This window comes from Spea bombifrons, chromosome 2 (genome assembly GCF_027358695.1).
Source record: "Spea bombifrons isolate aSpeBom1 chromosome 2, aSpeBom1.2.pri, whole genome shotgun sequence".
Classification (NCBI taxonomy): domain Eukaryota; kingdom Metazoa; phylum Chordata; class Amphibia; order Anura; family Pelobatidae; genus Spea; species Spea bombifrons.
In genome coordinates this window covers 70,418,319-70,562,497 of record NC_071088.1, presented here as the reverse complement: position 1 = coordinate 70,562,497, position 144,179 = coordinate 70,418,319, and the positions used below count along the sequence as shown (strand labels likewise).

The 144,179-nt window shown below is 38.4% G+C and overlaps 6 protein-coding genes and 1 long non-coding RNA gene across 8 annotated transcripts in view; 6 read left to right on the top strand and 1 right to left on the bottom strand.

The window, feature by feature from the left end:
• Positions 1 to 64,522: 64,522 nt before the first annotated feature.
• On the top strand, positions 64,523 to 85,669 carry LOC128472752 (ultra-long-chain fatty acid omega-hydroxylase-like). Of its 2 annotated transcripts, none has more exons than XM_053454696.1 (13): positions 64,523 to 64,586; positions 67,693 to 67,915; positions 73,450 to 73,594; positions 74,357 to 74,410; positions 75,984 to 76,111; positions 76,910 to 77,031; positions 77,676 to 77,943; positions 78,844 to 78,910; positions 79,881 to 80,010; positions 82,728 to 82,861; positions 83,959 to 84,023; positions 84,121 to 84,203; positions 85,463 to 85,669. In XM_053454696.1, exons 2-13 carry the CDS (start codon positions 67,694 to 67,696, stop codon positions 85,626 to 85,628), a joined length of 1,584 nt encoding a protein of 527 aa, XP_053310671.1. In that variant the 5' UTR covers positions 64,523 to 64,586; position 67,693; the 3' UTR covers positions 85,629 to 85,669. The 2 variants fall into 2 exon arrangements, with proteins under 2 accessions (XP_053310671.1, XP_053310670.1); XM_053454695.1 differs by lacking the exon at positions 73,450 to 73,594 and adding an exon at positions 69,811 to 69,955.
• An 892-nt stretch (positions 85,670 to 86,561) lies between these two features.
• Positions 86,562 to 116,243, bottom strand: L3MBTL3 (L3MBTL histone methyl-lysine binding protein 3). The gene is made up of 22 exons (XM_053454694.1): positions 116,208 to 116,243; positions 95,117 to 95,219; positions 94,863 to 94,995; positions 94,704 to 94,767; positions 94,232 to 94,400; positions 93,613 to 93,667; positions 92,514 to 92,602; positions 92,262 to 92,366; positions 91,296 to 91,431; positions 91,126 to 91,217; positions 90,814 to 90,965; positions 90,464 to 90,540; positions 89,747 to 89,832; positions 89,482 to 89,592; positions 89,195 to 89,309; positions 88,786 to 88,885; positions 88,526 to 88,690; positions 88,297 to 88,398; positions 88,009 to 88,064; positions 87,599 to 87,765; positions 87,191 to 87,253; positions 86,562 to 87,054 (listed from the first exon to the last, which is right to left on the bottom strand). The coding sequence occupies exons 2-22, from the start codon at positions 95,204 to 95,206 to the stop codon at positions 86,926 to 86,928; spliced, it is 2,256 nt and encodes a 751-aa protein (XP_053310669.1). The 5' UTR covers positions 95,207 to 95,219; positions 116,208 to 116,243; the 3' UTR covers positions 86,562 to 86,925.
• On the top strand, positions 99,033 to 101,206 carry LOC128472754 (outer dense fiber protein 3-like). The gene is made up of 6 exons (XM_053454697.1): positions 99,033 to 99,141; positions 99,270 to 99,470; positions 99,901 to 100,002; positions 100,211 to 100,332; positions 100,463 to 100,603; positions 101,036 to 101,206. Exons 1-6 carry the CDS (start codon positions 99,033 to 99,035, stop codon positions 101,144 to 101,146), a joined length of 786 nt encoding a protein of 261 aa, XP_053310672.1. The 3' UTR covers positions 101,147 to 101,206.
• Positions 109,833 to 112,059, top strand: LOC128472755 (outer dense fiber protein 3-like). The gene is made up of 6 exons (XM_053454698.1): positions 109,833 to 109,941; positions 110,070 to 110,270; positions 110,700 to 110,801; positions 111,009 to 111,130; positions 111,261 to 111,401; positions 111,830 to 112,059. Exons 1-6 carry the CDS (start codon positions 109,833 to 109,835, stop codon positions 111,938 to 111,940), a joined length of 786 nt encoding a protein of 261 aa, XP_053310673.1. The 3' UTR covers positions 111,941 to 112,059.
• A 1,921-nt stretch (positions 116,244 to 118,164) lies between the features above and the next one.
• On the top strand, positions 118,165 to 120,392 carry LOC128475046 (outer dense fiber protein 3-like). Its single transcript, XM_053457508.1, has 6 exons — positions 118,165 to 118,273; positions 118,402 to 118,602; positions 119,032 to 119,133; positions 119,341 to 119,462; positions 119,593 to 119,733; positions 120,163 to 120,392. Exons 1-6 carry the CDS (start codon positions 118,165 to 118,167, stop codon positions 120,271 to 120,273), a joined length of 786 nt encoding a protein of 261 aa, XP_053313483.1. The 3' UTR covers positions 120,274 to 120,392.
• A 6,097-nt stretch (positions 120,393 to 126,489) lies between these two features.
• Positions 126,490 to 128,719, top strand: LOC128475021 (outer dense fiber protein 3-like). The gene is made up of 6 exons (XM_053457472.1): positions 126,490 to 126,598; positions 126,727 to 126,927; positions 127,357 to 127,458; positions 127,668 to 127,789; positions 127,920 to 128,060; positions 128,490 to 128,719. Exons 1-6 carry the CDS (start codon positions 126,490 to 126,492, stop codon positions 128,598 to 128,600), a joined length of 786 nt encoding a protein of 261 aa, XP_053313447.1. The 3' UTR covers positions 128,601 to 128,719.
• Positions 128,720 to 143,117: 14,398 nt separating this feature from the next.
• The window catches only part of LOC128475138 (uncharacterized), a 2,972-nt gene continuing 1,910 nt past the window's right edge, over positions 143,118 to 144,179 (top strand). Inside the window, exon 1 of the long non-coding RNA XR_008346447.1 lies at positions 143,118 to 143,204. This is a non-coding gene — a long non-coding RNA (uncharacterized LOC128475138). The remainder of the gene's footprint in view (positions 143,205 to 144,179) is intronic.

The window sequence follows — 144,179 nt, the reverse complement described above, 5'->3', positions numbered from 1 at the left end:
TCTTGGTGGCCGTTTGGAGGATTTGATGAAGGCAGCGGACTGGTCCAGGCCGTCTACTTTTAAGGAGTTCTATTTTCGGCCTCCATCGCATGTGTTCTCTCCTATTGTTGCTCAGCTTTGAACTTGCAATAGGAGCCTCCGTGTCTTGTCATAAAATTGCATGATTTTACTATTACCATGACGTAAAGTCATGATTTTATTAAAGACACGGAGGCGAGTATTGCTTCCCCCCGTCTTTCCACTACGTGGGACTTGTTCCCACCCTGTTGCTCATGCCTGATCTGTTTGTGCGGATTTCTTCGTTCTCGCCTTGGTTCTTCGGTTGTTCCAGCCTTTTGGTCTTCTCTCACAGCGGACGTTTCGTTTTGTGGTACTGACCTAGTTCGCCTGTCAAAGAAAGAGGATGATTTCCGGGAGGAGACTTGTGTTATACTGTATACTGTGTGATGATTGGCTGTTGGGGCCATATATTGTTTTTTCTTCTCTCTGTTCAAAAATTTTTCTTGCTGCTATTTGTTACAGTAAAGAAAGAGTTAAGCAATACTCGCCTCCGTGTCTTTAATAAAATCATGACTTTACGTCATGGTAATAGTAAAATCATGCAATTTTTTTTTAAAGAGGTTAAGACAATGCGCGTCTTGTTGGTCTCAGAGATAGAGTCAGTAGGAGTTTGTGATAAACTCTACCTATTGTATTGATAGACCAAGATGTAGAGTCACAGAAACTTTAGGCATCGGATGTTTCTTGGTTAAGTCAGAAGACAGAACCTCTAAGGACTCTACATGTTTAGGTCACTCTGCATATTATACTATGAATATTCTAGTGATATTTGCTTATGTAAAATAAACTTTAACGCTAGTCTAGCAGCTTTGTGGGAGATGACAAAGGACATACTAAAGATGATCCCAGTAGTGTGGAAGCTCAGGTAGAGGCTAATATATCAGAGCCTGAATGTTAGAGTAGCAAAGCAACTGCCAGAAGACCAGATACCTGCAGGTAGGAGATGCCATAGGTGGATAAATTGAATAGGTGGTCCCAGGATGCCAAGCCAGGTACACTGAACACGTAGTCAGAAAAGCCAGGTCAGGAACACAGAACAGGTAGTCAACTGATTCTAGTTTTGGTAGACTAAGCGGGTAGTAAGATGTAGCTAAAATCAGTACACAGAGTAGATAGTTAGGAAAAGCCAGGTATGGTACACAGAGCAGGTAAGTGTATACAAAAATTCTAGGCACAGTGGAGTCAAACAGGCCAGGAGTCATACACAGCACAGGAGTCAGATTTGCCAGGAAACACGAGTCAGAATGACACAAATCTTCAAGACTAATTGAGGACCACACTAGGGTGCCTGTATACTGCAGTTCCCGGTATTTTAACTATGGCGCCAAGCCTGTGCTAGCCCTTGCCGCATATCATAGATGCACCCCCTGTTGAGGTTCATAGAAGTATCTGCAGTACTACTCTCATCCCGATGTGAATGTGTCAGGTAAGTGCATTCTAAACAGAGACCACACTCTGGCTAGCTATAGCTTGTCTGCTGGCAGCAAGGCTCCAATGCGTGACAGTGTGTTAGCATGAATGCATTTGTGTAAGTGTGTTAGCATTAGTGTGTGTGTTAGCATGATTGTATATGTACATGTGTGTTAGCATGAGTGTCTAAGTGTGTTAGAGGGCCTGTGTAGCATGAGTATGTATGTGTGTGTAAGTATGTTTTAGTAGGAGAGTGTGTGTGCCATAGAGGGTGATAATGGTAGGGAATGAAAATGGTTTGGATGGATGATGATGATGGGGAGTATGAATATGGTGGCTGAAGAACACATATTGTAGTAGGGAATGTGGATTAATTATAATGTGGGTGGGTATAATGATGGACAGGGGCAGGGGCGTAACTAGAAACCTCAGGGCCCCGGTGCGAGAATCTGTTAAGGGCCCCCCCCACCCCAACCCATCTATCCCTTTCTCACGATCTACCCTCTCCCTCCCTACCCCCCTTCTCACGATCTACCCTCTCCCTCCCTACCCCCCCTTCTCACGATCTACCCTCTCCCTCCCTACCCCCCCTTCTCACGATCTACCCACTCCCTCCCTACCCCCCCTTCTCACGATCTACCCACTCCCTCCCTACCCCCCCTTTGTAGGTCACTTACCGTCAACTCCTGTGTTGGGAGCGTGAGGCGTTTGTCTCGGGTGCCGGGGCTTCACTGCTGAGTGCCGGCATATGACGTCATATGCCGGCGCTCAGCGTGAAGTGCCAGCACCCGAGACAAACGCCTCATGCTCCCAACACTGCACTCTGGGCATCGCTGAGGCAGGCGGTGGCGGCAGTGGCAGCGGTGATGGCGGCAGCAGCGGCGGGGAGCGGAGGCATCCTGGATTTCTGTCAGTCAGGGGGGCCCAAGAGTTGCCGAGCGGTCGTTTTCAGCAACCGCTCGGCACCCCTTGGGCCCCCCTGACTGGCAGAACTCCAGGGCCCGGTCGCAGTCGCGACCCCTGCGACCCCGGTAGTTCCGCCACTGGTCAGGGGCATCTCTGCTTTCTACTGTGAAACTGATTTCTGTGTTGTAAAAAAATGTTTTCAGTAATTTATTTAAATAAACTTGAAAATGGTTAATTTCATACTTAGAATATGTTTTCACATTATTCAGACTATACAGGTCCTCTCCTAATTAGACCCTTCCCTTTAAATCATGTCATGGACCGCAGTGAAATTAGGAACTGTGTGTGTTTTCATATGTATCTTATTTGTGACTCATTTGTTCTTCAAATAAACTTAAAAAATGCATGGATTGTCTCTATTCTTAACAAAAAAAATATTGGGGCTGGGACCCCACATGCGTGCCATGTGCACAATAATGGCCATGGAATATGGGGCTGGTTTTCATTTATTTCATTACATTAACTGCATAGATACAGAAAGTACATACATGCAAATTAACCAGCAGCGACTGTTTTTCTTTATTCTAAAGCTAGTTGCTAGGAATGCGGGCACATTGTATCTCAAAGTCAGATTCGACTACACAAAGCTCTTACAATGCTGGTACTGGTGGGGATCAGTTAGGTTTAGGGTATCACAATTAGGTAGGCAGGTAGTTGAGGTTGCTGGAGCTAGACTGGGAAGTAGGGAAGATGGAGAGAAAAGAAACAGACAAGACACAAAAAAACCATAAATAAGGGTCTGAAGAGAAACAAAGAAATAGGATGACAAAAAGGAAAAGGGCAAACAAGATAAAAGGCAAATGGCCATATCTCAGGACATGTTTTGGAAACATGAATCAGGCAGTTAAATTGTTCAGGTAATTATAATATACTATAGGTATGTATTAGTGATACAATACCAGAACATGCACAAAAGTTCAGCTTTGCAGAAACTGTTATTAGTGTGGCTCTATATTTCAGGAATAGGGCTCATCCTATCCCGACCTTAGCTATCATACTTTTATTTGTGATTGTTTTTAAGATTCACATTCTGGCCCATGTTGCTTAAGTGAAAGTTGATCGTGTCTATTATTTTGAATACTGTTAGTCCAATAAAAAAGGTATTACAAGATTCTACAACATTCTGTTTATTTTTTGCATGTCTAGTTTGAATAACAGTTCTTTGTTGTACAGACATTATATGTTATTGAGAATTGACTACTCGGTTTTGTTTCATGTTTTCTATTTTTTTCTATTTTGGTTTACTGGGTGCTCCAGATATTCACTTCTTGAACCCAAACACTTTGGGGAATGCATTAGAAATAGGTGAATACACACATCCTATTCTAGTGTGATCATGTGCAAATACAGCTAATCATCCATAAAGAGTATATATTGAACATACAAGCATCAGTTCAAGTTCATGCCAAAGGCATTCAATGGGGTTGAGGTTAGGGCTCATCCAACCATCCAATCATGCCTTAATGAACCTTGCTTTGTGCACTGGGGCACAGTCATGTTGGAATAGAAAAGGGCCTTCCCCAAAGTGTTCCCGCAATGTTGGAAGCATAGCATTGTCCAAAATGTTGGGATGGTCAGCATACCAAGACATTTTGGAAGGCTGGAAGCTTTAATAGCTGCAAAGGGGTCAAATCATGAGAGTACTTTCATAAGCAGTGTACAATCTTCTTTCTTCTGAAAGTCCTTGCTTCATAGAGATTCATCATTTGGCCAATGAACACTTGTGTACTAATTAGACTCTTCTAAAAAAAACTTCCCTTTCCCCTACCCTATAGGATATTCCTCTAAGTGATTATATCCAAAAGCACACATGTCAACAAGCGTGGCTTTGATATAGTATAGTCCAGACAATGGTCTACAGTATATATATATATATATATATATATATATATATATATATGTATATATATATATGCTGAGACTGTTGCAGACACAATCTGGCACTCATATTCAAATACCAAGACTCTCCAGATATGTTAATATAGTGATGTCTAAATATTTTCAGGTGCGTTATGTTTAAGTATTGCAGATAACTGAATCTGATAAAAAAAAAAACTTATATAAAGATTGGGATCGGAACTGTTTTATTTAGTATTTTTATTTCCCTATGATTACTATACTAAGCAGGCTTTTAGACAATATGTATGTCGCAATCTCTGAATGGGGCTTTATTGTAAAAGAAAAAATCCGCTGATTTGGTGATACGGTTTTAACTGTTGCTGCATTAAGTAATATTTTTTTTTATACACTTACTTCTCTATCATTCCAGGTGAATGTGTTATAGTTACTGATGAACAATATCCATGTATAGGTAGGTAACCCACAATTGTAACCGGAAATGATGTGCTGCCGGTATGCAGGTGACTCAGTTACATGCAAATAACTCATGATAGTAATTTACACATTAAAGAGTTTGATTAACTAGGTTAAGATCATATTATTTATAAAGAGATTTTAATGAGAGGCATGAAGAAAGGGCTACAGAAAGTAGATTAAAAACCTGCGGTTTGTTCAGCCACAACTAATTTGGTGAGCATCCAGTTTTTATACCAGAAATGTAATGTGGTCTAAGGTGACAAGCCCTAGGATGGCACAACCGGTGGGTGACAGTTTGCCTCCTACAAAAGATAAGGTGCCCATTGCCCTCTTGTGTCGCTTCTTAATAGGACGGTAATGTCGGCACTTTGCGACATTAAGTCACAGGCTTTTCCAGTGAGGGCGGCTGCCGCGGAGGACTTCCTAAGGGTGGTGACTTGGGTATTCCTAGGTAAACACAGTTCTTTTTCATTCAACTAAGAATACTTGAGGTCTAGTTATATGCTTTGTTTTCACTTACCTTCATGCATTTGTTAAATATAGTTTTGTCACAGGCATTTCAACATGTCCCATATTAATATATTGTTGAGATATGGCTGGAATGAAAGGAAATAATATGCTTGGCTTATTGCCACAGGGAAAGCAATCCCAGCTGCTTTATAGTTATAATTAAAATCTATATATAATCCTTATAAATATTAAGTGCATCCCTTCTGACATTTTAACTGGCCAAAGAGGGACACTATTTTAGTGAGTGTAGTTAGCTAGCATGGCTAGGAGGCAGAGCTTTATTGCAACCTAATAAGTGACGATGGTTGTTTGGATAAACCAGTAAAGATTTGAGCAAATAATAAATAATTTAGGCCTGTGGATCACTGTGGATCACCCATGCCAGATACCAGAGATAGAAAAGAGGACACATGGATTTAGTCCCTAAAGAGGGACTGTCCTTCTTTAAGGTGGATTCTTGGCAGATACGGAATAGTGGATATCATTTTACTGAAACATGAAAATGAATGAACATGAACAATTACTTAACAACCGGTTTAATGGATTTTAAATGATCATGTCCATTTTTTTATTTACAATCAGAATGTGAACATATTGTGGATAAAGTACACGTGGCACCGCAGATATTCAATTTACCGCACACATTTAAAATATGGTATTAAACCAGAATGTATATCTAAATATAGATAGAATAAAGTCTAATAATGCATTTTTAAAGTTGCTAGAATACTTCAATGTGGTAAACAAATGGGGACAAACAATTAAAAAGGATATCTTTTTTTTAATATTGCTTCTTTTATAAATCAATCACTTATTGGTTTATTACTAGTGTGTGAATTATTACACACTTGACTGCATTAGCCATTCATTTTAACACATAAAGGTTAAGACACTGAGACATTTTTAGAGGAAGACACCGTCTCTCATTAGCCTTTTCTTACTGTTTTGTTTCCAGGGGTTAAAGGTCTGTGTGAAATGCTCTAGAAGTAGAGGTTTATACCAGAATAATAGCCCTACCCTATTATACACTGGGTGTGTTGGAGCCGGGTCCATTTTACATATGTATAGGGTGTGCCCACTAGTTCAAAGGCTAAAGCAGAAGGTTTTTCAACTATGATTAGTGAGATTCTGGACTACAGTTAAACCCAGTTCTTTTCAAATACATTCAATGAAGTAATTAAGTACATATGTACAATAACCGGCTAGATGTTATCATCAGAGCTGGATAGGGTAGACACAGGCTGCTTTATGTTTGACCTGAAAATACTAAACAAGTAGCATTTTTATCCCCAAATAAATAACAATGTCTCTTAAACAGTGATCTTTGTCTCATCTCTATATAGTTAGGGTTACCTATTTTATAATTAATCAGAAGAATGATGAACTCTATAGGCATCCTACTGACCATCTCCAGTTTTACACCACTGTGTGGTGGTGAATAACATATAAATACATATTTGCTCATTATTCCATTCTGGTAACATTCTACTAGATATACAAATATTCTGTAATATTTGTGCATCACCAAATAAGCTGTAAAATGCATTGTATTGCGCAAAACATCCATAGTTCATTTTTACATAACAAATTGAACATGACATACAATTCATACTTTTGTACCAAATTAGTTATTGTCCTCCATTGCTTCAGTTCATAAACCATGTATGCCGGGCCTCGTTTTACATCCCAGCTGTGCGTCATACTAATAGAACAACATACACACAAATACAAACTAAATTCAATCGTGGCGGTTAGGAGCTCTATTCATAATCTTGGCCATAGACAATCGCCATTGTTTCCCTAATATGTTCTCTGTCTTGGCTTTAAATACCTTTAAAACAGGTATACTCCTTGCAACTTCAGTGGCAGTAACAAACCATTCAGAAGAGGAAACCGGAACCATTATTGCAATGGGTCATTTAAGTTAAAGGTACAATAAAGCTGGTTGCACAATTTTCTAGTATTGGACACAACTGCTCCATGAGTTTATCAGTTTTCTGAACAGATGAAATGGCTTACCCTTGAAATTTCACCGTTAATTAACATTTTGATAAAGGCAAACTGTAAGTCTGGACCTCACAGGCTTCCAGAAAACCAGTGACTTCACTACACCCACCAAGAGTACAGCCTGAAGATGGATTTTTTTTTATTAAGAATTAAAGGATGGGTTTACTGCATCTTTAAAAAGCTGAGTAGATTATTATTTTGTTTATTATTAAATGTATATGTTATTGCAGAAGATGTAATATGGGAAGACGATTGGTATTACACTTAAAATCAAGTCTGTTGTCCAATAATTCCCTATGAACAAGGAACGCACTTTGCAAATTCTTAAATATTCATTATTGTCCTGTCCCAAAGAAAAAAAAATAGATTTATCTGAAGAAAACGTTCCCTCTGCTTCCTGCACTTGGTGAAAACTTTGGGTAATGAAAGTAGCTAATCACTGGCAAGAAAGTGCTCCCATTAGAATGAAGACATACGTCTTTTTTAAATAGTTTTAATGGCATTAAGGTACCTAAACAATTGTTTATCTGGTTTCAAAGATCATAAAAAGTATATAAAACTTATTTACAGATTGTTTGTATTGTTTTCCTGTTTATTCGTGACTGGAACCAATGCTCAGCTAGCTCTTGGAATTAGTTGGACCTTTATAAATTATAGTCGCTACAGGCGTGGGGAACTACAAGGAAGACTAAAGGTACATTCCAAGAAAAGAGCTCCATAGATGATAAGATTTTTAACATTTAAGATTTACCACACCTGTTGGTAGCTTTCCCAATAATGTAATTACACAAATATTTCATGATAATGGTAGCATTTCTGCCACTAAGGTTTGGAATGCTTTCATGTAGCACAAGATACCCAATGTAAAAAAAAATATTGTATAACACTTGTTGATGTTTTTACAAATTGTATTTTATAGTAGTTTGATGACAAGGAAGAAAACATGTATTCTAACCACAGGCCTACTTACATTCCTAAGCGACAGTGTAGTCACCACCTCCCAGTCTCCTCAAAATATGTACATTATAATTTCATTTCTATACAAATTTTCCCCGAACAGATAACAAGAGATCAAGTTATCATGCTTTATTACCGAATGCTTGTGAACTGACTGTGGAAAGTATTTCAGCCTGCAGAAAAAAAAAATGTCATAAAAAAAAATGATTTATCATAGGCTGTTAACATAACACATTGCCATATGTAAAAAAAAAATATTTGTTTCCGTTTCAGTTTGTGTGGGTGATTAAACATAAATGAAAATGTATCAAATATTGCTATGAAAATAGCAGCCATTTATGTATAACTTACTAACTCGTAGTATTTTTTATAGTAAAGCAAAGATTAAGAATATGGAAAGAAAAATCAACATTTGTATTGTTGGTTGGGTAGCATCATGGAGGTGTCAACAAGGTCCTTCCTTATTGCTATATTTTCCACACAAAAAAAAAGAAAATCCTATTCTTCCACAAGACATAGACGAAACTGAAGAGGGAGGGGGAAATCGTTTTTAAATTTAATCTCTCTGCAAGTTACAGGCTTAGATGTATTTTGGGAGTACCCTCTTCAGCAAATATTTGACTTCCGAGGCTGCTTTGTTTGGGTGCTGGGCCCACATAGCACATAATTTAACGATGTATTAGTCAAATATAACTAAGCACTTTGTAGAGGCAAAGCCGTGTTATGAACTTCATTACTATGTGTATCTTATTTATGTTTAATGGAACCAAGAATTCTGATTGGCTGGTAGTGTAAGAACCATATAACCTGCCTTTTGTTCATATATATATAGATTTTTTATGTTAGTATTATGATTATTTGTTGTTTTTATGAAATGAGCCACTGTTGCGAGTTAAAAGCTATACAAAGTAACGAATAGATACCATATGTAAACTGCCTCGGTGTACACAAAGTAACCATATTTTTGCACAAACATCAACATTTGTGGACAAACATGTCATTTTCACCATATTTTTAAATTTGGATTTGGGAAATGTAGACTTTCTTTAGACTTTTTAACCCAGTGTCTCTCTCTTTGAATTGTATCATGTTTTACTGTTTCGGTTAAACTGGAAAAATAAATCTCCTTTCGCCCCGTTTTCCTTTGGAGCATAAAAGATCAATATACAATGGCCGCTTCATTTCTTGATTGTTTTTTTAAATTCCAAACAAATATTCATTCTGTAACACACTCAAAATGTCAGCTCACAAGGTTACTTTTTTTTTGTATAACCATCACAGCTTTAGATAGTTTAAAAAAAACTTTAATCCATAAACTTTCAGCAGTCACTCCCAAACATTAAACACTTCTTTAAAGTCTTCGGAGCCTTTCTAAGTAAAGCAGTCTTGTATAGTCATGAGTAAATACTTTTGCTATTAACAAACAGACAGAAGAATCGTGAATTCCAGATCTTTGGACTTTGTGTGTACTTTCTTTTTTTATAATGCGGTTTTATAGGAGTCTGACAACATTGCCTTCACAAGAGCAGACCCTCCCTTTCAAATTCCTCCACTATCAGGCCTGGATATGAAAATAATATGCGATAGATATTACTACTAAACCTGGAAAATCACATTGTTCTAGATAATGATAAGGACTATCTACATGCATATGATATCTGAGTAGTCCCTTTCAATTGGCCTATGCCCCTCACCTTCCAAATTCATGAGAGGTTCTGCCAAAAACATCTCCTGCTGTGGACACCCATGTGGTATACTTAATGCCATTAAGATCCAGCACTGGCTTAGTGAGCGTTTCAGGGGTTTTCTAAAGAGACATCCTTTCTGCACTGGAAGGTTTGCACTCCCAATCTGGAGCTATATCTTCTCCAAAAGATAAGTGCTTTAAATTAAAAACTTTTAACAAGTTTTAAGAATGCATATAAAAGTAATTTAATATGCATTCTTTGTTGGCGAGGCTGCAAAGGACATTAGGTTGTGCCTTTAAAGACTTTTTTATCACTCGTGTTAACGTCTAGTCTTATATGTAATACAATGTGGGGAGCTATATCTGCAGAAAAATTATCAAATGACATGCTGTGGATTATAAAGTCAAATCTCAAGGATCGTTTTCTGCAAAATGGATTGAATTGGTTCTGAATAATGCATAGTTAAATCAATAAGATGAAGAGACCTCCAATGTGGCCCTTCTTGTAGGGAAAACTTATCAGAGTTGATCCATCATTATGTACAATTAAGGCAAACTCAGGCTTTAGTTATTGCGAAGATAAAAAAAAATATTAATTGGTTGCAAAGGTTCTACATATTATACATGGTAATAAATGATGTAATATTATGTCCTCCCCCCACTGTCACAGATCGCAATTAATTGCTGCCCAGATTGGCGGCAGGTTCACCTTCTGCTGAATGCCTGGAGACCCAGGCAGACCAGCAGCCACCAATAGGAGGCACTTCTGTGCATGCGAGCAAAAGAACATCTATATATACAGTATTTTAAAATGCATTTCACTATTATAGTGAGCAACAGTCTTTATTTGTTTGTTTATCCTAATGTTATTATGTTCTACTCTTAGGGTTGGGGGGCTTCTTATTACAGATTTAGGTTGAAATGTATAAAAGTTAATTATGAAAACTTGACTTAACAATGCATAGAGGTGTTTTTGAAATTAGGAAAGACACCTAAATATATCTGGATATATTATTTATATATTGTTACTACTGTATATATATATACTCCAAAGTGATCTAGGCACAATGTTGTTGAAGTTAATTGATAGTAGATGGCATGTTCTTAGTGGTTAAACCCATTGAGCCTGCTAAAAAATGTATATAAAAAAAAAGAGAACAAAAGCTTCAATATTCTCTGTCAATGGTATGATATATGACAAAAGCATTCCCTATAGGTAATTCCAAGGGAAGATTAATATCATGCTAACTATAAAGGTCTTGCAGTAAGTTGTTTTAGGGTGTGAAACTCAAAAACACAAACTGAAAAGATCACTCAATCAACAAACCTATAAACATTTAGTTTTCATGAAACCAAAAGTAAGACTGTAAAACATAACCTGACCCAAGATTTATCTGAAATGAACACATATATGTGTAGGCAGTTGATTCAGATAGCTTAATTTCAGAAACTGAGCTTTAGTGTCAGCTCAACCATGGTCCAAGGCAACTTGACTAAAGTTAACCTGCAGAAATCTGAGATAGAAGTCGAATAGAAAAATCTAACCAACGCAAGGCTTCAGGTGCTGGCCCAGAACTCAAAACTTAACAGAACTGTCTTAAAGACTGACTTGCGGACTGACTGGCAAGAACCACGATTAAACTTCTGACTTGCAAATAATACACTAACAATAACTTAAATAACACACTTTGAGAACTTGCGAACTAGCTGGTGCACAGTGTCAGTGTGGCACATCCTGTACACATCCTGCGTGTGCTGTGGCACGCACAGGAAATGACATCACTTTCTGGCACACAGTGTCAGTGAAGGAGCAGGAGAGACTGGCTATGAAGGACATCTGGCAAGCAGTGGATATGGTAAGTACCTCGTCCTCGCGGAAGGGGAAGCAAGAGGGGCCATTTTTGTCTCCAGTGCCCCAAACGCCTTAATCCGGCTTTGTTGACACTGCTCATATCCGGTGACATTATATAACTACTATGACATACAGAATCTTCAGGAGAGAAAGATAATTAACCAAACCAGTACTGAAGACTCTAGACTAAATTTGGACATTGCCCTCCTGACGCTTCACCGAAACCTTTTATAGCAGTTTATTTCACCCATCATTACTAGAAACATTATTTTTGTTTCTTTTTTTAGCATATGTTCATTCAATCATTCCCACATATATAATTATAGATTGTTTTTTTTAAATGACATATACGGTTTTCTTTTTATTCTACTTTTGAATGTACACTACAAAGTTTATAAAAAAAAAATTTTACTATGAAAAATCTATTGAAAATATTTTGATAGAATTATTTTTTTTTGATAATTGCCACTAATCTAGTTGAATTGACAAAAATATTTCAAAATAAAAAGTTTCTGGGTACTGCAGTAAAAGGCAATGTTAATGCTACAGCATACAAATACACTTTAGTCAATTATATGCTTCCATGTTTGTGGCACCGGTTTGAGGATGGTCCTTTCCTGTTTCTGTCTGTGCCCCTGTGCACAAAGCAAGGTCCATAAAGACATAGTTTGACAAGTTTAGTGTGATGGAACATGAGGGACCTGCACAGAGCTCTGACCTTAAACCCACTGACCATCTTTGTGGAGAAAGAAAGGTGCAGAAACGCTTCTACTTCTCCGGAAAGGAGGCCTGGGCAAAGAAAGAAGGCAGAAGAACAAGAAGAGGTAAGTACAATGTGTAGGGAGAGGTAAATGAAAAATAAAGCGCCATTCAAGTTGTGAAAAATATTAAGCTTTGTGTTTTTTTCTCCAGATTACTACTATGTGCTTTTATACTGGCACTTAACTGCACATGAAACACTTTACATTGACCTTGGAGTGCAAAGTCCGTTTCTTTGTTTGTTTTATTCCAAGGTCTTTTGTGTAGGCAATACATTAAGGTGAGCAGAAATCAAGTTGGATCATTGAGAGATGCAAGGATACACAGTTGTCATGTCTGCCCTGTTGCCGTTCGTAGGATATGCAGAATATCACTGCCAGGACTGCCACGTCAGCTTCATAATGGTTATAAATGTAATCTTGTTGGCCATTCTGAGACCTTCTTAAATAGTCTTTGCAATCTTGTCTACATCACCATAAAATGTTTTATGATCAAATGAGATAGTTGTGTGGGTGTCCCTCTGGTGCTTAGATATTTCCAGATTTGCTGCATGAAGGTTAGAGCCACAGTTTTGGAATAGTTGATTTAAAATCACCCAACTCTTTCCATAATGTTGTAAGTTACAATGCTTACATCAAATGACACTTCTCACATCCACAACTGGTCACTGTTCGTGTGTGGGCATTAAAACACCTCACAACTTGAAGTGCTGAGCCTTCGTCTGTTTATTGCTCACATCCATTGACTTTTCTCAAATCTACCCGTAATTCATGTTATATCCACTTTAGATTTCTGTAATCCAAGATGCTGCAAATGTCTGACTTGTAATGTTTTCTTGAAAGGTTGAAAAATTAAAAAAAAAAAAAGGGTAGTGGGACACAGTGCTTTTTCAGCTTTATTCATCTTGGCTTATATTTTTACAGTGGTGACATCCTCTATCCCAAGGTAGCAGTTATAGATTACAGTTAATTTAGATTTTACTATTTCGGGTTACTTTCAAACACTAAGTGAAAGAGACTTCTCTACTTCTCTTTAAAAAGTTTGCATAAGTTGAACGCAAACGTCATGCAAATATTTTTAATATATATAATATCTAAAATATTTATAATTCCGGCCCATTTCCCTCCCAAAGGCATAGCCAGGGCGATCCATGCACATTTTCTTCGATTCTTCTCAGTAAAGATTGCTTTGGAATCCTACTACTATAAATCCACCTGTTAATCAGGCCTTCTCGTACCTGAACACACATATGGTTTTGTGGCCGATTGAGCACAAATTCCGACAGACACACTCCAAAATCTTATGGAATGCTTTCCCGGAGGAATGGAGGCTGTTGTAGCTGCAAAGAGGTGGTCAACTACATACTAATACCCATGGTTTTAGAACTAGATGTCCAGTAAGCTCCTATAGGTTTGATGGTCAGATGTCCACATACGTTTTGTCATACAGTATAACTGCAAACTGTTGGCATCTTTTAGATGTTAAAATACACAATCGATATAATTCATTTTTACACTAAAATATAAATGTGAAGAATAAACATTTCTATCTCTGTTCACGATCAGACAAAAGTTTTTTTCTTAAAACCGAGGCTTCAAAGTCTTTGAGAAATAGTTTACTTGGACAATACTAATAAATGTACCTGTACAGTTTTAGTGTCCATAGAGAAACTATTTAGACTGCCAGGGGCTAACGAAACGCGGAGACAAATGAGATGTATCTACACTTTACGCAGCAACCTACATGAATGCATGATTAAGACGTGACAGTGAAAAATTAGATGTTAATTAAGAAAGAATTCAAAATATCCTAAGGTTCAACAAAATCTAGCACAACATTCCACACATGCATATCATCATTGTAATGGCTGGCCCCTCAAGTAAATAAAAACACAGTTAAAATGCAGGGAACTGAACTTTAATTGCAATCATGAATCATTGATTAGTGACTGTTACCAATTGGTATATGTGTCAGAAGAAATAAATAATATGAATATGTTATATGATAATATCATATATCTGACAGCCTATACATACAGTATAATGTTCGATACTGCAATTTAAATGATATCTTGGTTTTTTTTCTGGTCCACTTTTCCCATGCTTTTGAGATATGAGATGATGCACAGAATGTAAAGAATTTAATGGGGTTCTGATCCTGAACTCCACTGAACAGCTGAACACAAGCCGAAAGACAAGCTTTGGCAAGAGTCAGCTGGAGTGGTGTAAAGCACCCCGCCACTGGACTCTGGAGCAGTGGAAACATGTTCTAGAAGTCTGATGGAAGAATCTGGGTTTGGCAAATGCCAGGAGAACAGCACCTACCAGAATGCATAGTGCCTACTGTAAAGGTTCAACTAAATGATATGGTGCTATTTTTCAGGGGTTAGGCCAGGCCCCTATGTTCTAGTGAAGGGTAGTGTTAATGTTACTGCATACAAAGACAGTTTAGTCAATTTTATGGTTCAAAGTATGTGGCACCAATTTTGGGAAGGCCCTTTCCAGCATGGTTGTGTCCATGTGCACAAAGCAAGGTTCATAAAGATATGGTTTGACTGGTGTCAGGGAACTCGAGTGGCATGCACAAAGCCCTGACTTTAACCCCACTGAACTCCTTTGTGTACACCCAACTGAAAAGAAGGGTCTTACTATTATGGATACACAATGGGCTAGGTCACAGATCAGGGGTACTGTAAGTACGGCATTCTAGACACAGCATAGATTTCTACACTGCGGTCTGAATTATTATGAATATACATAGCCCACCATATATTTTATAGTCCCAGATTTCCAATGCTTTTGAGATGTGAGGTGATGCACAGCATGTAAAATGTTTAATGGGTTTCTCTGTTTAAAACACCTGTGTTCCTCACACTGTGGCTGGATTTATATTTCCGTTCTCCTCCATATATGTGGAAAACATACTTTATACGCATATTATAGTTACAGCATTGTGAAAAGGTTGCTTGGATAAGAAGAAGGGAGTTTTAATAGTGTTCCTTCACCTCATTTTGAATGTAACATGTAAAAATGTCCTTTCATTCATAATTTCTGCTGGGAACCCTTCACATCATATGACACAAAAGCAGGCACTGATGAGTTGCTACCATATAAAAAAACAACTTTCTTAAAAGTTCCTAATAAATTAATGATGACAATTTTGTTAAGGTTTATTTACTTAACATACTAGAGAATGGAATTATTATTTTGTCTTAGTGGATCACCACCTTTTAGTCTTTCACATAGGACAACCCTGATGCGTACAGTTACCCAATTCATTTAAGCAAAGCTGGAAATCACAGTAAACTGGTAATAGTGCAACAGTATTGAAAAAAGCATTTTTTACTTCCATCGCTTCACTTCTGAGCTTTATAACCAATTGAATTCTGAAATCGCGCAACATTTTACCTACGTCGACTTAATAAAAGAGAGGAGACTTAGCGAATGAATACAGATAGTTTTACAGATAAATTAGGTATTAAAATGAACTTGGCTCTTAACATGTCAACAAACCCAATGTACCTGATACTGCCATATATTTAGAAACACAAAAGCATGATAGTTTCTCTAAAGTCTGGGTGTGCTGAGGTTCATTAAGATCTTTAGAAGTCGTCTATCCATTTGTACTGAAGGATGACTTCATGCTTCTTTGTTTGTCCTCTCCCCATGCGATGTCTAGTCTGAGTAAACACAGCACCTTTGGCGGGTTTATGCTAATCTCTTAGGATCATCTCAATAGTATATCGGCAGACAAGGTGCATGTAATTATCATTTGAATCAGCTGCCTGAATGAGCTTACCCAAACCCACACCACAGTCAGGCATTTACTTTGGTTTGGAATTAGGTTGCCAGACTATATTGTCGAGCTATAATAATGCATTCTATATGTGAAATATGCAGACAAATAGACATGCCTACTTTGGAGTTAGAGGCCAGTGAGGCAATTATTCTTAAGGTCTTAATAAAGTAAAGACACTTAACTTCTTCAGGCCACAGGTATGTTACAGTAGTTTAAACTCGAGGACGGACAAGGTTTCAGTATTTTGTTCGCTCTGTTAAAGAGCTGCTAGCTAAACGTTCCTTCCAGTGTAGCAAGCGTTCCAATTTTGAGCAGGATATACAATCCTCGAATGTTCACACAACGCGTTTCACCCCTCCTGGGCTTCATCAAAGCGTCACTGATTATTTTCCGAAATAATCGCTCTCCTGTCATTAGTTCAACGGTACAGTTAAGTGTATATTTTATATTGTGTGCAGGGAAATTTCTAATGCACCCGGCTGGTTTGTTTGCCATACATTATAAATTATACATACAATGCAAACGAACAAAAGATACTCATAATATATGCATTTGCTTGTGTAAACACCTCATATGCCTAGGATTTTAACCTATTTCAATAATTCCAGGTCAACTATAAAACGATGCATATTAATGTTTCCAAACTAGTAGTTTTAAGGATTGAATATGCTGTCACATACTTTAAAACCGCCCAAGTATCTAATTTTTCAAAGTAGGTTACCAAAGGTATCTCACTAGGGGCACTTCAATACTTTTTATGCAGACATTTTACTGCAAATCATTTCCAGGCGTTGTATTTTCCTTTAATATTTTCCTCGTTTTTCACAAAGCCCTTGATTTGTATTCATCAACGTCAAATTCGAATATGCACATTTCAGGTTTTTTTTTAAACTTGCAATTTTTACAGATTGATTTACTAGCCCCATGTCTTATTTGGGACAGTATGGGGAACCCATATCTTAATGTGACCCAATAAGAGTATCTTCTTTTGAAAACTAGGCACATTTGCATCTTTTGAGCAGCAGTGCTCACATCAACATCGTCCAGATTTGCTGCATTTTTCACGAAAAAGAGAAAGGTTCAATAATTTTTCTGACTTGTGCATGTAAAAAGCATTGCCTTTTGTCAAGTCTGTCATAAAGATTGTCTTCCTTGAGCAAGCACTTACCACTTATGTAATCACTCACATACTTAATCAGACGTGCATCAAATAATCTTACTAAATACAATTAATAAAATCACTGTTTTCCCCAAAAGCCCCTTCTTCCCATCTCTCATTTTCCCCATTTTCCCTCTATGCCTCTCTTTCTTTCAACTCCTCATTATATCTCCCTTATATCTTTGTCTTTATCTCTCTATTTTTTACTATCTCTCCCTTTTCTCACATCTCCCCATTTTGTTATCTCTCTCCCCTTTCTCACTATCTCACCCCTTATTAACCATCTATGTCTTCCCTTTCTCCCCACCACTTACCTTGCTGAGGTCATGTGGTGGGAGTTTGATGCCTTTGCCTCACTCCCGGCCACTGAATCTGCTCCTCCAGCGGTGGGCACTCTAGTACACCACAGAGTGTGGTGCCCCCATGTAGATCTGCGCTTCACCCTCGCCCTGACTCACCGTAACTACCCATCTCACCAGTCTTAGTATGTAAAATTAAATTAATACAATACAATTTGACACTTAGCAAATATGAGTACATAAACCAAACAAACGTAGTCGTTAACTAATATCCAACAAACATCCCTATTTACAAATTAAAATTAAATGAATCAACATTCAACTTTCCCAACTAAATTTAAACCTCCTGCAACTTACTTACTAGCTAAAGTAACTCTAGCACAAAGTTTCCTACTCTAAAATTTGCTACCATAACCTTAAGCAACCATAACCCTAACCCCAATTTACTAATGCAATTATGCTAAACTAAATTATTTACTAACATCCAATTATTCTGAATAAAATTAATAAAGTAGGATTATTAAATGAATTTAAACATGTTTAATAGTCATCCAAAAATTGCCTTCTTGTTGTATATAGAAAACATTGTTATAACGCATTTATGATTTCTTTTTATTTGGCAATCGAATAATGCTTTTATTTTCCTTAGTACCTCTCCCATTCGCTCATTTTTTTTTTCTTTCTACTCATTTTACTCCATTAGCTCCCTCAACATTGTGATTTCTCTTTTCCTTTTACTTTTATGATTGAATTGGTTTATTCTTCATACTTAAATAAACAGTTTGATTGCCAGGAGAGATTAACAATAGGACCATTCATATAGCTGCCTGTACTACACACATTGCTCAGTGTGCTAGATCAGAGGTGTCCAAGTTTTTTCTGCACTGGGCCACTTCATCAGAATTGTATACGTGCGTGGTCCGCACTCATTTTTCGCTGTGAGAAAATATGGCCTTTAATAAAATATGCAGATTAAAATAAAGTAAATGACACAAAACCTTTACTTTTCCTCTCACTGATTTCTGGGCCTAGAAAGGTTTGTGACTACAAATTCAGGATAATTAAAAATCAAATAGTTCTATTTATTCTAGGGATGCACCAAAATGAAAATTGTGGACCAAAACATTCACAGTTCACTTAGCCAAAACCAAAAATGACCCCCCCACCTTTATAAATAATAATAAAAACTCACATTTTTTAATAAAAGTAGGTAACACACCACAATTGGACAAAAAAAATAGCAATATGACTTGGCTGTTAGCAATCACACTCCTATCATACCCAGGCAACCAGTAAATGCTGGTACCTAGGCATGATGGGACTGTGTTTGCTGTGATTGCTGTTAGCAATCACACTCCTATCATGCCAAGTCAGCCAGTACATGCTGGTACAGGGTGGCTGTAAGTGATGTGCAGACCCCATACTGCTGGCAGCATCAATACACAAGTGGGGCAGCTAGCTAGGTTTCAGCATGTACTGGCTGATTTGGCATGATAGGAGTTTGATTGCTAACAGCAATCACAGTCCCATCATGCCTAGGTTCCAGCACTTACACATCCATACTATCACACACACACTCATCATTCATACACTCATTCATTCACAGATTAATTCCCTCAATCACGCATACTCATTCAAACACCCTCCCCACCCCCTTACCTGCACTGCAGCTCCTCGATGCCGCTCACAGATTTCAGCAGGGGGCGCGGCCTCCCTCTGCGTTCTCTGGTACTGCACAGAGGAAGCAGGACTGGAGCAAAGTCATGTGATGTCACGTGAACTCTGCAAGGTTCTGCTTCCTCTATGCAGTACAGAGGTTTGTTGCCAACTTTTTTAGGGTGAGAAGCGCAGACAGTTTTTGTTTTTTGTATACATTGTACAGCCAATACACTGTTTTTGCAGCATGCTCACACTGTTTGGTAGGCCTCATATTATACATTTGTATTATTTGAGCCTGAGACTAGCTTAGCGCATCGACATATTTTTCTTTTCCCTGTTTGCACATATTTGAGGTTGTTGGCTCCTCATCAGTCTGGTTGCAGCTTGCTGTCCAGGGGTTAAATGGGAGGAGGTTTAATTGCACCTCCCCCAACACATTAATAAGGTTTTGGTAGCAGTATAAACTGCTTTGTGTGCCCACTATGTAGGAGGTTAGAGTAGGTTCTCACCCTATTGAGAGTGTGCCTTGATGTGGCGGGTGAGCTTAATTATGCTTTGGCCAATTCATATAACCAAAACCCAGGGGCGTACCTAGAGTATTTGGCACCCGGGGCGGATCCTGTATGTGGCACCCCCCCCACACACACACTTTAAAACTACCTGGCCGAAACTGAATATGACCCCCCCACACACCATAAAAAAATATAACACTTTTATTTAAAGTAAGTAACACACCAAAATAGGACAAAACAATTAAATAACAATATATATAGATATAGATATAGATAAATATATATATATATATATATATATATATATATATATATAATTGTTAACAGCAATCACATTCCTATCATGCCCAGGCATACCCAGATTCCAGGAGGCACTCGCAGACTTGGCATGATAGGAGTATGATTGCCCTATCTACCCCTTCTCGCTCCCTTCTGCCCTATCTACCCCTTCTCACTCCCTTCTCCCTATCTACCCCTCCTAACTATCTACCCTCTCCCTCTTTGAAGTTCACTTACCTTTCAGGAGTCCTGCGGTGGGGGTGCAAGGCCTCTGTCTCCCAGCTCTGCCACTGTATGGAACAGTATAGAGTGATGGGAGTTATGATGTACTTTAGAGCATAATTATATAATGAAAAATACATTGGAAATGGTACAGCATAACACCCATCACTCTCACACACTTACCAATCCACACGCATACCAATCCACACGCATACCAATCCACAAACACATACCAATCCACACACATACACCAATCCAAAAACACATACCAATCCACAAACACATACCAATCCACACACATATACTAATCCACACACATATACTAATCCACACACATACCAATCCACACACACATACCAATCCACACACATACACCAATCCACACACATACCAATCCACACACACATACCAATCCACACACATACCAATCCACACACACATACCAATCCACACACATACCAATCCACACACATACCAATCCACACACATACACCAATCCACACACATACACCAATCCACACACATACACCAATCTACACACATACACCAATCCACACACACATACCAATCCACACACACATACACCAATCCACACACATACCAATCCACACACATACACCAATCCACACACATACACCAATCCACACACACATACCAATCCACACACACATACACCAATCCACACACATACCAATCCACACACACATACCAATCCAGACACACATACCAATCCACACACACATACCAATCCACACACACATACCAATCTACACACATACCAATCCACACACATACCAATCCACACACATACCAATCCACACATATACCAATCCACACATACACCAATCCACACACACATACCAATCCACACACACATACCAATCCACACATATACCAATCCACACACATACACCAATCCACACACACATACCAATCCACACACATACACCAATCCACATACACCAATCCACACACATACACCAATCCACACATATACACCAATCCACACACATACTAATCCACACACATACCAATCCACACACATACCAATCCACACACACATACCAATCCACACACATACCAATCCACACACACATACCAATCCACACACACATACCAATCCACACACACATACCAATCCACACACATACCAATCCACACACACATACCAATCCACACACATATACCAATCCACACACATATACCAATCCACACACATATACCAATCCACACACATATACCAATCCACACACATATACTAATCCACACACATACACCAATCCACACACATACACCAATCCACACACACATACCAATCCACACATATACTAATCCACACACATACACCAATCCACACACACATACCAATCCACACACACACCAATCCACACACACATACCAATCCACACACACATACCAATCCACACACACATACCAATCCACACACACATACCAATCCACACACATACACCAATCCACGCTCACTGTATGCTTTCCTACCTTTCCTCTTTTCTCCTTACACCCTCTTTTTCCTGCTCTTCGCTCCTCTTCTTCTTTAGTTCTTCTGTCTTCTTCCGGGTCAGAGGGCACGGACAGCGGTGGGCGCGGCTTCAGTGTTGTGCGCCGGGATCTGACAACAAGCCCCGGCGCACAACAGCTGTTGCCGCGCAGATCGCAAGGGAGCGGTATCGGAGGTCTTTAACATACCTCCGGCTCCCATGAGTGATTTTAAGCCGGGTTCAAGGGAGATCCTTGAACCGGCTTAAAATCACTCAAGGGAGTCGGTGGTCTGTTAAAGACCTCCGATACCGCTCCCTTGCGAGCCTGCTCCTCCAGCGGCGGACATTACTGTCCGTCTCTGGAGGGGTGCCGAGTGCCGGCAAGTTGGCACCCCCCTGATGAGCGGCACCCGGTGCGGACTGCCCCCCCGCCCCCCGCTAGGTATGCTACTGCCAAAACCATTTATATTATGTTTATATATTTGTTGCCAACTTTATTAGGGTAAGAAGCGCAGACAGTATTTTGTTTTTTGAGTACAGAAGACCCTCCCACAGGTAAGTAGCAGGGCTCGAGGTGCGGCCCGCTAAGATTGGTTGCCCTGGCTTTGTTTTTAGTCACATGTTGCAGTTAGCAACAGCCTAGACACCGTAGCGGATACTCATGTACAGACATACAGAAGGATAATGCATATGCATGCATACACACACATACAAAAATATGCAGCCACTTAAGAGATACAGCCTCATGCAGTCTTGCCCATATATATCAATATACAGCCTGCAGACACAGAGAAACACTTGACTTTGTATATATGTACTTTTTAAGTAGCCTATTTTTTTTTATCCAAACCACCCTCAATATATATAATGTATTACACATATTTTATATATTTATATATATATATATATATATATATATATATATATATATATATATATATATATATACGGTATTTACACACACAGAACAATGTTACCCCAAAGCCCCACCTGATTATAAATAAATAAAGCAAAAAAGATTTTTCAGGCCACTTAAAAACTACCTTTCACTGCAGTTCTGTGTAAACACACAACATGCATTTTTTTGCACATATTTCTTAAATGTTGTTTTTGTCTTCTTTATTTACACAGACTGTCGCCAAACCCCCGCAAAATACAATGCAACTTGTCTCCAAGTTATGTGAATCTTTCTGGTTTATTTAGACTTTACAGATTGCTAAGATTAGCTTCTTTCTTTGAGTTCTATCCCATATAATGTGACTTGGTACCTGCCTGCTTGTGTCGGGACTTACCATACTCACATTTGTCGTTACATGCTGGTGTAATCTCCTTATTAACGGTCTAAAAACAGGAGGAAAGGTTTGTGATTTAAACTAAACTTAATTCATAATTTAAATTTAATAAACGTCTCATTAAAAAGGGAGAGGCTTAAAATCAATTTGCTTATTACTATAAACATAGGTGCTTATTAACCAAGGGTCACGACACCTTTATCGGGTTCACGAGAGGACCTAAAGCTCCAGGAGAAGTAAGTGGGTAAGGTAGGGAGTATGTATGTATGTTTGCAGTAATGTGTATGTGAGCATGAATGTTTATGTAAAGTTGTATGTGAGCATGAATGTCTATGTATAAGTGTATGTGCATGAATGTCTATTTATAAGTTTGTGTTAACATGAGTTTCTATGTGAAAGTATTTTTTTTAGTTATACAAATATATTGTTAATCATAAGTAGTAGCAATGCTTAAATATAATAAGACCAATGTTCTTTAACCCTATAAGGCTAGGTCTAGTCCAAATCACACATCACTTAAACATACTCTTAGTTGCTTTATATTTTAGTGTCATATAATGACTTTATTGAAATCAAAAGACTTTAAATCTTCACTAAATGTGAATAGTAAACAGTGTTGACTATTCTATTATTCATAGACATGATTCCAAGCAACAGCGTGGGTTGAAAGATGAAGAGACCAGCCCTTCATACATCATCCAACTGGGCTCTGTTTCAGTAATTCAAAAGAATATGCTTCAAACTCTTTTCTCAGTAAAACAGACTTATTTTTTTTTACTTTTGGTGAAACTGAAACACAAACTATACAAAGGCTTTTAATTTGATTCTGCTTGGATAAAGCCTCTTGTCTCTCATGGCTGATCTGTCAGTAAAGATATCTTCACTAAAGCAATTTGGACACAGGTGTTGAACTTGTAAAATCCCTATTACAAGAAGCCAAAACAACCGACCCAACCGTTACATCTCTGGCATCAGTCATGTCTTCCAAGCTACAGAGTTGGTTGCCTGACCAGAGTACTACATATAACTCACTTAGGACATTGACATAATGAAGATTATTTCTTGGTATAGAATATTTTTCTCTGACCACAAAGCAACTATATACAAGAAGAACCGGGAAAAGGAAATAGGAGAGGAACGAATACCAGGGTAAAAGAACAACAACAACAAAAAGACAGCAAATAACAAAATTAATCTTATTGCCAGGAATTTATGATCAATGTATTGGTTACTAAATTTAAAAGGATAGTTTAGTTTAGTTGCACAGTGCATATGACCACCTTTTGAAGTTACCACTGGGCTACAGGTTACATGAGAAAATAAAATTACAATGACAGTTGTGGTAATTGTAAGAAGAACATGCAGAAAGATCCAGAAACATTATTAAAGTGAAACCATCACAAAAGATTGGTTCATTAACTGTTTAGTTTTTACCCAGAAAAGATCCATAATATATTACAATACAATCTTGGTTATTGACTAGTAACATGAAAGAAATATATGCATATAGCCCATACAGCAGACTAGATGGGCTGGTTCTTAAATGTGGTTACATTCCATATTTCTATATGATTTAAGAAGTGATAGCTTCCCTGAATTGAAACCTCTTCTTGGAAGAGGAAACAAATCATATTTTGAATGCCATAAATTAAGTCATAGGTATTCAACTTGAAATTCCACAAAAATCATAGATGTTGGGCCTGTGCTAAATTTAGAGAGAGCATTCAACTTGTAACATCATTCGTGTTCTGGCTGTCATTTGTGGCTAAACTCTGGAGTAGTGAACAGAAACCTAGAACCTAACTTCATGGCACTAACATACAGCATGAATTATTTTACTTAGAATAATTATCAACCCTTTTTGCATTTCATCAAAACTCTTTCAAGCCAGAGGGTGAGGTGTGAACATCTCATAGGAAATTCACTATACTAATGTGGATTTCAAAAACAAGGGAGTTGCTATGATAATAAGATAGCTAAATACTTCTGTGAACTAATTAAAGTGAGGGGGCACAAATTGTTTTGAATAATTTAGTAGGGTTGATTCAAAATGCGATGTTCGGTTAATAATAAGCTTTGCGACTTTATTAGAATTACATTTTTGCAAAACTGTAAGCCACCCAACAGTTCACTGGATTTGTTTTTCAATCATTTTATGTGTGGTCCATTTGTTGATTAACTTCTTAATTACACAAGATGTTTTTTCTCAGACCACCAAGAGGGCTTCTGCAGTGTACAAAGCCAGCAGTATAGCCAATGTTTGTAGCCATACAATCAGTCCACCGAGCAAATAAAGTGTCTAATACCCAGCACATTGAGTGTACCATGAAGACACTGCATTTTGCTCTTGGAGAGGGGAATTTCAGCTCCGCACAGTGCAGCCATAGGTAAAACAAAACACAGAGGAGGCTCTATTCTATTGTATTTTAGTTCTTGATGACCTGTGTTTGAATGTGGTATAGAACATCCTCCTACGTAGAGTATACTTTGGAAACCATTAAAAAACAATTTGAATATCATGAGAAGTCAAAAGTGCCATGGCTGCCTACTCCATTGCCTGGTTGTCTCATGGTGTCTGGATTTGAGTCCACAAAAGCACCTTCCACTCATTCCAAAAATTAGCATAGTCAGCTCTGGAATTAACGTTAAGATAGGAAACGTTGAGGGAGTTGATTGGTGGTAGCCCACCCAGTCAAGTGTGTGCGCCTAACCTCTCATTTAAAGCAGTTGTTTTTTACCTTGTATGTTTTTAAAGCATAGCCATGGCAATGGCCTGGTAAATGCCACAAGGCAGCATACAGGGCTCTTTATTTTATCACTGGAGATATCATAGTGTTTGTGCAGAGCTGCTGTCTTAATAAGCTTGAATAAGTCCTATATATATATTGCAGATCTGCAAACCTTGCAGAGTGATACTGATGAGTTATAACAGTTAGTGTGGTTCCGGATATATTATCCCTCTACTTTTAAGTGGGAGAAAGCTGGCAGACATCTGAGTTCAGATGTAGTGCCAAGTTTTCAGGTAGACAATAGCATTATGTCCTACTGTTCTGAATGAAAAGACAGAAAATTCTTTGTCCCAAAACAGAAGTTCCTATAACAATGGAGATCTTAAGGTTACCCTAACACAATGTCTCTTGTCTCCATAACAGAATCCCAAGAAAGTATTGGAAGTTCAGATGACAAATCAATTTTCCCATATGGAAGTCCTACAAAAGCCTGAGACAAGGTTAATCAATTGCAGTGTTGTAGAAGAGTAAAATGTATTCATTCATACATGAACCAATACATCATTAATATATGCATCATACGTGCAAGATTTCACAGGGATAGACTGATTGTGTGAACATAACTGATCTGATAACTGCCATTTGCCTAACCCTACTTTCACGCTCTACCCTGATCCTATTCGCTGTTCTGTCCCCACCAACAGGGCTACAGCATGTGTTGTGGGAGCCCAACACCTACAGTATCTCACAAAAGTGAGTGCACCCCTCACATTTTTGTAAATATTTTATTATATCTTTTCATGTGAGAACACTGAAGAAATGACACTCTGCTATAATCTAAAGTAGTCAGTGTACAGCCTGTATAACAGTGTAAATTTGCTGTTCCCTTAAAAATAACTCAACACACAGCCATTAATGTTTAAACCTTGGCAACAAAAGTGAATACACCCCTAAGTGGAAATGTCCTAATTGGGCCCAAAGTCTCAATATTTTGTGTGGCCACCATTATTTTCCAGCACTGCCTTAACCCTCTTGGACATGGAGTTCACCAGAGCTTCACAGGTTGACACTAGAGTCCTCTTCCACTCCTCCATGACGACATTATGGAGCTGGTGGATATTAGAAACCTTGTGCTCCCCCACCTTCCGTTTGAGGATGCCCCACAGATGTTCAATAGGGTTTAGGTCTGGAGACATGCTTGACCAGTCGATCACCTTTTCCCTCAGCTTCTTTAGCAAGGCAGTGGTCGTCTTGGAGGTGTGTTTGGGGTAATTATCATGTTGGAACACTGCCCTTTGGCCCACTCTCCGAAGGGAGGGGGGTCATGCTCTGCTTCAGTATGTCACAGTACATGTTGGCCTTCATGGTTCTCTCAATGAACTGTTGCTCCCCAGTGCTGGCAGCACTCATGCAGGCCCGGACCATGACAGAGCTGCAGTAAAGACAGTGATGAGTGAGGGCAGGAGGGAGATATGTTATATGTATTTTGTTAATGTATGTGTAATGTAGGATGTTATAGTGATTGTGTGTTATTGGATGGTGAATGAATGAATGTGTGTTAGAGTGAATTTGTGTTAGTTATGGAGAGCAGGAAAAGAAATACTGCAGGCACCACTGAATCTTAGGCTCACCCCTGCTCTAGACTTCTTACTGTACAAAAGCTTATGTTTCCCCACTGCTAAGTAGTCACACTTAAAGTTGCTGTTCCATTTTAAACATTATAAAGCCTTAATTGCATCTTCTAGTATGTTGAGCAAATAAACCCTAGCAAATAATTTTTTTCAGTTTTAATAACATATAAACAACATAGAAACATCTCAATCTTTTCAATTTCTACTGCAAAAATGTATGTGTGTTTAATCTTGTGTTACATAACAATTTAGTGTTCCTACTAAATAAAAAATGGCAAATTTCATTTAGTAAAGAACTATTTTGGAGAAGGGTTTGCACATTCAACAATACTAGTAATGATATGTTTAGTGCTGCTGCTGTGTTAAATTCAACAGAATAGGTGGAACATGCAAATATCGCACAGAGATAACACAATAATTGTGTTGGATACCTTTTCATCATAAGGGCCCCTTTAAGTTTGCGAGGAGCTTTTTGCTGATTGCTCCAGCTAGGTAATCGGGCATTTGGTAAAATGTAAAAACCAAATTAAGTATATTCTTGCTCAATACTACGGCATTAAGGAAACAAAGAAACTTGAAAGAAAATGATGTGCTGATTGCTGTGCATATGAAGTGTTACCGCTGCTGAACTCTGATGGTTGTTGTTAAAAAAAAAAATACACTATTTTCTTAAGCTTTCCAATGTGTACTCCAAGCAGAAAGAAACACTGCATTCCTGCAGTGGGCAGAGCACAATTTGTTTGCAGAAGAAGGATGGCCTTATTATACAGCTTACCAGAATACAGATTTGTTTGTTTTAACGTAGTAGGCTGTGAAAAGACAAGTAATGGACTAAACTTAAATTGACTTGCGATACCATCATACAATAATCAATACAGCGGGCGCAGAGGGTAGCAAGCTATATTTTTTAAGCTTTCTCGGAATACAAGGCCAATAAATTGTTGATATTATGTAACAGTAAAGTTTTTGGATCTGCGGTGTTTAAAATACGGTACAATAGAGAAGATGTTTGTGAAAGAAATCAAAAATTTGTTTCTAATAAACAACCATGAAGAAGTATAAGAGTGAAGTCAACTATTCTGCTATTATTATCAAAATTAAATATTAAAAAAGTTTTATTAAACATATTGGGCTATTTCAATGACCCATCCAAACCTTAATTGAGTTTAGCAAAGCTTTAGATTCAGTGACCTGTCTAAAGTCAAATCTTCAAGTTAGGCATAAATGTTACAATTAAAGCCACTTTATATGCAATATAATGGGGTTCACTAAAAATTAGTGCATGTCAGAAAGCTTATCATGGCGGCATGGAATGTCATGCATGAAGTAATGGTGCACACACCACTAGCCAATGGTTCCCATTGTGCAGGACTACCTTCCACTCCAGACAGTCCAAAGGAACCATCAATGACCATCCCCTGCACCAAAAGTCTCTTTCGCTATCCCCTGTAAATATGAATGGAAGCCTCGTGTTTACGCTACATATGAGGATCCATTCACTGGGTGTAAGTAGAGATGCCACGGTTATGTCCAAAAATTAAAAAACTAAATAAAAAGCAAAAATACAAAAAAATAAAAAAGTGTGCCAAAAACTTACCAGCTGATCTATAGTTAGATGAGCTGTCTGGCACTCTGTCTGATCCCTGCTGATACTATATCACAGCCAGCTACCCTCCACAACCTGAAAAATCACCCCAATGAAAAAAAAGGGGGAAAAAGAAATCCACATTTTATAAACATGTTCATTTTTTTAAAGAAATGGACTGATGATCATCTGTGGATTACAACTTCCATCACCCTCAACCAGTCTGTGATGGAAGTTATAGTCCAAATAATTGTACCAGGAGAGCAAAAGGCTTGCATACTTGTGAGAATAGATCATTTTTGGTATCTATCATGTTTAGTATAGCATGTCATTTTCACATAAATCTGCTTGGACCCAATACCTGTGTGCAAGATCCTTGTTATGTTGCACTTGTCTGGAGGGGAAATCATAGGCTCCCGGCACCATTTTGTTCTCTTGGGTGGATGTGAGTGTAGGCTCATCTGTGGATTAGCCATGTGGGGTATTTCTGTAATCTGGAGGGACAGATTAATATATTTTGGTGATTTCTTGTGCACTTGCACACAGGGCTGAACCTAGGATCACTGATGCCTAGATGCAAGAATTTCTTGGCATGTGCAGATGTTATAGCATAGCCCTCATCCGTATACAGTTAGCCAGACTTAGATATGATACACTGCAGGTCACAGTGAGCATAAGTACATATGCCTGACATATGTTGTACATCATAAATCCTATTAATATATATTGAGCCCACACTGATAGTTGTACTGCTTAACTCCCATTATTATATGTTGAGTCAGACAATGAACACGGAACAGCATAAACCCCATCATTCTATAGAAAACCAGACACTGGTAGTGGTACAGTGTCTGGTAGTGGTCCCATCATTACATAATAAGAGAGACACTGAAGGTGCTACAGCATAATTCCTATCAATATATACTGAGCCTGATGGTGGTACAGTATACCTTCTATGAATATATATTGAACCTGACTATGGTATACCACAGCTTCCATCATTATATAGTGAGCCAGACACAGAGGGTGGTGCAGCATAACTCCCATCATTATATAATGATCCAGACACTAACACAGTTAGGTACAGTATAACCCCTGTCATTATACAGTGATCCAGACACTGAGCATGGTAAAGTATACTTCTTATCATCATATGATATGGACACACATAGTGGTGCAGCATACGTCCCATGACTATATACTGAGTCAGACACTGGCGGTGGTACGCCACATCTCCCCTCACTCTATACTGAGCCAAACATTGATGAAAGTACAACATAACTCTCAATATCACATCAGTATACTAATATCACTTTTTAAATTATATGTGCTGGGTATATAAAAGGACTAGCTACACCATGAATGCAGAAAAGTATAAAACGGTTGCGCATCAGAATGCACACAAAAGAATATGAACATTGATTCATCACAGATCAACAAACTGAATTTTGATTGTAATCTCATTTGAGCAAACAAAATGTGCGATCAAGTGAGAAATGCACATTAGTATTAATTGACCCACAATGGTACACACCAGGATGATCACTTCAGTACCTTCAACATTGTAGAGATGCTGAATGAAGAAGATGTGCAGAACCACCACCTCCACTACAGTATACATGCAGGGTGCCAGGCAGGGTCAGGCCACATGTGCGTCCTTGTGTCCATTGGTGATTTTGTGTCCTGGACAGTGGATTACAAAAAACGAGTCACTCAAGTGAAGCTTAGTGAAGTTAGCAAGCATCATTTCTCAGCCTCCACTCGTTTGTGAAAAAAATGTCAGCATCCCCTTGGCACCCCTCTCTCTGCTCTGCTTCCTGTTCTGCTGCTTGCACATAACCTGTGATAAAAGGTATTGATAACCCACCCAAAAGCAATTTTGAAACTAAAACCATATATTTTGGTGAACTCAACTACTTTACAATTATCATAGCAAAATCATATTTCTATTTTTTATATTTTGTTAATTCATACTAAATATGGAATCTAAAAGTGATATAAAGCTCTTAAAAATATGTATAATTTGTGTGGCTACGGTAAAAATGAAAAAGGGAAATAACTATAAAAAACATACTGTAATAACAGTAGGGTTGAACTTAATGGACTTTTTTTTTAACCTTATTTACTATGTAACTATGTAACATGATAAAAGCTCTAGCACAGTAAAGAATGGGTTGAATTACTTCTTAGTCATCTTAGATTTTTTAAATGATCAAAATACCGGTCTAAGAATCTGTAGTCATTAAAAGCTAAACGAATCACCTAACACATACATACAGTATAGGAGTCTAAAGACTGTTTAACACCTAAAATTTAACTTTTTTATTGCCAGATTAAATCAGATCCCTGATAGCATTGCAAAGGTCATATTCTTTAAATATGCCAGCAATATCTAGTGAGTCCTGTTCTTAAACCCCATTTTCATTGTGTTGTTTAAGAGGATTCCTATTTGCCTTCCGGGCATCATGACAACATAATCAGTCTTCATTGGTAAAAAAACCACATGAATGGAAACAACAATGTTGCAAAGTTAAGTAAAATATTGTTTCTCAATGCAGACTGACGCAATATTGCCAGCATGAATCAAATAGTCGGTCACAATGAAGGGACCGCAATGACCTGTGGACCATCATTTCCTAGATATGAAATCTGTTTTAAATTATATCTTTAACATCTTTAACATCTCCATACATGAGGTTTAATTTATGTAAAAACTTCTTCCTCAGCACAGGAAATAAAATATTTGGCATAGAACAAGAACATAGCTTTTATAGCAGAAAAAGGACAAGACTCAGCAGGCTCCAGAGAATCTGTGATCATCATTTTGCATAATAATATTTAGGCTGAAATAAAGTCACTAATGTCTAGTTTAACCTTGTGACTATGCAAAAAGATTTAAAGATGTTTCAATATCTACCAGGTTTGTCTGGATCTGACTTCCAGCTGTTGAAGAAAAACAGTTGTTGACATGGTTTTATTATGGTTTTTGTCCGTGAAATGTTTTGGACTCTTTGGTTCAAGATTTAGGGAAGCTTTGACAATATTGTCAATTGTACTTTTGCCCTCTTTGTTCTCTGCTAAAAGTGCCAGTCTAATTCATGCAACGCATAGAAGTAACTTAGTGGGGAGAATTAAGGATGGCTTGTTCATTTTAGACTACCTCTTGTAATAGAGCTGCAGACTCTGCTGGCCCTATATACTTATCTTTATTATCGGACTATGTATTCTGACACTTTAATGTGAGCCTTCCTTAGATGACTAAAGGCTGTAAAGTAAAAGTCTATGAAATCATATAGGAATTTATTTAAAAAAATATATATTTTTATTTCATCATGCAATTCTTGTTAAATGGTTTATGAGGATATCTAAAATTAATGATAGATTTATTACAGGCAATAGAACCCTTCCTATATAGGAATCACACCTTTAATAGAAACTACTGGAGGTACAGACAATGTATTTTTTCCTAGAGATAATACATAAATCTGTTCCAGAGATACTTTGTAATTCAACCCCAGGCAGTTCAGATAGTTTCGACAAGCAAACATCACACACGGAGCAATTCCATGTTTATGTAATCTAAAACCTCATATTATATGTAAAAGCGATACGCCCTTTGTATTTCACTCAAGCAGACGGAAGCTGACACACCTCACGTACTGTAAAAAAATGCAGCAGATTGCCAAATATTTACCCAATATTTAAGGACTTTTTTATTTCACCTCTTAGTCGTTGACTAATGACCCTACCGTATCCAGCTGTAATATGTCAGAAAACACCAGCAGAATCAATCAGTTGAGTGTGATAAATCATAAAAGAGGTGCAGAGAGCAGACATAAAAAAGGGAATAACTAAGCAAAAGATTATATGAAATAAGTTGCCAAATGCTGTTGTTATCATCCATGTAATGTTCAGATAGTTTAGTGGAAAAACAGTATTGTCCAGCTCCCCAATGGACGTGAATCTTTGGTGGATTTAGGGCCCACGAAAACTCTGGATTGCTATACGGAAAATAAAACTTTTTATGAGGAGATGATTCCAAATAAGCACAGACAAGATTAATAAATTGGCTATTTATATGTTTGCATTGTTACACTCTTATGCTTTAACGCAAGGCATAGACGTCTACAATATGCATGTACTGCTTTCTGTGGTCCATGACATGGCTTCTTACTCTGCAAAGTACCAGGAAGAATTCCACCTGTGCTCAAATATACAGTATCTCACAAAAGTGAGTACGCCCCTCACATTTTTGTAAATATTTTATTATATCTTTTCATGTGACAACACTGAAGAAATGACACTCAGCTACAATGTAAAGTAGTGAGTGTACAGCCTGTATAACAGTGTAAGTGTGCTGTCCCCTCAAAATAACTCAACACACAGCCATTAATGTCTAAACCTTGGCAACAAAAGTGAGTGACTGAATTTAAGTCGGATATCTAGCCTTTTTTCAGTAAGAAATGGTAAGTTCTTTGGGATGTAGATAATGGGGCCAAATTCCAAGACGTAGCACGTAACTCATTCCAAATTCTTTTCAAAACTGTTTTCTTTTGGCTTCCAAACTAACTTTTCTAAATACTTTACTTGGTCTTGTAGTCAACTATAATTAGTCAGCATGGAGTTTGTGGCTTGCGCAGACTTATATTTTCTCCATTCCTTTGTCCTGAGCTTTCCAATATTGGACAAAAACTTGTAAAACAGGCTTTGAGACATTTTTGTGATGATTACAGTGGCGACAAGGCGGACACTGCCTACTACTAAACTTTGAAAGAATATTTGGATTTCCTTGTAAGACAAAAGACTTTGCATCCTTGGCACGCTCTCTTCAATGAACTAAATATGTAATTATTTTTGGTTGGATTAGAGGACAGGGAGGTTATGACCCCATATGTAGACTGTTCTCAGTAGTTTTTTTTTTATTCTTAGGATGAATAGGTTAAGTTTATTTCTATTTTGTATATTTGGTGTTACTGGAAGTGTACTGAAGAGCCCTTACTGTATTCAAGTGTTTCTAAATACTAATTGTTGTACTAAACCTGCTAGAGAGGTAAGGGTAAGAGTCAGTGTTTAGGGGCAACAATGGGACATGCAGGTTGTTAAGGGGGGGCAGACTTGGCACAGGCAGCTTGCTAAAGGGGCAAAGGTGGCAGAGGCTTGAGTCTGGAGCTTAAAATCATGAGTGGAAACAATATGCTTTCATCATATACACTATATGGATGAAAATAGTGGGACACCTGACCGTCAGGGACACCTGTCCAACAGGGACTTTTATGACATTGCATTCTAAATACATAGACGTTAATATGTAGTTGGTCCTCCCTTTGCAGCTATAAAAGCATCCAGTGGGAAGGCTTTCCACAAGATTTTGGGGTTTTTCTGTGGGAATTTTTGCCCATTCATCTTGTAGAGCAGATGTCAGGTCAGGCACTGATGTTGGACGTGAAGGCTTGGCTCGCAATTTCCGTTCCAGTTCATCCCAAAGGTATTCCATGGGATTGAGGTTGGGGCTTTGTGCAGGCCGGTCGAGTTCTTCCATATCAAACTCATCCAACCATGTCGTTTATGAACCTTGCTTTGTGAACTGGGGCATAGTTATGTTGGAATAGAAAAAAGCCTTCACCAAACTGTTCCCACAAAGTTGGAAGCATAGCATTGTCCAAAATGTCTTCGTATGCTGAGACTTTAAGAATTGTTCCCTTCACTGGAAGTAAGGGGCCTAGCCCAACCCTTGAAAAACAGCCTCATACCATTATCCCTTCCCCACCAATATTTACAGTTGACACAATGCAGTAAGGAAGGTGACATTCTCCTGGCGTCCGCCAAATCCAGACTGCCAAACAGAGAAGCGTGATTCATAACTCCAAGAAACACTGCTCCAGAGTCCAGCCTGACGCTTGGCATTGTACTTGATGATGTGAGGCTTGCATGCAGCTGCTACGCCATGGAAACCTATTCCATGAAGCTTCTGCTGCAACGTTTTAGTGCTGATATTAATGCCAGTGTTTGGAACTCTTTAGCTATAGAATCAGCAGAGTATAGGTGATTTTTACGCACCATTTGCCTCAGCACTCAGTGACCCCGCTCTGTCACTTCATGATGTCTGCTGTTCCTCAATGCTTTCATTTTCAGATAATACCACTTACAGTTGACCGCAGAATATCTATCAGGGATGAAATTTCACAAACTCTTTATGAACTGAGCTAGGTGCTTGATTTCATATTGTGGTACTATATAACTGTGGCCATTTAGTGTGTATAGTTGTATCAGAGTTTCACAAATTCAGTTGGAACTGCTGCTTCCTGATCTGCAGATGGAAAGGATATACACCACATACTTGTCACAGAGTAAGTTAATTTCAATAACGCTTCTCTTTGATAATGCTGAGAAGAGTACTATTGGTCTTTAAGAGTTGGCGCTACTCATCAATGAGTCTGTTGTATACCTGGCAGTTTTTTAGCTGATGTTTTGCTCATCTTGGTCAGATTTGATTAGGTATAGCTGGCCTCATGAACATTTTGATGTCATAACTCAACATGTCCTGAAACTTCCTGTTCAGTAACCAGTACGCATTCGAGTCAGTCACTAAATTCAAATAATGGCATTATTTAGAATACGTGAATTTATAGGCCAGACTGCATATATGAAAAGTCACATTATCAGAGAAGTCTGAAATTACCAGATGAAACATTTTTGTACTTTTGCTATAGTTATGTTTAGGTGGCCACCTTGCAAACAGCTTGCCTATAAACCAATATATCTTTAAGACAAGTTTAGCGTTCACAGGTACCTAATTTTAGGCAAACTGTAGATCACATGACATGGTTACAACACAACAAAATGTAACCCCCCATTAATTTCAAACCAAATAGTAAAACTAACTAAAACTATAAATGTTCCTTAAAAGTTTCCACTCTTTAGTAATTGTATGCAATAGAAGTGGTTGTATTGTGCAACCATTCATGTAGATCACACACACAGCACATATATGCCACAGTACACAATATAGTGCAGGTTAGGCATTAATAAGGGGGCAAATTCCCAAATTATTCTAAAGAAATGCTGTCAGTAATTGACCCCCTTTTGTGGGCTACAAACCCCATCATTAAGGGAGTTGTAGTTCAACAAGCTTTTAAATTAATGGTTTACATTATTGGGGGGTATATTAGTTGGGGCACCAGTGACATTACAATCCCTGATCCACTACACTACAAAACAACTAATCTTAATGATTGCTTTCTGCAAACTCACAATACACCTCTTAGACTGCTAGTAAGTATGACATATATAGCTGGAACTCTAGGGGTTAAATGCATATTTTACTGACATATTTGACTACACGGTATGCTATACACTTTTCTGACCTTGTTCATGGACATTATCCCACCTAGGTAAAGCTACAATACAAAGAGTGTTTTATCCAAGATAACTGCAGGGTGTGTGTTCATACCATCCTTTAAAATTGACTCGTGCCTTAGGAGAACACACCCAAGGCATGTGCTCTACACAATTGCTGCACACGTTAGAGCCGTGTTAGTTTTTTGTGTACACACATATTTCTGTGTCAAAGGATTATTCCTTACATGCTGAATAAAGCAAAATCTTTATAGAGACAATCCCTTTTCATGCATATTTAAAAGTCTGTCCTTCACAGAAGCATTTGACTGGTGGGAAAATATGTAACGTGTAAGATAACAATAAAAAAGGAAGCCTAGTTTGGTTTCCCTTAGATTATTTGCATGCAGACATTATTTATTTTAATCTTTCACACTAAAGGACCTCTTTTAGCTATATCTTCTGATGACTTTTGACCTAAGGGGTTATGGAGTCCCATAACTAACCCATAACAAGGCAAACTGCCAACATTAAATACATAGCACTGAGCAGACTTCCATCCATCTCAGCCCATACTCTACAAATACTCAAGTTCGAGTAGAGAGAAGACCTAAAACTATATATTCAGCTTTTGGCTGACACAATCACAGTTGTCCCAGCACCGCAATGATAGTGTGTCTCCTACCTCCAGTAGAAGACAGATTCCTTTTTGTCACTCAGTGTCCAAAATATGTGGTATATAAAACTTGTAAAATGACCACAAGGTGTAATGATGGGGCGGCTAATGTCTTTCAGTGTTCACATTGTTCCATTTTCATTTCTCGAACGTGGTTCCACTGCATTATGGTCCTTGGATGTAGCATCATACCCAAGAAATGATTGACCCAGTGAAAGGAGAGGAGAGGAGAGATAGCGCATTGCTCTTCACTGCTACAACTTTAGATAGAAGGGAACATCGGGGCAAATTCACTAGGTTCCTTCAGGCTCAGAGCCAACTTGTGAGACTTACTATAATCCTCATGTATACCCCCACTGTGAACATATCCAGGCACCAATGTTAGAAGTAAGAAATTGCTTATTTTCCTGCTGATAGGAAAAGAAAATGCAAACTATGGTAGTGGTTTGAGCTATACCAAGAAGAGCCTGAGTTAGTTTTATTATGTTATCTAAAAGCTAATATACTATGTGGCATGGCATGACATATTCTTCCAAGTAAGGTTGGAATTCTGCGATGCAAACTTGCATTTACGACCAAGATCAGCATTGATTCTAAAGAGAAAGTCCCTTGGAAAAAATATTTTTATTGTTGACCAATGCCGTGCACAGTAATGTAGGGTGGCATTGACAAGAACCAAGTTGCATACCATTTTGCCATTTTGTTCCAATAAACGTCCTTTATCTGCAGACTGGAAAGCTGCCATTGTTGCCAGTTCTGTGGCATTTTGGATGAATTTTCTCGCTCAAAAAAAAACAAAACACACATAAATGATTCTATATGACAAGGCTAAAAGTATATACTATATACTACATATACTTTCTTTAGTCAGAGTGTCTCGCTAAGACTGAACTACTGTATTCTCTTGTTTACGACAGGCAGTCAGGACGTATGTCAAGTAGTTTTTCTAAAATAGCAGAGCTAGAACACATACAAATGGTTAACATACACCTGCCTGAAAACATTATATTATGCAAAAACTAGAATTATTGTATAAAACAACTTTTATTAATCTGATGCCTCTCTAAAAAGTTGCGAAACGTTATTCTACTGTTTTAGAGCAAATTTGCATTTCGCGTACAAATCAAACACCCTAGGCTTTGGACAAGGGGCAGTTTTTTTTATCCTCCAGTACCTCTGTAATGTTAACACATAGCTGTCAATTGCCAAATAGTTCAACACAGTTAACCTGCGTCCCAAAATACCGTACATTTTTTAAGCTGGTGCCATTGGCTTCATTTTGTTGTAAAAAAATAGCGCAAAGCATTATTTCTTGACCAATAAATTCTAAAGTTTGAAACCTAAAACCTATAAAATTACCCCAAACTATGTATATCCATCAATCACAACAGACAGACATTAGCTTTGGTAAATTATGTGACTTACAGAAAACCTTCTTTTCACCGAGTTAACACACAAAAGCCAAAGGCATATTCCTTCCAGTAAACTGTATAATTGCAGGCATTGTAACATTATTTCACCCAAGGACAGGAGTTAATTCCCATGGTGTAATAAGGAGCCTGCGAACAAACCTCCATCCTACGTCAGGTACATGTTTTATCTCATCATTAGAGAATACTAAGCAAAGAAAAATATAGGAGACGGCAAACGTGAACTTTAACTCGGTTCCATGCATTCTCAGAGGAAGAGTTCAGGAGAACCTCATAGTCACAGCATATTGTTGCAAATATGAGCAAATCATGTTCTTTAACAAGTACTGTTTTTTTCCTTAGGCAAAGTCTATTAAAATGACTGACATTGCGCAATCTACTTATGTGTATGGATTTGCTGAAAACACGGACTAATGTATAATCTCCAATATCAACTCACAGAAGCTTTGATATTCATCAAATGCTATTTTGGAGGGTGAGGTACTTGATTTACCTGACATATTACCAGAAATTTGATGTGCCTTTAAGTATGTAAGTTCTGTTGTGCATACATGATACATGCTGCCACAAAATATAATCCAAAGTAAGATACAACATCAACAAAAAAACAACATGAGAGATATTAACCTAAATATTCGGTAATCATAGTCAGTCATAAATCAACCTATGAACTTTTCACATTTTAAGTTTGTTTCATGTATATGTGTGAGGATGAGGTTTTGAGCCCAAGTGAATTTCTTTTTTTTCTTTTCTTTTTAAAGAAAATATAAAACTACATATAAACATCAATTCGGATTACTTACTGTAAAATATAACGTTTTCTTTTGTTTGTATTTGTTTCATGCATTTCTTCATGTTTAATTTTATGTATTAGAATGCCTTCATTCAAAAAATGAAGATTTATATATAACACGGGAAAAGGAAGAACACTACTTAGACATAGACAAATGTTTTTGTGTTTATTTTGGTGATTATATATATATAAATATATTCATTGTATTAGATGTCATGTGATAAATGTCACCAAAACGTAACAGGAACTTGCTGCACACAATTACTCTCTACTAAGTTATGATACACAATCACAATGTAACTAAAAGACTGTGTAATCATTCAACTGTGTTTTCAACACACAACATAACCAACAATTAATCATTACACTTTTTTTTTATTTCCAGTTCTTTCTTTTTTAATTAAGTGTCTGTTATGTATTATTCATTCTGTTGTTGCTGTAAATAACCATTTAATAGCTGTGAGCTTTGATTTCAATCCCCGCAGGCATTCATTTTCACAGTGTAACGGAGGCATATATACTGTATATACCTAAAGGGTCTAATGCATATTAAAGTATCCTACAATTCTTGCCACTGATTGGGTGCTTGAAGCAGTCAGTCAGTGACAGGAAAGTGCTCCCATTGAAGTCCATAGCAGCACTTTTCAGATATGCGCGCATGGATGTGAACAGTCCCCTGCATGCATCATTTACTGTATTGACATAAAATTGTTGAGCTGTAAGGCACTTAGCTAGTGGGGGTGAAATGGGCAAAAGTTAAGGGGGCTGCGTAGCTATCATATGCATAAAAGTACATATGATGGCTGGATGGTCCTTTTTATTTCATACATCCTTCACAAATATAAAGGCCAGATATATAGTTACAATTATTTATTTTGACTCGATTTCATAGATCTATAACTTATATGACATGATATGTTCCATGATTGCTGACATTTTGGGTAAATAGGTCACTTTGAATAACAAAATAAATAACAGATTTTAGGATTATTTTTCATAAGCAGTATTTCTGCACACAATTAAGCTAAACATGATCAGATTGTATATATATATATATATATATATATATATATATATATATATATATATATAATTAGAATGTAGGTATATTTGTGTGTTTGATGAAAATGCCCAGGTTAGATCAAATGATGATAGGTCAATTTCCCAATAACCAGATTAAATAAGTATAATTTGTATCAAATGTAATAGTATAAATCATGTAAACCAGTACTGTGGGAGTATTATTCTGCATCTGAGGCACTCTTATGACATACCTTCTCTTCTATGTTTTATTCTCTCTAACTTTTGTATGCTATGTGTTATGGTAGTTTTTTAATCTTTGTATATGCTTCTCATGTACAATGTGTACTTTTTTTTTTTCTGTTTCTTACTTGTACTTGACAATAAGCCATATGAAACCAGTGCCATTGCTGTGTAATATGACTCCCAATCTGCTTGTCTAATTTAGGAATAAAAAACAGACTGACTCATCATTTATGACTGATCACTCAACAGAATTCAGAAAACTAATAACCTGGTAATTAACATGTACATATATCACTTTTTCAAATGCATTTTACATCACACTTTATTTATAGAGCTCCAGCAATTCCGCAGTAGGCGAGAAAAAAAATGAACAATAATATGATATCCGATCCAGAAGAAAAGTGCCCTGCTCTTGAGAGCATCAAAGCAGTTTTCTTTCACCTGATCAACTCACTTAACACTTTACCCAGAACACCTCCCACAAAAATATTGTAAAAGCACAGAGCTCCTTTCTTAATCCAGTGTATGAACCACATCTCACTTCATCCAGGCTCTTTGTAAAAACTTTTTCAGATGCTAGAAGTTGTCACCCATGTTTCCACTTATCCACCTGTGTCCAACATTAGACTGCAGTGTCCAAGATAAACCTGCAGGAATACAGAATATAACAATATGCAGTGACACGATGGTAGAAAAATAAAACAGTGTATCTGGTTCCTGTAAAATTCCATGGGCATATATGAGAATCTGTGTATTTACTAACCATGGATACTTAATTTACACATTGCTCATTGTGTGTAGTAGCCTATGAGAATTAATACATACACCATCTAGTATTCTGTATGCTTAAATGTAGACTTATGCTTAAATCCTGACTTTCCAGATACGATCCACAGCAAATGCAAGATTAGACCTTTATCTACAAATATATATCCCGTTTGGAGCTGGTCAGTTTCTGTAACTTCAATATCAAATCATTATTCAAAGCACATTTTTCATTTTGAAAATAAACATTAAATATATTTATACATTAATATAGATAGCACCATGTGCACTAACCATGATTGTGTCCCTTTTTGTTAATAGATCGGTTTGATGTGACTGTTGCAAACTGGAACATTTTGTAAAAAGAAAAAGAAAAAAAAAAAGAAAAATAAACTTTTTTTGCACTTGTGGTAACTTTAAAAGTCTTCCAAAGTCCCTGGAATCATGAATCGTGGAATATTGCTCAAAAGCTGAATAGTAGATGCCCAGTGGGTCAGTGCTCAATGGCGTCTTCCACAATAGATGGCCAGTATAACCATTTTAGCCTGCTGCCACCTGTTGGATGCATATGGCCACGCGCTACACTTCTATCTAGTAAAGATGGAGGATGTAACAGTGTAGCATGTGTCTATCTGCATTCAACATTCTGTGATTTATTTGTATTCCCACTTTGGCCCTAATTATGTGTAAATGATGTTTCTGATCACAGAAGCAATCTAGGTCATCATTTTCCTTTGCTTATACAATATGCCTGTCTAATAGCATTTTTTGCATTTTAACATATTTTTTTCAGTATGTTTCTACACATTAATATAGACAGGGATCAGGAGACGCAATTCAAATTAAAAAATAGGTGGTATTTAACACCAGTAAAATTAGCTAAATGACATCCATTTTATGAAGACTGGTGTTGGAGGTGTAAGACGGAGAAAGGAAATTATTAGTATTTAGATCAAATATCTGTGGGATATGACTCTAAAAATCATGCAAAGGCTAGGAAATGTGAAACGTCCAACAAAACCTGAAATAATATTATTTAAATTGCCCCCCCTTAAGTGAAACACAAACTACTTTAGTTATCTATTGTTTAATTGTAGCAAAAATGTTAATTGCAAGGAATTGGAGGAATGATCAAAATCTCTCTGAATCACATCTTAAACAACAACTTTTACATCAGCTGCAAATCGAAAGAGGTATTAGTAGACACAAGCTATCAATAAGTGACATACAAAACTTGGATAGGTGGATTACAATATTACAAAATTGGGAGGAATTATAAAATAAATATAAAGTCAAGAAATCCAGATGACTTTGCATTGTTTATATGAAAATAGACCAACGGGTGCTGGACTGTAAATTCTTTTTTTTTGTATTGTGATATTGTGAGGTTATATATTTCCCACTATTGATACTCCTCAATTTGTATGTATGATGAACTTTATTATGATGTAGAGTATTGTTTGATGACTCTATTGGTTTCTTTGTCTCTCTGTTTTAAAAACTAAATAAATAATAAAGAAAAAAAATATACACAGGGATCCATGCTACATGGCATAACCACACATAAACAAGTGTTTATTTTGCCTGTGTTGTGATGTGCTAAGAGGCATAATCATTCAGATCCAAAATGGAAGGCATACATGAAGGGGGGGGGGCCTGGAAAGCGCAGCCTCAACATTTTGTGTTATGCCATTGCACGATCTAGGTTCTAGGACCATGACACAAAAGGCAATGTTCTACACTGTATTGTACATTGTAGTGATTTCAGATTACACACAATATTTAAGTGTTTTTTTAGTCTATTTATAGTTTGTTTTTATAACCTAGAAGGTATTTGGAAAATATTTTAAGTAAAGTAGGAAAAATGTATGCGTGCAAATTCTATATCTTTTTCTATATACAAAAGATATAGAATGTAACGCCCTCACTTGACTGGAAGCAGTTGTAATATGCCCGGGTGCTAACAATCCAAAAAGTATATACAGCAAATAAAGTTGATGCACTCAGCAAGTCTTCTTTTTATAAAATGTATTGACTTGGTGAAGGTCCAAGTTCTTGAGTTCTTGAGAAAGGCTCATTGAGAGCCGAAACGTTGGACCTTCACCAAGTCAATATATTTTATAAAAAGAAGCCCTGCGGAGTGCATCAACTTTATTTGCTATATATATATATATATATATATATATATATATATATATATATATATATATATATATATATATATATATTAGAATGCATTGTTTGCAACTGTATAATTAATGATTATTAACATTTGGAATACTTTAACACAATAATTATATGACTTCTTGTTGTATAAATACTAAATAATAATTCAAATTAAAATGCACAATATTTAACACTTAATAGAGATAATAAAACCTATAAATGCTAAAATGTACATGAAAAATAATTTAAGATCTTAGTTAACAAATCATATTATTTATCTAGATGTTCATTGTACTGGGATATATAGTGGAGCTTCCGGGCACATTCTTTCCCCTGATCCTACAAACAGGGGAGAGGATGTGCCTGGAAGAGCCACCATTTTGCGGAAGTACACCAGGTGGTCATGTCCCTGTCCCGTTGTCTGCGGAGAAGCGCATGAAGAACACAGACCTTTTGGAGCAGCAGAAGAAGACAGAAGATAGAAGGAAGAAGACAAAAGAACAAGAAGAACAAGAAGATGCAAGATTAGAAGTGGAGCTGTGTGGCATGGGGGGGGCACGAAAGCGGTCGGCAGAAAAGGTGGGAGACATTCTGAGAGAGCATGAGAGAGTGAATGAGAATGTGTGAGGGTGGGAGAGCCAACAAAATTTAAATGGAAATTCTGAGCTTTTTGCTTAATTTTCGTTTGTTTTGTTGGGGGGGCTCCTCCCCCAATGTTTTTTTTGGGGGGGCTCCTCCCCAAATGTTTTGGGGATTTGTACAAATTGCCGAAATATGCAAATTTCTTTAAAATTGCAATGTATAATTTTATTGGTCACACACTATGAAATGCCTCGCTGACCTATTTCCTTGTATGATACATAAGATGAATAAATATTTGGCAGTGTAACAGCCAGAAGAATATATGACACATGGCTCACAGGAGAAAAGCTAATTATAAGATGCGTGTCAGTAATCCGTGAGTTCAAACGCGGATAATATCTCCACCCAACGTACCTTTGTTTAGTATTTTAAACAGTGTTCTTTTCCTTCAGTGCTTATCTGATGAGCAAAATATCTATGTAATATTACCCAGCAGCTTTGATTTATTGCCTCTTAGCAGTAAGTTTTTTAATTATAAGCTTGACTTTTTATTGACGCCATAAAACATGCCTATTGTTTCATAATCAGCCATCTTGTAAAGAAAATCATCACAAGCGGCTTTATGTGGCCATGAAAATATAGTCTTGTGAATTATTCTAAGAGCCCACCAACAGAGAAGGCACTTATAATAAAGAAATGGGGATTAAAGCACAAGCAATGTAACGACGGGGTGTAATTGCAGTGAGCTGGCATTCAAACTTAGTGAAATCTGAGCAAGTTTGGCTAATTATTACTAAATCACTAAATTTAGCTTTTTGCCATTTATATGTTAGTTCTTATAAATGACCATGTGTAATCAGAGTCCATGAAGGAACCCACGGGTAGGGAACTCCTCTGTGGCATCTATTTCTCTGTTTACTGGCAGATATCATAAGGGGCTTTTAATATTACCCACAATCTATTCTCTACGGGTGGTGAAAAGAAAAGGTAGACTTGTACAAGCCCTCACTGTTTACTATTCTCATACCCGACCTTATACATGGTGTAGGGAAACAGAGAATGGGACACAAACACCTCCACCCAGGATTATGATCCACTTTGCAGGCCAAGTTTCATGATATGGATGCAAAATTGGAAAGCAAAATTGTTGAAACTTTAGTGGAGACCCCATTAACAGTTAATCTACCCTTAAGGCTACTCTTACCTCTAGTCAATACCAAAAAGTGGACTATATAAAAATAAACAAACATTAAGCTATTTTCTGTGCAATCAATCTTCCGGTTAGGGTTGATGTCTACGCTGGGGCAGTTCATGGTGCATAAGGTCACGTGGTGGGTTGTTACAGTATTTGATGTTGTTATAGTCAATGATAAATCCAGAACTAGAATTATCTCTTTGATTTGATAGATGCTGACTATGTGGAAATATTTCTGCAGAAGGTAGAGTATTGGTCTATTGCAGCTATTATAAATATTTCATTGAGATTGGAACCAACATAATGGGGCATGAGGTAAGGTATGCTTCTCCCTTGTCTCCTATCCCCCTATCGATGCCCCTGAAGACCCAAAGGCATATATACTGTTACTTAGTATTTAAATACATTGTGTATATGTTTTTGTTTTTTGTCTTTTTGTCTCTTTATCATTTGTGTTTATGGTTTACATTATGTTCCTGTTTTTTATGTTTAATAAAGAAAAAAAAATATTGAGTTAATGACGAAATCCAAAAAAAGGAGCGTAGAGTTAATTAGCGATAACAAATATGCATTCTCAGAGCTGCCTAAGAGTTTATAGTCCTACTCTGCTACCTCGGCACATTTAAACATTGTTTAGGGTCCCTACAAATAGGTGACAGGGTATTTCAGCAGAAAGCAGAATATCCCAATGAGTGACATTTTTGGGTATTTCACCTCAAATAAGTATCATCAGATAGCAAGGCCAAACAATGTTTAATCACGCTTCTCACTCTTTTTTGGTTAAGTAATTATTTTATAGGATCAGGTATTATACATATTATAATATAGTAACAATTTAATACACACGTCATTGAATTGTTTATGTCTGGTAATTTTTGATGGAAACATCTATTGTTCTTCTGTGTATTTTGTTATACTTTAATACGCTACATATACATAAGAGTTTAGTTCAGGATAGTTCACAAAAGCCTAGAGCCTTGTAGAATTTATGTTAGTGAAATCTGGTATCCTGGAAATGCAGGACTTGCAGGAAAATCCACTGTCACATTAACAGTGGAATCTGCAAAGATTTCTGAACAGAAAAAAAAACCTGACATGTAATTATCACTCTCCGTAAAGTACCTGTAACATAGCACCTGTTGATAACAGACTAAAAGAAGAAAAGCTAAGGTCATAATTTAAACTTCACCGCTCTAGGCTGTTGTGTTATCTTCAGACACCAGCACTCCCTTCTAGGATCAAAGTAATGGCAGCGACAGGTTTAAAGGGTCAGTGTTTGCAAAGTTCCATGCTCAAGAGTTCTTATTAATAAAAAAAATAGCACTGGTATATATATATATATATATATATATATATATATATATATACACACATACATGTTTATACATATAACTGGTCACTTTATCAGTGGCATATATTTGTGGGATAAAAGTTTGGTTTTAACCTGAATATCTCCAATTGATATAAGTACTTAAGTAACGTACTTTGTTGCCAGTGAGCATTGCGTAATTTGACTTAGCCTGTTTTCATGCCGGTATGGATGGCTTGGATTAAAAAAAAAACACTCATTTAACAAACCCTCTGTTGCAATTTGTTGTTAATTTTCCACATGTTCACACACTGAGCTACCATAACTATGGAAATCAGTTTGTGTTTTGCATGGTTATTTTCCCTTACAGGAAACAATGTGAATTGTAATGGATATCAGTCATCATTAGTCCTTACATGCATCATGCAATTATGCAGTATTTATTTAGCTATGCATATTAGGGAACAGATATGACAAGTGGTCAAATGAATTAGCTGGCACCAACTATTACACACACTTACTATTAAATATACAACTAGACCTGATAATTACTTACAGTATAGGTTTTGTTTTGTTTTGTTATTTGAGGTGACAATACTATGATTTCTATTATAGACCTCACAAGCACGTAATGCAACCCTTTAGTCCCCAATGAGAGGTAATATACTGAACCTCTATTTCTAATGAGTGACAGCCTGCATTTCTGAGAGATTTCTGACCCGTGTTTGAAAAACCATTATTATTCTCAATATCATCAATTTAGTTGTGAAGTATATGATTTAAGCCTTTTAAACTTAGAACACCAGTGCACAATAGTAATGCCATTTAGTGGTTGGCATTAGGGTGAAAAAAAATCTATTCTGCAATAAAATGGAAAAAAGTTTCCTTTAATAAATCCAGGTCTATCAACTCTCAACACACTTAACCATAATTTTTTAAAGAAATAATTGTTTAAAAAGAATAGTTCTCGATAACACATGGGTTGAATGTATTTGTTATATGCTGCATGCTCTATACTTCTACAAAGAACAGATCCTCCCCTGTGGCTAGTTATTGTGTATTTGTTGGGATTTCCTTCTAAATCGAATACAAGATAACAATTTTCTGCTTCTTATCAAGTTTCTGTAACACTTGCGAAGTGCTCCAGGGATTACCTGTTTCTATGTCATTACAGCCAATCTACTCCATCAGCCGCCATTCCAGTTGGACATGTTTGCCTGTCTAGTTATAGAAGAATGCACTGAGGTTTTAGCAGACCATTGATGAAATACTGAGTGGAATAAATTGTCGCTCATGTAAAGTATGAATTCCACAGACAGGACAATAATATGTCTTATAAACAGTCACTTCACAAAACAAAAAGCAAGACAAATATGTTTTAACATTCACAGGAAGCATCTCGGGATATCTTGACAGGACACCTGTTTCCAAGGGGTGTAAGAAAAAAAGATGCAAGAGCATTTTAGGTATCATCCATCATCATGGTTAAACTCCAAACAACCCAATAAAAGGGCCATTTACCTACATAACATGAGTGATGGCTAAATGACAATTCACAAAAGATCAGTTACCACCATACAGTGCATCATTAAGCAGAAAAACATAACACTGGAAAAGAGGGGTGTTATTGCCACCATGGGCACTGACAAAGTTCAACAACCGTTATACTGTTTTACAAATCACCATAGTTATCTTACACCAGGAGACAATGATTTAAACACATACTATTAAATATATGTATGTACTATTAAATATAAATGTATGTTTATGTTTGGTTTGGTATGTACCAATTGCTCGGTCAAAATGCTACACCAAGAGGGCCCATGGATTTTTGTATGATTTCATTGTAGTGCCAGATATATTTTACCTTGAGGCACGAGAGATAGGAATTGGACCCTGAAGAGTGGGTGTGCCTTGGAGCACTCAGACTAGGGATATATTTACCTAATGTTCTCTATGGAAAAACTACCCTCTGGCTCCACACATTCCTTCTCTATTCTTGCCTGTAGAACAGGTTATTACAAAATAGTGTAAATCTTAAACAAAAAAAATAGGCAAATAAACCAATATTAACATGAATGCATTTGTGGGTTTTTTGTGTGTGCGCAGTACCTTATTCTGTATTCTCTATTTACCTGTACATTATATAGCTGTGCCTATATAATCTCTAGAGCAACAGTAGCACCTTTCAGCTATCATGACTAGATTTAGAGACTGAAGAAAAAATTATGTTTTAAACCCATCAGTTTAGATCTGGTCATTTTTATATGAAGTACAACGTATATGTAGTTTTTCGGCCTGCTGGTTGCTTGTCTCTCTAGGGGCCCCGGCAAACCCTGCCTCCTTGTGCCAGTTCAAATTTGTTCAGAAAGGGCCCTTTTTAAACAATTTCAAACTGTTACATTAAGTGACCCCACTGTAAAACCCGCGAGCACCGGACCTAAAGCTGCAGGAGAGGTTAGGGAGTGCGGGGGGTTATGTATGTATGTGTGTATGTGAGCATGAATGTCTATATATAAGTGTATGTGAGCCTGAACGTGTACGTTTAAGTGTGTGTGAGCATAAATGTGTAAGTGTGTGCGAGCAGAGATGTGTAAGTGGTGTGAGATGTAGTGTGTGTTATCATGATTGTGTAAGTGTAAGTATTTGTGTCTGTGTGCAAGAATATGTTTATATAACTAGTGTGAGAGGGGGCGTGTGTTAGAATGAGTGCTTGAGTGAGTATGAGAAAGTGTATGTGTGTGTTAGCATGTGTAAATTTGTGTGTGGAACATAGTGACAGCAGATAAGAACCATTCAGCTCATCTAGTCTGCCCAACCTAGTGTGTGTCAGAGTGTATGTTGCAGAGGGGCAAGAGGCAAAGAAGGCACAAGCTGTTCTGTGGTAATGATGGCACAGACCAGCTGTTTGAGGCAGAGATGGCACAGATAAGATGTTTGGGAGCACTGACAAGCTGGGGCAAAGATGGCACAGGCAGGGGTTTAAGATGGCACTACTATGCTGCTTGGGGACAACTGTGGCACTTAAAAGCTGGTTTGGGAAAGGTGGCAGTATAGGACATGTTACTTGGCGAAGTTGGGGACCCAGGGCAATTTTTGCACCGAATCATGTGGTTTCTTATGTGATAGAAGACTGTCTTATATTCCTCTATGCCTGCCATCTCTTTCCCCCGTTATGTCTTTATTCCTCCATGTCTGGCATCTCTTCCCCCTTTATGTCTCCTGTTCTTCAATGCCTGTCATCTCTTTTCCCAACACCTTATATTCCTCCACTCCTGCAATCTCTTTCCCCCTTTATGTCCTATATTCCTCCCTGTAATATAATTTGTTTGGGCACATTAACACTAACTGCGCATTTTACATGTTTTCTTTTATAATTCAGTTGTAGTTTCTTGATCATTTGTGTATGAAAAATGTGGTGCATTCAATAGTGACGGGCTACACAGCATACCCCGTTTGTTGTGCAGATCCACCCTAAACTACATGCTTAAATAGTCTTTACATGGGAAATGGCATACCTAAATCAACAAAAAAAAAAGCTAATAATCAAAAGGTAAAATACATAGTCTCGTAATATAAATGGTTCAACTTAAATCTCCAGATGTCCTTCTGAATGCTACAGTTTCAGACTGAGGACCACAAAAAAAGTCTTATTTAACCCCTTAATGACAAAGCCCGTACATGTACGGGCTGAAAATGCATTGTTTTCAATGGGTTTAGGGACCGCCCATTGTCCTTAAGGGGTTAACAATTAACATACAAAAAATTATCAAGAATAAAATCCTAGTTGCATTCTCTCACCGGCATAGACCTTGTAGAGCAGGTTTGGTTAGTCAGAGATGTCTGTCAGTTCACTTCCCAAGAGGGAAAGGGTCTTCAAGTGTCCTAATACTGTGAGAAAGATTCTGTGATAGCATCATTGTGCCCTACAGACTTAAATTAATTGGAAAGCCAATGGTGTAAAAATCCTATGTTTAAATCTTCATAAACAAACATAGCAAAACCCAACCTTTTATCTTCAGGAACCTAAAGCTACAGAAATGTTTTGGGTAAACATCCAAAATCAAAGCATGTTTAAGCATAAGTAAGACGAGAGGGGTTTTTTTTAGGAGGGTATAATTGGGTTTTCTTTTCTCATGAGATAAATATATTGGCATTTCTTCCAGGCATTTTTATACATTAAATATATTACAATATAGGACAAGATTGATTGCTTTCAACTATAGTTCCCATAATAATTTCTTATTATTGTCATATCAAAGGTGAGGATCATAGGTGATTTTAGATTATTAATGTTCACCAGAGCTAGTGTTACCTCTTGCCTATATCTATCTATATACATATATATAATTAGTTTAAGGTGGATGTGTAAAAAAAATGCTGTAAAATGCTGTAAAGTAAGAATACATAGACATGTTTATTTTTATCATTTAACAAAATGATAAACAGCACTATTAATAGTAAATCTCCGATAGAATTATCCACAGTCAGAAAACACACTGTATCACACTTACGCTTTTTGGGCATTGAGAAAGTGGGGGCAGATATACAGAGGATCCCTAGAGAAATATTTCTAAAAAGAAGGGAGATGTTCTGGGTCTACAAACTCTTAAAATCTCCTAAATGGTGAGTGAGACCTCACTGTGTTCCTATAACCCTCACCTGTGTGTGTGCACTGTTTTTATCTATCTGGTTTCAATTTATGTTTGCATTTTTTCTGTATATATTTCTTTTATGGATTTACACTACCTCTATCTGATGCAGATCTATTGTACTGAACAAAACTCACTTGGATATCACTTGGATGGATTGTGAGCTTCTAGATCAATTTTTGTGTGGAGTAATTTAGTACCCCCTGGTTTTATACATTTAAAAGAGAATCAGTTATGTTTTATTGCTTGTGCATTTGGCGAATTATGTGAATCATGTACTATGATTGCTTATTACTTCAATACGTAGTTTTTCTATTATTGTATGACATTTGGATGCTGTCTGATCACTTTGGCTCTGAGTATGTCTTGTACTGATTCAAAGTATCTTAACTCTTACAAAAAAAAATCTACTATGAATAGATTACTGTCAGTATAGGACACACGAGTGCAACAATGATACGCACTACGATGTGACGTCATGACATTGCGTTACGTTTTTGCGTGAACATGTTGGCCGCCATAGGACCCAGGCACATCACTAGCAGGTATGAGTAGTTTGTTTGTACTTAACTTCCCTATCCCCATTACCAGGGAAAAGGAGGAAGAAGGTAAGAAGGGCTATCTATCCTAGATATACTTTAATTACCTGCCACCCCACCGTGCACAAGTTGAAGGGAGAGGGGCAATGAAAAGGCCCATGTTTCCTGTATTAAATGCATTTCATGTTTTGTTTTTTTACTCTAATGTAGCAGGGGATATCATTTTTCAGTTCAGGTGAATTTATGCAAGTTCCCACTAAATGTAAAGGCTTTATATCCACACACAGATTAGTGAATTAGCAGATCATTTTTTTGTGAACATAGCCAAGGGAGAAATGTTTCATCACACAATGTTACATATCCATCAAATGAATGGCTATAGGGATGAATGAGTTAGTTACAGTGCAAGTATCCACTGTTAACGAGAGCCCATTTTGAAGAAATGATGTCACTGTTTTAGAATGATAACAAGCAATAAAGCACTCACAATCTCAAAGGCTAATCTAACTGTGTGGGTTTAGCATTAACACGACACACATCATCTTAATGAGCTCTTTTACTAGGTAGCAAGCATACCTGAGAAGTCTCAGGGTCCCAGGATGAATGTGGAAATTCTCATGGTCACGCATTCTAGACTATATTCAACGAAACATGAACGTATATGAAATGGTGCGTCGGTCATCGGTATGTTAGTTAAAATTCCAGATTCAATACAGGTGACTTAATTCACAATCTTGATAAGCAAAGCTTTTATGTGTCGTCTTCCAGTAGTCGGGTACCTGTAAGTTTTTTCCTGCATGTTAACAAATTTGTCTAGATACGGGTCAGTTGCCAGCATGCAGGTACTTTTATGTTTTTTTTTTTTTACTTGCTGCCATAAAACGGCCAGTAATGCCAGGGTCCTTACAGCGATTATTGCTCACTGACAGGGAAAAATCTTCTTTTTTTTTTTTGACTGATCAGCCACTGAGAGCAGTGTTCACCCTTCTATCACAGACCCTAGGCACGTGCCTAGTGTTAAGCTGCACTTACACTTACATAGGAGATGTTTGTTCTCCCCAAATAGCCTGTTTCCACTATGGAGGCTGTGCCGGCTCAGTACAGTTTCTATAGACTTCATTAAAAGGCGCTGTACACCTTTAAGATATGGCATCCCTGGATATGACATCATATACTAGCGCTCTGTTTCTTAAAGGAGCACAGTGACTTGTTGTACCCGAGACACTGACCACAGAGGTTGATCCAACTGGGATCCTAGGTTGGGCTTAGGGTAAATACATCATTGTGTACATATATTTTGTGGTTTTCATTTTGACAAAGTAAACAGATAAAACAAATAGAACATTTTTTGTACTTTGCCCGGTTTCATCACGTACAGGACTACAAAATATAATGGCACTTTATAAATCAATAAATAATCATAAGGCGCAGAAGGATATCACACAAGGATTCTCATGGATCTCTACCTCTAGCAGAGAAAGCCAGACCACCATACTTTTATCAGCAGTCTATAAGAACATAAACGTATATATTAAAATATCATGAACAAAAAAAATGCAGAAATATGTTTCTAAAATGTGCCGATGTACCACAACGCTCCCAGGCTTTTTACAGCAGTTACGAAATTAGACTGAATGGGACAAACTGCTTTTATCTCCTGTCAACTTCTGTTTCTGTATCCCTATGTTTCACACGCCCACAACATTTCCGTTGTTATACGTTTGGTAAGGTGATACCCTTACTGTAGCTTTATCTGTCAAGGATAGCGTAGGCAACAAATCACTGAAACAAAAGGCCTTTACACTCGATGTACACCTTCATTTAACTTTTCCCTTGTTACTTGACCTAGACACAGGTTGTCCATTGTTAAGACCACCATGTTGAAACTCCATGTTTTCACTACACAGAATCATTTGTGACACATGGCTGATGGGAATCTGATGTAGTTAACGACAGATGGAGTTAGGCTTCAGGGGTAATACATGGCTTCGACGCTGTGCAAGAATAACGATTGTTTTCCTTCTTACTTATTCTCGTTTCAGATCTCACTGTAATAAGGCTTTATCATAGATCAAAACGAAATCAAATTATACAAAAAGAAAGAGGTTTATTTACTTTTTCTGCCTGAAAAAAATCAAATAAATATTTGCAAACATTTTAAATAGTCTTAAAGTTTAGTTCAAATTATAGAAGGATTGATTTGTGAATTTGAAACAGTGGAGTATGTGCTGTTCAATGACAAAACCATATACATGTATTGCTGCTACCAATAAGGAAACGTATTAATGGAGAAGTGAGAAGAGAAAAAGAGAACAATGATGCTGAAATAAACTATATTTATAGATATACATTGCTAAACACTAACTTACAAGAAGAAGAAGACAAGAAGACTTGTTTTTCCAACAGATATATAAATATATTAGTGTTTAATTGGTATATTTTCAAGGCAGGGTAAAAGTGAGTATATCATATGCACAGTGCAGGCCCAGACTGGCCACCTGGCACCCATTGTAAATGCCAGTGGGTTGCTGGCCGACAGCATCACATACTCACCCGATCTGCAGCTCCAATCAGCTGTATATGCCTGGCCTCACACTATGTGAGCATAAAAACATAACGTGTGGCCACATATAATCAGCCGTTGGCCGCATTTTAAAGTGCCCTGGAAGCCTTGTCTAAACCAGTCTGTTCCTGTATAGAGGAAATCAGCAGGATCCCATCTACACATTTTATATTCTCCCTCTTTGCAGGAAATGAGTACGACCATATAGATTGGCTGCTCGCTACTAGTCATGCATGCTCTACTACCCAACAGCCTTAGGTAGAAGCTCTGCATGAATGTTCAAAACACAGTCCCATTGCTTTCTTCCTGCAAGTGATTGGCTGCTTCTAGTAGCCAAAACAAGCATGAAACTTATATAGTGGAAAAATACTTTAATTCAAATATTTTTTTTAAAGGTTCTTGCTAAATTCTGTTTGGCATAGCTAACTACAAATGTTTTTATTTTTTTTTTACAAAACAAATTGCAGGTGTTAAGTATATTCAAAGAGAATTAAGCACAGGATTTATTTGGAATATGACTACAATGTGGTTGGTCCCTTCGGGACCTGGAAGATATAATAATGTACTTTTATATAGTATCAGGTGTAAATAACATAGCCTATATGTTGAATGTGACAAGGTATTCAATCATAAAGCAGTCAACTAAATCAACATATAGGAACTGGAGAAAAAAGTTTAAATAAGGTATTATCTGTAGTATAGCTGACTCGCATCTTACAGAATCACACAGCCTTGGTTAATATCAGTGTCGTTTTCTGATTCTTAGGTGCTCCTCTTTGGAGTATTATCTACTAGACACACTAGGATATGTTAGGCACCCCTTAGAGGCCCTAGTGCTCCAATGTATAAAACAACTGTTTCATCACTGTCCCAACAGACAAGACCCAACAGTACAAGTGTGACAGCTCCTATTGCATTGAAGAGTATGTGTGTGTGTGTGTGTGTGGGTCCATGCATATTTATATGTAACTATGAATGTGTGAAGGCATGTGTGTGTCTACAGCGATCAGCCATAACATTACGACCACTGACAGGTGAAGTGAATAACTAATAATCATGGCACCTGTCAGTGGTTGGGATATATTAGGCAGCAAGTGAGCATTTTGTCCTCAAAGGTGATGTGTTAGAAGCAGGAAAAATGGGAAAGCATAAGGATCTGAGCAAGGTCCAAATTGTGATGGCTAGACGACTGGGTCAAAACATCTCCAAAACGGCAGCTCTTGTGGGGTGTTCCCTGTCTGCAGTGATCAGTACCTATCGAAAGTGGCCCATGGAAGGAAAAGCAGTGAACCAGCAACAGGGTCATGGGCGGCCGAGCATTATGTGGGGGGTGAAGTCTGGCCCCTGTGATCAAATCCAAGAGACGAGCTCCTACTGAAAAAGTTAATGCTGGTTATAATAGAAAGGTGTCAAAACACACAGTGCATCACAGTTTGTTGCGTATGGGGCTGCATAGCAGCAGACCAGTTTGCACAGCTTCCATACCAAACTTTATTGGAGCCATATGTCCTTAAAATGCAGTATGCTAGGATATGATATCAGATTCCAGTGCCCACAATAGAAGACCGAGGCTGCAGAGGTAAACGGTTGGGGCAGCCAGAACACTGCCCTGGGTCAGGCCTAGAGCATCACCCAGATTACGCCACTGTTCCTAGGAAACCATAGTTATATATAAAACACTCTATTCAGTGGCCCTGACTGAGATTACATGCCATTGCATGGTAACAACTTGCATGTTCACTAATATAAGTTTTGTTTGTGAGTGTATGTGACATAAAATTTTGTGAATTTTAGACAAGGGCACGCAAGTTGAATAAAAACTCCTTGCCTGAAATTTAGTAACAAATTATAGATTGCATTTCACAAGGTATACATTCTCCCATGCACCAGTGACCCCAAGTGGTTGGAGAATGCATTGCATCCTCTGTTGACTTGAATGGACCCTATGGATTGAATGGGGTACATAGACTTGAATTAGGACAATTACATATATAATGTATATATATACACATCTTCCAGTGTAACCAAGGGATATTATAAAATCTACTGCTATTGGGTACTGAGATGATTATAATTTTTTATTTTTTAGAATCAGGTTTTTTTTAAATCACTTTATTATTATTTATTATTATTATTATCAACAATACATACATTCAAGGTGTGTGACAAGACGAGAATTCATAGACTAAGACAAACCGATACATTCGGTGGAGAGAGCCCTGCTCGCAAGCTTACAATCTTGAGGGAATGGAGTGTCAAAAATAAGGCGCAGAGAAAGAGTGTGAGGTAGTGAGGTGGTTGTATCAATGACAAGGAAGTTCTAGCAGCTAAAATGGTACGCTTCTCTGAAGAAGTGAGTTTTGAGAAGTTTCTTGAATGTTGGGAGGGATGGTGAATGCTGAAGGTTCGGTGGAAGTAGATTCCAGAGATATGGGGAAGCCGGAGTGAAATTTTGTAGACGGGAAAAGGAAGAGGTGATAAGTGAGCAGGAGAGCCTTAGCCCATGGGAAGAACGTAAGGATTGAGTAGGAGAGTATTTGCTTATGGGCAGAAATGTATGGAGGAGCAGTGTGTTATAGTGGGCCTTATATGTTAGCATCAGGATTTTCAATTTAATTTTAAAGGTAATAGGGAGCCAGTGGAGGGTTTCACAGAGTGGAGAAGGAGAAGAGGAGCGGTGTGCAAGGAATATAAGCCTAGCAGCAGCATTTGGGAAAGACTGTAGAGGAGAGAGTCAAGACAGTGGAATGCCAACCAGAAGAGTGTTGCAGTAGTCAAGACTGGAAATGGTGAGTTAATGAACCAGAGTTTTTGTGGATTCTTGGGTGAGGAATGGGCGGATGCGAGTGATGTTTTTTTAGATACCAGTGGCAGGATCTGGCGAGGGACTGAATGTGAGGGATGAAGGAGAGGTTTGAGTCAAGGATGACCCCAAGGCATCGGGCCTGGTTAGTAGGAGAGATAGTCATGTTGTTAATGGTGATAGAGAATTCAGATAGTGGAGTGGAGATGGAAGGAGGGAAGATAATGAGTTCCGTTTTAGAAAGATTACGTTTCCGGTAGCATTGTGACATCCATGAAGAAATAGCAGACAAGCAATTGGTAATACGGGACATGAGAGATGAAGAGAGATCAGGAGAAGACAGGTAGATTTGGGTATCATCTGCATATAGATGATACTGGAGGTCATGTGAGTTGATTAGTTTGCCAAGAGATGAAGTATAAAGGGAGAACAGCAGTGGGCCAAGGACTGAACCTTGGGGGATGCCAACTAAAAGTGGAAGGGGTGATGATGTCTTGCCAGAGAAGCTGCCAGAGAAGCTGACAGAAAAGCTGATGTCTTGCCAGAGAAGCTGACAGAAAAGCTGAAGAAATGATATGAGGAGATCCAGGAGAGAGCTGTATCTCGAAGCAAGTGAGTCAAGAAGGTGATCAACAGTATCAAAAGCAGCAGAGAGATCCAGTAGAATTAGAATAGAGTAGTGACCTTTTGCTTTGGCAGAGAGCAAGTCATTAGAGACTTTTGTTAGAGCTGTTTCAGTAGAGTGAATGCGTTTGAAACCAGACTGTAGAGGGTCAAGGAGGGAATTAGAGGAGAGGAAGTTAGTAAGGCGATTGTACACAATCCGTTCAAGCAACTTAGAGGTAAAAGGAAACCTATAGATAGGGGCGGTAGTTAGTCAGACAAATGGGATCTGAGGAAGTTTTTTTTAGAATGGGTGTGATTAGCGCATGCTTGAAGGCTGTTGGTACAGTTCCAGATGATAGAGAAAGATTAAATAGGTGGGTAAGTAATGGACCAAGGGATGGACACAGAGACTTTGTGAGGTGTGAAGGGATGGGGTCAAGGGGACTGGTTGTTGGGTGAGAGGAAGAAAGAAGAGTTTGCATCTCTTCTTCAGTTGTAGGGGAAAAGGCAGTTAGTATGGAGGAGAGAGTGGTGGTGGTTGGTGTAGGAGGGGTTGTAAAGAAGAGAGGTCTTGTCTGATGGCCTCGATCTTGTCTTTGAAGCGGGTAGCAAGATCTTGGGCAGTGAGAGAGGTTTGTGGTGTGGGTATGGAGGGACAGTGAAGGGAGTTGAGGGTAAAAAAAGGTGTTGTGGGTCGAAAGAAAGGGAGGATATGAGAGTGGGTAAGTAGAGCTGTTTGGCAAGAGAGATGTATGATATAGCCTATGTCTCTCCAAAGAGGTTTTAAAGCAATTTAACCCCACCTCACACCAGGGTGTGCAAGGTTTTAAATTAATTTGAACTACTCTCTCCCACTGTAAGCAGAATTGTGATGAAGGAGAGGGACTGGATAGGGATTGTGTGTCCCATTGTTTATTTTGTCATAACCTCCATCCACCTGAGCAGGAAAAGGGCCCTATACCTCTCAATGGCCCCATACTTTTCAAGGTTTATTTGAAATACTCATGGATGCCCCACTGCGCACAAGATAGGGCAAGAAGGAGTGATTGTCAGGCTTCTTAGTTATTAGGGGTTAACTTGTTTTATTTTTATATTCTTTATTATATTTTTTGTCATGAGGTGGTATATTTTGTTACCTTGCATCCAATTTAAAGATTAAAATGTAAAAAAAATCCCCAAAATACCCCTTTCCCCAGTTAAAATGTGATTTTTTTTCCCGGCATTCAAGGTTTCCCCATCGTTCTTACTTATAATTGAATCCCCTAACATCACAACCTGCCTACTCTTTCTAGCCTTTTCTGTCCTAGAGAGATTACTCATCTGGTTGCTAGGTGAATTACAAACTCACATTTTAGTGAATCCGCAGGTTGACTGACGATGTTGGGGTGGGCCTAGCGCTTTAAGTGCAGTGGCTCCCTGATAATGTATGTGCAGTTGAGGGAATGGATATACACGGCACTGTTTTTAACACTCTTGGTGAATTTGACAAAAATCAACAAGGGAAAATTGTTTCTACAGATGTAAACAAACTCTGTTTAGAACATCAGTTTCACATTATATGAAAGACAAGGCAAGCCATCTCTAGAAAAGTTAATCCTGTATTAAAGCATGGCTGCTGGTCAAGTGACATAGAATGTATGTAAATATCATGACATAGAGTAATAGGTATGTTATTGTGCAAGAACACAATACACTTGTGTTAGACACTGCTTCTGTGTGCAATTTAATCTACTGCTATTACCGTAATACTTGCTAATAAAATGTTTGGTTTAAAAACATCCATGTTTTGTCCAGTTCGGGCCATAACGCAATATCAGGTAACATTACACGCAAGATGAGAAAAATGCGTGGGTCGAAATGTTAGATGGGTGAAGTATGGGCAGATATTTTTTTTCCTCCTACTCTAGTTTTTGTTCTTATAAGGTTGAACTACACAGTGTGACTAAGTACAATTGAATTAATTAAGCATTAAGTAAGTTAGTTCCAGACTATGTGCTATGCATAAAGATGTTTGGTGAGACATTGTTCTTGTCTTCGTCTGGCCGTCTTCAGATTTGCCAGTGGCATAAATGACATGGTAGCCTCAAGGCGCATGGAGCAGGAGGAAAATAATTATCATGAGAAGCAGACTGGTGCTTTTTTCTGCAGATGGGCTTGATATTTTATTGAGGTAATTTCAGTCTGCAAATGAAAGAATCCAGCATTAGGCAAACCGATAAATATGCTGCAGTGAATGTGATATACAGTACTTACAAAATCCACTTACATAGCCTTGGGTAGCCAGATTCTCTAGATGTTTTATGGGGGCTAATGCTCACTGTGTTATGGCTAGAATGACAGCCAGCATGGCACTCTATTTAGTTTGGCTGGTTGTTAATTAATAATCTTTTAGTTGGATTTGAGGCGAGGTTCGGTGTAATGCTTTAGGTCTAAATGGCCATGTCAGATGCTGGGACTATTCTCCTTTTCTCAGGCTGTCTTACTGCTATACCTTCCTCACAATAAATGAACCGACAATATGGGCCTTGTTAATGATATTTTTGGAGTGTTCCAATATGCTTGGTTTGTCACTTTTAAATGGGTAGTTATTAGTTCAAAAATATGACTGGATGATTGAGACTGCTGTACAAATGATTATTGTTGCTCCACCGAAGTGCAAATTACAAAATCTGATATGAAAAATACTAAGTTTGCTTAATACTATATGCCCAAAACAAGATGACTAACAAAACCACAAGTCTTATTTAGCTTTAATAAACAATGTTACGTAAAAACTGTAAGATTCATACTTCCCCTTAAAGTTCCCCTTTTTTAAAAGCTACCCACCGAGAGGGCATTCTTTATCAGAAAGAGATTATTCGTTTTTACAATATGTTTGTTATGCAGATATTAAAAAATAGATACAATAAGTATATATATATATATATATATATATATATATATATATATATACTTTAAGAATAATATGTACAGCAATGTATAGTATACCAGTTGTAGAATGGCTGATATTTGACCGGCTGGACCGCTTTTTTAAAGCCTTGATATGTTTTGGCAGGGAGACAGCTATATTCTGACAGCCTGGTCTTCCCTTGTGACAGATAGAATGAAACATCGCTCTCAAAGTGTATATACATGTACCTAATGTAGCAAGATATAATCAAACTATTTAATATAATCAAATTATACTATAGTTTATCGTAAATATATATATATATATATATATATATATATATAATAGCATATGAATATTTATTTTTTCAGCTACCAATCCTTATATGGTTAATGGGCCTCTGGAATAATATACAATATAAGGGAGAGTACAAAGTGTATCCCATAGAATGGTGTCAAAAACATGTCAGATGGATGCAACTATGAGGGAAGTCCTCACAAGAGTTTTTTGACAGCCAAAAATCCCAAATTTGAGGCCACAACTTTGCATTTTATACATTTTGTTGAGGCCTATAAGCCTTGAGGGACCATTTTATGTTGTGCAGTTGAATCCATTGTTGCTTTTGAGAACCAAGGAGGGAATATTGTATATTGTATAAGGCTATAATTTTGCTGATTAAGTCAAGTGCCTAGACAGTGGATCTCATGCAGATCTAAATATTTAATATTCAGTGGGATGTGGGTTGATTAGAATTGGCTTGAAGTCTTACTTCAAGGGAAGCTTTTACTCAGACTTTTTACATTCCTCCAAAGGGTCCCATTGTGAGTGGGATAATTCTGCTGCCCTACCAACACTTTTATAGGCAGTGGTGAGAATGGGCTGGTTAGGAAGATCAGATGATTTCCCCCTAGACTAGGGATTCCAATAGTCTAGTATTTGACTGGTCTGAAAAGTTGTATACCCTGGCTGTCATTATAGAGAGCCATTATTGCAGGGATGGTTCTTCCATTGCTCTGTGGTCCAGTTCTTATGCTCACGTGCCCATCGTAGATGCTTTCAGCAGTGGATGAGGGTCAGCATGGGTACTCTGACTGGTAGCATTCATGGGCCAGCATTCGCCCCCCACGTGCATCAATGAGCTTTGGCCGCCCATGACCCTGTCACTGGTTTACCACTTTTCCTTCTTTGGACCACTGCAGACAGGGATCATCCCACAAGAGCTGCAGTTTTAGAGATGTGCCAACCCAGTCATCTAGCCAATACAATTTGTCCCTTGCCAAAGTCGCTCAGATCCTTATGCTTTACAATGCTTGTCTGTACCATCTGTTCCCTCAAACATTTCTGTCCCATCTCTCCCCAAAGCAGCGTGTCAGTGCCCCAAGAAGCTTGTCTGTGCCATTTTTGCCCCAACTTGTCTGCTCCACTTCCAACCCCCTAAACAGCCTACCTGTGCTATCTCTGCCACCTAAATAGCCTGCCTGTGTCACCTCTGCCCTTAGACAGCCTGACAGTTCAACCTCTGTCCCAATAAACAGCCTGGCTGTGCCACCTTTAACGTCTCTCTACATTAAGATGTCCAATAGGTGAAACAGCACCATAAAAAAACATGCTATAAACGAGTATTGTTACTGTTACCGTGGCATAACAAACAAAGTAACATAACACACAAAGTAACATACTGATATACAGTAACCTATTTACACACAGTAACATACTTACACACACAGTACAATAGACGTGCAGGTGGGCCAAAAAATTTTTCTCACAAATTCTCTCATTAATTTTTAAAGCAACAAATTATGTTCCCTACCCATTTGGTTTGGACAAAAATCTAATTCAGAAACAAGATTCATTGCCATCTTAAAGTATTCTACAAGATCTGGGGTGGATGGCTGAGGAAAAATAATTTTGTAAGCTTTTTTTTTTCTTTTCTTTTTTCCCCCCTCTAAGAGTAGAGAAATCAAGAACAATAAACTACCCTACTTCATTTTTTTGGATAACATAATACTTTTTGCTAACCCAATATGGCCCTTCTCGAAGCAATCACTTATATCAAGACACAGTCTATATGTATGTGTATGTTTATTTGTTTATTTTTTGTTGCTGTTATGTACTTGCTTTTATGTCCTGTCTTGCATTAATGTGTTATGACTTAATTTATTAATAAAGTAAAGTAACTTTAGAAAGTAAAGGGAAAAAATAGATTAATTGCCCAGTGCTCAAATTAATTCTCATTCACTCTTATTCTCATTTTCCATCACTCTCACATACTCTCTAAATGTTTCCCTACAGACATAACCTGGCGCGAACTTCCAGCAAAATGTCAGCACTTCCAGTGATGTCACCTCTGTGGTCTCGATTGGAGGATTGTGGCAAAGGACATCACCAGAAGCGTCAGTTTATGTCTGATCCTCCAATCGGGTAAGAGGACATTACAGAAAGTGCTGCCATTTGGTCCTAAGGTGAACTTTAGCCAGAATCTTGGCGCTTTTGGTTATGTCCTCTGTCCTGATTGGAGGATTGGGGAAGAGAATGTCACCATTTTGGCAGAGGATTTCATCAGGTTATGAGAAGAATGAAGAACAAGAAGATGCAGAAGTGGAAGCAGAAGCGGAAATGGTTGATAGAGAAGGTAGGGAAAAATGAGGGCATGAGAGAGACAGTGAATGAGAATGAGAGAGTGAGTTAGAATGTGAGAGAGTGTGAGTGAAAGGACCTGCTAATTTTGGAGGGAAATTCTGAGCTTGTTGCTTCATCTTTGTCTTCTTTGTGGGGGGGGGGTCTGGCCACCTTTTTGTGGCTTTATACGAATTTCCCAAAATTTGGTCAATTTCCAATTCGTACAAATCCAAACGCACAGGTCTAACATAAATACACCCTTGCTTACATACTTACATAAATACACTGTAACAAGCACAAACACTAACATAAATACTTAAACACACAGTAACACACACCAACACAAAGTAACATACACAGTAACATGCTTAAAATACATACCCAACTCTCCCCCACCATTCTACCTTTGTTGTCGGAGCTCTTCTTGCAGTCCTCACACCATGGCTACTTTTTAACCCCCGGGAAACCGCGTCATATCCCAGCACTCGGGATGCGGGATTGAAGAAGCACTAGATGTATGGCCAAGGATGGAGAGGGGTTTTGCAGGGATGTGCTAGCATTCACAAAACTAAAATAAATATTTTAACATTAATATACAAACATTTAATGGAAAAATCACTGAGCTGTGTTGTATATTTTTCATTTTAATGCTAATTTAGAATAGTTGCCACCTGATAATAGTGTTATGGAGTCTGTTGGTAAACCTTAAATACACAAAAAGAGAGGTTGGAATGCAGCACTCAGCAGTGAAATGGTGCACGAGCCAGGGTACCACCAAGTCCCTCAATAAATCCAAAATAAAGAAGCAGAGGCTCAGCACTTCAAATGATAAGGGGAGTTTATTTCACACAGGCAACGTTTCGACGCACAGGTCTTTCTCAAGCCTTCTCCTTTTTTTCCCCATACAAAATGCAATATAATCCCTCTAAATGCTTTGCGGTTAAAATGGTGACTAAAAATCCTGTCAGATTTTTTTCTTTTTTAAGACCATGCAAGCATTGCATTTTTATTATAGGCTGAAATTACCTTAGTTTACCACTAGGAGGAACCAAAATATCAATAATGTAAGGCCACTACAAACTTCACTCAGATTGGTTGTAATTAGAGCATGCTCAATAGCCTTTCGTAAGTTAAACAAGGACCCCAGGAAGTGTTTTAAGACTTATTGTTTATAGTGTGTGCTAGTAGTTTGAGTTCCCTCGGTGTCAGGTAAGAAAGTCTTTTTAGCTCTCTACTACTAATATGCTTGTATATGACAATACAAGCAACCTATGTTGTACTTATCTGATCATGCATATCACAAAATGAACTCTTATCTCTCTTTAATTTGAAACTACTTTTCAGCATTAAAGTACTGATTATTTAGCATATAACTTTGTTAATAGAAATTACTGTTATTATTATTACTCAACGTAAATGTATACTATACAATGGAAGTGTAATAAATTAAGTTTTTTTAAAAATTTACTAAAATGTTACATGAATTTATAAGATGACCCAAAGGTCATTAGAGTGCAAGGCTGGCCCAGCCAACAGAAAGCATCCAACCACGGGGTAATCATTCCTAAGGTTCTTTGTTAGCTAAATGAAATTGCATGTAAAAAGGCTTATGGTAGTTGCTCAAATTCATGAAATCAGGGTTACTTGCCCTTTTGTCAGTCCGTTTCAGGTGCTGTACAAAGGCATGTAACCATCCACTGGAGGTGTGACTGCCCCAGGTTGTTAGAATTCAACAAGATGATCATTATTTTGCTTGCCTAACATGATATCTCTGGCAGGGTCAGTTGTGTTATAACGGTGATTCTGCATATTCGCCTCACAGGAAGCAATTGTCCTTTCATCCATCGTATTTAATGTTTAGAACACAATAAATATTAAACAGGCAGTAATGCACAGATGTTTCTCCAGGTATCAGTTCCTTTAAAATAACGTGATAAATAACTTAAAAGTGTCAAGAACGCTTAAAGCAACTCTTTTAATCATAATAACTGATAAATATCATTATGAAGGCGTATAACAGGGCAGTGTCCTGGCTTGACACATGTAGTTATGCAGTTCCTTTTCATGATAAATCACAGGTTCAGTAAAACAGAAGTAGACTTTGGAACTGTGTACTTTGCATTACAGTTCTATTATAAAGCTATAAAAATCAGATACATAGCAGGATAACAACCAAGCAAGTTAAGTTTATAATGCAGATTATAAGCAAAAATATGTCTAATATAGGGTCAAATCGGCCCTTCTTCATGATAGAAACAGAATCGGATGGCCCATCTGCTGGAAAGATTAATTTTTTAACAAATTCAGCATAAAATGATACACAGTGGAGTAAGTTAAATGAAAATGCAACTCTCTTACACTCCCTATCTGTAGCAAATAAGACCCTGTAACTCAACACACTGATAGGTAGTTTACAGTTAAGTGCACTTTAATGCATGTGGTAGCTGAAAGGTCCCTTTACATTTACATGGTGCCACCCCTTTTAAGTGAGTGAGGGGATTCTGCAGACCCCCTCCCTCATATGTATTTACCCCTTTTCACACCCACAACTATTACCTGGGCAGGAGATGTGTTTGGATGAACATGTCTACTGGCAATATTTACTTACTGCAATCTAGCTTGATTGCTGGCTTGGGGAATGGCACTGTGGGGCCTAACAAGACCACTCCCCGTGCACATGCATGAAAAGCGTTCCCATTAATTACAATGAGAGCTTTTTTCTGCCACTGATGGGCTGTTTGAAGCAGAATTACTTGTAGCAGGCATGCAGAAATCCAGGACCCTAAGGCAGAGATAGGTCTACAAAACAGGAACCGAGGAAACCTGGGCCTCAGGACCAAATCAAAAGGAAGATTGGCTGGATGTTTTATAAAAAAAAAACTTAACATCCACATTTACAAATGGGGCTGTAACTAGCATATGGTTCAGGGTCCTTCCCCCCCTTAAGGATAACCTCAATTATAGCTTCCAAAGACTTGGTAGGTCATGATGTAAAAATGGAAGGGATTTGGCATAAAATCTACATCTACAAAGGTGCTGAATGAAGACATGGGACCTGCGTTGAACACCTTGTTATCCCATACCCACATATTGCATAAATCCACCAAAACAAAAGTAAGGAGGGAGCGGCTTTGCTGAAGTTACCACATAATGCAAGCATACCAAATACCTTAATACAAACAGCAGCAGTACAAATTGTTGTATTCCCTCCCCTATTCCAGCATAAACTACAAGCATAGACCCCATGTTTTCATTTTCCTAGTTCCCACAGGCTGTCCCACACCCCTTCTGAGAGCAACCATAGATACTGTAAAAGCCAGAATCCAGTCTCTTAAGTAAATAAAATTCCAAACAGTCCATCAAGCAATGAACAGTGATTCCTGGGACAGTGGGCAAAACAAATCTTCCAGGGTGTGATAGTCCTGTCACCTGCCAAGACTAAAGAATACTGCCAAGCAATTTTGAGGCAAATCTCATCTTAAGTACCTCTTAGAAATAAAACTAAAGTTCATAACACCTGCAGCAGGACAAATGCAATGAAGGTTGGACCTAAGGTGTAGCCCAGTTATAGATGATGAAATGAGAATTAAATATATGGTTGGCGTATCCCAAATGCATACGATTCTGGGATAATGTGATTGAAATCACAAGGCCATCATGCATCCTTCGTCATTAAAAAAAAGGGGATACAGGTCCCAATCTTCCTCTTCTTGGGGCTACAGTCTACCAAGGAGATAACCCCTTCCTTCACTCCCTGGTAAAACCAAGGGAGAGATGAAACTTCTGGGACTCTTCTCAGCAAGGAGAGGCACCACTGAGTCTTTTGGGGACCTGGTGCCATTGTCTTATTTTTAGTGCATTGTGCTCACTTAGAACTGGAATTAAACTTTATCAATTTTTTTTTTTCAAAAAGTGACTTGCACAAAAATAAAAAGTGCAGTGCCCATAAAAAACAAAACATGCTGTTATGGTCCCAGCCTATTGTTGTTATTATAAAAAGTAAACCATTGCCAACAAGCTGTAGGTCAGACCAGACCATAATAAAAAAAAAGAGCAAGAGAAGGGTCCATGTATGCACTTACCAGCCCAGCTAACTAATTCCATTGCTGAACTGAACAAACTAAAGTGTTTTTAACGTAAGTTAATTTATAATATGCATTTACCAGCTTTTTATTATATTTATGTTCTGTTTTCAGTAGTAGCTGTAACTTTTATTGGTTTTCATTAATGTGAATGTAAATAAGTAAAAGTTGAGTTCCTTGGATTTTTTGTGGTTAACAGCAATATTACAAGTTAGTGTATCTCTTCTTTACAGAATGCTGTCCTTGGTGGACCATCTCCTGGTGACCTTAAACTTGGAAAACACAACTTTTCGTGTCTATGCTGTCACTGCGTTGCTTCTTCTCGTCCTCCTCATAATTATTCGCACAGTGATCAAGGCAGTGTTCTATATTCATGACTACGCACTCAATGCACAACGCCTGCGTTGTTTTCCGGAGCCTCCGAGACGCAGCTGGCTTTTAGGACATTTGGGATTGGTAGGATTTTAAAACCACTACTAAGTTTTACTAAGATTTACATTTATAATATATCTGTTGTACCAGCATGATAATACTGCCATAATAATAGCCTTAAATATTAATGAAAATCCCAAATTATTGTTCTGACAATACATTATCCTGCAAGGGTAAATGTACCTAAACCTCATGTATACAGACTAGTTGTGCGACATAGATACCCTAAAATGTTGGTTGCAATACGCATTCATAATATGTTTGCTTAACTTAGAGCTATGTTTATATGTCAGATTTGACAGTAATTAGCTATAAACTAATACCAGGATATCTTATTTTTTGGTTCTCAGGATCTGCATAGTAATGTCCTATTGCTAACTTATTGATTGCTCTTCATATGTTCAGGCAACCTTTGCAAGAGTGGTCGATCGAAACTGATAACAAAATGGGGGATCTGTCATTTATTCCCCTTTTTATTTAAGCTAATTTTTACACTTATCAATATGACATTTTATTTGCCTATTTCATAAGTATTGAGTATTGGGTTCTTGTATATAGCATAATATAGATTTGAGGAAGGAGGGGTAGGGTTTTGGGTTTTTTTTGACGCCTATGTGATATCTAGTTTTATTTTTCACACTCCCATCATACTGGAAGGGGACAGATGGAAGAGAGGGTATATAGTTGTGCAGATGATATATAGCCATGGGACCCTGCACTATGTATTACATCTTTGATCTAATCCAAAACTTACATAATCTTTTATATTAATTTTTTTTTTTTTTCATGGCTTTCATACCATAAATAAATCATAATATTAAGCTTGCCTTTACAGATCTAAAGGTTGGCAACCAAGAATATCAATGCTTGGTGTCTGTTAGCTAGTTGGGGGAGTGGTGTCCATACCTGGGAACTCCTTTTTTTTCTCTGCGGTATTGGGGTGTAGAAGTGAATGGCCAGATTTTCAAGTTTGCTCAGTTGACTTCATATTTACTTTGATCTAATAGACCTTGAAATGATGGCTTTAAAAAGAAACTATGTTCCCAGCACATTATGTCATTGTTTTTTTTTTATGGCCAACTGTGGTAAAGGGTTTAAAGGAGACAATTGTTCGTCTTGGAGATTCCCTGGAAAAAAAACACCTTATGGTGTCCAACTGGCTAAGTTTCTGTGGCTGAATACTGTTTTGGTATTGAGTAGAGAATGATAATCTAGACCTCAATCCTTCTTTTTACATTCTTATTTTCCTTAACTGACTAGGAACCTTGTTTGCCAACATCGCTCCATATGTACCTGATCTGCCACTCCAGCTGCAGATCGGTGCTGTAGTGTTCAGCCACCAGCTAGAAATGCCCAGCAGCATAAATGTGCAATCTGTGTCATGTCATGTCCACCCTTACATCATTAGGCGACCAGTGGTCTTCAAGCGTCGGGGTCAGCTTGTTTTTCCCCCAGTCTAGCTATGTCTGTGTACGCTCCCTCCTGTCTTCCAGTCTGTTAATGCAGCTTACATCTTGCTAAAACTGTGCTTCCTACGACATAGAGCTCTATCCTGCCTCTAACTCTGTGCGTTCGCTGATGCCTTGTGCTAATGTAAACTACAGTATTTTTGAAGGTTTTCATCTTAAAAATTATATTATTAGATATAATACATTATTGTGCATTTAAAAATCTTTTCTTCAGTTTTGTAAAGTAGGATATCTATATTGTATATGATGCCACACCTGCTTGTCTCCAGTGTCACTCCCTTGAAACAAAATACTAAACCGCACTAGGTAAGTGCCTAGTTCACCATATGAGGAATCCACCACATCTAATAGTTTAGCTTCAGTTTCCTTGAGCTGCCCCCGTGTGTAGCTTTGCTTTGCTTTGCGGGCGCTTCGCTGTAACACTTGCCTACTGCCTGTCATTGTCTATAGGTCATGCCAAATGAAGAAGGAATGAAAGAAATTGACAATTTACTCAAGCGTTTTACTCAATCATTCGTGACGTGGTTTGGACCCACCATCCCTATAATATCACTTATTCATCCAGATACCATTAAACCTATGGTTGCAGCTCCAGGTACGGTAACTGAAGGGCATCGTGTATAACTATATGATTATTGGCCAGCAAATAACTGAACAATCCAGTATTTTACTGTACATGTGGATATTTGATTGAGACCAACAACCCTCTGATCAGTTGCGGAGAAAGTAGAAAAAAGGGTGATTATTGGGTTGGATGGGGTTAAAAAAAATCCCCTAATTGTATTAAACCGGTAAAGTACTACCAAATGTATCCCCTGGGCAGTGTCCTATACTAATTAAAAATAAACAGACGAAGGCTCAGCACTTCAAGTTGTGAGGTGTTTTAATGTCCACACACAAACAGTGGCAGCCTTTCGACCCCTAGAGGTCTTTATTAAACCATAAACTGTGAAATAATGTGTCAAATACACAAGTATAAATTGAATACATGTGCAAATGAATTGCATAGACAGGATTTCACATTCTCGAAAGTGAAAAATTGATAGTGACAAGAGCAATTTATAATATAAACTATACATGTTTCATCCATGCTTTCAAGTGAAAATGACAAATTCTCAATGCAATCAGCAAAAGTCGATATGTGCGAAAAATATATATAAATGAAAGACACGGTTAAAAACAATAGTACTCTATACACTATACTAATTTAATTGAATAACTCTTTCTCATGCCCACCGTCTAGACATCACAGTTACGTCAACTGTTATGAAACAAGTAGCACTTCCTATTTTTGCATAAAAATAGTTCATATAAATTCTAAAGAAATTTGTTAAAAAAAACAAAACAAAAAAAGTCTTCTAAAGTAGCACAACTTGTCATGGTCAGGACTACTTGCCAAGCCGTGACTGTGAGGAGGGCGTGGACATGAAGGGGTTAATAGCACCAGGCCTCTGGATTTACTAACTTCACCCCTTAACAAGGCTTCAGTTTCCTTGAGCTGCCCCCGTGTGTAACCTTGCTTTGCTTTGCAGGCGCTTCGCTGTAACACTGCCTGTCATTGTCTATAGGTCATGCCAAATGAAGAAGGAATGAAAGAAATTGACAAATTTACTCAAGTGTTTTACTCAATCATTCGTGACGTGTATATCCTGCCTGTATCCCCCCAGGTAGTCTGCCACCAGGCACGATTTTGATACCAGATTCATGAGAAATCCAAATTAGAACATTTATCTCTAATTTATCTATATATATATATATATAATCATCCCACCCCGGGCAAACAACATATATATATATATATATATCTTGTAGAAGTTAATAACAATATGGTAACGTGTTATCCTGTCTTAGGGTTTGTCCAAAGACAGACTTGGATTATGAATATTTTTAATAACAAAAAGACAAGACATACAAAAGAAAAATAAAACAGCAAACCGTTCTTAAAAACAATGGGACTTAAACACAGGCCCCTCACTCACGAGTTTCTCCAATAAGTAGGCCTGTGGGAACTCCTTAAGTCCAGATGGTTTCTTATGATGTTGTTCCGATCAGAGTATATCATGGAGTTCTGCTTTGAGGTCGCTGCATTGCCCCTAAATCAGACTCTGTTTTAAGAAAACACCCCTCTGACCACATGACCAATTATATGACAGCTTTTCCAAGAATTGCTTCCCATCTTTGATGTGCCAATAAGTTATGGTGGGGTAAAGATGATGGAAAACACCTTCACTTAAGATAGGAATGGAATTCCTATAACTCAGGGTCCTTATCTGTTAGGCCATGAATCACCACAGGGGTCCTTTGGGAAGATGACACCTCTTGCCAGAACAGATACAGAGGGCATTCACAAAGAAACACATTTAAATCAACCTCAGATTAACTCATTGAATGCTAATACAAAGGAACAAATCATGACACAATTTACCTCACAAAATCCTACACGAAGAGCTACATTGTCTATGTTTTTAAGTTTTGACACATAGTGAAACATGGTGTTTGACGGCCAGTAAGAACTATTCCATGTGTATTCTGGCTATTTTTTTTTCCTGCTGTAAGATGTTGTGGTAGGGCATTCCAGAGATATGGAGCAGTGAGGGAAAGCCCTTTAGTTAAGATGGAGCCAGTGTAACTTAAAATATGTGTGATACATATAAGTGCTTGTAACACATACTGAAAAAACAGGACTCATTGTATACTAGCCCTATATTTCACTGAGGTAGCCCAATTCACACAGCAACATTTAGCAACAAATATTAGTGGTGCGGATGGAAGAAGGCACATATGCAATAAAATATGCGTACGTATATTTAACAGATATGTGGAACACAAATGCATATTCATTGTTATTATTATGCAAGGCCGGATGATTTGCCATAGTGCACCTTCATTCACAATGTTTAGTGGGCAAGCATTATTACATTATCACAAGTATGGGCTGTTACATTATGACCAGTGTGGCCAGAAAAATTATAAAATTATATTATTATTGTGGCTTCTTGGGGTACTTCCACAAAAGGGCGGAGCCATGGCATGCACCACAGGGACAGCTTCTCCCTTGTTCCTCCAGTCAGGGACAGGGTGTTGACAGAGACTCCACACTTTTGTGGAAGTACTTGCATAACTTAGCCGACACCTGGGAGAAGTGGACAAGGGAAAAAAAAGGAAGGAAGAAGAAGAACAAGAAGTGGAGCGGAGAAGATAAGGCTACATCGAGCGAGGATGTGAGAGAGTGAATGAGTGTAAGGGACTACGAAAGAATGTGAGTGAGCATGAGTGAGTTTGGAAAAAACCCTCAGAATTGTTGTCTGAAAATGAATGGACCAAAAACAAAGCAAATAATTTGAATTGCATTTGGTCCATATACACAAGTCAGAAACATTATTCCTAGTAATATTGAGTGCAAACACATTGCCCAGAAATAATTCTTTAAACCCGTAAAATTTTGCAAATTTTTGCTGGTTATACTTAATTGTTAAATTGTTGTTGCCATAGGAACTGATAAAAGCTTCATGTGCTGGTTTCATGGGAGTAAGCCGTCTGAGGAAAGAATAAAAGTACCTTAAAGGAAATCCATACTTGCCAGGAACTGAAGATACTCCCTTTATCACAAATACAACTCTTATCAGGACTAAATTAGTTTTTTGGTAGATATTTCAGTAAAGGCCCTATAGACACCATTGACTTGCCATGAGCAACAGGATTTGGGCAGGGACACTTTCCTGAGGTTTAAATATAGCTATGCTTCTTAAAAACAAGGAAAGTATGTGAATGGTTAGCATAAAATACCACTAAAATAATATAATGGATGTTATAGATAAAAAAGTTATTAAAGTGTCAGCAAGTAGTGGTTTTATAACCATAGAAACCAATAGATCTGATGGAACCAATTGAACCAAAAGAGTCTGTAAGCACATTCATTTGGCTGCTTAGACCACTTGACACACTTTTCCCCCAAAAAAATATTTTATATATAACTCTGTATATAATTTGTCGTCTTCATTCATGAACTGCCAACACTGTGGAACTCCATTACATGTGATATGTTAATGCATATGAACACATCTGACACTACATTCCACCCTGGTCCAGATCAGGAATACTGAAGAAGGATTGTTGGTGGTGGACAGTTTGGTGAAGAATAACATCTATGCCTGCTCCTGGTGGTTTAGTCCTTTTTATCCAATCGTGAGGCTCTTCCACCCGAATAGCATTAAACCAGTGCTTCAGGTGGCAGGTAGTCTAGTCTTATGAAATGCTAATGATACCTATCGCTTGGTGCTTTATTGGACTAATGCACAGATTGCCCCAATGTATGGGATCTCAAAGCTTCTTAACAAATGGGCTTTATTTTGCAATAGCTTTGGTGCGTACAGGTGCTCTAATTTTCAGTTTCTAAAACTGAACTTAATCTTGCATATAGGCGCTATTGCTTTATCCTTTCAACATTTCTGCAAAACTGAAAAATCTCTCCTGAATATTCAGGATGCATATATGGTCCAAAGTATTTCTTTCTGCCTTTCATAAACACATGTGGGGAGAATGCATATATAATGAAAATGGATCTGAGACTAGCTGGGCTAATAATGGACAATGCTTAATAGTTTGCATTGTTGACAGCACTTGGGTTGCCAATGATATTAATTGATACTTTATTATCATAGTCCTGCTGCACCTTAAAAACTAAACATAAAAAATGTACATACGCTGGGAAAAAACCTTTGCTAAGCCAGTTACTGATGGAACTTTGTTTAGGGCTTGTAAAGATGGCCTACAATATTCATGCCCATGTATTTAGAAGGTGAAGTCATCAAAGTCCCTGTTAGTGTAATGGTCAGGTGTCCCAATAGCTTTGTCCATGTAGTGTATGAACATATGGAGTACCCATGAACATTGCTTAGCGACAGAAGGGGGCATCACTTACACAAAGCCTACCTTTAGTGTCAGATGGAATGGATTCTCACACAATGCAGTTAATATTCTTATTCTTGTTTTTAAGCTGCCATTGCACCTAAAGATGAATTGTTTTACGGCTTTCTGAGACCCTGGTTGGGTGAGTATTTTTTTACTATTTATGTAATTCTTGCATAATTCTTATGTAGTTTCTATTTTCACTTGCATAACCTAGTATTATCCTTGATTTACAGTAGAGTTAAGGCTCCAAAAAATGTATTTCATTTAAAATAAAATACATTGCGGGAACTAAAAATTAAAAAGTTATGGTTATAGTTTCCCTTTCAAAGATATACCCCCGGGGATACAATGTTTCAATAAAAAATGTTGTTCAGTATACAGTGTATCATCTAAATCAGTAGTATAGTTACTATCAGCATATATGAATTATGATGACCAGACTGAAGTGTTATGATAAAGATATGAATAATCAAAATAATATGTAAAATAAACTTGAAAAACTTATTGCTGTGGATTGTTTTGTGAATAATGATAATAAATGATTGTTTTTTTTATTATAAATATATCTAATATTTGGATGAATTCTGTAGATATATACGAAATTGTAGTAATGATGTTTTAATGGACCCAATATAAATATTCTAGATATTAAATAAATATAGTTTGGACATACTACATAATATATAATATAATATTATATAAGCTTTGTAACCCTTTCCAGGCTGTTTCTCATCTGTTCTTGACTTTCTTTAGATCGCGGCATCATATGCTGCGTTTTGAGACCTTTTAGCCTACTTTGTAAGACAGTTTCTATTTAATTGGTGTTGAGATTCAACAGGACTGGCAGTAACCAGCCCTGGCCGTGTCTACTGAAATCCTACTTATCAATAAAACTTGGTTAATTGGTTAGTTTAGTAAGGGGGCAATTACTATTTCACATAGAGCCAGGTAGCGTTGGATAGCTTTTTTCCTTCTGTACATGACATCATTTAAAAACTACATTTTGTGTTTACTTGTGTTATCTTTGTCTAATATTAAAATAAGCCGAATGATCTGAAACATTTAAATCTGACAAACATGCAAAAAATATAAAACATTTTTACAGCAACAAAGTCCAAAAAGAACTGAACGACTTGTATTCCAATGCCATGAGGTATATTATTGTGTAAAGAAACCACGTCCAAGTTAGCAAAGTAACACGTTGATGACAATGTTATCGTTGAGTATTTTTTACTGTTTGGTATATTGCACACATGATGGCAATTATTCCACAATGATCCTTTGAATACTCTCTAAATGTAAATTATGATAATAAACAAAGGATAATAATAATAATACACATTTCCATGTGATCATCTTGTCTAACACTGTTGATTTAAAGCTGGTGTTCAATCTATTTATTAAAGCGTACATATGTATCATAGAAATAGGGGAAATGTAACTGGCCTGTTATTTTGCAATACGTTGTATACATTTCAAAATGTTTGTTTAGTACCACCTGTGTCATTTCTGGAGTACTGGTAATGCAGAATGTCACAAGAACACGCAATGACATCTGGAATTAGGCTTGCTGACGCTCAGACTATGTTGTATGACCTCCAACATTCACAACTGCATTTCAGAAGTTGTCTGTGCAGAATGTTACTTCACATTCCAAGTGGATCTAAGCTTTGTATCAATAATCGTTTAATGTAATTAACTTTACTTTATAGGAGATGGCCTTTTACTCAGTCGAGGTGAAAAATGGGGTCAACATCGCCGACTGCTAACCCCTGCTTTTCACTTTGATATCCTGAAACAGTATGTGCAGATCTTCAACCAGAGCACGGACATCTTACATGTAAGTTTTAATTATAATATTATACTGTTGGTTAAGTACCAGGTCACAATCTTTTATGGTACAAGCTAGCTAGGCTCATAATACTAACCCTAATATAGCTGTGAGCAGGAAATATACATAATATACTCTTCTTCCAAGTTTAATTTGTTTCTTTAAAATGGACAGTCTTATGTCCGTGACACCCCTCTAATAAGGAATGCATATTAAAGTAATCTTTGGTCAGTGTTTCAGAAAACTGCTTTTAAAATGTAATGGTTTGTCAGCAGTGGTTTTTGCCTTGCATCTCTCTTTTTTAATGTGGAACCACGAACACTGACCTTTAACAAGGGCAAGTGAGTCCTGCAGTTGTCTACATGTTGGCCTGGGTTCTTTTGTGACTTCCGGGATGAGTGGAATTTTGGTAGGCCGACCACTTCTGTCATCAGTTCTTATCTTAAAAACAAAACAAAAAATATAGCACAACAATGGCGATGATATTTATACTTCCTGTGTACATCCAGTATTATATATACACACAAATGTGTGTTTTGGAAATTTTACAATACTTGGTCACCAAAGTGGCTACTTGGGATGTAAAGAATATACAATTAGTTTGTTTATAAAAATACCACTTGTGGCTGTTGGTCAGTACTGGCTCTTCCTTGGAAGCAATCTGAGAGTATCAGTTCCCTAAACGCCTCGGTTACTCCATGTGTAGATTATTGAGAAAGAGGAAGTGTTCACTATATGTGTCATCGTCAACCTTGCAGCTACTAATGACAAGTACCGTGTATCATTTATCCCTCTCTGGCTCTGTAGGCCAAGTGGCGAAGGTTAGCAGCAGATGGCGCGGTGTCATTGGACATGTTTGAACACATCAGTCTAATGACCTTGGACACACTTTTGAAATGTACCTTCAGTTATGACAGCGACTGCCAAGAGTATGTATCTTCTTTTGTCCTGACTGAATATTACTGACAAATAGCATAAATCCTACAATACAGAAAAATAGGCATTTGAAGGAAATATTTTTTTCTGTGGTACTTGCCATAAAGGATACATTATTAAGTTGGTTCCATTGATCCAAATAGTATTCCAGGCAATATTGTGATTAAACCTTCTAGTGGAACAGGACTTCTGAGAAAAGTATTGTTGAGTCATATTTTGAGGAATAGTCCTGTGTACAAAGGACATATTTGTCTCATATTGCGATATGTACAAGAAGATTCTCAGTGGAGCGACAACACTGTCAAATTCACATCCTTATGGTTCTAGATTTTATATGTACCAGGCAGTAGGTAATATTTGGAGTAGGACCCATGGGAACCAAGAAATGCTTTGTTGAGTCCCCTATGTTAGAATTTATCCTGGAATAGTTTCACTTTTGCTATGAAAAAATGGGCTTCTGGATGAGATCTGGATCTCTGGGGCTATTGCCAACAATCAAATGCTTAGTAACATAAGGAATGATTCATTGAAAAAAAAAAAGTACCGGTATATTTTTTAAAAAGTATGTTTATTTGGACAAATTATTTGGACTAAATGTTAAATACAGATATAATCTGGTGTATTTATTTTGTTATAGGAAGCCAAGTGACTATATTGCTGCAATTTATGAGCTGAGTTCCCTGGTGGTAAAACGTGAACATTGTCTGCCCCATCACATTGACCTCATATACTACTTCTCGTCTGATGGAAGGAAGTTCCGACGCGCTTGCAAGATTGTGCATGATTTCACTGCAGGAGTGGTTAAACAGAGGAAGAAAGCCTTGCAAGAGAAGGGTGTTGCAGACTTTATTAAGTCCAAACAAGGGAAAACCAAAGACTTCATTGACATTTTATTGTTGTCAAAGGTTAGGAAACACAATTTTAAGTATTTTATTGAAAAAAAAAATGCCAATTAAGACAAATACCATACCTTTTACTAATTATTACATTGATAATATATACATATTATATTCAGATAATGGCATACTGTATCAATTGACAACCTTTGCACTCAATCCAACTTTAGTTCCCATGAACTGTAAATCTGGATATCATATCAATATAATTGTTAGTATTATTATCACTTAATCATATAGCTTCAACAAATTACACGGCACTTCTTATAAAAAAGCGTGTTTGCCAAGTCTAACTTGCGGATTCACTAAAGCCAACTCACATTAGCTATCACTAAAAATATAGCAAACAATGTGCATATACTTGCCTGCAGGAGACTCGAGTGAATGCAAGTTAAAAAAAATAGTTAGGTTCCAAATTTTCATCTTGCCTACTTAGGGGTTTGCAAGGTGACTCACAAGTCCACCCTCATCACTTGCACAAACAAAATGCCTGACTTAGCCATCCACTACATCTAATCATCCAGGTAGGTGGGGTGAAGTCCATCCAAGCACCCTTTGGGTGCAACTGTCCACCCCTCTGGAACGCAAAGGGAGCAACCTGTGGGTGGAAAAAAAGGCTATCGCCTATTTTCCAGGGCCCATCCATCAATGATCTGCAAAGTGATCAGTCCTCATGTCATGGTCAAGAAAAGGTGACCGCCCAAAAAAGAATAATATAAAAAAAGACACATGACACTATTGAAATGTGAAATTTTAGGCACTGGCACACAACTCACATTTTTGTGAATATGGAAATGAATGCAACCTCAATCAAGTTTAGTGAGTGGAATTAACCCTTATCTCAAGACACAAGCATAAACACCTGTTTAATAGGTCAATAATAATAATTCTGATTCCTTATATTAACAGGATGAAGATGGAAACCAGTTATCTGAAGAGGAAATGAGAGATGAAGTAGATACATTTATGTTTGAAGGTAATATGTCATGTTTTGTCCATTGACACAAGTGAAATAATTTGGTAATTAAAAAGAAACAAAACAAAAAAAAACCATGGAAGCAGCCTCTAATTAAAATGGTCGGTTCCAGGTTTAGTGAAGCAGGCAGTGTTTGCTTAACAGTTTCTTCTTCCGGAAACAGAGCAGAACTTCACTTAGGAGTGCTACTGATTTATCTTTCTGACAGCTGTCTCTTCATGTTAGTCTTGCTCTTTGTTGCACAGGTCTTGGGCATACATTCTCTTCAATTGAGTTTTCCTAAAAGTTGGGTTCGGGATTGAGACAGCCTTAAATGGCGGAGAGGGAGAGTATTATCTGCCCACTAGAGTTTTTTGTTAACTGCAGAAGCCTAGGGCTGTAGTCTTGGGGTCTTTTATTTAAAGACATGGTTGGATGAGTTTGCTGTGGAAGAACTTGACGGCCCTGCACAGCCTCGTCCAACATCAGTGGCTGACTTCACAAATGCTCTACTGGATGAATGGGCAAAAACTCCCACATAAACACTGTCCCAATACTGTTGTCCATATAGTGTGTGTATCCTGTATTGTTTCTAAATGGATCTAAATCTTATGGAGGAAATAAATAGAATTTTGCAAAATATAAGCCAGTGGCATCTCTAACACGAAAATAGGGTCAGTTTCAAAGGGCTTACTTCTGCACCAAGAAGAATTGGGTACCCTGCTGCACTACAGGAGCTTTACTGGCCTGTGTTACATTCCTATGTACAATTGCATACTTACAGTACATTTACTAAGGGGGGTCAGGACTTTAGATGTATTTTCTTGACCATGACATCAGAAATGATTAGCTAACATGTTTTACATGCGTGTTTTTAGTGCATGTCAGAGAGCATTATTTACAAAAGGTGGATTTATGAATAATACTTCAAAACATTTGTTTACACTGATAATGTATTGTTTAACATGTGTCCAAAATGTTCTTTCTCAAGGACATGACACCACAGCCAGTGGATTATCTTGGATACTGTACAATTTGGCATGTCACCCTGAATACCAAGATAAATGCAGAGAGGAGATTAGACAGTTAGTCCATGGGAAAGACTCTGAGCACCTGAACTGGTAAGTTCCTATTTCAGACATTGGGCCAGATTGAGTGACCTGTTTAGGTTTCCACATTCATTCATTGATGATGTAATTTGTGATATCATGTCTGATCTCATTAGCAAAAGCACTTTTGGGTTCAACTTAATTTCAAAGTACTTTATCTTGTTTTCTAGCTTTTTAGCTTTAGACAAGAAATTGTTTGGTAGTACCTGCTGCCTTCAAGCCCCCATTTGCCCTCTGACCCACTATATACAGCTCACACCTAACTGCCCTTTCCGTCTCCTTAGCCATCCAACTGCCCTCTTCAGCCACCTCAGTCCCCCAACTGTCATCATCAGACATCTTATCTCCAAAACTGCCCATTCAGCCACCATCTGCTACCCTCAGCCTCCAATTGTTCCTTTCAACCCTATCTTTCTCCTCTTTCCCCGGCTGCTCGCTTCAGCCACCTCAGCCCAATATCTGCCCTTCAGCCCCCCTTACTTATTTCTTTGTGTCCCGACCCCCTACTGCACTCTTCCGCTGCTTCAGCCCCCTAACTGCCTTGGCACCCAACTGCCCTGTTGAGCCCTCAGCCGCTTCCTCACCCACCATTTGCCCTCTGTCGCCCTATACAGTATGTCACAAAAGTGAGTACACCCCTCACATTTTTGTAAATATTTTATTATATCTTTTCATGTGACAACACTGAAGAAATGACACTCTGCTACAATGTAAAGTAGTGAGTGTACAGCCTGTATAACAGTGTAAATTTGCTGTCCCCTCAAAATAACTAACAGTTAATAGCCATTAATGTCTAAACATTGGCAACAAAAGTGAGTACACCCCTAAGTGAAAATGTCCAAATTGGGCCCAATTAGCCATTTCCCCTCCCCGGTGTCATGTGACTCATTAGTGTTGCTCTACATAAAGATGGCCTAGGCCATAAGAAGATTGCCAAGACCCTGAAACTGAGCTGCAGCATGGTGGGCAAGACCATCAGGCACGGACTGGGACAAAAAATAGGCCCGGGCATTTAAGACTGAGCAGTCCATTTTTATTTATTTATTGTTAAAGCCCACCCTTCATGTACCATCTTTACATTTCCCCAAATCACTTAAACATTCATGGTAGACACAAACACTTACTCACTCATTCACACAAATCATTAACACATATTCATTAATGCAGTCTCACAAATCATTCAAGCAATTCATCCACACATGAATTCATTAACTCTCATACGCATTCTCATACGCATTCACACAATTCATCCACACATTTATTCATTCATTCTCGTACGCATTCACACTACCCCCTCTCCCCATCCCCTTCTTATCTGCCCATTCTATGTTCCCCCTTGTAACTGTGTTCCCCCTTATCACTATGTTCCCCCTTCCCCATTTCTCAATATGTACCCCCTCTCACTATCTATCCCCTCTACCCCCTCTGCCCCTTCTCACTGCACCCCCCTCCCTTACCCTACTTACCTTGTAGCCGGAGTAAGCAGCAACTGCGACCGGGACCGGTTAACATGAAGGATGTTAAATAAAGTAAACAAAAAAAAAACAAAACAATGTTTTAATTTAAGCACTGTGCGGCCGCACACCCCTAAGGCTGGCCCTGGTGGGGGCTGCCCGGCCCCCTAGAGTGGCAGACCCGGTCGCAGTTGCTACGGGTTTAAGGGGCAGGTGCCCCTTATGCCCTGCGTTAATGCGGCAGCATAGGCCCAGTCAGTCCGGTCCTGACTGAGGTTGTTTTAAACTAGGGGACTGGAGCTGCAGCTCCATCAGCCCCTGCGTCAATCCAGCCCTGGGCCGCCCGGCCCACCGGGAAAATGCCCGGTGTGCTCGATGGCCAGTCCGGTCCTGATGACCATAGAGCAGATTCACTGGACAGGTTCCACTTAGAACAGGCCTTGTAATGTTCGACCAAAGAAGTTGAGTGCATGTGCTCAGCATCATATTCAGAAGTTGTCTTTGGGAAATAGACGTATGAGTGTTGCCAGCATTGCTGCAGAGGTTGAAGGGGTGGGGGGTCAGCCTGTCAGTGCTCAGACCATACGCCGCACACTGCATCAAATTGGTCTGCATGGCTGCTGTCCCAAAAGATGATGCACAAGAAAGCCTGCAAACAGTTTGCTGAAGACAAGCAGACTAATGACATGGATTACTGGAACCCTGTCCTGTGGTCTGATGTGACCAAGATAAACTTATTTGGTTGTCATGCGTGTGTTTGCATACATATGTGACTACCAACTACATGATGAAATAGATAAATCAATAATAAATACAGTAGTAACTGTCTGGATTTAATTTGTTTAAATTGTAAAATTTTCCAGCATTGCAATGTTTGCTTTTAAAAGTGTTTTTTTACTGTGTCAAGACTGAAATTTTTTGGGCATATTTCTTTACTGTAAGCTTTTGCATCTTGCAACCATTATTTGTTACATTTTGGGTACTATAGTGGTGTAAGCTGCCATGTAGTTTGTGCATTGAGCCTGGAACCAGGTTGGAAAGCATCAGTCAAACAATTTGAATTTCATGTCCTTTGCAATCACAGCTAGGGTATTAAAGATTATATTTTTATACAATAAACAGGCAGTTATGCATTTTTTTACTTAATTCTATTGAATCCTGGTGATTCCAGTCTAGGGGGAAAAAAATCTCAAACCTGTTGTTCTGAATGAGATTAATGAGCATAATGTTGGATCTGGTTCTCTTGGATAAACAAAAATCTGTCTTGCTTTCTAGGGATGACCTCTCTCAGATTCCTTTCACCACCATGTGCATCAAGGAGAGCCTTAGACTTCACCCTCCTGTTACAGCTGTGTCCAGGTCCTGTACTGAAGACATCAAACTACCAGATGGCAAAGTTATTCCAAAAGGTAAAATTCTGAGCTTACAAATATTTTCAATGTTACTTAGTTGCCTATATGTTACTTAGCTGCCTATATGTGGCACTTTAGGTGCGCTTTCTAAATAAACCCAATGTAAAGATATTATTTTTTTGTAATACAAAAGGAAAGGGCATGTAGCTCAATATTTTTCGAAATTAAAATTGATTCAAAAGGGGAGAGGCTAACTTTAATGAATGCATATTAATTATGGAGGGCCTAAACAATTAGATCCTCTGTTAGCTTTTTAATAATGCTTACAAACCACTTTGGGTCATCACTTAGGGATCTATATGCTTAAGGATCTGTAGCTGTACTGCAAAGAAAGACAGCCCGTGAACTGCACCACAAACTGAAAAACAGCACTAATCTATTGCAGTGTCAAAAGTCTTGTTGTAGGACACAGCATGCTGGGGTATATGTAGTAGGCAATGCAAATGTTGTTTTTGGCCCATTCATTCGTTTTTGGGCAACGATATTTCGTTCCCAGCCCATTCAGACAAAGGTAGAAGAGAGAAGAAGATGCGGAAGTGGTAGATAGAGGAGGTAGGGAAACAGAGAGGGGGAGAAAGTGCGAGTGAATGTGGACCCACAAATTTCGGTTGAAAATTCTGAGCGTTTAGATGCATCTTCGCCCGATTCTTGGGGGGGTCTGGCCTCATTTTCATGGCAATCCACACAAGTCTAATATCTAGGTTCATGAAGTGTATCTGTATGCTGACCAATTGTTTTCGTAGCGGTAAATAATCATGTTCCAATACAGAAAAGACCCCTGTTGTCCAGCTGGCCCATAAGTGTTCCAATTCTTGCAGTTGATACAGAAGGTGCACATGCATAGCATCGGTTTTCATCGGATAACGGGGGCAGGATGTGATACACATGTAATGTTGCAAGTCTGTGTTCGCACTCAATGCTTTAAATTACCTTTGTTGTGTTATTTTGTTATGTTTTCAGTAAAACTAAATTTTTGTTACATTTAATGAATGGCCATTAAAGACGGGATTCAGAAAAGCTAGGGGCAGGTTTTCTCTGAATCATTGTTCGCTGTATTTTATTTGTCTTTTCATGTCCTCTTTTAATGTTTTAAGGAAACACCTGTCTTATAAGTATTTACGGAACCCACCATAACCCAGTAGTTTGGCCCAATCCTGAGGTACGTGGTTATTACACGTTATTTATCTCCTTATATCCTGCTAATTCCATACCCAGAGAGAACTTACATCCTAAGGTGAGCCCTTTTATTTTTCCAGGTTTATGACCCATACCGCTTTGATCAAGAGAACTCCCAGGAGAGATCTTCCCATGCATTTGTACCTTTCTCAGCCGGACCCAGGTAAAGACACTTCAAGAATAAACCTTCTTTGCTGCAATACATTAACATACTGAATATTCTTATATTTTTGCAGCTCAAACATTGAAGGATTTCTTTTTCCTTTAGTGTTTTCTTTTTCTCTCTCTCCATCCATCCTTATTTTGTTCTTATATTTTACACCTTCGTCTTTTTATTTTTGTAAATCTTTTATGATTTACGTATTAACAACTGCAAAACCAACAAAGTAAGCAGTTATAAGGCAGATTGGCGCATTGACAATGCTCCTAACAAGCCACACATGCTCAGAACAGGTTTTTATCAAAATACATTATGTAGATGGAAAGGGATGCATCTGTAAAATTAATTAAATGAGCATAAAAAAGTTGAAAGCATGAGATCATAATAATTTAATAATGGGAGGCTATAACTAAATAATCAGTCTTTGCCATAGATAACCCAGATCCTTTTCCCCAAAACTGTTGTGAGCTGTTCTTTATGACTGCATGTTCTTATAGCTGAGCATTATTTAATTTTGTTTTATAGATGTTTCAGTAAATAAAAACATGTTTTGGAACCCTAGTGATGCCACCATGATACAACAGAGATCCATAAGGGAATCTCCACTAATGTTGCACTTCAAGCAGTGCAACCCGCCCCCCCCCAAATAAAAATACATAAATGAAAGAAAGAAATGAAGAAAAATAACTATTAAAAGTACCCCAACATGGCATACCTCTACCACTAGAAATCTGAAGGTTCACTGCCCCCTATTAAAAAGTATTAATAAAAAAAGAGTAGTTAGTAGTTAATTCATAAAAAAAAAATCCTTTGTATGTGAGGTATTACTCTAATTGGGGGATGTTGCAAGTAGTCTAGTGAAACAATATTAAAGAGGTATCAGTATACAAAAAGACGATATACTCATACTGCTTCATAGATCACTGGTTAGACCTCATTCAGAGTAATGTGTCTTCAGGCCGTGGCTTCAGAAAGGCATACATAACGTAGAGAGAAGGGAAGCTAAAATGGTACACATCAGAGATTACTTAATAATCTTGGGAGTAAAGTGAGGAAGTTCTACTATATAGAATTTGTTGTAGTAATACCAGTGGGGTATTCAGGCCTAGGGCCGAACCCAGCCAAGACATGAGAAAATGACTCAGAAAGGGCAAACTAAATGAACCAGTTTGCTTTTTCTGCCATCACAAAAGTGTGTCAAAAGGATATGAGGGAAATGGGTGTACAAAGCAGCATCACAATTTTAAATTCTCATGTCTCAGGAACTGCATTGGGCAGAACTTTGCCATGGCCGAGATGAAAGTTATGACCGCTCTTACACTGCTGAGATTCAAGGTGACCCTGGACGAGACCAAGATCGTGCGCAGGAAGCCTGAGTTAATCCTACGTGCCGAAGATGGACTGTGGCTGAAAGTAGAGAAACTGTAATTAAGCTGTTGCTAATAAACTTTCTTTCAGAATGAAAACAATCACCGTGTGAAGTTAATCATTACAAGCGTTTGTCTTTGTACATGATGACTTGTGAATTGTGTTATATAGGGAAACCTGTTTGTCTTGCTGCTCACCAATATGTAGGTATTTGCTAAGGCACTGCAGAAAAAGGAACAGGAGTAAACCCTAGAAGATCACTGGTGGCTGTACTACGTGCTTAGCGTCCCCGCTGAACTGGTATACAATATAATTACAATATATCACATAAGCGTTCCTAGGAAATCTCAGGATTTGACCCTGAGCCTCATGGTTTGTACTTTGATCTCAGGGTCTCATTGAAATGGGCAGATCATCAGATGAACACAGCCTAGAGGTGACTTCATGTTATATTCTGATATGACCACGAAAGTGCCAGCTACGTAGGAGATACACAGCTTGCAGTCTGAGCCCACTTTGCTCATCATGCTCAGCCAAATATCAAATGTAACCCCTTTCTATGCATTTAGAGGGCCGTGGTTAAGATCCTTATAAGTGACATTTATCACCCTTACACTACAGGGTTTGTCACTATATATATATATATATATATATATATATATATATATATATATATATATATATATATATATATAATATAATATATATATAACACACATATATTGCACTGTGGTTACCTGTGCAGAAATTAGGGAGGTGCATGTGTCTTGCTAATGGGTGAATTATTTCAGATTTTATTCTTATGACTTGACATAAGTCTCGGTCAGCGACAATCTACAGTTGTTACACCAGGGTTTTGTGGCCCAGATACAGCAGGATTAAGCATTTGCAGAAATACATTATATCAACATGAGAATCCTCCAAGATGTAAACTGTATAATCAGACTTTGGCTCATGCCTTAAGAGCAAGACAAAAAACAACAAACAGCTTGATGAGAGCCAAAAAATGTTTTTTTATACCCAGAATGAATCTACAAGATCACGTTCTGCATGGATAGTCATCAGTGAATACAAAATCAATAAGGCACCATGAGTTTGGTAACCAGTCTTAATCTCAAGAAAATCAGTTCATGGTATACTATTTTGTAATAAGACTTCAACCTGGTACACATACATACAAACATATATACAAGTATATAAATATATACACAATCCTCACAGGATCTGCCTCTCAATCCATAGGATCTGCCTCATGATCTGTCACAATCACACTTATTGGCCAGCAGAGACTTTTCTGTCTGAAATTATAATGTGTCAGTGTTCGTAATATTCTACGTTCGCTTAGAGGGTCTAACTATCAGTCTTGTGCCAAATTGTGGAACATGAGAATAGAATTGTAGATTTTCAGAGCAGGTCCAAGTTTTAGGCCCAGAATCTTCACCAAGTCGCTTTGAGTCAGCAGCAGGAAAGCCTCGCCATCTATCTGCTACAATGAGGCAGAGAAGAAAAAAAGTCAGTTTTAAGGAAAGGACTAGAAGTAAAAAAGTTGATAGTATAAGAGCACAGGAGAGAAGATGGAAAAGGAAACCATAAGTATTGAAAGGTGTTATAAACAGTCTTACCTCATCTTTGAACACAGATGCTTGTTCACAACAACCAGGGAGTTGCTGGACAAATCGAGACACCTGATATAAAAGGAAAAACAATCAGGCACAGTGGAGACTTATGTTCTCTTGGAGCGCCAGGAAATGCAGGCATGTGGGTTATAACCTGTGTTATTGACCTCCAGGAGGTTTTCTTTTGGTTTTTATTTTCTAATTAGTGTTAGGCTTTTTATTTTAGGAGAGGATGGTATGTGTCCATTTCAATATGCTGGGAGCGACACTTTCCTTGAGTCATCTTGTCAGGTTAAGATGTGCCTCACTGTCCCCTCTATTGCAGCCTTAGCCAATCTTTATTCTCTATACCTTTACATCATGCATTCTGTACCTACCTTTATTTATTTATTATTTTATGCATTTTAACCTCACCTCTTCTGCGCTCCACTTGCTGACAACATGGGCAGTGTAAGAAGACACTTCAGGAAGGAGGTGACATTGCTGTTGCCAACAAAGGTGGATCCGATGACCAGGATCAGAATTCAGGGATGTCATAAATACAGACTGGCTCAAGGCCTGTTCCAAACTAACTTCGCAGTCTAATGGAGGTAAGAAGTATGTTAAAATCAATAGATACCTGGCTATTCTGTTTAAAGCAAAATTAACAGTGGTCTACAAACATTGCTAGCTTTGCTTTCTAGCACAAGTGGACAAGAAAGCAGAAATGGAAAAGATTGGTTTATCTAGAAAGCAAAGATATTTTCCAGGAAAGCAAGTTAGAATATGTGATATTCAATGCAGGCATAGAAAGCTATCTGTTGTGCACAACACTACTTTCTTACCGGTGCCATCCGACTCCTGTTTGACCAGCTGTAACCGGATATACGCGTTGCCACCCCTAGGGCAAACAAGGACATTCGTTACTACTAACTTTACATTAGGTGTAACTACTTTTTTCCTATTATAATGGCTTACCACTAAAGGGACACCCCAAATGTAGACCCATCAAAGAAGAATGCAAAGTAGTTAGATGGCAGTTTAACACTAAGATATGCACTTTAATGCCTATATGATGGTTGCATGTTTTGCTCATACAAAGTTGGCTGGAAGCAGAAATAAAGGTGGCATACCTCTTAAGTTGTGGTTTAGTCTCAAGCTCTTCTTCTAGCCACTCAGCCATTTCCCATACATTTCCTTGACCCCACCTTTCCTCTATAGGAAGTGGAGACTTTCTAAAAAGGAAGACATCATACATTAGAAGTAGCTCACCTTTAAACGCAAACTGCATAAGCTAAATGACCAAGTGATTCTATCTGGAATAACTGAGATTCTGTGATTTTATTTGATCTGCATTATCACCTAGATGGAGGAAACTCAGGTGGGTGCTCGGTTGTAGGGATGGGAGTTCCAGGTCTTTTAGATTTAGATGTACTTTGTCCTGCAAGTGTTCTCTCTCCACTGAGGCGATCCTGTAAAATGCTCTCCCTGCTCATATTAACATCTGAATAAGGGCATCCCACAGCACTGTGAAGACAGAAAATGTTTTAATCAAATGTTTTAATCATCTCATTGGAGGCGCACAGATGTACCCGTGTGTACTACTGGAATACCAAACGCACGTATAGTGTGTCCCATATCTGGGTCCCCTGACATGCCCAATTCCTTTGCAGCCAGCAATGGGGCAGCCCTGTCCAGGGACTGAGGCGGCATCTGCTGCACCTAAAAAAAAAAAAAAAAAAAAAAAAAAAAAAAAAAAAAGATAAAAACACCATGCCCATGGACAACTTTAACTACATCATGGCAATTCTTCACGAATTAAGGGAATTGATTTCAATCCACCACTAAAGTTAAGGTGTGAACTTTAATATAAGCCTTAGTTAAGCGTACAAATATGACTTCATTACGTCCATACGATCTGAGAGTTTTTAAAATGTAAGGTCTTTCCGACAAAAACTTAAAATGCATCCCATTTTCTTTACTTATTAGAACTGAAGGGAAAACGTGTTCCTTTATGTTGCTTATCCTTACCTGGAGGCAACTGGAGGGGGTGTCCTGTTTTCGCACACCATCCCACAGGGTGAATATCTGGGCTGTCCACATCCACCCAGTAATCGTAGATGCCGCTCCACCCATCAAAATGCAGCTGTAAAGAAGACGATGACATCAGTACGCAACATGCTACACCGAGGGAAAGTCAAAAATGTGCTTCATTGCATGGTTACCCTCAAAAAACTATAAGCTCTCTCACCACACCCAGGACAGTTTATTTCCAATGTCCAGGAAAACTGTTAAATGCCACAAAGTTTTGTAGTCACCTTGATGGAGTTTTCCTCTCTTTGGACAATAGTGCAAACTCTAATTAACATTGGATTCCTCCGGTCAACTGCCTCCAGCTTCATTTGAGGCTGAAATCCGTGTACAGGCCGCTAGTAAGAGAAAGAAAGAAATTAGGTAAGCATGAGCAGAGGTAGAGTTCGGAGTAGAAAGTTAGTTGAGTATACCTTAGAAAGGATCCAGCAATGATATATGGCTAAATACAATGCAGATGTGATGTAGGAATGAACTCTGGTGTGCACTTACTGGCTTGAAGGCTCTTGCTGGGGCTGCCTGGGCTCCAGTCTTCTCCAAGTAAGTTTCCCAGGAGAAACTGTTTGGCTCTTTATATTCTAAACAGAAAAACACATTAATATGATACACTCGACCGGTTGCTTAATGAAATCTAGACCTAATATATTTCCAGCTAGAACTACTAGAAATATGCTGCCTTTTGGAATTTTAACTAAAATGACACTTGCTTATATGATTCAAACAAAAGTCACCACTTTCAGCAGGTCTTCCAGCGTGAGCGAGAACCTGTTGATCTGACATACCCAGCCCTCAGAGCACCAACAGTTGAGGAATCTGGAACTGAATGTGCCTTCAGGATCAGTATGGAGACTACTGAACTAGCCCGCAACATGCAAGCACTGAGAGCTCTGGGGCCTTAAACAAATAGTTTATCTTACAAGGAGGCAGATATACACTGGTATATTTATATAGAGACTGCAATCCTCAACTTATCTAATTAGAAAGAAAAAATACTTACTAAAAACAAAAGATTTTTTTTTTAAAGCAGCATTGTCGATATTTATTAACTTTAAGGAAGGGTCAAAAATGTTCTGAAGATACAAAAAGCAAGACAAAGGAGGACAAAAACAATTTACCTTATTGATCCCTGTAGACATAGTTAATCATTAAAGGCTAGTGAAAGTGCTTAGTGGTTTCCAGCTTTTAAACAAATACACAGACCTAGTTTACCTGGTGGCGGGGTCAGAGTTATTTCATAATCTTGGCAATATCCTACTGGGCGGATGTATGGACTGGTGGCATCACACCTATCAATCAGAAGTACAATTTCAGATAATAGTTTCAACAGAACAGTAATTCTTAGGAGATAGAGCATTAGTACTGTAGCATTATTTCCACACCTAACATTACAAGTTCGGTTAATAATTTTAGCTAGTCAAGTGAAATTTGCGAGGGCCTCCTGTGCTTTCTCCAAATGTGATCCCCCTAGAAACGGCATCTCATAGATAATCCTTCAAAGTTGATATCTACATTAAGGTATGTTTGCGTGTCTCATGCCTGTACGAGTCCAAAATGTTTACCAGTAATCATAGCTATGGTCCCAGCTGTCAAAATGAATAAGCAATCTGTTCTCCACAATATCTGAAATTGTGGCCACACACAGTAAGGAAGGGTTCTTTCGATCCACAGCCTCCAGCTTCATACCCATGCGGAACCCAGATGGTGTGACAGGCTGCAGAAAGAAGAGGGCAGGCATAAAGGAAAAGACATGATATACAGATATAACTTGTGAAACAAAGGGAAAAAGAATGCAGAAATAAGGGGATGCATTTATTACTAAATCAAAGCAGAGAGAAAATAAAGGTTCTAATGAACATTGACTGCCTTTTTACCGTATTGTAGCTTTTGAAGAACGTTTTTGGAGCAGCTTGGGCCTTACAGTGTTTGAGGTATGAAGCCCAATTAAACTCCCCATCTTTGTAACCTAAAAAGAAAATACATTATTTGCCAAAAAGTACCATGAAACCAGAGCATTTACTTCCCATTTGTTTCTAATGGTTACCTTTTGGAGGTAGCAGCTTGTGTCCCGTCTTCTCACACCAACCAACGGGGTGAATATCAAGGGAATCCGCATTGACCCAAAAATCATAACAGTCTGCATATGCATCGAAATGAAGCCTCATTCTGTAACCCTGAACCTGTTAGAAAAGAGGTATTCAACGACGCAAGAACTCATTTTATGGGTAGAAGGGCTAGATCCAGTTAATAAAATTAAAAACACAATAATAGAATTTGCTGGCACTCTTCAAATAAAAAACAGCAGCAATTAATAGAATTTCGAAGTTCTCAACAGGCTTTCAAAAATCCTTCCTTGCGTTGCCATGCGGAGTCCTCCTCCATGACTTAACATTTCTTGCAACTGATTGGCTACTTGAAGCAGTCACAGGAAAGTGTTTCCATGGAAATCTATGATAACATTTTCAATGCATGCACACAGACCCCCACATACATTTGCAGACCTAGCCCTGGAACTGAATATATATATATATATATATATATATATATATATATATATATATATATGTCACATTCAGCTGAACAGTACATTTAGCTAGGGAGTAGAAATGGGGAAAAGGCCTATGCATTTGCAAAACGTACAACACAAAAATGTAAAGGGGCCACGCAGCTACCATGCACAATAAAGTGCATATGATGGCGGCAATGCACGCTTAAACTCCTGGCTCTTGTGTACAGAACCCTTACCTCTACTGTGCCACCCATATTACTGTTCTCTGTTATAAGTTCTCCCATTTAAACCTCCAGGATCCCACCTTTGCTGTACATATTCTCTAAAGTTCCATAGCTCATTATGTCAGACTCTCCCCAATTATTCGTGCTTTCACTAAAAACCCACCCATTCTATCCTACTCATACTGGCAACCTGCATTCTGAAATAATCCCTAGTTTCTCTAGAATAAGAGAATATGCAAAACCCATAAAAAAAGGTTATAGTCTTCATCCTTCTCACCTCCACTACAGTCAGAACACAGTACAAGGATGGATGCTCGGGGTCAATGCCTTCCAATTTCATTCCCACCTTAAAACTATTCCGTGACTGAGGAAAAGACTGGTGCTGAAAAGAAAGACAAAACTTCAACGATAACCAAAGAATGGGACAGAGTAATGCAGTTTCTTATTAGAGCCATCATTTAAAGAACCAGCTGTGAAAAAGGGTAATAGGTGGGATGGGATTAACAGTCTTAGTGAAAGTAGAGAATACCTCTTTGAAAAGTTTGAGAGGAGCAGCAGGTGCCTTCTCCTCTTCAAGGTATGAAACCCAGTTCCATAATTTTTTCTTTGATGAAGCAGCTGATGGAAGAGAAAGCCAGAATGTGAGATGGAGAAACAGCATGGCAGAACACAGTATAATAAACATGTGTTAACAAAATACAGAAAGTGCACCCTAAAAAGCCTATCAATTCAGATTCCAAGGTGCTGCTCAAATGACCAAAAGTGTACATACAGCAAAGCAAGGACACAACGCACACTTAAGTAAATACTATTTAAAAGCCCCTCCCTGGGGATATCCCCTAAATATTGGTGCACCTGTCACATTACATGGCCATACACGGCTTAGCCTGCTTTAACCCAACTTTGGCAAGTCACATGTCATTTTTTTATGGCTATATTGCCTACCAAGGAGGTGAATCAGTGGGACTGAAAGTGCCTTTTGATCCACTGAGATTCTCCTTCGATCTAAAGACCACTTTGGACACCAATAGTGAGGCACCTGTGTGGTAGGTGGGGTGCTTAACCATAAAGTTTGGTCAGGACATCAAACATACAGAGAAATACAGAAAAGGGAAGTACCCCATAAAAAAAGCATTTCAATTCAGATTCCAATACGCCAACACGTACTACAGCAAAACAATATAGTCATATAATGTGACAGAATCGCTGATATTTATGTTTTTTTTTTTTAAATAGCATTTGCTGGGTGTGCACCGATTCCTTGTCTTGCTGTATGAACACGGGTTATCAGCCTGAGACCAATCATAAAGCATCTAGTGCCAGCCATTTAATAAAGTTAACATGAGGTAGAAGCTACACACTAAAGCTTAGCCAACAGGATTTTTGTTTACTAGTTATACGAGCATGTCAAAAAATAAACAAAATCTGCCTGCTACACAACAATACTTTTCAATAAAACATCCCTAACAGGCTGAATATTACCAGCATTATTAAAACATAAATTCTCCATGGCCACATGATGAAGGTTTTTTGGGGGAAAAGAAAAAAAAAATCTACATGAGAGACTGCAACAGGAAATCCCTAATGTCTTGGCTGCATTAGGATATATTATATTAGTGTAAGTTTACCTGATTTGCTTTGCTTTGAAGGTTTTCGACCCTTCAGGGTCACCTTGCCCTTTTCCTAGAAAACCATCAACGGTGCAAGTTATAAGATACTGACGCATAGTCATGTAATATAGAAATTAAGGAGAAGTTATATAACATAGAAATTCGATATATATAGTTGAATTATCAGATTTGAGGACTATGATCAGATAGCGTGTCACAGAACACAGAGGAAAGTGTTGGAGAAAAAGGAAAAGTAATTTAACAGGTAACGCAAAATACTCAAACTGACCTATTAAAGACTACACAAAACATAATTAGTTATACAAAGTGTTACACTGAGAGCTGATTTATACAGAACAGGTATATGGAGAAACAATTATTGATAGCTAATAGGAATCATTGACCCATCCAGTCTATCCATTGGCTCCTGCTATAAAGTGCTCAAAAGCTTATCTGTCCTCGGTCTTGTGTTATAGTCAGGATTTCCTCATGCATGTATAAATTCCCTCCCTATATTAACCAGATAACATCAGGTGATGCAGTAATTATGGTGCAAGCTATGTCGGTATCTACAGATATGAGCGCAGGAAAAGACGCGAGGCTCGATAAGTATATCCACTACAGGTCGCTGCTTTACCTCCTCTTCTTCCACACCTTCTTCTTCATCCCCAGAGTCCATGAGAAGTTTCCTCTTTTTGCGCAGCCTCTGTGGACGCTCGTTGTCTATGCTTGCACCAGCGGCTGATGATACTGTGGGATGCATTTGTGTCGTCGTTTGGTCCTCTCCAGAGGTAGCCTTGATTTCTCTATGTTCAGAACAGGAGGAAGAATGTGTTAAGTATAGAAGTTCCTACCTAAGACACCTGGATTTATGGCAGGAGAGGAGCATGAGCCAGAACCAACCTTGTGGTGAACTTTCAAGCGCAGGTACCTGTGCCTGCAGAGGACAAGTTGTCTTTGTTCACCAAGAGCCAAAATAAGGTCTTGGCCTGCTGTAGCTGGCTCGCCCACCTCTAGTCTTGTTACACAGATCTCATGCTCTAAGTTGCATGCAGTCTCCCAACACACAATTATTATTTGTTACATCAAAAGGTGACATTTGCTCTCACCTCTCTTCCATATTCTCCTTCTTCTCCATCTCTTGCTTTGTTTCCTCAATGATGTATTTTGTGTCTGTGTCAAAATATTACAAAAGAAAGAAGTCAGAACCTCAGCAATACTTCAGCATTTTGTTTTTTTAAACCAAGCGTAAGGTCACTCAAACGTACCTTTGTCAGCAGAAGGAATTCTAACACTGGGTGGTGTTGCACCAGGATTGTGGGTGCTGGTGGTTGATAGGGGAGATGAAGTGGTGTCAGAATCTGTGATGAGATCCAAAGTCCCAAATTCACTGAGACGAAACTGAAAAGCGAGAAAAAAAAAAAGTGAAAGCGATTAGGACATTTAACAGAAGTAAAACAAACAGGAAACATTAGAGACAGAAGCACAAACGTTAGGACACCATAACCAAGCCTAGTCCTACCCGAATGTGACTCCCCGGAAGAGTAGCTATGCCTTCCTTCCAATCCAATGCGTTCATCAGGTCAAAATCAGCAACAGGACCCCGAGACATCTCCCTGCACCACCTAGGAAGAAAAAAAGAAAAAAACAAGAAATGCGTCAACCTATTTCGTTTTGACATTTGTTAAAAAGAGCATTAATCACATCTGTTGGGCAACAAAGAGGTATTTATTTTATCAACACATTTAGACAGAAGATCAGTCAATACAGCTAGAACACACACACTACAATATATATATATATCTATATATATATATATTCACAGTTCTCCAATGATTTTGGACTTTAATAAAAACCCCTTGGATGTGCCATAAATTCTTACCAATTATAAGACACCCCATATAGATCAGTATAAGGGCCAGGTTAGGGCATCATATGTCACTTAATTAGAACACCCAGCTCTGACATGAGGGGACCAGGGAATTTCCAAATGCAGAGTAACAGGTGGGGGGTATCTTTGTGGAGCGGTGGGGGGGAAGCCAGTCAAATTTTAACCTGTTTTAACAACATTTTTATATTTTGCAAGGTATATCTCAATTTTATCTCTGCAAGGTATCACTCCCATCACTCTGTGTTCAGGCTAAGACTTTGTAATAATTCCTTCAGTAAGATATCACTCCCCATCCATCCCTTTTTCCTCTTCAAAGCACCGTATATGTATCGCTACCCACCCATTCTGACAGCACGGCAGCCCTCTCTCCACAGTAACACAATTCGTTTTGTTTAAAGGGCATCACCCCCTTTCCATTTGGAAAGTGCTACTTCTCTGTCAATCTGGAGAACATCCCGGGTCACCACTCTCCCTTCCCGGCGCCGCCTCTTCTACATTAAAATGGCGTCCGAGGGCGGTCTTACCTTTAATCACACCCCTTAACCATTCTTTTTTTCCCGCCCACTTTTCTAGTCACACCCAACTAGAAAAAATAGCCTATCATCAACCAGAACGTGAAGGAACTCGCCATATTGGTTGGCAACATTCACACTCGCGTGTTGCCATCCAAACAAATATGTATTTATGTATATATAGAACGTATTGCAAATTGAGGTGGAATATTTAGATTTCGTACAAACATAATACGGTCGTCCAGTGTACAATACGTAAGAATTATTTAAGCGCAAAAAATTACTCGTAAAACAGGCATACACGTAATTTATTAATTAGATGCAAGTAATGAATTGTACGCAGCAAAATAAAATAAACATTAATACATCCGATCATCTGGGATGGGGGATCGCTATTCATTTTTGGGACAGTAAGTGTTTTACGGTAGCATGGCACACATAGTTATTTTGTCCACGTAAGTAAGTTGTACGAGTAGAGTCAGTAAATAAGCCAAAGCAGGTTTTCCACAGCAATCCAACAGGTCATCGACACGTTCAAATAAATGCCTAAATAAATCGAATTATGTTGCTTAGTATACTAAGTGCTTTATTACAATAATGCAATACTTATTGCTGCTTTTACAACATGCATCACTAATTGATGTAAGTTTTGTGTTTGTTTTGTTCCCCACGAATAACTTACATTTATTGTACTAACTTTTAACGCAAAACATCATTTGACAATCGATTTATGATCTGGAATGAATTACTTACACGCAATAAGATTTAGCCGGAGCCTCTGAGAAGATTTCCCTGTTAAATCTATCTATCCAACCTCCTTCTGCTGTATCACGTGGTCCCAGAACGGACAAGGGATTGGGCTTTACAAGAGCACATTTATTAAACTTTTTTTCCCTTTAGACCTTGCATTTTTACCTTATTTGTCAACAGTCACATCACAACAGCAATCTCTTTATATATATATATAATATATATATATATATATATATATATATATACATATAGATATATATATATCTATATATATAGATATATATATCTATATATATGTATATATATTTATATATATATATCTATCTATATATATATATATATATATATATATATATATATATACTTATCCATATCATTTTTGATCTATTGTACAGCGCTGCGGATTACGATGGTGCTATATAAATCTATAATAATTACTCTCAGGTACATTTGCGTGGTTGAACAATTAGGCTTTTCACACCAATGAGCGTAAGCATATCCGGAAACTTTATAAGATGGCCACGAGATTATTCTCTGTATTATAACGAAATAGTTCTGAAACAAAGACTGTGTTTGGTTGGCTTTCTAATGGTGGCACGGAAATGGTTAAAATAAAGGTCAGTTTAACAAATGTTAGGAATTGAAGATGATGTAAATTAAATAAAGATCGATACAAAATCATATCAAAGATTAGCATGAAATAAATACTTTTGTTGTGCTGTAAAAGAAAACATGATGTCAATGTGTTTATAAAATGACTGTAGAATTATCCTGTAGTTGGAATAAGATCCCTGATATTTAGGTTTAAACTAAGTGTCCACGAGTATGGTTGTAGGTCGGTGATGGATTTAACTATTTGTTATCCATGATCCGCCATGCTACAGGGCAATTTGTTAGGCTCTCATAAGGCATATTCAAGTTGCTCTCCCAAGGGTTCCTCTTTGAGACCCAAATTCCTCCCCAATGTCTTTTTTTCTGGGCATGAGTGTATCCCAGTGTTCAGCGGCTCTACAAGACACAATAATGCTTGGAAACCAACTTATGTAAATAAAATACATTATTACTATATTACTGTATTAGTACTTAGTCCTTATCATGTGAATATTGGTATTAAAGTACACTTATCTCCTAGCAACATATATTCATTACCAACCAGGCTTATATATGATGGAAGCAGCCACCTTCACTTCCTGTTTGTATGCTCTCCATGATTATAAATACACAGGAATATTTATAATTATGGTAACAAATTCAGTTTGAGTGTGACTTGTCCTTCTAAACTGTCTATATGAGAAATATTATCTATATGATTGTTTTTCTGCAAATAAACACTAGGATCTATGGTGCAAACAAGTCATTTTCACAAGTAACCAATGCTTATGGCTTATTTAACCTATACCACAGCCATGTCTCATTTTTCTTAAATATATCAGACACGTGGAAATGCGAAACACCCAGCAGTGTGCGTTAAATTAAAGGGTAGTAGTACATTTAATAAGGACATAGATTTACAAGGAAGGAGGGGGACAGATGTTATGTGTGTGAGTGGAGGAGGATGACGTCACAATCCTATGATGCCATAAGCTGGATTCTAAAGGTTCAGGCATTACAAGTTTAGGTATTTTCTGTATGAACTGTGATAGTGTTTACACTGCAGTGAAAACAGTGCTTCAGGAATCTGGGAAATTCATTGGATTCACAGCACCAAACCTGACAGGTAAAACCCATCAGACAGATTCCATTTATCTTTGTTTCATCAGTTAAGAATTAAGCATTTTGTCCCAGAATTACTGTAGTTTTGTCTTGGAAAATATGAATTGTATTTGCAGTGATCTATCATTGTTATTTTTATTATTTTGATTACTACCTTATAAATATGTAGCAGTTTATTTGCTGCATGCTGGTGTGATAAGTAATGGGCATTGCAAACATATTTAAAACTTATATTCCCTTACTCATATTTTCACTTGCAATCCTAATTCAATTATGTGTAGACCCCCTTTGCTTGCTTTACACTTGCGCTAAGTACTGAATTCTTATACAGAGTAAAGCCTATTTATCTCTGATATCCGGTACTGACGTTCAGCAGAATCATGGCAAGCTGATGTACTTTTAAGAGCAGTAGTAATAAATGACAGATAATACTTTCCACAAGCCCTATGCTCAAACTTAGACAGGACAACATATATATATATATATATATATATATTGACAGGTGTGCTTTGATCTGGTTTGGATTACGCAGTCAGGCTGGTCACTTTTGTGCCAGGCCTAATCTCATCATGAGTACCGAGGTACCAATTGGAAGATGGAAACCTCACAGACCCAGAGGCCCACTTTCAGCCACGTACAACAGCCCAGGACCCAAGTATGGCTTGCCTGGGAGTACAGGTGAGTTGTGTATAACTCTAGATATATATTTGCTTCATATTTGCTGTTCTTTTTTCATCCACACTCTGTTGATGTAAGAAACATGTCTGTGTATTTAACGTCTCCATCTGTTTTTGTTTCCTTCAAAGGCTATATTAACCACGACCCGTGCCAACCTCAAGCTCCTGCATTCAGCTTTGGCTCACGCCGTTTTAAGATCATGAATGGCTCTCCAGGGCCAGTACATTTTATTCCATCCAACATAACGGCAAAGGGCAAAGATGGCACTCCTTCCTACTCTATCTATGGAAGAACCAAGGACCTTAGTAGCTGCCAAACTCCTGGCCCAGGTATAGTGAGAAAAATGCATAAGAGAATGTTGGCCTCATGTTTAGTCACCCTTACTTGCTCCATTATGTTCACATAGAAAACTACTGGCTTTTATTGTAGGAAGTTTACTGATTGGTGGAACCCCAAGAAATATGGCCTCTTAACCAAGCTTTCCCATAGGCCCCTACAGTCCATATCTTTCATAAGGGAATTACCAAACTTTATGTATATTTCTGCTGTGAATGTGGTACCAGCACTAGAGATGTGGGTTTTTTTTTGTTTTGGGCACAAATGGAATGTTTATTGTGTGCCTTCTCATTCACAAGTCTGCGTTTCCTGTGTCATATTGTTGAAAATGTTGTGATAAACATCGTTTTGCAGTTTTGTTTCACATTTTCACATTTCTAAATCACATTTTGTAAATCCCACCAATGTGTTCTCTTTTCACAGGATATTACGCCCCTGAGCTTGCTAAGAAATTGCCTTACCGCTCTGCTCCAACAGTATCATTTGGAGCAAGAACAAAGATGTTCAGCAATGACCAGACACCGGGTATAAATAATATCATCATAAATCATAGTGATTGCTGTGTATATATATATAGTGGTACTTTTTCTAACATTAAGCTTCCTCCACATAGTCTTGTTTTTTACAGCTTTATTTTTAGCTGCATTATTTGTTTTATACATTTCTGCAGATGTGAATTGTCCTCTATTTCATAAACCTCCAACTGTATTTTACACCACATGTCTTCCCCCAGGTCCAGCGGCATATAAGCTTCCCCCTATAGTGGGTTCAAACTTGGTTAGTAGATATGCTGTACCAAACCTGTCGGTGGGTGGCAGGAGGGAAATTGGAAGCATCTATCAAGACCTGAGGAAAGTGAGTATTTGACCAAATTCTGTCCTTCAATTCTTTAGTTCCATCTTCCGGATTTTTTTACTTTTAACTGACATGTTAATCCAAAGTGTCATTATATTAGTCATTCTCTCCTCATCTTTAATTTATTTAGACACCTGGCCCAGGAACCTATGGAGCTGTGGATCCAACTAAATATCAAAATAGGCCACCTCAGTACAGCATGCATTCCAGAAACGCCATGCCCAGGGACTCAGCAAAAAAACCCAGCCCGGCATCCTACAAACCCGAGAAGGTAAGAGAAGGGAAAAGAAAATACAGGGGCGTAATGACCGGATACCAAATCAGTGCCTACAATGGCTGGGTATAGATGAGGAAAACATTCAAGAGATTTAACGTTGGGTAACGGTAGCAACAGTTAGAGCATGATTAATAAAAAGCCCAAATACTGGGCATTAACATATATTGCACTAGAGTTGTATTTTGGGTTTGCTATTATGTGGTATAGCCAGCAGTTTTGGTGGTTAGTCATAGTAAGTAAGTAATGAGAGCTAGAAAAAATTATTTTGGGTGTTACTGTTTTTTGTGGGGGTATTGTAAGGATACACCTGCTGCTTGATTATTGAAAGATTGTAGTTGCTAGAGTTCATTTGTGTATTGTTGATACAGAGTGTGGTTGTAATCTGTGTCCTCATTGTAATCAGAAGTCTTCCTGTGTTCCCTGTAGGTTGTCCTGACTCGGCCTCAAGCGCCTAAATTCTCCTTTGGAATCCGCCACTCACCACATGTTGTGTCGCTTATAGTGGATCTGGCAGATAAGCCAAAAAAGTATAACTGATCAACTTGGCAGCTCTCCCTTTTTTTATCCTGGGATTTAGAGCGAGGGCCAAGTAGAAGAGATGATAGATTACATAGTTAGATTAGAAAGAGTTGATGTCTAATGCATTGATTTAATAAATGGAATGTTATCCTACAACTTCTATGTGTCCAGTTAATTCATCCTATGTTTAAAATGATGACTGACTAATTGTGTGAATGTGATCGTAACTGACACAACAAAGTAATTTCCTCCTAGTAAGGAAAAGCCTTTCTGTTCTTTTTCAATGGTTGTATTATTATTATTCTTATTATTATTATTTTTAAATACTCATTTTATTGAGAGGAGGAATTTCATCAAATATGTATACAGACGGTTTCTGCATATACAAACATGATATCTGCATGTACATAAAATAGAAGCATTTGTGCACGGAACAAAGTGTCCAATATCTTCATCATACATATATATATATTTTCAATATAAATCTATATCATTTATGATTATATGATGTAAAGGCTATGGAATCCAGCTTTCTCTGTCATAACTTTCACAAAAGTTGTAACGTAAATTGAACGTTACAAAAGTGCAAACATTGTATATATTATTTGACATGTATCAATACGTTCCAAAAACAGTAAACAATACAAAATAAAACTTGTGAAAACCCACTGCACAGCATCTCTTTTCACTCAGTTTATCAAAGTAAATTAAGCTAAGTTATTCCCCTAACTCTCTAACCTTAGGGCTGCTGAAGGATCGGGCCCTATGTAATCCTGAGTCATTGAGGAGGGAAGCCACCAGATCAGCTAGATGACTTAGTAGGTGGATGGAGGACAATTGATGTGTTGCAGCACCAGAAATAGTGTTGGAATGTTTACTGGATCTTTAATTTTAGGGCATTATCTAATTTGTCATAGGTATTTTCAATAACCCCTAAGATAGATAATTGGTGTCATATTTGTTATGGAGATGTCTATGAGTCTACGGTATGTATGTCAGGGTCCAAATGTATGTCTCATTGCTATGTGTTTAGATTTCTTGTTTGGTTTGTTTAGTACCTCTGTAAGCAGGGTTTAGCGTTAGGACCCACCGAATATTGGAGTACTTTGGTGTAGTGGTGGGCTAAGCATGCTATGGCCATATGATGTGACGGAATCTCCAATAGTTATCTTATAGTCCTAGGCTAGTCCTGTATCCTTGTGTGTCAGTATTTTGTGTACCTTTGCCCTCCTGCCCTGTATCTTCTGAGGATTTTGGTTCCTCTCTCCTCTCCCTATGTCCCATAGTTAAGATGCCCTATCCTTGCTTAATGGAGAAGTGTCCGTGGATTCCGGCTCCTCACTCCTTCCCCTGTGTTCCTTGCGTTGTTCCTTGTCCTTTGTTGTGCCCTGAATCATGGATGTCTTGTCTGGTTATGTTCCTTGCTTGGTTTCCCTATCCCTTGCTTGCTCTGTCCCCCTTGCTTGCTACGTTTCTGTTGATACTCTGCTTAGCTTCTGTAGTCCCAGCCTGCAGCGTCCTGCACATGATTCCAGTGCTATGTTTCATGCCTACTCCAGGGTCCCTGCAGGATATCTCCACTTTCTGGACAACATCAGCCGCTATGTCAGATTGCTGGTATGTGGCTGCTCAACCCTAGATGCCCACCCGGGTGAGTGCAGTTGCCCTGCACCAGGCCCTTTCCATCTCCGCTACTGCACAACAACTCCTGAATTCCATCTTTGGGCACTCTGGGTCTTTACAGTCGTCTGTATAGACCGAGTCCAATGTACATGTGGCAGTCCAAAAGGTTTTGATCATGGGACACTGCACAGACAATGAAATGGATATGTTCCCTGTGTTCTGCACTTACTACATAGGTTATTTGTATAATTGGGTGGGGAATAATACGTATAATGGGTAATTTTGAGGAACATGTCACTATATGTAGTGGAAGTCATAGCTTGACATTAGGTATATACTACATCACAAATGTTCAGAAAAGATCTCCCTAAATGTTATAAAGGAAAAGATGGTTTGGTGACTCCGTTCAAGAGATATTGAGTATACATTCATCGTATGTCACAGTGAATATGGATAAGGAGCCCTTCCTCATGGGCATAGGAACCCCTAAAAATCTGGGGGGACAGCATTTTCCCCCATCAGATCCCCACTTTCTCCCCATCGCTCACACTATCTACCCCCTCTCCCCCTTCTCACACTATCTAAGCACTCTCACACTATCTAAGCCCTCTCACACTATCTAGCCCCTCTCCTCCTTCTCACACTATCTACCCCCTCTCCCCCTTCTCACACTTTCTTACTATCTACCCCCTCCCAACCCTCCCTTTTCACACTATCTACCCCCTCCCTACCCTCCCTTCTCACACTATCTACCCCCTCCCTACCCTCCCTTCTCACACTATCTACCCTCTCCCTACCCCCCTTCTTGCTAGCTACCCTCTCCCTACCCTCCCTTCTCACTAGCTACACTATCTACCCCCTCCCTACCCTCCCTTCTCACACTATCTACCCCCTCCCTACCCTCCCTTCTCACACTATCTACCCTCTCCTTACCCCCCTTCTCGCTAGCTACCCTCTCCCTACCCTCCCTTCTCACAAGCTATCGTCTCCCTACCCTCCCTTCTCACTAGCTACCCTCTCCCTACCCCCTCTCCCTACCCCCCCTTCTCACTAGCTACCCTCTCCCTACCCCCCTTCTCACTAGCTACCCTTTCCCTACCCCCTTCTCACTAGCTACCCTCTCCCTACCGCCCTTTGTAGTTCACTTACCCTGCAGTCCTGTGGTGGGAGCGCGAGGCCTCTATGACATCATATGCCGGCGCTCAGCGTGAAGCGCCAGCACCGAGACAGACGCCTCACGCTCCCACCACTGCAGTTGGGGCAGTGCTGAGGCAGGCGGTGACGACGACAGAGGAGACAAACGGACGCCCTCTCCCCTTCTCACACTATCTAAGCCCTCTCACACTATCTACCCCCTCTCCTCTTTCTCACACTATCTATCCCCTCTCCCCCTTCTCACACTTTCTTACTATATACCCCCCTTCTCACACTATCTGCCCCCTCCCTACCCTCCCTTCTCACACTATCTACCCCCTCCCTACCCTCCCTTCTCACACTATCTACCCCTCCCTACCCTCCCTTCTCACACTATCTACCCATTCCCTACCCTCCCTTCTCACTAGCTTCCCTCTCCCTACCCTCCCTTCTCACTAGCTACCCTCTCTCTACCGCCCCCTTCTCACTAGCTACCCTCTCCCCACCTCCTTCTCACTAGCTACCCTCTCCCTACCCCCTTCTCACTAGCTACCCTCTCCCTACCGCCCCCTTCTCACTAGCTACCCTCTCCCTACCCCCCTTCTCACTAGCTACCCTCTCCCTACCCCCCTTCTCACTAGCTACCCTCTCCCTACCGCCCATTGTAGTTCACTTACCCTGCAGTCCTGTGGTGGGAGCGCGAGGCCTCTATCTCACTGCTCTGCCGCGATACGCGCGGCTTCACTGCTGAGCACCGGTAAATGACGTCATATGCCGGCACTCAGCGTGAAGCGCTGGCACCTAGACAGACGCCTCACGCTCCCACCACTGCAGTCGGGGAAAACGACCGCTCAGCACTGTGGTGTTTAACCAAATATAAAAATATATCTCACAAAGATTTGTCTACTTTAACAGATATTTAATAAGAGACAAAAACACAGTAACATACAATAAATGAGTGACAGCCCAACATACAATGCAACACTTTCCAAGACTAACCTGCAACCTAAAGGTCCAACATAACCCAGCACACCACCGATTACCCCATCCATGCAGGATGGTGGGCAGAGAGAAACTGAACTAAGATTTTTCATTCAACAGGCATATTGAATCACTGTAGGTGTGCCCTCGTTAACATATCAAAAGACATGTAATACAGGAAGAGTTCAACCGGCTAAAACATTGACAACAATACTTGTCACCACAGACACCCCTCTTTCTCCTCCTGCGGCGTTTCTATTGGGGCGGGGCATGAGTTACTGGGGGGGATCTGATCATCTGTTTACCCCCGCCCCCCCCCGGTTCCTACGCCCATGCCCTTCCTCCATGAAAATCTGGTTATTGATCCAGGGCTGAAAGAGGGAAACCCTCCAGTTTTATAAGAAACAGAACCTTGCCAGTTTCCAGGCCTGTACCGTTGTTGTTAATAGTGGGTTCATTAAAGTTCTCAACCTGATCGAGCATGCATTTCACTTGCTGAAGACAAAACTTAAGGCAGAAAGACCCACAAACAACAACCAAAGACAGCTGCACTAAAGGCCTGGCAAAGCACAGGAGGAAACCCAGTGTTTGATGTCCATGCATTCTATATTACAAGTAGTCGTTGCCTGCAAAGGGTCTTTTAACAAAGTATCAACCCTTTCACAACAATCCAGGATGGATGTGCCAGACACGTCATGACTATAAATAGGTGTAGAAAGCGATCTACAATCGCTTTGTTCACCCAAATGGTGTTGCTGAATGCCTTGATGTCAAAGCCTCAGCAGAAGCCCTGTGTGGCCCCTCCCTGGAAATCAAGGTGCACCATATATAATATGGCAAAATATGACTGATTTTAAAGAGCTTAGGAGGCGATCAACAATAAGCAATACATTCTAGGCAGAGGTATAAAGATAACAAAAATATTCATATCTTGTCCTCCTTTTCATTCATCTTCCATTTCATTCAATAAATCCATTTCACGCACTTTCTTGAATAAGGACATACTGCCTATCAGTTAAAATTTTGCACTGTAGACTGGATTTTTATTTTGTTTTTTACAAATTTCAACCAGAATAGGGAATTATATCTAAAATGATTACAAATAAAAGTGAATAAAATATATGAAGAAATATAACTGCAATGGATAAATGCTTCTGAAAGAGTTCATAAAACATGGCCTTTATTGACCTATTACTCTATGTACTGAAATTTAAGGGGGGAAGGGGTTGATATAAAAAAGGTTATAATATCAATCAAATGTATTCAATCAAATGTGTTCACATACATACAAAGGAAATGTCTCCAGATAAAGTTGGAGTGCCCATGGGAAATAACAATGTTAACAAATATAAGATACTACTTAACAACTTAATATACATCAAGAATGTAAGGAAACAGCTATGAATATGGCCAACCAATGTTATCTGAGATAAGGAATTATACAGGAACAGAGACTATAGAAAAATGACACTAATGACATCTACTTCTACCTTCCAAACTCTGCTTTCTTCTTTAACTACCTTACCTTGATGTTATTTGCTTCATTAAAACCACTGCCTGCTTTGAACCCTAGGAAAGTTTATGGCTTTTCTTTTTGTAATTTTTGCGCTACGCTCCACTCACCCAACCACGACAGAAAGTGAGATGATGACTCCTAAAAGGAACTAGACAAATGTGTACAAAACATCCCATCCAGAAGTATTAGTAGAGATGCTGATGAGACATAGACATCAGCAGACTGAAAGAGGTGGAAGTCACTTTAGACCTATGTATATGTGTGTGTATTGGGAGACATGTGTAAGGGCAGTGTATGTGTAAGTGCATGTGTATATGTTTGAGTATGGCCAGGCATGTGTATATGGGGAGTGTATGGGCATATGTGTGTGTGTATGGGCAAGGTGTGTATATGGGCAGCATATATGTGTGTGAATGGGCAGACATGTGTTAGGCAGTGTATATGTGTGTATATGGGCAGGTGTGTGAAAGGTAGTGTAAATGTGTGTGTACGGGAAGGTGTGTTTTTATGGGCAGTGTATATGTGAAGTGTAAATGTATGTAAGGGCACTGTACATGTATCAAGACCGGCCATCTGAAAATATGTGGGGCTGTGCTGCAGCAGTAGTCGTAAAGAGATCTGCGTTGATTGTGGCACAGATCTTCAATCCACTGCATATTTGCCAGTTAGCGCCATACTGGACATGACATATCTGTTGTGGCACTGATGGGTAGATTCATAGGCCAGGGACAGGGAGGTAAGTAAATCGACACATATACAGAAATATGAATTGTGATATGCTGGGGTGGGTATGAAGGGGATATAATCTCTGAGTGTAGAGATAGAGAGGGATAATTCCGGTGCAATATGGGGTGATAATGATAGGGGGGGGATTCATGTTGGGGGTTGGATTATGATGATGACCGTGATGTAAATAAGCCAATCCAACAGGTCATCGACATGTTCAAATAAATGTCTAAATAAATCGAATTATGTGGCTAAGCATACTAAGTGCTTTATTACAATAATGCAATACTTATTGCTGCTTTTACAACATGCATCACTAATTGATGTAAGTTTTGTGTTTGTTTTGTTCCCCACGAATAACTTAAATTTATTGTACTAACTTTTTAATGCAAAACATCATTTGACAATCGATTTATGATCTGGAATGAATTACTTACACGCAATAAGATTTAGCCGGAGCCTCTGAGAAGATTTCCCTGTTAAATCTATCTATCCAACCTCCTTCTGCTGTATCACGTGGTCCCAGAACGGACAAGGGATTGGGCTTTACAAAAGCACATTTATTCAACTATAATATATATATATATATATATATATATATATAATATCCAAAGATTGTTACCGGCACTCCAGGGACTTGCTCCAGGATGAATTGCTGTTGCAGCTACTTGGCACCGGGCAAAAATAAGTGGTAATTGGAGTGCAATTGTTAATTTTGGACTTTGTATATGTATATATATATATATATATATATATATATAAATATATACACACACACATATATATATATATATATATATATATATATATATATATATATATACACTTATCCATATCATTTTTGATCCATTGTACAGCGCTGCGGATTATGATGGTGCTATATAAATACATAATAATTACTCTTGCGTGGTTGAACAACTAGGCTTTTCACACCAATGAGCGTAAGCATATCCGGAAACTTTATAAGATGGCCACGAGATTATTCTCTGTATTATAAAGAAATAGTTCTGTAACAAAGACTGTTTGGTTGGCTTTCTAATGGTGGCACGGAAATGGTTAAAATAAAGGTCAGTTTAACAAATGTCAGGAACTGAAGATGATGTAAATTAAATAAAGATCGATACAAAATCATATCAAAGATTAGCATGAAATAAATACTTTTGTTGTGCTGTAAAAGAAAACATGATGTCAATGTGTTTATAAAATGACTGTAGAATTATCCTGTAGTTTGAATAAGATCCCTGATATTCAGGGTTAAACTAAGTGTCCACGAGTATGGTTGTAGGTCGGTGTTGGATTTAACTATTTGTTATCCATGATCCGCCATGCCACAGGGCAATTTGTTAGGCTCTCATAAGGCATATTAAAATTGCTCTCCCAAGGGTTCCTCTTTGAGACCCAAATTCCTCCCCAACAATCCCAGCGTTCAGCGGCTCTACAAGACTCAATAATGCTTGGAAACCAACTTATGTAAATAAAATACATTATTACTATATTACTGTATTAGTACTTAGTCCTTATTATGTGAATATTGGTATTAAAGTACACTTATCTCCTAGCAACATATATTCGTTACCAACCAGGCTTATATATGATGGAAGCAGCCAGCTTCACTTCCTGTTTGTATGCTCTCCATGATTATAAATACACAGGAATATTTATAATTATGGTAACAAATTCAGTTCGAGCGTGACTTGTCCTTCTAAACCGTCTATATGAGAAATATTATCTAAATGATTGTTTTTTCTGCAAATAAACACTAGGATCTATGGTGCAAACAAGTCATTTTCACAAGTAACCAATGGCCATGGCTTATTTAACCTATTCCACAGCCATGTCTCGTTTTTCTTAAATATATCAGACACGTGGGAATGTGAAACACCCAGCAGTGTGCGTTAAATTAAAGGGTAGTAGTACATTTAATAAGAACAGAGATTTGCAAGGAAGGAGGGGGACATGTTATGTGTGTGAGCGGAGGAGTATGACGTCACAATCCTATGATGCCATAAGCTGGATTCTAAAGGTTCAGGCATTACAAGTTTAGGTATTTTCTGTATGAACTGTGATAGTGTTTACACTGCAGTGAAAACAGTGCTTCAGGAATCTGGGAAATTCATTGGATTCACAGCACCAAACCTGACAGGTAAAACCCATCAGACAGATTCCATTTATCTTTGTTTCATCAGTTAAGAATTAAGCATTTTGTCCCAGAATTACTGTAGTTTTGTCTTGGATAATATGAATTATATTTGCAGTGATCTGTCTATCATTGTTATCTTTATTATTTTGATTACTACCTTATAAATATGTAGCAGTTTATTTGCTGCATGCTGGTGTGATAAGTAATGGGCATTGCAAACATATTTAAAATGTATATTCCCTTACTCATATTTTCACTTGGAATCCTAAATCAATTATGTGTAGACCCCCTTTGGTTGCTTTACACTTGCACTAAGTACTGAATTCTTATACAGAGTAAAGCCTATTTATTGTTATTTTTATTATTTATCTCTGATATCCGGTACTGACGTTCAGCAGAATCATGACAAGCTGATGTACTTTTAAGAGCAGTAGTAATAAATGACAGATAATACTTTCCACAAGCACTATGCTCAAACTTAGAGAACATGGGACAACATATATATATATATTGACAGGTGTGCTTTGATCTGGTTTGGATTACGCAGTCAGGCTGGTCACTTTTGTGCCAGGCCTAATCTCATCATGAGTACCGAGGTACCAATTGGAAGATGGAAACCTCACAGACCCAGAGGCCCACTTTCAGCCACGTACAACAGCCCAGGACCCAAGTATGGCTTGCCTGGGAGTACAGGTGAGTTGTGTATAACTCTAGATATATATTTGCTTCATATTTGCTGTTCTTTTTTCATCCATGCTCTGTTGATGTAAGAAACATGTCTATGTATTTAATGTCTCTGTCTGTTTTTGCTTCCTTCAAAGGCTATATTAACCACGACCCGTGCCAACCTCAAGCTCCTGCATTCAGCTTTGGCTCACGCCGTTTTAAGATCATGAATGGCTCTCCAGGGCCAGCACATTTTATTCCATCCAACATAACGGCAAAGGGCAAAGATGGCACCCCTTCTTACTCCATCTATGGACGAAACAAGGACCTTAGTAGCTTCCAAACTCCTGGCCCAGGTATAGTGAGAAAAATGCATAAGAGAATGTTGGCCTAATGTTTAGTCACCCTTACTTGCTCCTTTATGTTCACATAGAAAACTACTGGCTTTTATTGTAGGAAGTTTACTGATTGGTGGAACCCCAAGAAATATGGCCTCTTATCCAAGCTTTCCCATAGGCCCCTACAGTCCTTATCTTTCATAAGGGAATTACCAAACGTTATGTCTATTTCTGCTGTGAATGTGGTACCAGCACTAGGGATGTGTTTTTTTTTGTTTTGGGCACAAATGGAATGTTTATTGTGTGCCTTCTCATTCACAAGTCTGCGTTTCCTGTGTCATATTGTTGAAAATGTTGTGATAAACATAGTTTTGCAGTTTTTTTTTCTCATTTTCACATTTCTAAATCACATTTTGTAAATCCCACCAATGTGTTCTCTTTTCACAGGATATTACGCCCCTGAGCTTGCTAAGAAATTGCCTTACCGCTCTGCTCCAGCGGTTTCATTTGGAGCAAGAACAAAGATGTTCAGCAATGACCAGACACCGGGTATAAATCATATCATCATAATTCATAGTGATTGCTGTGTATATATATATATATTGGTACTTTTTCAAACATTAAGCATCCTCCACATTGTTTTTTACAGCTTCATTTTTAGCTGCATTATTTGTTTTATACATTTCTGCAGATGTGAATTGTCCTCTGTTTCATATAAACTTCCAACTGTATTTTACACCACATGTCTTCCCCCAGGTCCAGCGGCATATAAGCTTCCCCCTATAGTGGGTTCAAACTTGGTTAGTAGATATGCTGTACCAAACCTGTCTGTGGGTGGCAGGAGGGAAATTGGAAGCATCTATCAAGACCTGAGGAAAGTGAGTATTTGACCAAATTGTATCATTCAATCCTTTAGTTCCATCTTCTGAATTTTTTTACTTTTAACTGACATGTTAATCCAAAGTGTCATTATATTAGTCATTCTCTCCTCATCTTTAATTTATTTAGACACCTGGCCCAGGAACCTATGGAGCTGTGGATCCAACTAAATATCAAAATAGGCCTCCTCAGTACAGCATGCATTCCAGAAACGCCATGCCCAGGGACTCAGCAAAAAAACCCAGCCCGGCATCCTACAAACCTGAGAAGGTAAGAGAAGGGAAAAGAAAATACAGGGGACTAATGATCGGAAACCAAATCAGTGCCTACAATGGCTGGGTATAGATGAAGTAAACATTCAAGAGATTTAATGTTGGGTATGGTAGCAACAGTTAGAGCATGATTAATAAAAAGCCCAAATACTGGGCATTAACATATATTGCACTAGAGTTGTATTTTGGGTTTGCTATTATGTGGTATAGCCAGCAGTTTTGGTGGTTAGTCATAGTAAGTAAGTAATGAGAGCTAGAAAAAAATATTTTGGGGGTTACTGTTTTTTGTGGGGGTATTGTAAGGATACACCTGCTGCTTGATTATTGAAAGATTGTAGTTGCTAGAGTTCATTTGTGTATTGTTGATACAGAGTGTGGTTATAATCTGTGTCCTCGTTATCAGAAGTCTTCCTGTGTTCCCTGTAGGTTGTCCTGACCCGGCCTCAAGCGCCTAAATTCTCCTTTGGAATCCGCCACTCACCACATGTTGTGTCACTTATAGTGGATCTGGCAGATAAGCCAAAAAAGTATAACTGATCAACTTGGCAGCTCTCCCTTTTTTTATCCTGGGATTTAGAGCGAGGGCCAAGTAGAAGAGATGATAGATTACATAGTTAGATTAGAACGAGTTGATGTCTAATGCATTGATTCAATAAATGGAAAGTTATCCTACAACTTCTATGTGTCCAGTTAATTCATCCTATGTTTAAAATGATGACTGACTAATTGTGTGAATGTGATCCTAACTGACGCAACAAACTCATTTCCTCATAGTAAGGAAAAGCCTTTCTGCTCTTTTTCAATGGTTGTATTATTATTATTATTATTATTATTATTATTATTATTATTATTATTTTTTTTTTTTAAATACTCATTTTATTGAGGGGAGGAATTTCATCAAATATGTATACAGACAGTTTCTGCATATACAAACATGATATCTGCATGTACATAAAATAGAAGCATTTGTGCACAGAACAAACTGTCCAATATCTTCATCATACATATATATATATATATATTTTCAATATAAATCTATATCATTTATGATTATATGATTAAAGGCTATGGAATCCAGCTTTCCCCGTCATAACTTTCACAAAAGTTGTAACGTAAATTGAACGTTACAAAAGTGCAAACATTGTATATATTATTTGACATGTATCAATACGTTCTAAAAACAGTAAACAATACAAAATAAAACTTGTGAAAACCCACTGCACAGCATCTCTTTTCACTCAGTTTATCAAAGTAAGTTAAGCTAAGTTATTCCCCTAACTCTCTAACCTTAGGGCTGCTTAAGGATCTGGCCCTATGTAATCCTGAGTCATTCAGGAGGGAATCCATCAGATCAGCTAGATGACTTAGTAGGTGGATGGTGCACAATTGATGTGTTGCAGTACCAGAAATAGTGTTGGAATGTTTACTGGATCTTTAATTTTAGGGCATTATCTAATTTGTCAATAAAGCCCTGGCAGATTTGGAAGAATCTCTTGTCAAGACTGGCTTTCAAAAAAATCCATCTGCATTACGTATAGCAATTTGTTAGAGATGAGAATCGTACCCTCTATAGGTATGTTCAATAACCCCTAAGATAGCTAATTGGTGTCATATTTGTTATGGAGATGTCTATGAGTCTACAATATATACATGTGGCAGTCCAAAGGTTTTAATCATGGGACACTGCCACAGACAATGAAATGGATATGTTCCCTGTGTTCTGGACTTACTACATAGGTTATTTGTATAACTGGGTGGGGGAATAATACGTATAATGGGCAATTTTGAGGAACATGTCACTATATGTAGTGGAAGGCATAGCTCGACATTAGGTATATACTAAATCACAAATGTTCAGGAAAGATCTCCCTAAACGCTATAAAGGAAAGGATGGATTTGGTGACTCTATTCAACAGATATTGAGTATACATTCATCTTATGTCAGAGTGAATATGGATAAGGAGCCCTTCCTCCCTGATAATCTGGGTTATTGATCCAGGGCTGAAAGGGGGAACCCTCCAGTTTTATTAGAAACAGAACCTTGCCAGTTTCCAGGCCTGTGGCGTTGTTTTTAATAGTGGGTTCATTAAAGCAAGTTCACAACCCGATCGAGGCATTTCACTTGCTGAAGACAAAACTTAAGACAGAAAGACCCACAAACAACAACCAAAGACAGCTGCACTAAAGGCCTGGCAAAGCACAGGAGGAAACTCAGTGTTTGATGTCCATGCATTCCATATTTCAAGTAGTCATTGCCTGCAAAGGGTCTTTTAACAAAGTATCAACTCCTTCACAACAATTGACTTACCAGGATGGATGTGCCAGACACGTCATGACTATAAATAGGTGTAGAAAGCGATCTACAAATGCTTTCTTCGCCAAAATGGTGTTGCTGTAATGCCGTGATGTCAAAGCCTCAGCAGAGGCCCCGTGTGGCCCCTCCCCGGACATTAAGGTGCGCCATATATAACATGGAGTGGCGTCGGCAGGGGGGGCATGCCCCCCCGTGTGCTTCCCCAATTGAAACGCCGCCTTTTTTTTTTTTAATAGACGCAGAGGAGAGAGTTGCTCACTCTTCTCCGCGAGGCCTCTGCCTTGTTCGCGGTGCCAGCATTTCATGCTGAGCGCCGGTATGTGACGTCATGTGTGTGTAATTTGGGTGCTGGGAAGGTTCTATGTGGGCAATGTGGACGCCAGGCTTGGCTTTGGAGTGTGGGACCTGTGATCTATGCCTGTAATTTAGGGGGTTTTATCTATACCTTTAATGCAGAGTTTATATGTAATTTCCAATTCATATATACCTGCAATGCTGGGTTTGTGTGTTCTGTTGGTTTATACCTGCAATGCTATGTTTCCATACATTATTTATGTATACCTGCAAATACAAGGGTTTTTTGTCTTATTCAGTTGCATGTGCTGTTTCCATGTGTTGTTTATTTGATCTATACCTGAACTACAAGGTGTAAGTAAAAGAGCGGTATGGTTTAGTGAATGAGGGGACAAAGGGACTCTGGGGATGATTACAGGGGGGAGGACCTCTCAATGTCAAAGTGCAGTCAGAAGGAGGAAAGACTGCACTGACTCTCACTGTCTTCCCCTGATCTGCAGTCAGTGTGGTAAATATATATATTTTTGGTGTGGTAGTGGAGGGAATGATTGCATGCAAGGGAGCGTTGAGCGGGGCCCAAGGAAATGCTTGGGTAGGGTCCAATTTTTTCACTATAAAATATATTGGCAACAGGGTCTAATATTTATATATATATTGACAGCAGGGGCAAATATTTATATATATATTGGCAGCAGGGGCAAATATTTATTTATGTTTTGGCAGCAGGGGGCTAATATTTATTTATATATAGGAAGCAGGGTTTAATATTTATATATATCCGCAGCAGGGGCTTATATTAAAGGGGACCTGGATCCTTCTGCCCCCCCCCCCAACTTACAGGTACTTCTGAGTCCCCGGTGCTTAGTCACTTCCCTGTGATCTCTGACAGCCGGGGAAGGTCTGGGCGATGGACGCAGACAACCCCTGCTACCCGCACCGCCTCCCGGCTGCAGCGAAAGTTGTCTACGCAAATCGCGTAGAGCTCTACACGCTGCCCGGACTACGCACTGGGGACTCAGAAGCTCCGGTAAGTTTGGAGGAGGGAGGGAGTGTTAAATGGGGGGCATAAGGCATTTCTGGAAGCAGAGTGCTCTGTGAAATGCCTTTTAACCCCCTTAATGCCACTCTGCCTCCAGAAATGCCTTTTGACCCTCTATATACCACTCTGCCTCCTGAAATGCCTTATACTTCCCTATATGCCACTCTGCCCCATAATATGCCTTTTAACCCTCTAAATGCCAGAGTGGCATATAGGGGTATAAGGCATTTCTGGAGGCAGAGTGGCACATAGGGTGTCAAAAGGCATATCATGGGGCACAGTGGCATTTAGAGGGTTAAAAGGCATTTCTGGGGCAGAGTGGCAAGCCAGGGGGCAGTTGTGCATAACTGGGGGGGGGGCAGGCTGAAAAAAATATATATTTTTCTCAATCATAGCTTTTATTAAAAAAAAATTGTTCACATAGTTTACATGAATTAACATTTACTGGTAAAACTTTATTCCTATAGGGTCATCTTATATTCAGACTTTTTCTTTTTTTTCATAAATTAATATTCAGATTTTGGGGGGTCGTCTTATAATCGAGCAAATACGGTATATATCAGCAGCAGGGGCTAATATTAATATATATCGGCAGTAGGGGCTAATATTAATATATATTGGCTGCAGGGTCAAATATTAATATATATCGGCAGCAGGGTATAATTTTTATGTATATCAGCAGCAGGGTATAATATAAGTATATATATCCACAGCAGGGGCTAATATTAATATAAATTGGAAGCAGGGTGTAATATTTCTATATATATCGGCAGCAGGGTCTAATATTTATATGTATATATATATTGGCAGCAGGGTCTAATATTAAGGAATTAAAAATAACTGCCAGTTCAGCTGTTATTTTGAAATCATATTTCAATCATGGTCTTTACTTCAAAGAGATAAGTACATATAATGTAGTTAAAAATGCACGTCTAACGTATATATATATATATATATATATATATATATATATATAGTATACTAAGTGCTTTATTACAATAATGCAATACTTATTGCTGCTTTTACAACATGCATCAGTAACTGATGTAAGTTTTGTGTTTGTTTTGTTCCCCACGAATAATTTAAATTTATTGTACTAACTTTTAACGCAAAACATCATTTAACAATCGATTTATGATCTGGAATGAATTACTTACACGCAATAAGAGTTAGCCGGAGCCTCTAAAAAGATTTCCCTGTTAAATCTATCTATCCAACCTCCTTCTGCTGTATCACGTGGTCCCAGAACGGACAAGCGATTGGGCTTTACAAGAGCACATTTATTAAACTTTTTTTCCCTTTAGACCTTGCATTTTTACCTTATTTGTCAACAGCCACAACAGCAATCTCTTTATACATATATATATATATATATATATATATACACACACACACACACACACACACATATATATATACTTATCCATATCATTTTTGATCCATTGTACAGCGCTGCAGATTATGATAGTGCTATATAAATCCATAATAATTACTCTCAGGTACATTTGCGTGGTTGAACAATCAAAGATTAGCATGAAATAAATACTTTTGTTGTGCTGTAAAAGAAAACATGATGTCAATGTGTTTATAAAATGACTGTAGAATTATCCTGTAGTTTGAATAAGATCCCTGATATTTAGGTTTAAACTAAGTGTCCACGAGTATGGTTGTAGGTCGGTGATGGATTTAACTATGTGTTATCCATGATCCGCCATGCTACAGGGCAATTTGTTAGGCTCTCATAAGGCATATTCAAATTACTCTCCCAAGGGTTCCTCTTTGAGACCCAAATTCCTCCCCAACAATCCCAGCGTTCAGCGGCTCTACAAGACTCAATAATGCTTGGAAACCAACTTATGTAAATAAAATACATTATTACTATATTACTGTATTAGTACTTAGTCCTTGTCTTGTGAATATTGGTATTAAAGTACACTTATCTCCTAGCAACATATATTCATTACCAACCAGGCTTATATATGATGGAAGCAGCCAGCTTCACTTCCTGTTTGTATGCTCTCCATGATTATAAATACACAGGAATATTTATAATTATGGTAACAAATTCAGTTCGAGCGTGACTTGTCCTTCTAAACCTTCTATATGAGAAATATTATCTAAATGATTGTTTTTTCTGCAAATAAACACTAGGATCTATGGTGCAAACAAGTCATTTTCACAAGTAACCAATGCCTATGGCTTATTTAACCTATTCCACAGCCATGTCTCATTTTTCTTAAATATATCAGACACGTGGGAATGTGAAACACCCAGCAGTGTGCGTTAAATTAAAGGGTAGTAGTACATTTAATAAGAACAGAGATTTGCAAGGAAGGAGGGGGACAGATGTTATGTGTGTGAGCGGAGGAGTATGACGTCACAATCCTATGATGCCATAAGCTGGATTCTAAAGGTTCAGGCATTACAAGTTTAGGTATTTTCTGTATGAACTGTGATAGTGTTTACACTGCAGTGAAAACAGTGCTTCAGGAATCTGGGAAATTCATTGGATTCACAGCACCAAACCTGACAGGTAAAACCCATCAGACAGATTCCATTTATCTTTGTTTCATCAGTTAAAAATTAAGCATTTTGTCCCAGAATTACTGTAGTTTTGTCTTGGATAATATGAATTATATTTGCAGTGATCTGTCTATCATTGTTATCTTTATTATTTTGATTACTACCTTATAAATATGTAGCAGTTTATTTGCTGCATGCTGGTGTGATAAGTAATGGGCATTGCAAACATATTTAAAATGTATATTCCCTTACTCATATTTTCACTTGGAATCCTAAATCAATTATGTGTAGACCCCCTTTGGTTGCTTTACACTTGCACTAAGTACTGAATTCTTATACAGAGTAAAGCCTATTTATTGTTATTTTTATTATTTATCTCTGATATCCGGTACTGACGTTCAGCAGAATCATGACAAGCTGATGTACTTTTAAGAGCAGTAGTAATAAATGACAGATAATACTTTCCACAAGCACTATGCTCAAACTTAGAGAACATGGGACAACATATATATATATATTGACAGGTGTGCTTTGATCTGGTTTGGATTACGCAGTCAGGCTGGTCACTTTTGTGCCAGGCCTAATCTCATCATGAGTACCGAGGTACCAATTGGAAGATGGAAACCTCACAGACCCAGAGGCCCACTTTCAGCCACGTACAACAGCCCAGGACCCAAGTATGGCTTGCCTGGGAGTACAGGTGAGTTGTGTATAACTCTAGATATATATTTGCTTCATATTTGCTGTTCTTTTTTCATCCATGCTCTGTTGATGTAAGAAACATGTCTATGTATTTAATGTCTCTGTCTGTTTTTGCTTCCTTCAAAGGCTATATTAACCACGACCCGTGCCAACCTCAAGCTCCTGCATTCAGCTTTGGCTCACGCCGTTTTAAGATCATGAATGGCTCTCCAGGGCCAGCACATTTTATTCCATCCAACATAACGGCAAAGGGCAAAGATGGCACCCCTTCTTACTCCATCTATGGACGAAACAAGGACCTTAGTAGCTTCCAAACTCCTGGCCCAGGTATAGTGAGAAAAATGCATAAGAGAATGCTGGCCTAATGTTTAGTCACCCTTACTTGCTCCATTATGTTCACATAGAAAACTACTGGCTTTTATTGTAGGAAGTTTACTGATTGGTGGAACCCCAAGAAATATGGCCTCTTATCCAAGCTTTCCCATAGGCCCCTACAGTCCATATCTTTCATAAGGGAATTACCAAACTTTATGTCTATTTCTGCTGTGAATGTGGTACCAGCACTAGGGATGTGTTTTTTTTTGTTTTGGGCACAAATGGAATGTTTATTGTGTGCCTTCTCATTCACAAGTCTGCGTTTCCTGTGCCATATTGTTGAAAATTTTAAGATAAAAGCAGTTTCGCGTTTTTTTTTTCTCATTTTCACATTTCTAAATCACATTTTGTAAATCCCACCAATGTGTTCTCTTTTCACAGGATATTACGCCCCTGAGCTTGCTAAGAAATTGCCTTACCGCTCTGCTCCAGCGGTTTCATTTGGAGCAAGAACAAATATGTTCAGCAATGACCAGACACCGGGTATAAATCATATCATCATAATTCATAGTGATTGCTGTGTATATATATATATATTGGTACTTTTTCAAACATTAAGCATCCTCCACATTGTTTTTTACAGCTTCATTTTTAGCTGCATTATTTGTTTTATACATTTCTGCAGATGTGAATTGTCCTCTGTTTCATATAAACTTCCAACTGTATTTTACACCACATGTCTTCCCCCAGGTCCAGCGGCATATAAGCTTCCCCCTATAGTGGGTTCAAACTTGGTTAGTAGATATGCTGTACCAAACCTGTCTGTGGGTGGCAGGAGGGAAATTGGAAGCATCTATCAAGACCTGAGGAAAGTGAGTATTTGACCAAATTGTATCATTCAATCCTTTAGTTCCATCTTCTGAATTTTTTTACTTTTAACTGACATGTTAATCCAAAGTGTCATTATATTAGTCATTCTCTCCTCATCTTTAATTTATTTAGACACCTGGCCCAGGAACCTATGGAGCTGTGGATCCAACTAAATATCAAAATAGGCCTCCTCAGTACAGCATGCATTCCAGAAACGCCATGCCCAGGGACTCAGCAAAAAAACCCAGCCCGGCATCCTACAAACCTGAGAAGGTAAGAGAAGGGAAAAGAAAATACAGGGGACTAATGATCGGAAACCAATCAGTTGCCTACAATGGCTGGGTATAGATGAAGTAAACATTCAAGAGATTTAATGTTGGGTAATGGTAGCAACAGTTAGAGCATGATTAATAAAAAGCCCAAATACTGGGCATTAACATATATTGCACTAGAGTTGTATTTGGGGTTTGCTATTATGTGGTATAGCCAGCAGTTTTGGTGGTTAGTCATAGTAAGTAAGTAATGAGAGCTAGAAAAAAATATTTTGGGGGTTACTGTTTTTTGTGGGGGTATTGTAAGGATACACCTGCTGCTTGATTATTGAAAGATTGTAGTTGCTAGAGTTCATTTGTGTATTGTTGATACAGAGTGTGGTTATAATCTGTGTCCTCGTTATCAGAAGTCTTCCTGTGTTCCCTGTAGGTTGTCCTGACCCGGCCTCAAGCGCCTAAATTCTCCTTTGGAATCCGCCACTCACCACATGTTGTGTCACTTATAGTGGATCTGGCAGATAAGCCAAAAAAGTATAACTGATCAACTTGGCAGCTCTCCCTTTTTTTATCCTGGGATTTAGAGCGAGGGCCAAGTAGAAGAGATGATAGATTACATAGTTAGATTAGAACGAGTTGATGTCTAATGCATTGATTCAATAAATGGAAAGTTATCCTACAACTTCTATGTGTCCAGTTAATTCATCCTATGTTTAAAATGATGACTGACTAATTGTGTGAATGTGATCCTAACTGACACAACAAACTCATTTCCTCCTAGTAAGGAAAAGCCTTTCTGCTCTTTTTCAATGGTTGTATTATTATTATTATTATTATTATTATTATTTTTTTTTTTATTTTTTTTTAAATACTCATTTTATTGAGGGGAGGAATTTCATCAAATATGTATACAGACAGTTTCTGCATATACAAACATGATATCTGCATGTACATAAAATAGAAGCATTTGTGCACAGAACAAACTGTCCAATATCTTCATCATACATATATATATATATATATATATATATTTTCAATATAAATCTATATCATTTATGATTATATGATTAAAGGCTATGGAATCCAGCTTTCCCTGTCATAACTTTCACAAAAGTTGTAACGTAAATTGAACGTTAGAATAGTGCAAACATTGTATATATTATTTGACATGTATCAATACGTTCTAAAAACAGTAAACAATACAAAATAAAACTTGTGAAAACCCACTGCACAGCATCTCTTTTCACTCAGTTTATCAAAGTAAATTAAGCTAAGTTATTCCCCTAACTCTCTAACCTTAGGGCTGCTTAAGGATCTGGCCCTATGTAATCCTGAGTCATTCAGGAGGGAATCCACCAGATCAGCTAGATGACTTAGTAGGTGGATGGTGCACAATTGATGTGTTGCGGTACCAGAAATAGTGTTGGAATGTTTACTGGATCTTTAATTTTAGGGCATTATCTAATTTGTCAATAAAGCCCTGGCAGATTTGGAAGAATCTCTTGTCAAGACTGGCTTTCAAAAAAATCCATCTGCATTACGTATAGCAATTTGTTAGAGATGAGAATCGTACCCTCTGTAGGTATGTTCAATAACCCCTAAGATAGCTAATTGGTGTCATATTTGTTATGGAGATGTCTATGAGTCTACAGTATATACATGTGGCAGTCCAAAGGTTTTAATCATGGGACACTGCCACAGACAATGAAATGGATATGTTCCCTGTGTTCTGGACTTACTACATAGGTTATTTGTATAACTGGGTGGGGGAATAATACGTATAATGGGCAATTTTGAGGAACATGTCACTATATGTAGTGGAAGGCATAGCTCGACATTAGGTATATACTAAATCACAAATGTTCAGGAAAGATCTCCCTAAACGCTATAAAGGAAAGGATGGATTTGGTGACTCTATTCAACAGATATTGAGTATACATTCATCTTATGTCAGAGTGAATATGGATAAGGAGCCCTTCCTCCCTGATAATCTGGGTTATTGATCCAGGGCTGAAAGGGGGAACCCTCCAGTTTTATTAGAAACAGAACCTTGCCAGTTTCCAGGCCTGTGGCGTTGTTTTTAATAGTGGGTTCATTAAAGCAAGTTCACAACCCGATCGAGGCATTTCACTTGCTGAAGACAAAACTTAAGGCAGAAAGACCCACAAACAACAACCAAAGACAGCTGCACTAAAGGCCTGGCAAAGCACAGGAGGAAACTCAGTGTTTGATGTCCATGCATTCCATATTTCAAGTAGTCATTGCCTGCAAAGGGTCTTTTAACAAAGTATCAACTCCTTCACAACAATTGACTTACCAGGATGGATGTGCCAGACACGTCATGACTATAAATAGGTGTAGAAAGCGATCTACAAATGCTTTCTTCGCCAAAATGGTGTTGCTGTAATGCCGTGATGTCAAAGCCTCAGCAGAGGCCCCGTGTGGCCCCTCCCCGGACATTAAGGTGCGCCATATATAACATGGAGTGGCGTCGGCAGGGGGGGGCATGCCCCCCCGTGTGCTTCCCCAATTGAAACGCCGCCTTTTTTTTTTTTAATAGACGCAGAGGAGAGAGTTGCTCACTCTTCTCCGCGAGGCCTCTGCCTTGTTCGCGGTGCCAGCATTTCATGCTGAGCGCCGGTATGTGACGTCATGTGTGTGTAATTTGGGTGCTGGGAAGGTTCTATGTGGGCAATGTGGACGCCAGGCTTGGCTTTGGAGTGTGGGACCTGTGATCTATGCCTGTAATTTAGGGGGTTTTATCTATACCTTTAATGCAGAGTTTATATGTAATTTCCAATTCATATATACCTGCAATGCTGGGTTTGTGTGTTCTGTTGGTTTATACCTGCAATGCTATGTTTCCATACATTATTTATGTATACCTGCAAATACAAGGGTTTTTTGTCTTATTCAGTTGCATGTGCTGTTTCCATGTGTTGTTTATTTGATCTATACCTGAACTACAAGGTGTAAGTAAAAGAGCGGTATGGTTTAGTGAATGAGGGGACAAAGGGACTCTGGGGATGATTACAGGGGGGAGGACCTCTCAATGTCAAAGTGAAGTCAGAAGGAGGAAAGACTGCACTGACTCTCACTGTCTTCCCCTGATCTGCAGTCAGTGTGGTAAATATATATATTTTTGGTGTGGTAGTGGAGGGAATGATTGCATGCAAGGGAGCGTTGAGCGGGGCCCAAGGAAATGCTTGGGTAGGGTCCAATTTTTTCACTATAAAATATATTGGCAACAGGGTCTAATATTTATATATATATTGACAGCAGGGGCAAATATTTATATATATATTGGCAGCAGGGGCAAATATTTATTTATGTTTTGGCAGCAGGGGGCTAATATTTATTTATATATAGGAAGCAGGGTTTAATATTTATATATATCCGCAGCAGGGGCTTATATTAAAGGGGACCTGGATCCTTCTGCCCCCCCCCCAACTTACAGGTACTTCTGAGTCCCCGGTGCTTAGTCACTTCCCTGTGATCTCTGACAGCCGGGGAAGGTCTGGGCGATGGACGCAGACAACCCCTGCTACCCGCACCGCCTCCCGGCTGCAGCGAAAGTTGTCTACGCAAATCGCGTAGAGCTCTACACGCTGCCCGGACTACGCACTGGGGACTCAGAAGCTCCGGTAAGTTTGGAGGAGGGAGGGAGTGTTAAATGGGGGGCATAAGGCATTTCTGGAAGCAGAGTGCTCTGTGAAATGCCTTTTAACCCCCTTAATGCCACTCTGCCTCCAGAAATGCCTTTTGACCCTCTATATACCACTCTGCCTCCTGAAATGCCTTATACTTCCCTATATGCCACTCTGCCCCATAATATGCCTTTTAACCCTCTAAATGCCAGAGTGGCATATAGGGGTACAAGGCATTTCTGGAGGCAGAGTGGCACATAGGGTGTCAAAAGGCATATCATGGGGCACAGTGGCATTTAGAGGGTTAAAAGGCATTTCTGGGGCAGAGTGGCAAGCCAGGGGGCAGTTGTGCATAACTGGGGGGGGGCAGGCTGAAAAAAATATATATTTTTCTCAATCATAGCTTTTATTAAAAAAAAATTGTTCACATAGTTTACATGAATTAACATTTACTGGTAAAACTTTATTCCTATAGGGTCATCTTATATTCAGACTTTTTCTTTTTTTTCATAAATTAATATTCAGATTTTGGGGGGTCGTCTTATAATCGAGCAAATACGGTATATATCAGCAGCAGGGGCTAATATTAATATATATCGTCAGTAGGGGCTAATATTAATATATATTGGCTGCAGGGTCAAATATTAATATATATCGGCAGCAGGGTATAATTTTTATGTATATCAGCAGCAGGGTATAATATAAGTATATATATCCACAGCAGGGGCTAATATTAATATAAATTGGAAGCAGGGTGTAATATTTCTATATATCGGCAGCAGGGTCTAATATTTATATGTATATATATATTGGCAGCAGGGTCTAATATTAAGGAATTAAAAATAACTGCCAGTTCAGCTGTTATTTTGAAATCATATTTCAATCATGGTCTTTACTTCAAAGAGATAAGTACATATAATGTAGTTAAAAATGCACGTCTAACGTATATATATATATATATATATATATATATATATATATAGTATACTAAGTGCTTTATTACAATAATGCAATACTTATTGCTGCTTTTACAACATGCATCAGTAACTGATGTAAGTTTTGTGTTTGTTTTGTTCCCCACGAATAACTTAAATTTATTGTACTAACTTTTAACGCAAAACATCATTTAACAATCGATTTATGATCTGGAATGAATTACTTACACGCAATAAGAGTTAGCCGGAGCCTCTAAAAAGATTTCCCTGTTAAATCTATCTATCCAACCTCCTTCTGCTGTATCACGTGGTCCCAGAACGGACAAGCGATTGGGCTTTACAAGAGCACATTTATTACACTTTTTTTCCCTTTAGACCTTGCATTTTTACCTTATTTGTCAACAGCCACAACAGCAATCTCTTTATACATATATATATATATATATATATATACACACACACACACACACAGATATATATATACTTATCCATATCATTTTTGATCCATTGTACAGCGCTGCAGATTATGATAGTGCTATATAAATCCATAATAATTACTCTCAGGTACATTTGCGTGGTTGAACAATCAAAGATTAGCATGAAATAAATACTTTTGTTGTGCTGTAAAAGAAAACATGATGTCAATGTGTTTATAAAATGACTGTAGAATTATCCTGTAGTTTGAATAAGATCCCTGATATTTAGGTTTAAACTAAGTGTCCACGAGTATGGTTGTAGGTCGGTGATGGATTTAACTATGTGTTATCCATGATCCGCCATGCCACAGGGCAATTTGTTAGGCTCTCATAAGGCATATTCAAATTACTCTCCCAAGGGTTCCTCTTTGAGACCCAAATTCCTCCCCAACAATCCCAGCGTTCAGCGGCTCTACAAGACTCAATAATGCTTGGAAACCAACTTATGTAAATAAAATACATTATTACTATATTACTGTATTAGTACTTAGTCCTTGTCTTGTGAATATTGGTATTAAAGTACACTTATCTCCTAGCAACATATATTCATTACCAACCAGGCTTATATATGATGGAAGCAGCCAGCTTCACTTCCTGTTTGTATGCTCTCCATGATTATAAATACACAGGAATATTTATAATTATGGTAACAAATTCAGTTCGAGCGTGACTTGTCCTTCTAAACCTTCTATATGAGAAATATTATCTAAATGATTGTTTTTTCTGCAAATAAACACTAGGATCTATGGTGCAAACAAGTCATTTTCACAAGTAACCAATGGCCATGGCTTATTTAACCTATTCCACAGCCATGTCTCATTTTTCTTAAATATATCAGACACGTGGGAATGTGAAACACCCAGCAGTGTGCGTTAAATTAAAGGGTAGTAGTACATTTAATAAGAACAGAGATTTGCAAGGAAGGAGGGGGACATGTTATGTGTGTGAGTGGAGGAGTATGACGTCACAATCCTATGATGCCATAAGCTGGATTCTAAAGGTTCAGGCATTACAAGTTTAGGTATTTTCTGTATGAACTGTGATAGTGTTTACACTGCAGTGAAAACAGTGCTTCAGGAATCTGGGAAATTCATTGGATTCACAGCACCAAACCTGACAGGTAAAACCCATCAGACAGATTCCATTTATCTTTGTTTCATCAGTTAAGAATTAAGCATTTTGTCCCAGAATTACTGTAGTTTTGTCTTGGATAATATGAATTATATTTGCAGTGATCTGTCTATCATTGTTATCTTTATTATTTTGATTACTACCTTATAAATATGTAGCAGTTTATTTGCTGCATGCTGGTGTGATAAGTAATGGGCATTGCAAACATATTTAAAATGTATATTCCCTTACTCATATTTTCACTTGGAATCCTAAATCAATTATGTGTAGACCCCCTTTGGTTGCTTTACACTTGCACTAAGTACTGAATTCTTATACAGAGTAAAGCCTATTTATTGTTATTTTTATTATTTATCTCTGATATCCGGTACTGACGTTCAGCAGAATCATGACAAGCTGATGTACTTTTAAGAGCAGTAGTAATAAATGACAGATAATACTTTCCACAAGCACTATGCTCAAACTTAGAGAACATGGGACAACAAGTAATATATATATTGACAGGTGTGCTTTGATCTGGTTTGGATTACGCAGTCAGGCTGGTCACTTTTGTGCCAGGCCTAATCTCATCATGAGTACCGAGGTACCAATTGGAAGATGGAAACCTCACAGACCCAGAGGCCCACTTTCAGCCACGTACAACAGCCCAGGACCCAAGTATGGCTTGCCTGGGAGTACAGGTGAGTTGTGTATAACTCTAGATATATATTTGCTTCATATTTGCTGTTCTTTTTTCATCCATGCTCTGTTGATGTAAGAAACATGTCTATGTATTTAATGTCTCTGTCTGTTTTTGCTTCCTTCAAAGGCTATATTAACCACGACCCGTGCCAACCTCAAGCTCCTGCATTCAGCTTTGGCTCACGCCGTTTTAAGATCATGAATGGCTCTCCAGGGCCAGCACATTTTATTCCATCCAACATAACGGCAAAGGGCAAAGATGGCACCCCTTCTTACTCCATCTATGGACGAAACAAGGACCTTAGTAGCTTCCAAACTCCTGGCCCAGGTATAGTGAGAAAAATGCATAAGAGAATGTTGGCCTAATGTTTAGTCACCCTTACTTGCTCCTTTATGTTCACATAGAAAACTACTGGCTTTTATTGTAGGAAGTTTACTGATTGGTGGAACCCCAAGAAATATGGCCTCTTATCCAAGCTTTCCCATAGGCCCCTACAGTCCTTATCTTTCATAAGGGAATTACCAAACGTTATGTCTATTTCTGCTGTGAATGTGGTACCAGCACTAGGGATGTGTTTTTTTTTGTTTTGGGCACAAATGGAATGTTTATTGTGTGCCTTCTCATTCACAAGTCTGCGTTTCCTGTGCCATATTGTTGAAAATTTTAAGATAAAAGCAGTTTCGCGTTTTTTTTTTCTCATTTTCACATTTCTAAATCACATTTTGTAAATCCCACCAATGTGTTCTCTTTTCACAGGATATTACGCCCCTGAGCTTGCTAAGAAATTGCCTTACCGCTCTGCTCCAGCGGTTTCATTTGGAGCAAGAACAAAGATGTTCAGCAATGACCAGACACCGGGTATAAATCATATCATCATAAATCATAGTGATTGCTGTGTATATATATATATATATTGGTACTTTTTCAAACATTAAGCATCCTCCACATTGTTTTTTACAGCTTCATTTTTAGCTGCATTATTTGTTTTATACATTTCTGCAGATGTGAATTGTCCTCTGTTTCATATAAACTTCCAACTGTATTTTACACCACATGTCTTCCCCCAGGTCCAGCGGCATATAAGCTTCCCCCTATAGTGGGTTCAAACTTGGTTAGTAGATATGCTGTACCAAACCTGTCTGTGGGTGGCAGGAGGGAAATTGGAAGCATCTATCAAGACCTGAGGAAAGTGAGTATTTGACCAAATTGTATCATTCAATCCTTTAGTTCCATCTTCTGGATTTTTTTACTTTTAACTGACATGTTAATCCAAAGTGTCATTATATTAGTCATTCTCTCCTCATCTTTAATTTATTTAGACACCTGGCCCAGGAACCTATGGAGCTGTGGATCCAACTAAATATCAAAATAGGCCTCCTCAGTACAGCATGCATTCCAGAAACGCCATGCCCAGGGACTCAGCAAAAAAACCCAGCCCGGCATCCTACAAACCTGAGAAGGTAAGAGAAGGGAAAAGAAAATACAGGGGACTAATGATCGGAAACCAATCAGTTGCCTACAATGGCTGGGTATAGATGAAGTAAACATTCAAGAGATTTAATGTTGGGTAATGGTAGCAACAGTTAGAGCATGATTAATAAAAAGCCCAAATACTGGGCATTAACATATATTGCACTAGAGTTGTATTTTGGGTTTGCTATTATGTGGTATAGCCAGCAGTTTTGGTGGTTAGTCATAGTAAGTAAGTAATGAGAGCTAGAAAAAAATATTTTGGGGGTTACTGTTTTTTGTGGGGGTATTGTAAGGATACACCTGCTGCTTGATTATTGAAAGATTATAGTTGCTAGAGTTGATTTGTGTATTGTTGATACAGAGTGTGGTTGTAATCTGTGTCCTCGTTATCAGAAGTCTTCCTGTGTTCCCTGTAGGTTGTCCTGACCCGGCCTCAAGCGCCTAAATTCTCCTTTGGAATCCGCCACTCACCACATGTTGTGTCACTTATAGTGGATCTGGCAGATAAGCCAAAAAAGTATAACTGATCAACTTGGCAGCTCTCCCTTTTTTTATCCTGGGATTTAGAGCGAGGGCCAAGTAGAAGAGATGATAGATTACATAGTTAGATTAGAACGAGTTGATGTCTAATGCATTGATTCAATAAATGGAAAGTTATCCTACAACTTCTATGTGTCCAGTTAATTCATCCTATGTTTAAAATGATGACTGACTAATTGTGTGAATGTGATCCTAACTGACACAACAAACTCATTTCCTCCTAGTAAGGAAAAGCCTTTCTGCTCTTTTTCAATGGTTGTATTATTATTATTATTATTATTATTATTATTATTATTATTTTTTTTTTTTTAAATACTCATTTTATTGAGGGGAGGAATTTCATCAAATATGTATACAGACAGTTTCTGCATATACAAACATGATATCTGCATGTACATAAAATAGAAGCATTTGTGCACAGAACAAACTGTCCAATATCTTCATCATACATATATATATATATATATTTTCAATATAAATCTATATCATTTATGATTATATGATTAAAGGCTATGGAATCCAGCTTTCCCTGTCATAACTTTCACAAAAGTTGTAACGTAAATTGAACGTTAGAATAGTGCAAACATTGTATATATTCTTTGACATGTATCAATACGTTCTAAAAACGTTCTAAAAACAGTAAACAATACAAAATAAAACTTGTGAAAACCCACTGCACAGCATGTCTTTTCACTCAGTTTATCAAAGTTATTAAGTTATTAAGCTAAGTTATTCCCCTAACTCTCTAACCTTAGGGCTGCTTAAGGATCGGGCCCTATGTAATCCTGAGTCATTGAGGAGGGAAGCCACCAGATCAGCTAGATGACTTAGTAGGTGGATGGTGCACAATTGATGTGTTGCAGTACCAGAAATAGTGTTGGAATGTTTACTGGATCTTTAATTTTAGGGCATTATCTAATTTGTCAATAAAGCCCTGGCAGATTTGGAAGAATCTCTTGTCAAGACTGGCTTTCAAAAAAATCCATTTGTATTACGCATAGCAATTTGTTAGAGATGAGAATCGTACCCTCTGTAGGTATGTTCAATAACCCCTAAGATGGCTAATTGGTGTCATATTTGTTATGGAGATGTCTATGAGTCTACAGTATATACATGTGGCAGTCCAAAAAGTTTTGATTATGGGACACTGCCACAGACAATAAAATGGATCTGTTCCCTGTGTTCTGGACTTACTACATAGGTTATTTGTATAACTGGGGGGGAATAATACGTATAATGGGTAATTTTGAGGAACATGTCACTATATGTAGTGGAAGGCATAGCTCGACATTAGGTATATACTACATCACAAATGTTCAGGAAAGGTCTCCCTAAACGCTATAAAGGAAAGGATGGATTTGGTGACTCTATTCAAGAGATATTGAGTATACATTCATGTTATGTCACAGTGAATATGGATAAGAAGCCCTTCCTCCCTGAAAATCTGGGTTATTGATCCAGGGCTGAATGGGGAACCCTCCAGTGTTATTAGAAACAGAACCGTGCCAGTTTCCAGGCCTGTGGCGTTGTTTTTAATAGTGGGTTCATTAAAGCAAGTTCTCAACCTGATCGAGCCATTTCGCTTGCTGAAGACAAAACTTAAGGCAGAAAGACCCACAAACAACAACCAAAGAAAGCTGCACTAAAGGCCTGGCAAAGCACAGGAGGAAACCCGGTGTTTGATGATGTCCATGCGTTCCATATTACAAGTAGTCATTGCCTGCAAAGGGTCTTTTAACAAAGTATCAACCCCTTCACAACAATACCGTACCAGGATGGATGTGCCAGACACGTCATGACTATAAATAGGTGTAGAAAGTGATCTACAACCGCTTTCTTCACCCAAATGGTGTTGCTATAATGCCTCAGCAGAGGCCCCGTGTGGCCCCTCCCCGGACATCAAGGTGCGCCATATATAATATGACAACAGATGCCTGATTTTAAAGAGCTTAGGTGGCGATCAACAATAAGCAATACATTCTACGCAGAGGTATAAAGATAACAAAAATATTCATATCTATCTTGTCCTCCTTTTCATTCATCTTCCTTTTCATTCAATAAATCCGTTTCACGCACTTTCCTGAATCAGGACATACAGCCTATCAGTCAATTTTGCACTGTAGACTAGATTTTTATTTTCTTGTTTTTTTACAAATTTGAACCACAATAGGGAATTATATCTAAAATGATTACAAATAAAAGTGAATAAAATGTATGAAGAAATATAATTGCAATGGATAAATGCTTCTGAAAGTAGCTTGCACCTTCAGTGTTTGCTTTTTGCATGCTGTGTGATTTACCTTGTGTACTCCTACCAGTTTGTTCCCTTGAAGCTATAGTACCTGTTGGATCCCTATTTACCTTTTTGACCTCCTGGCTTCTGACCTTGCTTGTCCCTGGACTCTGTGATTCTCTGTTGACCCGACCTTGGCTAAGTACCTGGGCTTTGTGTAAAGAGATCTGTGTTGATTGTGGCACAGATCTTCAATCCACCACATATTAGCCAGTTAGCGCCATACTGGACATGACATATCTGTTGTGGCACTGATGGGCAGACATGCAGAGAAAGACCAGTGAGCTGCAGGCAGACCGACAGATTCATAGACCATGGACAGGGAGGTAAGTAAATTGACACACATACAGAAATATGAATTGGGACATGCTGGGGTGGTTATGAAGGGGAAATAATCTCTGAGTGTAGAGATAGAGGGGGATAGTTCTGGTGCAATACGGATTATAATGATGTCCGTGATGAAAGAGATTACTATGGTCAGAGCCAGCCTTAAGTGTTCTGGCGCCCTGTGCGGACTACTCCTCTGGCGCCCTCCATCCCAAAAAAAAGAAAGGAAAAAAATCTCCCACCTCTGCCCCTTCTCACTATCTACCACCTATGCCCCTTCTCACTGCCTTCCCTCCTCTGCCCCTTCTCACTGCCTCCCCTGTCCCTTCTCACTATCTACCCTCCTCTGCCCCTTCTGATTATCTACCCCCTATCCTTACTTACCTTGTTGCCGGAGTCCTGCGGTGGGAGCGGGAGGCGTCCGTCTTCCCGCTCTGCTGCGGTGCGCGCTTCACAGCTGAGCGCCAGAATAATTCCGGCGCTCAGCATGAAACGCTGGCACCGCGACGGAGTCACGGAGAGTGAGGGGCGCTGAGCGGTCGCTGAAAACTTCACGAGCGACCATTCGGCCCCCCTGCCCCGGACTTAAATTAAAACAGTGGGTTTTTTTTGTTGTTGTTTTAACTTTATTTAACATCGGGGGGGGGTTTATGGTTTTTTTTAACTTTATTTAACATGGAGGGAAAAAAAACCCGATGTTTTAATTTAAGCGCCCTGTGCGGCCGCACAGGTCGCACACCCCTAAGGCCGGCCCTGACTATGGTGGTTGGGGGATATGACATATTAATTATGATGTGTGATGGTCAGGGGCAACTCTACACTTACATACATACATGATCTATGGTCATAATGCAGGGTTTGCATGTAATATTCTGTTGATCCCTATTTCCATGATATCTCATTTGAGCTATACACACAATTCAGTTTCCATGTGGCTTTCATTTGATCTATAACTGCAATGCAGGGTTTACATGTAATATTCAGCTGAGCTCCATTTTTCCATATGGTTCTCATTTAATCCAAGTGATATTCATTTGATCTCTTTGCTTACAAGGCAGTCCTACATTATGAGATATTTGCATATTTTTACCTATAAATATTTTGAACCTTGAAGGGTTATAAGGACTGTTATTAATTATTGATATTAACAAATATTTTGCATATTTTTAACTCTAAAGAATAATTTGCACTTTTTTGCAAACTGTTTAGCAGACCATTCTGCACATTTGTGGCTCCATTTTTTTTAGGGTAGCTATGAGTTTCTTTGCCTGTTTATTATCTACTGTGAATTTTTCAGTAAGTAAACATGAAAATGGATAATTTCATAATTAAACTATTATTTAGCTTTATTTGGACTATATCAGCACTTTCCCAGATGGTCCCAAACCATGATATGATGTCATGGGCCACAATAATGTTAAGAACAGTGATTTCATATGCATCTTTTCTGACTAAATTGTTCTTCAAATATACTTTAGAAATGCACGGTTTGTCCCTGTTCTGAAAAAGAAGCATTTTGGCTGGGATCCCACACATGTGCCGTATGCATAATTATGGAACCATAAACTGGCATTCACTTATTTTCAGTGCTAATTTTGATTCCCAGTACAGTTGTGGATGTCATCCCATGACAAATCTGTTTTTTTGGCCAAAGGTACAAGAGAGGGAAATCCAAGAGATGTTATTTTCTGTTTTCAAAGAATGGATTGAACAAGCTTCACAAGTTACAGCTTATTTACACATCACAAACAAGAAGTATACATACAGCGTATCACAGTCTCAAACACAAAGCAACTTGTAAACAAGCTGTACCCGTGAGATCTTACCTAATGATATCAAGGGTAAAGGAGACATCGGGAGGAGCACTCACAATAACACACACCCACTTACTCACTCACTCACTCGCACTAATGCACGCACCCAGACACTCACACTAACACAACTAGACACTCAGCACTAATACACACAGAGACTTGACACACTAACATACACACCCAGACACCCATACAAACATACCCAGACACTCGCACATTAACACAACCAGAACACACATACTAACCTACATACCCACACACACTAACATATCCAGACATCCGGACACCCACACTAGCACACACACACCTGGACACACACACCAAAAGTCCACTAGGGGGCGCTCATGTATTCCATTCAGTGTAGATAGTAATGCAATCAAAACAAAAAAGAAGATAATATAGTGTAGGTGTACACAACAAGTGTAATTTGCCCTGCGTGTCGTAAATTGCGCACTCACAGTGTTTCTTTTTGAGTCAATGCGTCACAGAGGTGGCCTCTAGGCCCATGTAAAAGATGTATACCGAGGGGAAAACCAGAAAAAACTCCAATAGTGTATTATTGTATATGCGCTAAAGACGCAACAAATGAAGATATACTTACACCAAAGAAGTGTAAGTATATCTCCATTTGTTGCGTCTTTAGCAACATAATGCTGTCGTCTTTCTCGCCAGGGGAAATTGCCCCAGTGCCCCGTACCCTGGATACACCCATGATTGTAGGCATTGGCTGAGATGCAAAACATCCATGGCTACAAAACTCAGCATGGCATGTAGAGATCACTATGACTAATCCAGAATAATTGAGGCTCACTCTTAGTGGCATTACAGTGTGTTTTCTGATCCTCGACAAGTAGTGATCTGCATACAGAAGTAGCTCCGTGAATAGCTCTCAGCCGCTTTTCTGAAAGAACGCTTTGTTCTGGGTTCAGTGTTGGCTCTTAGCAATAATAATTAATACTAATTATTGAGTTTAGGTGTTTCAGCAATACTCATTGCTAACTGGCATATAAAATTAAGCACATAGGCATGCCATCTCCAAAACATTGACAGTAAAATGGGTCATTCCGGAGAGCTCAGTGACTTTAAACAATGCCACATTTGCAAGTCAGTTTGCGAAATTTCTGTCCTGCTAGATCTTCCTGGTCCAGTGTAAGTGCTAATGTTTTGAAGCATGCAGAAGTAACAACAGCTCAACCATGAAGCACTAGACAACATATATTCACCCATTTTGTTGAGGAAATCCTTTTATATAATTTATATTCCGGCAGAGGCTAGTTGTTCTCATGAACGTCCTATTTAAAAATATTTTATACCCTTTAACTCATATGTCACCCTCAAGCACATCAGATCACAACGTTCCACATGTTCTGAGTTGAAATTTGGATCTTCTGCCCAAACCACCCTATGGCTGGTAGAAGCTAGTACTGTACCCATTCTTCCTTAAGCTCCCACTTTTGAGTATTTGTAATCATAAAATTTTTGTACATAACATTATTTGTTTCCCATGCAACACCAGTTTATCCAATGTATTCAGGAACCTGGTCTTGAGTTATGGATCTTATTAACTCAGTACAGCCTAAATACCAGAAGAGAAGTTATTTTGATTATTTTTTTTTCTTACAGACGTTTAATAGGCTGTTTCCCACAGTGTTGACCTAACAGAGCTCCTCTCCACTGGAACAATATAAGCATGAGGTAATCTACTATTGTTTTTCATAGAATCGTATGTGATGTCATGTATGTTGCAACCATCTTGGATTTCACTTTTTTTTTACCTTTTGGAAGAACGTTATCCCATGAATGCAGAATGTGGTGGTGGGTAGGTGTGTGCACACATTTGCTGCCCCTCTAAGTGGTAATGATTTATTCAAACAAAGGATTGAATTGTTCCAAGAAACTATTAGGAGGATCAAGTTAACTTTTTATTCACCAGAATCTGGCAAGCCAATTCCAAATCAAGCTGCGATGTGTTAACAACTTCTGGAGCACTCTGTAACTATTCTAATTGTCTGATGAATGATGACTTCTTTTCACTAAATAGCTGCTACTGACCAATAGAAGATTTATTGGCCACTATATCACCATACTTGGGAACTTTCTAAATCAGCTTAACCCTGAGACTCTTGGAATAATAAACCTTTTAAGAGCCCACTGAGAAGATTCCATATTGTGATCACCTATATGTGTTACCCAAGTGTCTCTAATAAAAGTCCTCAAGGAAACCTTGACCTGTCATTATTTAAAGATACACTTGTGTGCTAACGTATTCAAGCATGGATAGCCAAAGCCCCCATTGGGAGTATTATATATGATCACAGCAGTGTGTAATAGGAAGGAGTCAGTTCCACACTAAGCATGAGGCTCAGGCACTATAGATGGCAGTGTGCGAGCTGTGATTGAAATACAGACATCAATCATCACCCCAGTGAGTTGGTGAGGGGAGATCTTATAATTTCCCAACTAGCCCATGATCATTATTGCCCACAATGGCTAGACGGGACTATGGGACTATGGGACTGTAATAGTTTTACACTAACACAAGTTATAAGAAAAAAAAACACATAAATAAGATATTTACATGTAGGTGTAAATGTGATCTAGAATATGAAAGATTCATGTTAAATGATTACAGATTAATGAGGTATTATTTATGGCAGCTGAGAAAGATTTGAATGACAAACAAGTCACAATAAATATTTAACAGCATATAATACAGTAAAATAGTTCACTCTTCATGTTTTTTCCCTCTGGTTATTTAACTATTTATATGCCTCACGCCAAATAAGTACCATTTTTTAAATAAAAAATGTATCAGTAGTGCCATCTTGTGCTTAAACACCAAAATTATGGCATAATATTTCACTAATAGTGTCGATAGTGGTAAGATTTTCAAACACCTGAACTAGTTAATTGCAAATCTACAGCTAAGCAGGTCTGATTTAAAAATGATAGGCTTAAAAAAAGAATGTACGCATTGAATAAACACTTTCGGTATTCCCTTTATGTGTTTTTATGCATCCCCTTTCAATGAATCAAGCATATTAAAGTACTTTGTGAGTATTTTGCATATGCATTCTACACAATTTTAGTAAAATAATTTAATTTAAATAGAAGCTGCAGCTCCAAAACTGCAGTGGAACCCCTGCTCTGAGGTCTAAAGCAGAAATTAGGGGGGCTCCCAGTATGGCAAATAGCTAGGGATGAGTAGGGAAGAGGTCAGATGCATATGAGGGGATTTTGCACAGAGAAAGACATGGAATATATGTAGTTACATTGCACAGTTCCATATCTTTATTTTACAAAACCCTCCACGGAATGAAAAAAACAAGAAACTATTTTTTTTCAGATGTGCAGTTTCTCTTAGTCTCTGCCCCTATGAATGATATGAAGAGTTTGTTTAATGAAGAGGACAGACATTCTGTCTGAAAAACCAGGATCACACTGTGGTTACTCTCAGAGAACTTTTTGCATTCTTTACAACGTACGTATTTTTTCCTTTTGTATTTAGTAATATACGGAAGTGCACACATTTAGTAGGTAAAAAAAAACCATTGATATAAAGTTTCCTACAAAAAACTAAAACTGTCTGCGCTTCTCACCCTAATAAAGTTGGCAACAAATATATAAACATAATATAAATGAGAGGTTTTGGTTAAAGCCAATTCATATAACCAAAACCTCTCATTTATATTATGTTTATATAATTGTTGCCAACTTTATTAGGGTAAGAAGCGCAGACAGTTTTTGTTTTTTGTATACATTGTACAGCCAATACACTGTTTTTGCAGCATGCTTACACCTGTTTGGTAGGCCTCGTATTATACATTTGTATTATTGGAGCCTGTGACTAGCTTAGCGCACCGACATTTTTTCTTTTCCCTATAAAGTTTCCTGTATGTTTTATTGCTACAGTATGTGTACCCACCTATGAGTAGATCTTTTCCTTCTCAGTATTTCTTTTTTATATAACTCTTTGTGGAGGCCAAACAATTGCTTCTTTGCTTTTGGGTTTTCTTTTTTCTTAAAAATAAAAAAACATATAAAGACTATTTAATTTTTAATTCTTTAAAATTTTGCATACACAAAAATTAAGGATTAAGATCTGAAAACAAACTAAGTTATTGACATCTATTTTCCCCAAACCAACAAATCACCTATGTACAATATATCTTGTGTAACGGTTACTGAACAAAGTGGTTATGGAAACCTACAATGGCACCTACAATCTTTTGGGGTTATCTATTAAAAAAAAGCTTTCTGATCCTCAAGGTGTTATATAAAGGTTCAGGCAGTTTTATCTTTACTTACATAGTGTGTATTCCAAAATTTGTTTTATTCTCTTTACCACAGGGTATTATTGAAGGAAGTATGTGAAAAGTTGTTCCTGATCACTTTAATCACTTTAATGATTGTAGCTGAGGGACCAGTAGAGCAAGCTTATCTATTGCTATTGACCAGCTTGGGACTGTTAGTAACATGACAAGTAAAACAATAACAAATTTACATTCATCATTGCATGTCACATGGCAAGAAGCAGGCTGAGCTAATGTAAAAATTGGACATAATTAATTCATGCATTGCCTTTTTTTCAGTTTGACATGTTTCATCCACCGACGTCTTAATTGATCCCCTATTCCGCTTACTCAATTTGAAAACACTTTCCAATTAAAACAATGCAAAATGAAAGGCTATGAACATATTGATTTGATATATGCTGAGGACTTGATTTGCAGCTAGTCATAAAGGCAAAGGAAACCTTAGGGTGACATATATTATTTTTTTCCTTACATGAGTACAACAGTAAACAACAAATCAAGTGCATTACCATTAGGGAACATAATGAAGATGAAAGGAAGATGTACTTAAAGGCGTCTACTGAAAGTATATTGGTTTGATTAATTATTTATCTAATTGATATGTTCATGGATATTCATGTTACAATCCACTCTTCATATTGTATGTTGTATGCAGAATACGTAATGAGATCATTTCTATAGCTAGTGGTATAATCACATGCATACACCCAACATTGTAGGTTCCAAAGGGGGAATACCTTTATTACATGTGTGGTTACCGTCAGACAGGAGAGTAGTTGGATGATGATCAGAGGCAGGGTCTGGACCATCCACTTACCTTGCAGCCTCATAAGAAAGCCCTATCACAGTGCTTTACTTCAATACATTGAGGTCATGTAGGAGCACACACCTTGCACAACAAGGAGTTCTCAAAACCTGTAGAATGGGAACTATCCCATAAAAAACAGGAGACTTGGGAGGTTTGCAGTTAGTATATTGGATATGATCATACCTGGGAACTTCTGGGCTCCGGCTACCCGGAGCCTTCCCTTGCGGCTGACGTCGGTGGGCGGTCGCGCTGACATTAATGGGAGTTCCCGCTGACGTTGGGGGCGTTCCCGCTGACATTTAAAGGGAAAATAGGCGGGGAGTAGGGCGTGTCAATTACCAGGCCCAGACTGGCCATTCGGTATATTGTTCAAATGCCTGGTGGGCCGCTGGCCTCCTGTGCCACACACAACTATCTTCTGTATTTCTTATTCTACGGTTATTGCTGAAAGAATTGCGTGCACAATCAAATGGAAGCTAAAGCCAATTTTTTTTTATTTTAACAAAACATTTGGAAGAGGTTTCCTTTATTACTACAATTTTACTACCTGATTTTGTATAGCATTCTGGTTATAAAGTAGAAAATACACGGTTGAACTTGGTTACTTATTTTCCTTCTCTCACTTTTTAACAGCAATTTATAATCTACTGTTATTTTGGTTTGTTTTGGCTCTTCACATTTCAATGGAAAACACGCTGAACTGTGTTTAGCCTCTTTGATTTATTTCCTTTGCAATGTGGACATAGATGTACCAAAAAGTAAACCATATATAAGTACATTGAAGATCAATACAAATACCTGTCTAGAGGGTCTGTTTATTTGTAGAACTTTACAGACAACATGGGAAAGAGATTTCTTGTTAGGAAAATACTTTCAGGTGGGGATTATGTATGAAAACTGATTCTGGTGACAGAAGTATCAGCATGCACATTTTGTCTCAAATAGCCCTGCGGTGGATGGAAGTATACTGCCATCTAGTGTTAATTATAACATATGCACATCCTCTTCAAATGTATACTGTGTCCAAAACAATCTCAAACAAGAATGGGAAGCTTAAATGGGAACTGTCACATCAGAGATAAAACATGATTGAACACAGCACCAAAATACCCCAGGCAGTTGTAATATTTATATTATTTTGATGTACCGTAATACACAACACAGCCATAATATTCATGCAAATTTACCTTTTCAAATCCATGACCACTAAGCGCTACCATTTGCTTACAACCTCATGGATCTTCTGTAAAGCCATTATTACAAATATCCTAGGGTGAAGCAATGGTTTAAAATGTGTGATGCAGCAGCAAAATGGCAGCACCTATAAGCAGAGCTACTAAAAACAATAGGGGATTTTTTTTTTATATTAATACATAAATAAACTGGAAATTATTAACATTTTTAGTGTATGACCTATGATCAGTTATAATTGACTATGCATCCTCTGACCACTTGGGGCCACTGGTGCATGAAAGTACATAATTGTATCCTGTAAACGCAACTGTGGGAACAAGCAGCCAGTAGATACTTTCTTGCATCTGGTTTTTGTTTTCATAATTTTTTTTTTCATTTATTCTTAGGGAAGAACATGGGGTGAACCGTGCTAGAGTAGAGCTAAGTAAGGTGATTTCAAAAGTTGTTGCCCGCAACAAGGCTATTGCCATAAAACATGATGATTTGGAAGTGAATTCAGGTCACTTATTTCTGAAGGATGGTGTGCATTTGAATGTGGAAGGGAGCCTGGAGAGAACGAGTGCTGTATTTCGCTTGGTTTCAGCAGTTTATTCACTAAAAGTAGAGTTGATAGGAGAGTTGTGTTGCAGCTCTTTAACCTCACTAAATTATGAAGGCTCACAACTAGTGTGTTCCTGCTGCAGGAAGAGCACAGGTGGTCCTGTATAAGGTATAGTGAAATCTGTCAGTTTTAAGTCTCCTTACACATTAAATGATGCATTATACAGGGTAAGTGCAGAGCCTTCTCTCTACAGACCTGTTAGTGTTGGCCCTTAATTATGATCAGTGAAGTGAAAGTATAAAAAATACAACTCTCCAACAAACACGCTCATTAGTAAAAAAATAGTAAATATACAGGGCTGGCCCAAGACATAATGCTGCCTGGGGCGAGGTTTAAAATGCCGCCCCCCCCGCCGACCTTCTCATTATCTACCCTCCCTATTATCTACCCTACCCCCCCCCTTTGTACTTCACTTACCTTTTAGCAGTCCTGCGGTGAGTCTCCCTGCTCTGCCACGGTGCGCGCTGCTTTACTGCTGAGCGCCGGAATAGAAGTCATATTCCGGTGCTCATCATTACAAGCCGGCACCGAGACCGAGCTAGAGGGAAAGAGAGGGGCGCCGAGCGGGTACTGAAAACTTGATAAGCGAAAACCACTCGGCGCCCCTCTCTCTCCTCCGCTAAAATATATATATATATATATAATTTAATTATTGGATTGTTAGGTTGAGACAATTAACCAGATGTAATTTAATAAACATATAGCAATCATTACTTTTATTATCTTATATGTCTAACTGCAATACAACAATTCCAGACACTATTTCAACAGATGGCATAAGCCTGCTTATTATTGCTTCTGCAGCACCATTATCTTTTTCAGATGAGTTTGGGGCTATGTAAACCAATAATAAAAGTCACACAGCCACTCTATTATAAATCCCGGTGACTGTCCTGCTGATGAAACCACAGAGCATTCTGGGTACATTGTGTTACAGAGGATGATTCAGAAGCAATTGATTTAATAGCAGCTTTTTCAAGGAGCAGGAGCACATTTTTCTTCATAAGTAGTATAGTCACATCTCCCTGCATGGCTGATATTAAACATTATACCTTGTAAAGCAACAACACATAATTGTTTGGATTATCTGTTGCTTGCACATGTGCTTTCTTGAAAGTAAGTAAAGATTTCTAAAGACAAGACATACAACCTACAACCTATATTATGCTTGTGTTATAGACTTGATATTGAGTCCAAACATATATATTATTATATTATAATTATATATAATATATATATTTTATATAATATATTATATATAATATTATATTATTATAATTATATTATTCTCAACAAATTAACCAAGAGATGTATTCATGCTCCCTTTTCAAAAATAAATACACATGTATAGATATTTCTGGTAGAAAATAACTAAATAACCCACATGAAGTCCCCAAACCACTGGCATGGAAGCCCATCCTAACCTACTTTAAATTTAATTTAAATAAAAACTATAACCAGGACTCACATGTATCCCTTAAAATAACTGAAACACCACCATGTTTCACAGCTAGGAGGACTAATAAACTAGGAGCCTAACAAATTTCACATTTGCACAGCCCTTGTGTAATGAAAAATCATCCAAATCACCAAAGGCTATTCTGAAGTAGCAGCTCAAATTACTAACAAGAAATAGGCTATGCCAAAACTGGTAAATAATTGATGTTTTGACAGTTCACTCTTAACCAAAAACATAATCACAATAGTTTTAGTAACACACACCATTACCTGATTTGCTGTTTTAACAGCTGTAGCAACGCTTTTGAATTTTCCATCCATTCTAACTGCAACTGCCATTGTTACTGAAAGGGGCAGATGACTAATTCTTACCTGCAGATGACTGATAACTAATGCTAGAGATAAAACCAGCAAACAACTGGTGCTTCTCCTAAATCCAAGTTTACCATAGATATCAAGTATTAACTTTTTGCCATAGCCAACTCCTCCGAAGTTTTAGAGGTAACTAGTAACCCCTTTAGGCACTATACATTAGAGTGCGTTACACCAAAAACGCTCTCTGACAAAACTGACACAAATTCACACTAATTACTTTTATTCACACTGGCCACTCTCAAACATATCAATGACACTGAAACACACATATTCATTCTCAGCTAAATGAATGTGCACAGTATTTTCATTCAAGTGATGCACTGAAACACACACATCTTGCCCCCCCCACACTAAATATCCATGTCACGGTAACTTCTTACAAACTTAAGATGTTCAACAGTGGCGTAACTAAATGACCACTTGTTCCTGTCTCTTTGTACCAGTACAAAATACTTTAGAGAGAGCCCTTCTGACCTGGACTGAGGCAGTGTGCGAGCAGCCAGACAAAAAGCTGCAGGTGAAAGGTAAGCGTGTGCTGGCGGGAGGGGATATGTATGTTTTTATGTATGTGAGGATGGATATTTATGTACAAGCGTATGTGAGCTTGGATGTCCATGTTCAAGTGTATGTATGTGGGCATGAATGTCTATGTAAAGTGTATGTGAACATGAGTGTCTATGTACAAGTGTATGTGGGCGTGGATTTCTATGTACAGGTGTATGTGGGTGTGGATGTCTATGTATAAGTTGTGACAGTGTGAACCCCAGGGAGATGATAAGCATGGCATCTGAGTACAGCTGCTATGCAGATTATACATATGGGTCCCTGGGGTGGAGCAATTGGAGAGCAGGGTGGGCCAATGCTCCATTTCCCCATTTTGTGGAAAATCCATGCCGGGTTTTCCATGAGGCAAGAAGTCCACAGGATCCGGTCCGGGATTTCTATGAGGCTGACATCAGGCACAGGTGCTGGACATTAAAAACCCCTGGAGCCTGATACTCAGGGAGACTGTTGGGGGAAGAGGAAGTTCCCTGTACTCCCAGGGCAAGGAGAGGCCCTGAACAAGATCATCCCTGAGCCAAGTGAGGCAATACCTGCCTGGACTCTTTTGTGTGCTGTCTGGGGGAGGTTTTCCAGAGCCTGGCGTAGCTGGGTCTGGCTGGGAGGTTGAGTTAGTGAGTGATTAGGCTGGTCAGTTTAGACCAGCATAGTTAAGTTAGAGAGGGCTCCAATTGGGAGCTAGGTTTTCTTTTTATGATTTGGTTTTTGGGGTTTGAGCAGTTAAAAATAAAGCACTGTTTTGCTTCAAACTATTGTTCCTGACTCTGATTGCCCTAGAGGACTGTGCTTAGGACCCCTAAAAGTGACATGTATGGCCCTCATGCTATAGGGTTTGTCACATATGGTGGAGAATGCGGGCAGAGCACTGCTATGGTCTGTGGGCAGAAAGCAGGAACCAAGTGAACAGCTGAGTAGATGCTGGTGACGAGTGCTACACTGGATCCAGGAACCCCAAGTGTTGTGCGGCCTGAAGCTACCAAGCTGCAGTGGATGTGCCAGAAGAGATTACAGCTTAACCCAGAGGATTGAGTGGAAACTCTGCAAAGACTGTTGCATGGTATGTGCCCTTGTGTATTGCTGACTGTTGCTCTAATGCAAGATGAGAAAAGGACCACAAAGCAGAAATAAAATGTCCTTTCCATGTTTCACTCGCCAGCCAACCTGCAGTGGATATGTGGAACCACTGAAACTGGCACAAAAGGCATATATAAAGTGTGCAGGGTCCTGTATTGAGGCACAAGAGTTAAAGGAGGAAATTGAATCCTTAAAGTGGCTGCACCAGGGTGAAGTCTCTGATTTGAACTTGCAGCTGAAAGAAGTAACGGATAAACTAGATGCTATCAAACAGAGAGACTATGAAATTAAGAGACTGACAGAGTTGAATGTTTGCTATGACAAACTGAGTCGTGGTGAATGTAACAATGTGGCATGGACTACCAAGCTCAGGAAAGTGGACGCTATGCCAAGAGATGAGCTGAATCAGTATGTGATTGAGCAGTCAGAGTATGTTGGGAAACAGATCTGCAAGAACAAAAAGCTGACTGATGAGTATATGCTAAAGGAACATGAATTAATAGAGGTTAAAAAACAAGCAGCACAATTACAGGTGGAATTGCACCGAACTATTGGCCAGCTTGAGAGAGAGAATCTCACTTTACAAACTGAAGTGGCTGCTTATAGAGGAAAACATGATGTTGACACATCAGCAAAACTTCAAGAGATGCAACAGTTGCAGGAACAAAAGCTGGTGGCTGAAAAACGTCTCGCAGAGGTGTCCCAGAAAGGTAAAGAGGACGCGGAGCATGTATTTAGGCTCCTT

Excerpts from the sequence above, each read along its gene's own strand:
- LOC128472755 (XM_053454698.1), top strand. The coding sequence starts at position 109,833 with ATGAGTACCGAGGTACCAATTGGAAGATGGAAACCTCACAGACCCAGA. Across the intron at positions 111,131-111,260 it reads TCTATCAAGACCTGAGGAAA|ACACCTGGCCCAGGAACCTA; the intron begins GTGAGTATTTGA and ends TAATTTATTTAG. Across the intron at positions 111,402-111,829 it reads CATCCTACAAACCTGAGAAG|GTTGTCCTGACCCGGCCTCA; the intron begins GTAAGAGAAGGG and ends TGTTCCCTGTAG.
- LOC128472752 (XM_053454696.1), top strand. The coding sequence starts at position 67,694 with ATGCTGTCCTTGGTGGACCATCTCCTGGTGACCTTAAACTTGGAAAAC. Across the intron at positions 74,411-75,983 it reads CTTTCTGAGACCCTGGTTGG|GAGATGGCCTTTTACTCAGT; the intron begins GTGAGTATTTTT and ends TTTACTTTATAG. Across the intron at positions 82,862-83,958 it reads TGGCAAAGTTATTCCAAAAG|GAAACACCTGTCTTATAAGT; the intron begins GTAAAATTCTGA and ends TAATGTTTTAAG.
- LOC128472754 (XM_053454697.1), top strand. The coding sequence starts at position 99,033 with ATGAGTACCGAGGTACCAATTGGAAGATGGAAACCTCACAGACCCAGA. Across the intron at positions 99,471-99,900 it reads CTGCCAAACTCCTGGCCCAG|GATATTACGCCCCTGAGCTT; the intron begins GTATAGTGAGAA and ends CTCTTTTCACAG. Across the intron at positions 100,604-101,035 it reads CATCCTACAAACCCGAGAAG|GTTGTCCTGACTCGGCCTCA; the intron begins GTAAGAGAAGGG and ends TGTTCCCTGTAG.
- LOC128475021 (XM_053457472.1), top strand. The coding sequence starts at position 126,490 with ATGAGTACCGAGGTACCAATTGGAAGATGGAAACCTCACAGACCCAGA. Across the intron at positions 127,459-127,667 it reads CAGCAATGACCAGACACCGG|GTCCAGCGGCATATAAGCTT; the intron begins GTATAAATCATA and ends GTCTTCCCCCAG. Across the intron at positions 128,061-128,489 it reads CATCCTACAAACCTGAGAAG|GTTGTCCTGACCCGGCCTCA; the intron begins GTAAGAGAAGGG and ends TGTTCCCTGTAG.
- LOC128475046 (XM_053457508.1), top strand. The coding sequence starts at position 118,165 with ATGAGTACCGAGGTACCAATTGGAAGATGGAAACCTCACAGACCCAGA. Across the intron at positions 118,603-119,031 it reads CTTCCAAACTCCTGGCCCAG|GATATTACGCCCCTGAGCTT; the intron begins GTATAGTGAGAA and ends CTCTTTTCACAG. Across the intron at positions 119,134-119,340 it reads CAGCAATGACCAGACACCGG|GTCCAGCGGCATATAAGCTT; the intron begins GTATAAATCATA and ends GTCTTCCCCCAG.
- L3MBTL3 (XM_053454694.1), bottom strand. The coding sequence starts at position 95,206 with ATGTCTCGGGGTCCTGTTGCTGATTTTGACCTGATGAACGCATTGGAT. Across the intron at positions 92,367-92,513 it reads CTCTCAAACTTTTCAAAGAG|CACCAGTCTTTTCCTCAGTC; the intron begins GTATTCTCTACT and ends CTTTCTTTTCAG. Across the intron at positions 87,254-87,598 it reads GCAAGTGGAGCGCAGAAGAG|GTGTCTCGATTTGTCCAGCA; the intron begins GTGAGGTTAAAA and ends CTTTTATATCAG.